The sequence below is a fragment of the Leuresthes tenuis genome, unplaced genomic scaffold (genome assembly GCF_036924035.1).
Source record: "Leuresthes tenuis unplaced genomic scaffold, fLeuTen1.0.hap1 SCAF_14, whole genome shotgun sequence".
Classification (NCBI taxonomy): Eukaryota; Metazoa; Chordata; class Actinopteri; order Atheriniformes; family Atherinopsidae; genus Leuresthes; species Leuresthes tenuis.
The window spans coordinates 24941592-25085770 of NW_027325368.1; the positions used below are offsets into that span (position 1 = coordinate 24941592).

Sequence of the window (144179 nt, forward strand, 5' to 3'; positions counted from 1 at the left end):
TGATGAAACGTCCTGTGACAACAGTTTATCATCCCAGCCCTCTTCCCTCTAAACTGTATTAATACAGAAAAAGCTTTAATCACAATTTCCGACAACATGTTGCCAGGTTGTTTTTGTCCAAGCTGTCTTGTGCTGTACAATCATCACATTTGCTGGATCCCTCAGATAAAACAGAATTTTGCTGCTACAGGTCCAAACTGAGATATCATCACTATCCAAATAGGAAGAGCCAAACATCTGGTGGGCAGGATTTATGAAAAGTTCTCCAGAAATTCGAACATCTTATCTTGGGAGCTGTTTAGACTTAAATATTAAAAATTACAGCAAATTAAACATAAGCTCTCATATATCCTGATATAATGTTGAGCAGTGACCTCATATTCAAGCTTATGCGTGATTTGTATCATGTTTTAGTACATCAGTTTGTGGCTGGGTGTGATCTGTTGGAGCATGTCTTCAGGTCTGAAATGGGACTTAATGTGTGCAAATGATGACCTGTGCAGGGTGGAAAATTCTTTATTTTAAATACTGCTGCAGTTACATTAAAGGAACTCAAAAGGGAGACACCTTTTCCTCTTTGTTATTTTTCTCCATCACATGATTCTTTTAAAGGAAAGACAGACATGCTGCTGCTACATTTCAAGTTCACCTACCAAGTTCAGTGAACTTTGTCCCTCACCACTTGAACACTAAGCACACACAATAATATTCACTTTACAGCAAGCAGACAGAAGTTTGCACAACACACACACAAAAAAAGTTAAAATGCTCTGAAACACAGTTTAAAAGCATGTTTGAGAGCTCTCTACAGTGACTGACAGAATCATCTGTTTGCTGCTCCTGTTGACCAATCCGCTTCAAGCCACTCCTCTTCAGATTCATGTACAAGTCAGAACACTTTTCCTTCCTCCCCCTCTACTACACATTAAAGACGCACATACACGCCTCACTCCCACTCGACAACCTCCATCTGTGAGCTGCTCCCCCTCCTCGTCTGTGCGATTCGTCTTGCAATCTGTAAGTGCACTTTTTCTAGTCAACATTACTTGCCCCAGTTTTGCCATTCAGGACTTTGCTATTAAATCGTGCATGTTTTTTCAAATCATGGCTGCACCTCGGGTTTGTAATTAGCGGCAGAATTGTCAGGCTTAAAAATGAGGGAATTTCCAGATGTGGAAAGTCTGCGTTCAATAAACTGCTCTGAGTCACAGCAGCCGCGTGATGAAAGAGTAGAAAAAGAGAGTTCAGTTCATGATGGAAACACACCCTATTGGATTGGTCGTCATAGTGTTATGGGCACATTTCTTCTTGTCATTGTTTGTTATCTAATGAGTGAAACGGAGCGCAAAAAGCTACGACTGAAGTGCGGAATGTAGTACTTTGGATGTTATGTAATGCTCTAATAAAAAAAAGAAAAAGCAAATGGAAGCAACTGGGATGAATCACACATTGTGCTTTGTTTAATTCTATAGTCTGCAGTTTTCTGCAGCACATCAATCCCAGAATTTTAATTCAATTGACGAAAAGCTCAAAAGATGGAAGCAGTGTATTAGATTAAATCAGCGATACTCTTGCCACCATTTAAACCTACAGACCTGCAGAATTGTGGTCATTACTGTGTCACATCGGTGTTCCTAACAGTTAATAGCCATTCATTTTCTGGTATCTGGAGATCTGTCCATGATGCAGCAGTTATTGATCAGCTTCTTACAGGAAGTCCACTTACTTCTCTAAAACCTGAGCTGCATTTAACACACAGCTGTACAAACTCTAATATGATGATATTCCTCAAGGTGGTGATGTGTGTTTGTTTTGTGTGGCTTACAGGTTTTCATAACAGCATGATGTAACCTCATAATCAGAGTAAATAACACACCCTGGTGTAGGACGCAGTTAACAGTGTATGGATCGCAGTGGAAAGTAAATGGAGTGAAAGTGAAAAGTGAGTGGACATGCTCAGGGGTTGTTTCGTCACAGAGCACGTCAGGCTCACTGCAGCATTAATCCTGCTCCAACACAGATGTGTAATCTGGCTCTTGTGTAATCATTGAAAATGGAAATCTGTGTAACCTTTGATGATGCTAAAACTCATTCTTGTCACTAAAGTTTCATCTTTAAAAACTCCCAACTTCCTATAAAAGGTTCAGCGATGCAAAAAAACCACCAAAAAAGGATGAGCTGAAAAAGCAGGTCATGCATGTCCTTCTGTGCTTATTGCTGACTGCCTGGCGATTTACTTGTTTGTCTTGGCAGAGATGCTGATAAGATATCCAGTGATAAAGGTACAAAGGTCCTGAATCAATATGGGATCAATTATTAAAGTCAGGCTTTATTGCAGGTGGATTTATAGCTTTGCTTTCATAAATTTGGAAGTGTTGTTTGGATTTTTGCAAGAATGCATCTCAAAGCAATTGTTAAGAGTTCAAACATTTAATGAATTCAATATTTGTTACACTGACTTCTCCTAACTTTTATACAGTATGTTAATTTTATTAGTCCTCATTTATGGAATCCCATTTTAGATGATATATATAAAAAAGGAATAGATAAATTCAAATAAAGAGGTGTGGTTATCTGAATTAATGATACACAGGAGCAGCACTTCAATTACTCAGGTTGGAACCAGAATAGATCAGCTCTGGTGTCTGACCCAGACCACTCTCATGCTGTTGCTTGGTCTAAGATAATCACACCCGTTCACATGAATATTAGAAATGAAACAAAAAAAGGTAGGTAAAAATGTGGCATTAGAAAAAAAAGTTCCCTGAAATGAAGAAGTGCAGAATTAAGAAAGAAGTTCCCTGAAATGAAGAAGTGCAGAATTAAATGTTGGTAAATGTATACATAGTATTCATAGTTTTCAAAGCAGAAGCTATGGGTGACTAATTGAAATTAGTTTGTCAAGTTTAGCCTGTACAATAAACCCCCATATATGGGAAGAGGCTGCCAGTAAAGATTTCACATGTATTTATAACCACTGTGTGCTCTTCACTATGCGCTGTTACCCACACATTATCTGCACGCACTGCTCAGGAAACACATCATGATGTGGGTACCACAAAAAGAAAAAAAAGCAGAAGAAAAAAAACTTTTTCAGACTATGTTTGTGTGCTCTACAGTTTTTGCTGTGTCTTCATCATTAGTACAGAATAGAACAAATAGAAAAAATACTTTTTTCATCCCCCAGTGGGGGAAATTCAAAATTAGTCAAGTACCTCAAAATATTTTCTTTTAAAATCTTTTTTTTTTAACAATGATTGTATCGTAAACAGCAACAATAATAATAAGTGAATAGATACATGTCAGCAGTCACTGTTAAAAAGCCTTATGGCTGTAGGGACAAAGGACCTCCTGAACCTCTCAGTCCTGCAGCGCAGTGAGATGAGCCTCTCACTGCAGCTGCTCCTCTGTCCTGCCAGGATGCTGTGGAGAGGATGTTAATTGTTCTCCAAAACAGAATATCATTTTCTCCTCATCCGTTGCTCCACCACAGCACTGAGAGGGTCTAGCCTTCTGCCTACTACATAACTGGGCTTTTTCACCAGTTTGTTCAGGCGCCTACAGTTTTCGTCTGTAGTGCAACTCCCCCAGCAGACAACAGCATAGAACAGTGCACTCTCAATGACAGTGTGATAAAACATGCACACCACGTCACTGCTGACATTGAAGGACCTGGTCCCTCCTGTACACTGCTTCTATGTTGGCAGACCACTCAAGTTTATTGTCCAGTACCACCCTGAGGTGTTTGCAGGTCTAAACAGTATCTCCCCTCCATCAATGCAGACTGGCTGGTATGGAGTTTTAGATCTCCTGAAGTCCACCACCAGCTACTATTTGGTCTTATTAGTGTTCAGGAGCAGACAGTTCTTTTTGGTCCAACCATTGAAGGACTCCACAAAGTCCCTGTACTCCTTCTCTTGTCCACTGCGCACACATGCCACAACAGCCGTATGTGGCAGGACTCTGAGTTGTACCTAAAGTCCGATGTGTACAGGGTGAAATAAAAAGGAGCCAAAACAGTACCCTGCAGAGCCCCAGTACTGCATTCCAGTGTTGTCTTTCAGTATGGGAGGTCATATGGTGTTGAAGGAACTGGAGAAGTAAAAGACCATGATTCTCATGAACCAGGCACATACAGATAAACATATGCCCATTGCAGCATGTACAGAATTGCACCTATGTCTTTCTGGTAGGCAAAATGGAGGGGGTCAAAATCTTCAGCAACCTGCAATCTCATGCTGCCGTAGAGGTGGAGGTACAGCTGGGCAGGAGAAGCCTGTTGGCGAGAGTTGCTGCAGAGTTGGAGGTGCAGTTAGGTGGAGGAGGAGGCTTGGTGATGCAAGTTGCCATTGCTATTCTCCCTGTCCTTAACTTCAGTTCGGATTCACAAGTCTGTTTGCTGCAGAGTTTTGCAAGGCAAAAAAGAAAAAAAAATGAATAAATGAATTACTTTCTGGGTTTCTTTCTGGCCTCTTCCATATTGATTCTTCTTCCTCAGAGCCACCATGGTTTCCCATAAAGAGTTTCAAGGTGCAGGAAAAGAGGTGGGGCTGCAGGTGTGGCGTATCGAGAACATGGACCTGAAGCCTGTTCCCAAAGCCCTGTATGGCTGCTTTTACAGCGGAGATGCTTACTTGCTGCTCTTCACTACCTCGGCGCCATCATATTACATACACATGTGGCTGGGTAAGAGATAAACACATTTTTGGAAGTTGTAATCTTTCTGAAGGACTTTTTCTTTTCCTCACCTCAACGTGTGGAACATGCTACTAGTTCTGTGCAAAATAGACATCAGTACTAACTTTCAAAACAGGAAGAGGAAGCCATGCATGTCACTTTTGAGGCGCGACCAAGAACAAATCTGTCCTGTAGTGATCAAGGATAGCAGCCATTTAACTACAGAATTTTCCTTGATTGTTAAACTATTATTTGTTATTTAGATTTTTCTGTTTAATTTTATGTTCATCAAGTTTAGTCTAGATTTTTTTTTTTAAACCATCACGTAAGCTACGCATATCTAAAGCCATCATGGGTAAGAATGTAGTATCAGTATAAGCTCTTTTAGGTTAGCTGCAAGCATAGATAACAAATTGCATGTTCAACCTTGAAAGTCACTTCCTTCAAAGCTGATGCACTTTTATGCATGTTCATACATGCATATCTCCATGTAATGATACTTTCTCACATAGAAACACATATTAGTATTTAGGAGTAAGATGAGAGAGCAAGTAATTCTTTCTTTTCTGGTTGTGACATTATATCTGTCGGTTTTTAAATGAAAGGCTATTGAAAAATCCTGTTGTATTACAAGCTAAAATGATCCTCACTGACAGTCATACCAGTTTTTAAATTTTTCTCCACTACACAGCTCCTCCTATGTTCTGTCCTCTGTCACCATATCCTCAATTCAGGCCTGTAAAGAGTAGACTGTAACGGTCAACTTTGTCACAGTCTGCCCTGTCTCAGTTTATGTTAATCATGTTATCAGTTTATGTTATGTCACAGTCTGTTCTATTAGTTTGTCATGTCACACTTTATGTTTAACCATGTTTTGTTCTAGTCATGTTTTCCCCCTGTCACGTTCAGTTCACTCAAGTCACCTGGTTAATTGTTCACAGCTGCACCTCATGTCACTGATCACTCCCCTTACAGTATTTAGCTTCCTGGTTTACTTTCATTCACCGCAGAATCCTCACCTTCCCTTCATGCCACCGAAAGCTAAGTTTGGTTTCCTGCCTCATAGCCTGTTAAGATCGCCATAGTCATTGTGTTTTTCATAGCCTTGTTTGTTTAGTGTTTTTTCATAGCCTTGTTTTGTTTTAGTGTTTTTTCTCATGTTAAGTAATTTTGAGGATCCGGCTCTGTCGCACCTTTTGTTCCTGCTCCCCGTTTTGTGAATAAACCTTGTTATTTTGGAAAAGAACTGCATCTGGGTCCTACCTCACCACAGTTCGTGACAAACTTGAACTACTCTGCACCCTAAATTGTGTTTTTTTTTTTTTTTTTTTTTTTCCATCCTCAATAAAAAAAAAATCCTGTTGCACAACAAGAACAGAGACCTAAATGAAAACTGCTGCATGACTCACATATGAATGAGCCACAAGGTCCAAGTCCCTTAAGGTTTCAACTGCTCCCTGCCAACTCTGCTCCAGTGCTAGCCCATAAACACACAGGCTTTTAGTTTTCTGCTACCCCTGCAACCATCTGCAAGATGTTAGAAATTGAATAACATCTGTCTGTGTGGGATCAATGTTAGCTATGTAAAATTCAGGAATAGTTCTATCCATGTGTGCCTACTAAAAGTAATAACGGGATACAAATCAGCTCTGCCACAGATGTGGCCGATTTGACTTACTGACTCAGAGATTTCAGAAGGTTCAGTACAGTACTGAAGCACTGCAGTTTTCTCTTTGAGAAACTTGGTCCTTGATCATGTTTGTGCAAAAATAAAATAATAAAGAACCATCTAAGTGTAAAGGTTTGTCTGCTGCAGGTGATGAGTGTTCGCAGGATGAGAGTGGAGCGGCAGCCATATTTGCCACACAGCTGGATGACTTCCTGGGTGGTGGGCCGGTGCAGTCCAGGGAGGTGCAGAACCACGAATCCAACATCTTTCTGGGATACTTCAAGTCAGGCATCAAGTATCAGGTAAGTTTTAAAAGGTCGCAAAGGCAGGCTTGGTTGAGCAATGCCACTATAATTAAAATATTTTAGATCAGTGGTTCCTGGTCCCCATAGAAATCATAAAACGATGACAGGGCTAAGCAGCAAAAAACAAATATTCTTTCCAAGTTTTGATTCTTCTTTTTTTCTTCTTCATGTTAGTAATATTTGTGTTATGGTGCCATGTATGGCAAGTTTTCTATAGGTCATTCAGCCTGGTTGCCAGTTTTGTAGTTTACCATGAAGTCCTTATTTCATGCACACTTTGCTCATCTATAAACATTTACAACCCTCAAAGCAGTTGTGATGCGGTGACACCGGCAATAGAGAGGTCAGTGAGATGATTGGGTAAATGGGAAAATGACCCAGTTGCCAGAAGAATATATTGTCATGTTAACATTTTAAGGAAATTCCAATTATACACTATGCTTATACACATCGTGTAGCTATTTTATTGTAGTGGGGGAGGGTAGGGTGATATCTGCCTTCAAAAAAATCAACTTCCATCTGAGAAACCTTACATATAGCATGTGCTCAAAGCTACTTGGTTAATTTTAGTAACTTAAACTCCTGGTTAGGGTAGAGGAACAAACTAAATGTTTTGGCATTAAAAAGAGCACTTAACTGACCTCCATATTTCTTGTCACTTGCTGAAAGACACCAGGATGAGACACCAGGCATCATGTAATCATATGATGCATATGATAAGCTGAGTCTTTCAGAGGTAAAGATGGGGAGTGGTTCATCACTCTCATAAAGAACATAAGGAACATATCCCACTACCTCTAATCTGTATTTTGTCCGGTACTTTGTTAGATGACCTAAAACCCATTGACATTCTCATCAGCCTCAGCTTTGTTTAGTGTGAATTAGGAAGTGTTTACATGCTAACACACAATGCTGAACATGGTAAACATATCTATCTAACATCATCAAGTTGCCATTGTTAAGATGTCACTGTGCTGATGATAGCATTCAATTGAAAACACTGCTGCCTTTAAGCACAGCACCACACAGCTGCAGGCGCGGCTGCAGAATATTAGTGTTGATGACAGGCTAATGGTAAACACTGCTTGTTTAGAGCCATTCATTCATTCATTAATTTTCTATACCCACTTAATCCGTTGGTCGGGTCGCGGTGGAGCTAAAGCCTATCCCAGCAGATAGTGAACGTTTGCCACATAGACACAAACAAGACAAACGCTCACACTCACTCCTAAGGACAATTTTAGAGACACCAATTAACCTAACATGCATGTTTTTGGACAGTGGGAGGAAGCCGGAGTACCCGGAGAGAACCCACGCATACACAGGGAGAACATGTAAACTCCCCACAGAAAGGCCCCAGCCAGAAGTTGACCTATTTAGAGCCTAAAGACAAAAAATAAAATAAACAACAACGCTGGGAACTGCTGATCTGTGTTAGTGGCTGCATGAATAAGTAACACTTGTGGAAAGTTTTCTCCTCTAAGTCTATAGTTTTTTTTATATTGTATGTGTAGTTAAAAGCACACCCTTTGAAATATGAAGTGAGCATAACTCTTAAACAGTAAGAGTAGTGATAGCTAACAAGAGAAGCTAAACTCTGTCTCAGAACTCTTGCTGACTTCAATGCAGCCATGCAATTTATTGATTGTCACATCCCAGGAACTTTGCCATGGAATGAAGCGTGAGAGTCTTAAGTTCAGAAGACACACAACAGTCCACCGGTGCCATTTTGTGTCTGATGGACTGATCAGCCATAGCCCAGGCAACCAGCCTCTATAAAAGAGGACATTTTGAACCACAAGCTAAGCCACTTTTACCAGCCATCTGTTTGCCATTGCCCTCAAAAACATCCATCATGGTTTTAGTTGAATGTAATTTGCCCAAATACTTGTTTACTACTTTTGTCGGAGGCTGGAAACCCTGTTCTGCGCATTAGCTCATGCACTCTCACAGTGGGTTTTCAGAAAAGGAGAAAGAAACAGAACCAAATCTCATCAACTCTTCATAGTTTTTGTAACTTAGTCATTAGGAAATAACTCTAACAAAAGTTAATCTGCATTGTTACCATGAAAATGTTACTGCCAATAAGCATGAATGGGGTTTCCATTTTGAGGTAGCCACTTCTCCAAATGCTTTTTAGTTCGTTAACTCGTTTCAGTGAACGTCAATGCCTCAGCTCAAAAACAAGACAGTCTCTTTAGAATGTTGTTCCAAAGAAATTACAGCTTTACAGACTATTGCTGTATGTAAAAGCAGCCACATTGCTCTTGTCCAGTTGAGACTCTTCCTGTTGCTCATTTGCAGCATTTCATTTGTATGTCTTGTAAATACTTGTTTTGTTTAAGGACGGCGCTCTGTGGGGCAGTCCTGACCCAAAGGTAAAGCACTGCACAGACCAGACATGATCCTCCTCGTAACTACAAGCAGGCATCATGCTAGTGTCATTCGTTTCCATTAGAACAGCAGTTTACAGCCCTTTCTTCTTTGAGGTTCTGTGCTTTTCACCCTCTCTGGGCAGCAGCTCTGTGGTCCATTAAATCACTCATCTTGCCTCAAACTTATTGGGCCTCTCTTGATTTGATTTGCTCTTAAATCGTGCATACCAGTGATTAAGAGAACTTTCCGCATTCACCAATTTTTTTCGTATTTTGAGGTTTCTTTCAACAGAATTTACGAGTGTCAGGTACCGTGGACTCAGGACACAGACGCAGGGTCGTTTTGGATTCCAAGATGGTTTTATTATTAAACACAGCACGCAGAGCTCAGCAAGGCAGGGCGATCTCCAAGCAGAGCATAAAAAAGGGCTATGAAAACCTAAGCGCTCTCCTCGGTAACTATGGCGGAGGAGGAGCGCAGCTATGAAAGTTACAAAACAAATCTCTCCAACTAGGAGGAAAACAGAGAAGCTATGAAATATTAAACAAACAAAGACACGCTCTCCTAATGAGGCGGATTTCACAAAAGACGCACTCTTAAAACAGAGGCACTATAAACTTTAACTATAACTTAAAGCTCTCCTTTAATGGAGGCGACTATGAATGGTTACAACAAAAATATTGTCACAGTTTATTCATCCAATCCAGTTGAGTTGAATCCCACTCAGCCTGTCAGTCACACACACCTCATCAGTTTACTCCACTCACCTGTGCACACAGCTGCCTCTCATCACATGCAATCAGCCCAGCATATAGTCACCAGCTCCACACTCTATCCTTTCCCAGATTGTTCTTTGCCATGCAAGTCTTTCCAGTGTTCTCCTGCCAGCTTTACCTCGCCTGTCCCTGATTCCCTGCTTCGTCTGCCTCCTGGTAATTCGACCCAGCCTTCTGTCCCTGACCAAGAACTTTGCCTCTCCTCTCCTGATTCCTGTTTGCCGGTTTCTAAACCGTTTGTCTGTCTGCCAGAGTTTCAGTAAAGCCTTGAACTTTTTACCACTGTCTTCTGACTCCTTTGTACTGCAATTGGGTCCATATACCACCCGTTACAGTACAATCTGGCCAGACATGGACCCAGCAGGACCAACCTCACCACAGGATCGGTTTGAGAGGATTGAGCACGCGCTCATGCAACAGCAGCAGAGAATGGAGGAGGCTGATGCATACGCCAGACGAGCTACAGAGGCCAACACCAATGCCTTTGCAGCCCTCTCTGCCCAGTTGCAACAGCTGATGTCCACTCGCCCTCCTGCAGTTCCAGTCCCCACACTGGAGACTCCTGCTCCAGCTCTGCCACAGCCCAGAATGATCTCCGAGCCCAGAGTGGGAACTCTGCGGTTCATTCCTGACCTCCTGCTCCTTACTCTTCGGCCTGCAGCCATACACGTTCGCCACCGAGGATGCCAGGGTGGCATACGTAATTAGCAACCTGACCGGCAGAGCCCTCCTCTGGGGAACAGCAGAGTGGGAGAGGCGGACTTCTGCTTGTGCATCATTCCAGGCCTTCTCTGAGGAACTACGCAAGGTGTTCGGGTTGGGCACTTCCGGATCTGATGCCGCCCGTGATCTGCTCTCCCTGCGCCAAGGGAACCAGTCAGTGGCTGACTTCTCCATCGACTTCCGGACCAGGGCCCGTCAAAGCGACTGGAACACTGCGGCTCTGCGCGATGCTTTTCTGCATGGTTTGGCAGACTACATCAAAGATGAACTGGTTTCCTATCCTCTACCTTCCACACTGGACAGTCTCATTGAACTTACTGTTCGGCTGGACCTCCGCATACAGGCCCGGAGAAGGGAGAGGAGACAGAACATTCCTGGTCATCTCGACCCAGCCCGCTGGCCAGGTTACTCATCTGCTTCCGGTTCCTCTTTACCCGCTATGGATATTGGCGTAGAGTCTGAGCCCATTCAGGAGGGCCGCACCAAGCTTACACCCGAAGAGCGAGAGCGCCGCCGTAAGGGGAATCTGTGTATGTACTGTGGACAAGCTGGACATTTTATCTCCCGCTGCCCGTTAAAAGACAGGGCTCACCAGTGAGTGAGGAAGTCTTGGTGAGTCACACGGCAGCAAAGTCTTCCTCCTCAAGCTTGCGCCCGCTCTTCCAAGTCAAGCTCCTCCTTCCTGGTGGTGCACACACCCTGCCCACTTTTATAGACTCTGGTGCAGATGCCAACATTATGGCTGAGAGCTTAGCTATACAACTCGGACTTAAGAAGATTCCATTTGACACCCCAATTCCTGCCAAAGCCCTTGATGGCCATCTTCTGGAGACTGTCACTCACCAGACTTCTCCTGTCCACATGCTACTTTCCGGTAACCACCATGAGACCATCCAGTTTCACCTCCTGTCATCTTCCAACATTTCACTGATCTTAGGCTACCCTTGGCTATGTCAACACAGCCCCCACATCGACTGGGCCACAGGGGGCATCCTCGGTTGGAAGAACTCCTGCCACCAGGTCTGCCTTAAAGAGGCCTCTGTACCCCAGCAGACAACGCACTCCAGTTCCTGCCCTGACTTGTCCAGAGTTCCTGCCGAGTACCATGACTTCCGGGAGGTGTTCAGTAAAACTAAGGCGACTTCATTGCCCCCTCATCGGCCTTATGACTGTTCCATTGACCTGATGCCTGGCACTTCACCTCCCAAGGGGCGTCTGTACTCCCTGTCTGGTCCTGAACGGGAGTTCATGGAGTCTTACATCAATGACTCCCTGGCTGCCGGTATTATCCGACCCTCGTCGTCTCCTGCTGGGGCAGGATTTTTCTTTGTCGAGAAGAAGGACAAGACCCTGCGCCCCTGCATTGATTACAGGGGACTTAATGACATCACTATAAAGAACCGGTACCCTCTTCCCCTCATCTCCTCAGCCTTTGAGTTACTTCAAGGAGCCATGATCTTCACCAAGCTCGACCTCCGTAATGCCTACCACCTTGTCCGCATCCGAGAGGGGGATGAATGGAAGACTGCTTTTAACACGCCCACTGGACATTATAAATATTTGGTGATGCCATTTGGCCTCACCAATGCCCCGGCAGTTTTCCAGGCCTTGGTCAACGACCTCCTCAGAGACATGATCGACAAATATGTTTTCGTCTATTTGGACGACATCCTCATTTTTTCTAAGTCCCGCGAAGAACATATCCACCATGTCCAGACGGTCCTCCAACGCTTGCTGGAGAACTCCCTTTTCGTGAAGGCCGAAAAGTGAGTTTCACTCACAGACTGTGTCATTCCTGGGTTACATTGTGACTCAAGGTCACCTGGAGATGGATCCTGCCAAAGTGGACGCAGTTAGGTGCTGGCCAGTCCCTGAAACCCGTAAGAAGCTGCAGCAGTTCCTGGGCTTTGCCAATTTTTACAGGCGTTTCATCCGGAACTATAGCTCCATTGCTGCCCCTCTCACAGCCCTGACATCCTCCAAGACTTCCTTCCGATGGTCCCATTCTGCAGATACAGCCTTTCACACCCTGAGGGACCGCTTCAGTTCTGCACCCATGCTCCAAGTTCCTGATGCCGAACAGCAGTTCATCGTAGAGGTGGATGCATCTGACATGGGTGTAGGGGCTGTGCTGTCCCAGCGAGCAGCCAGTGACCAGAAGATCCACCCATGTGCCTTTTTCTCTCGGCGTCTTTCCCCAGCCGAGAGAAATTATGACATTGGTAACCGGGAACTCCTTGCTGTTAAACTGGCCCTGGAGGAGTGGGGGCACTGGCTGGAGGGAACCAAGCAGCCCTTCCTGGTGTGGATGGACCACAAGAACCTGGAGTACATTCGAACCACAAAGAGACTCAATTCTCGACAGGCCCTCTTCTTCACTAGGTTCAATTTCACCCTCTCCTACAGACCCGGCTCCCGCAACGTCAAACCTGACGCTCTGTCACGTCAGTTCCAGAGGGAGGATGATGGCACCAGTGCTCCTGACACTATCCTTCCGTCCCCATGTGTTGTGGCATCCCTGACTTGGGAAATTGAGAAGAAAGTAAGAGCTGCCACAGAGGGTCAGCCTGGTCCTAGTGCCTGCCCTACTGGATGTTTATTCATGCCTGCAGCTCTGAGGTCGGATGTACTCCAGTGGGCCCATGGTTCTAAGTTGACCTGCCATCCTGGGATCCAGAGAACCCGGGAGGTCCTTCTACAACGTTTCTGGTGGGCCACGTTACAGGAGGACACCCGGGAGTATGTCAAAGCCTGCCAGATCTGCAATCGGAATAAAACATCGCGTCAAGCACCATCCGGCCTCCTGCAGCCTCTCCCAGTGCCACATCGCCCCTGGTCCCACATTTCAGTGGACTTCGTGACAGGCCTGCCACCATCGAATGAGAAGACGGCTATTCTTACCATTGTGGACCGCTTCTCTAAGATGGCACACTTTGTGTCCTTGCCTAAGCTCCCGTCAGCTAAAGAGACAGCCCAGCTGCTCCCCAACCACGTCTTCCGCCTTCATGGGATTCCTGTTGATGTGGTCTCGGACAGAGGGCCCCAATTTTCATCAGTGTTCTGGCGGGAGTTCTGCAGCCTCTTGGGAGCCACGGCCAGTTTGTCATCCGGGTACCACCCGCAATCTAATGGCCAGACTGAGAGGAAGAACCAAGAAATGGAGACGGCCCTCCGGTGTATGGTGTCACAGAACCCATCCTCTTGGTCCCAGCATCTGTTGTGGGTGGAATATGCCACAACACCCTTACCAGCTCCGCCACCGGTTTGTCTCCTTTCCAGTGTGCCTACGGTTACCAGCCTCCTCTCTTCCCAGCCCTGGAAGGGGAGGCCTCTTGCCCATCATTTCAAGCCTTCATCCGTCGCTGTCGTCGGACCTGGAGCCATGCTAGGGCCTCCCTCCTGAAGGCGGCAGACCGGTACTCCTCAGCAGCCAACCGTCATCGCTCTCAAAATCCACAATACCAGGTGGGCCAGAAGGTTTGGCTCTCCACCCGTGACCTTCCTCTGCGTGTGGAATCCAACAAGCTGGCTCCCAAGTTTGTTGGGCCCTTCACTATCGAGAAGGTCATCAATCCTGTGGCAGTCCGGCTCAAACTCCCTCGGTCTATGCGGGTGCACCCGACATTCCATGTGTCCAAGGTCAAGCCAGTCAACGAAAGCCCGCTGGTGCCTGCTGCTACACCCCCCCCCCCCCCCCCACCCCCCCTCGTCTCATTGAAGGGGGACTCACATATGAAGTGTGCCGCATCATTCGCTCTCGCCGACGTGGAAGGGGCTGCCAGTACCTCGTCGACTGGGAGGGCTACGGTCCGGAGGAAAGATCCTGGGTTCCTGCTTAACACATTTTGGACCGGGGTCTCATCCAAGTCTTTCACCAGCAACATCCGGACCAGCCCTCCCCCAGCAACATCGGCAGGGGCCCTCGCCATAGGACGCCTGCTGCTGGCCCTTCCACTGCCCCTGAGGATGGGGAGTTCTCGGGTTCTCCCGAGTTTTAGCCCTCCTTCCTGTTCCCCCTCCTCCCACCCTGGATCCTTGGACTTGTTTTGGGGACGTCAGGGGCCGTCCCTTGAAGGGGGGGGTTCTGTCACAGTTTAGTCATTCAACCATCAGTAATTTTCCATTGATCCTGCTTCTGCCCCACTCAGCCTGTCAGTCACACACACCTCATCAGTTAACTCCACTCACCTGTGCACACAGCTGCCTCTCATCACATGCAATCAGCCCAGCATATAGTCACCAGCTCCACACTCTATCCTTTGCCAGATTGTTCTTTGCCATGCAAGTCTTTCCAGCGTTCTCCTGCCAGCTTTACCGGTACCGACCTCGCCTGTCCCTGATTCCCTGCTTCGTCTGCATCCTGGTAATTTGACCCAGCCTTCTGTCCCTCACCAAGAACTTTGCCTCTCCTCTCCTGATTCCCGTTTGCCGGTTTCTAAACCGTTTGTCTGTCTGCCAGAGTTTCAGTAAAGCCTTGAACTTTTTACCACTGTCTTCTGACTCCTTTGTACTGCAATTGGGTCCATACACCACCCGTTACAAATCTCTCCTTAAAAACGGAAGAACAAACAATGCCATGAAACTTATAGTGATGATATGGCTACGGACAAGAATAAATTACTTGTCGTGGTACTGTGACTATGAGGCTGGTAGTGTAGCTCATGGGAAGAGACAACATACTGACACAAGACAAGGAAAACACAGACTATTTGAACACATGAGGGACCAAGGGGAACAGGTGGAAACACTTGGGAATCAGGGAAGACAATGAGACGCTTGACACAGGAGGAAGGGCAAGATATCTGAAACGAGAGGAGAAGGTCAATGATTTTTCAAAATAAAACAGGAAATGACGAGACAAGACATGGAACAGAACATAAACCGTGACAACGAGTGATGCAGACCTGTCGTAGGAGTCACGTAAAATAGTCTGCTGTTATTCGAATCAAGTTTACTTGACTAATGGATTGTATATTTGACTACTTTGAAAATATCATAAATAAATATATACATTATACCCCATAATTATTGCTGACATTATTCTGTTTGACTTAAATTATGCACTAATTTAAGGTTAATTTGACTCTGTATATAACAAGGTCAATGGGAAGTGTAACCAGCTACGTCATGGCTGATTTGCTACTTTTGGATGCCTTAGCGCATCAGGCTCTTGGAAGAGAGTGTGTATTCCGAGACTCTGTAAATACCCTTGCGGAGACAGACGAATGGCTGACATCGCGATTTAGATTGCCAAGCATAGTGTGAATTTGACCGCCCCAATTACATCTTCATCCCTCGTAAAAGAGGTATAAATAACAGATTAGGGGGGTGCCAATAAGATACTTGTAGTAAAATGTCAGACACCCTTGAAGCGGACTATACCATTTCATTGTCCGTCTGTCACTAGCTCATGTCCAACTCGGCGCGTTGCGTGAAAAAAAATTGCAGCCAGAGTGCTGTGTTGCAAGTAACAGTAGATGAATGTAAGTAGCCTTTTAACTAGTTTATTACACTTAAGTTTCTCACTTTCAGGTGTCAGGTGACTTCCGACAAATGTTAATGCTCTAAATGTAAAAGGTCATGTCAATGTTAGCTTACATGTTATTCAATTTTACCTTTGTGCCCCATGCACATTTCTTCTGTTCCCATTTCTTCGCTTTAGCAGGTCCTGTATTCCACTGCTGACACTGCTAAAAAATGACAGATTTTCCTTTTTGGATCTCTGTAAGCAGAACTTCAATGTCAGAGCCCGTAAAGTTGTTATTTTTGCGCCTTGGTGCCATTCTCATGAAATTAACACTTCCTGGCATGGGAGATAGGAAGCGTAGCCTTATATGGTATTATTTAGGGCGTATGCAAATTTACTATCATCCATTCATCATGTTTATGTAGGTCATTTACACACATTTCCAAAGTTAAAAGCGTTTGGTGAATCTGACGTGGCGCATTCGTACCAGACCTTCATGCGAAAAAATTGAGAAATTTGGAATAAGAATACGAAAATGTTCTTGCATGAGGCCCATTGTTTCTGTCATGACTGTTCAGTTTATTGGAGCTAATTAATGTGACTATAACTGTAGATATTATATCAAATTAGCGCACAGTCTCCTATTTGTGTTAATATCCTATACTACTGATATTATAGGGAGGTTTTCCTTCTGTAAAACTTAATTCAAACATTTTTTTGTTGCAGAAAGGGGGCGTGTCCTCAGGTTTTAAGCATGTTATGACGAATGACATGAATGTGAAGCGCCTGCTTCATGTCAAGGGTCGAAGAGCCATCAGAGCAACAGAGGTGGACATGTCCTGGTCCAGCTTCAACAAGGGGGACTGCTTCATCATTGACTTGGGAAAGGTGAGCTGTTTTTTTTGTGTGCAGGTGTGTAAAACTCCTTTTTTGTTAAGAGTTGAGTAGTCAAGTCACCCGATTTGACTGTTATCAGTCTATTCAATGGACGTTATCAGCACACATCAGTCTCACTTATTTGGGCTAGTAGGGGCCTACTAAACCTACTGGTAGGTTCAGAAGGCTGTTATCAACCATTTCTATCAGTGGGCCATTATTTCAGTGAGACAGTGGGGGAGCTCTACTGAAGTCCCTTCATGGCAAGGGCGCGCACCAAAAAAAGGAAAAAGTACAGAAGAAGATAAAACATCAATATAAAAAAGGAAAAAGTGTTTTAGCATGTTCAATCTACAATCTTTGTGAAACAAACACAAGATTTGTCATTATTATGTCCTATTAAAGTGATTGCCACTACAATAATAATAGCTTGCATTTTATAGCACCAATCAAGGTATCAAATGACGCTTTACAGTCGGTGTATGTCATAGCGTAAAGACGTGGTTGTCTCCTTGCTTTGTGACAGTCGGCTAACTTCACACAGTTTGCTACTGCAAGTTTTGTGAACATGGCAGGAAATTTATCAAATTTTGACAACGTGAACGACGACTTTGAGTAAGATGGACACTCTTACCGGAGTGAATGAGCTGTGCTGCTGCCATGCGTGTCGATGAAGTCGTCCCAGTAGAGGTATGTGTAGAATTCCCTCCGTTGGCTTTCCTATAGCTGCAAGTTGTCACACCCTAATGAAGTGCGGTCACGGAGTCAGGAGAAACAAGGACTCTTAGTTCAAACAAAAGTTTATTGGCTAACAGAAAATCTCACACAGAGGAAAACCTGGCCTGGTGAGGGAAGTCGGCCAGCAGGATCGGAACAAAAAACCAAGGTACTCCACAAACTGAAAATAATCCACAAAACACTAAAGGGCAGGATCCAGGTTGTGAACCAAACAGGCATAACAAATACATTAACACACGAGCAAAGGAAGGCAGAGAAGACCAGATATTTATACTAATGGGGCAATCAAGGGAAGATGGAACACAGGTGAGTTACGAACCAGGTGTCACAGCTGTGGCTGTGACACAAGTAGCCACATAACAGTAGCTATGTGCTAACAGAGCAATAGTACGCGTTAGTTCATTCATTCGTCTTAAAGTGTTGGTGAAATAAAGACAGATAATACCTTATTTAGAGGCTGCATCGTCATTGCCCCGTTCACTCCGTTATATGGATATATGCCGATAGCAAGTTATCTAAATAGCTTCTGAAGGACGCGGACTTTCGCTAAACTGTTCAAACTGTTCGTCACCAAATACAAAAAGAACAAATACTGAAAAATACAGCGAGGTGTTAGAGGAGTCAGACAGCTTAATCAGCGTTGTATCATCTCCTCTTGTATTGGCTTGAGTGAAACAGATATTTATAGACAAAAAAGTTACACACTGCAGCTTTAAATGAGCTACAAGCCCTGAAAGAGGACTGAGCTTCTTTCTTGTGCTCCCTTTCTGTAGTTCAAGAGAGGTGAGTTTGGCAATGTGGTGTAGCCTTCTGACTCACTTACAGTGAATCCTTCCATCCTCAAAGCAACTTCTTCCTCATATCTTTGTGTTTGGGAAACCTTCAAAATATAAACGGGAGATTTGAGAAAGTCAACACAAAAACATTTTCAAAAGAAGGTAAAGCTAATTTTCTTCCATCAAATTTCTTAAGAGGGTTAGAGTCAACAAAACTCCCATTTTGATGCATTTCTGTTGATAATAAACCAAAGCGGCTGCAATTGTAAGTAAGCTTGTTTGCAAATAATTCTACATGAAAGGTATCTTTCTTTTGTTAGGATTAAAGAATTACATGTTAATAATACAGCCTGTGTCACCTGTGTAAAATTTCCTGGTCAATGTTATATCAGCAATATTTGCATTATTTCGACAATAGCATTCTTGTGTCAGTTGCAATCTAAGCCTGTGTTATGGAATACTTGATTAATAAAGTCTCAGTTGGCCTAATAGCTGGGTGAACACCGGCTATAAACATAGCCTAGCTAAACGTTTGCTGGCTACGATTTCGGTGGCATACATAAATACAGTACAATAATATTCTATTCACAAAGTACAACCAATACTAATGTTGAATCTTACTTGTAAAAAGTAATTCCCCGACTCCTGTTCACAATTATCCGCCGATTTGCACAGAAATACAGTGCTCTGGCATCTTGAGTACTGTCTATGGATAAGATGACTGGTCCAACATCCATTTTTTTTATCAGGTTGCCAGATCTTGCTCCCGTTTTTTACGTTTAGCTTGCCTAGTAGCATATTATAGCAATTAATAGAAGTGGACTGGTCACGTAATGCGTAAAAAAATAAAAAAATTTGATGCAAGAAGTTCGGATGATTAATATAGGGATGAACGAGTAGTAGCATTATACTGTGAATATAGCAGACAAATAACATACACATACATATGTCTGACTTTACAAAAGATGTATTTCAGGGGCAGGGCAGGGTATTCTAGGTGCTGAGAGTGCTACCTGTTGAAGAATGATCTTTACTGTTATCATTTATTATTTCTGTGGTGCATAACTTGACTGTGTGCTGCATATGTTTTAGTGTTAGGCAAAATAGCCCAGGGTCCCATTGTCATCCACCGATTGGTAAAATAAAACCGACACTTGCCGAAATCCAAAATTATCAACACGATTAGGAAAATCATCAATACCTTGAATGTTCTTTCCGACCAAAAAAGAAAAAAATCCAAAGACTTGATTTCATCCAGGCTGGACAATCAAATGGTCTTAGAAACTACACCTCAAAGAGGCTGATATCAAATAGAGGTGAAAATGTTGTAGGACAAAATAAGACATTTTTTAAAAAGACCTTGACCTGGTGAGTCACATATGTTAGAGTGAAGATTATAACTTAGTCCTGCCTTGAACTATTGACCTCTGAACCTCAGTTCAATTTGGAAGGCTTGCTAATTATTAACAGAAGAGGTTACAGATATGGGACCAACTGTTATTGAGAGCTCTTCAGCACTTCAGCTATGTGACTATACCCATATGGGTATGACCACCAAGTGGGGGTGCTATCAAATATGGTAAAAAAAAATAAAATAAATTTCACAAATGCATATTTAAAATCTGATCACATAAATGTGTTATCTACCCCTTTAAATCTGTCTTTGTACTCTTAATTTAGTATTTGCCACTCCAAATTATGACAAATACGACCATTTTAAAAAGAAACTACATTTCCCTTGTGCCATGTATTCTTTCTGATACAAATTAACACCATATTTGTAGTTATTTCAAGGTTGCAAAGTAGTGTTTTAAAAACATATTGTCGAGAATGTTGGTGCAGGATGGGAGAACCCAGATGCAGACTTCAGAGAACAAAAGGTTTATTCCAAATACAAGGGGCAAGGCAAAAACAGAAAGTGCGGCTGAGGTGGATATCCAAAAATACTAAACTGTGAGCAAACGAAGCATGACTATGAAAAATTGAACAAAACAAAACTATGATTTATAAATAAAAAGACTATGGAAAATGAGACTATGACTTACTGTGACTATGGAGGTAAAAACCTGGATAAACAAACGTGACTGTGACATGAAGGGTAAGTAAGGAATTCGCAATGACTGTGAGTGAACCTGGAAACTAAATACTGTTGGGAGGTGATTGGTGACGAGGTGCAGCTGTGGAACAGAAAACAGGTGACTTGAGTGAGACTAAGTGACAGGGGAAAAAACATGACAAGAACCTGAAATCATGATGGGAACCTGAAAACAAGAATATTAAAACATAAACTGTGAGACATGTCTACTGAATATATCAATTACTATTTACTATAATTACTAATTTAGTGCAGCCAAATTAGTAATTATACTTCATCTATATGATTGACATTTAAAAAAATTTAAAGATGTTAGTTTATATTAGATATTGTAACTGTTATTGTAGAAATGTGTTTTCGTTAGCAGCTTCTTCCGTTTTGCAAAGTAGGGTTGTGAAAACACTCCCCCGTGAGCTGTCACCTTACCATGGTGGGGGAGTTTGCGTGTCCCAATGTGCCTGGGAGCTATGTTGCCCAGGGCTTTAAGCCCCTGGTACTGTACTTCGCACCAGGACACCCTAGGCCGCAGTTTGATGATCAATTTTGTGGTTGTATTGTTGGACTTGCGGTTGTATGTTCTGGACACTCAGGTGAAGAGAGGGGCTGAGCTGTCAACTGATCACCACCTGGTGGTGAGTTGGTGGGGGAGGATGCTGATCAGAGCTGGCAGGCCCAAATGTATTGTGAGGGTCTGCTGGGAACGTTTGCTGGAATCCCTTGTCAGAAGGAGCTTTAAGGAGCTTTAACTCCCAGAGCTTCAACCATGTTCTGGGGGAGGTGGGGGACACTGAGTCTGAATGGGCCATGTACCTGTAACTCCATTGTTGAGGCGGCTGACTGGAGCTGTGGCCGTAAGGTTGTCGGTGCCTGTTGTGACGGCAACCCCGAACCCCCCTGAGGGAAGCCGTCAAGCTGAAGGAGGAGTCCTATCGGGTCTTTTTGGCCAGTGGTACTCTAGAAGCAGCTGATGGGTACAGACAGGCCAAGCGGAGCGCAGCCTCGGCGGTTGCTGAGGCGAAAACTCGGGCCTGGGAGGAGTTCTGTGAGTCCATGGAAAACGACTTCCGGACAGCCTTGAAGAGATTCTGGTCCATCATCCAGCGTCTCAGGTGGGGGGAGCGGCGCACCGTCAACATATAAAAGACGGGGCTCTACTGACCTCATCTAGAAACATTGTGAGTCGGTGGGGGGAATACTTCAAGGACCTCCTCAATCCTACCGACACGCCTTCAGAGGAGGCAGAGTCAGAGAGCTTGGACATGGGGGCTCCCATTTCTGGGGCTGAGGTTTTCCAAGGTGGTCAAAAAGCTCCTCTGTGGCAAGGCCCCAGGGGTGGATGAGGTCTGTCCTGAGTTTCTCAGGGCTCTGGATGTTGTAGGGCTGTTTTGGTTGACACGCCTCTGCAGCATCGCGTGGACATCGGGGACAGTGCCTCCCTTTTAACAGGACGAAACCTCTGGCAGAACCAGACTCAAGAAGGGTGGCTATCCGCCTCAACCAGCTGGGCTTTGAGAAGACAGAAAAGATGGGGGGGAAACACCATAACACCATTCAAAGGATACCTGTTGGAACAGGGAAATACAATAATAATTACCACAATAATGTCACATGTACATGTAATTTTGAGAAATTAAACAGGGGGAAAAGAGCAAAGTGAGGAAAGGTGTGACAGATGCGGCCCCCCAGCAGTCTAAGCCTATAGCAGCTTTACTATGGGATGTTTCAAGATCACCTGAGCCATCCCTAACTAAAAGCTTTATCAAAAAGGAAAGTTTTAAGCCTAATCTTAAAAGAGGAAAGTGTATCTGCTTCCCGGACATTTACTGGCAGCTTATTCCACAAGAGAGGGACTGATAACTGAAGGCTCTGACTCCCATTCCACATTTAGATACTCTGGGAACAACAAGTTAAACCTGCAGTTTGGGAGCCAAGTGCTGTTAGGAAAATATCTTACAATGAGATCTTTAAGATATGATGGAGCTCGGTCATTAAGAGCTTTATATGTGAGGAAAAGAATCTTAAATTCTATTCTGAATTTAAGAGGGAGCCAATGAAGAGAAGCTAAAACTGGAGAGATATGATCTCTCCTGTTAGATCTCATCATATAAAACTAGACAATTTCTCCCTGAAGTGCTCAGTTCCAAAGAGAACAACTTCAATTTTGTCTGAATGTAGAAGAAGACAGTTTTGAGTCATCCAGGTCTTTATGTCTTTAAGACATGCTTGTAGTCTGACCAACCTATTGGTTTCATCTGGTTTCATAGATAAGTACAGCTGAGTATCATCAGCATAGCAATGACAATGTATGCCATGCTGTCTAACAATATTACCTAAGGGAAGCATGTATAAAGTAAAAAGAATCGGTCCAGGCATAGAACCCTGAGGAACTCCATGACTTACTCTGGTATGTGAGATTCTTCATTTACAAGAACAAACTGGAATCTATCAGATAAATATGACTTAAACCAGCCAAATGCAGCTCCTTTAATCTTAATAACATGTTCAAGTCTCTGTAACAGAATGCTGTGATCGACTGTATCAAATGCAGCTCTGAGATCCAACAGGACAAGCACAGACACAAGTCCGCTATCAGAGGCTAAGAGGAGCTCATTGGTAATTTTCACCAATGCTGTTTCTGTGCTATGATGCACTCTGAATCCTGACTCAAACTCTGAAAACAGATTATTTCTATGTAAATGATCACAAAGTTGAGCTGCAACTATTTTTTCAAGAACTTTAGACAAAAAAGGGAGATTGGATATAGGTCAATAATTAGCCAACACTTCTGAATCAAGAGTAGTCTTTAAGTAAAGGTTTAATTACAGCAACCTTAAAAGTGAGGTACATATCCTGTCAACAAAGACAGATTGATCAAATCCAATATGGAAGTGTCAATTAAGGGGAAAACCTCCTTGAACAGTCTGGTTGGGATTGGGTCTAAAATACAAGTTGATAGCTTTGAAGAGACTATTGCTGTTGTTGTTAGCTCAGAGAGATCAACTGGGCAGAAGCCGTCTAAATACAAATCAAGTTCTAAAGCTACTTCTAAAGCTGCTGCACTTGATGATACATCAGTGATAACAGTGGGAATAATTCCATCAATCTTCTCTCTGATAGAAACAATTTTATTGATAAAGAATCTCATGAAATCATCACTTCTGAGAGTTAAAGGAATACATGGCTCAACAGAGCTTGGACTCTTTGTCAGCCTGGCAACAGTGCTGAAAAGAAGTCTGGGATTATTCTAATTATTGATTAATTATGGAATTAATAATAAGCAGTTCTAGCTTTACGAAGGGCTTTTTTTATAAATTATTAAACTATCTTTCCAGTCTAATTGAGACTCTTCTAAATTAAAGGAACGCCACTGTCTCTCCAGCTTTCTTGCAGTCTGCTTTAAAGCATGCAGCTGTGAATTATACCAAGGAGCCAACCTCTTCTGACTGATTACCTTCCTTTTCAGAGGGGCAACATTGTCCAGTGTTGTATGCATTGAAACTATAGTGCTGTCAACAAGAGAGTCTAGTATTGCTGGAGTAAAATTTAGGTAGCCGTCCTCTGTCATATCTACACATGGCAGTGAAGAAAAGGATGATGAAATTAATAAAACTAATTATAGCATTCTCTGATAGACACCTTCTATATGTAAAATTATTCTCAGAAGCCGTATAGTCATGTTATGTACATTAAAAAGTTATCAAAAAATGGTCAGACAAGACAGGATTTTGAGGGAACACTGTTAACTGTTCACTCTCAATGCCATAAGTCAGTACAAGATCAAGGGTATGATTAAGGCAGTGAGTAGGTCTGTGAACACTTTGAGAAAATCCAGTAGAATCTAATATAGAATTAAAGGTAATATCAAGGCTGTCATTTTCAACATCTATATGAATATTAAAGTCACCTACTACAATGACTTTATCTGTACTCAGCACTAACTGGGATAAAAACTAAGAATAACGGTCAGGTGGATGATACACAACAACAAGCACAAGAGGTCTTTGTGATTTTCACTTTGGGTGGGAAAAACTGAGAATCAGAGATTCAAAGGAGCTAAAACTAATCTTGGGTCTAGGACTGATTAGTAACCCTGATCTGAAGATAGCTGCCAATCCTCCTCCTTTGCCTGTGGTTCGAGAAACATGAACATTTAAATAGTCAGAGGGAGTTGATTCATTAATAACATAACATGATCTAACATGATCCTCCTGCTGCAGCCAGGTTTCTGTAAGACAAAATATATCAATATGATGATCACAAATCAAATCATTCACTAACTTTGACATTTCAGAGACTTCGAAAGGAGAGATCAAATATTCAGCAAACCACATTTAATAGTTTGATGTTTTTGTGCAGTTAAAGTTATTGTTTTACATTTTTTTTGCACAAGAGGATTTGCTCCTTTTGTTTGTGTTTTTTGATGGGGGGGTAGCATCAGGTGGGAAGCCGCAGAGAAGTGTGTAAGACTACAACTCTGCATCCTGGTCTCAACCTGGGTTGTCATGTTTTTGGATGACTAATAAATTCGTCCATATTTCTAGAAATGAGAGCCGTTCCTTCCAAAGTGGGATGGATGCAGTCTCTCCTCATCAGACCAGGTTTTCTCCAGAAAGATTGCCAATTATCTATGTAGCCCACGTTGTTTGCTGGACACCATCTAGAAACCAGCGATTGAAGGAGGACATGTGACTAAATATGTCATCACTGGTCAGATTTGGCAGGGGTCCAGAGAAAACTACGAAGTCTGACATTGTCTTGGCAAAATTACACACAGATGCAACATTAATTTTAGTGATCTCCAATTGGCGTGACCGGGTGTCATTACCGCCGACGTGAATAACTATTTTACTGTATTTACACTTATCCTTAGCCAGCCGTTTTAAAAAGGATTCTATGCCGCCCGCTCTGGCCCCTGGAATACATTTGACTATGGTCGCTGGTGTCGCTAATGCCACGTTTCTGACTATAGAGCTGCCAATTACAAGGGTTTTGTCCTCAGCGGGTGTGTCGCTGAGTGGGGAAAATCTATTTGAAATGTGGACATGTTGATGGTGAACCAAGGGCTTGACTTTAGGACTCCTCTTCCTGACAGTCACTCAGCCACTCTGAGGTCCCGGCTGCTCGGGATCTGCTAGGGGACGACTAATAGAGCTAGCTAGGCTAGTTGGCTCCACACTGGCTAAAGGGGCAGGGCTCACTATCGGGTGGTTTTCAACAGTGTAGAGCCTAGCTTCCAATTCAGATGACCTCGCCTCCAAAACTACAAAAAGACTACATTTGTCACATGTACCATTATCACTAAAGGAGGCAGAGGAGTAACTAAACATCTGACACTCGGAGCAGGTGAAAGCAGGAAATGGAATAAGAGAACTGGTAGCCATCCTAAGCTAGAGAACCTGACAGACTGCTAAAAAGTGAAAAAGAAAGACTAAAGATCTGCAAGAGTGAGTGTTAGAATATAACAAGTTTGCGTTAGAGTTAACTATGCAAAATGTGTAAATTATAGGGAGAAATAAGGTGATTATTAGTAGTTAAAGAGGAGCAAGAAATGTCACAGTACACACACAAGGCAACAGGAAGTGATGCAATGCGTCTTACCGCAAAGCAAATCCGCAATCGCCTTTCAGGGCTGGACCACACTCCTCAGCCTCCCTGGTAAGGTCTATTCGGGGGTACTGGAGAGGAGGATTCATCGGCTAGTCAAATCTCAGATTCATAAGGTGCAGTGTTGTTTTCATCCTGGCCATAGAACAGTGGACCAGCTCTACACCCTCAGCAGGGTCCTGAAGCGTGCATGGGAGTTGGCCCAACCGGTCTATGTGTTTTGTAGACTTGGAAAAGGCGTTCGACCATTTCCCTCCGAGAATCTTGTGGGGGGTGCTCCGGGAGTATAGAGTGCCGGACCTCTTGATAGGGGCTGTTTGGTCTCTGTATAAGCAGTGTCAGAGTTTAGTCCACATTGCCGGCAAGTCGGACATTTTCCTGGTGAGGGTTGGACTCCGTTAGGGCTGACCTTTGTCACCGATTCTGTTCATAATTTTTATGGAAAGAATTTCTAGGCGCAGCCAGGGTGTTGAGGGTATCCGATTTGGCGACCTCAGAATCGGGTTTCATCTGCTTTTTGCAGATGATGTGGTTCTGCTAGCGTCGTCAGGCCGTTACCCTCAGCTCTCACTGGAGCTGTTTGCAGCCGAATGTGTGAAGCTGCTGGGATAAGAATCAGCACCTCCAAATCCAAGACCATGGTCCTCAGTCGGAAAAGGGTGGAATGCATTCTCCAGGTCGGAAATGAGATCCTTCCCCAAGTGGAGGAGTTCAAGTATCTCGGGGTCTTGTCCACGAGTGAGGGACAAATGGAACGGGAGATTGACAGGCGGATCGGTGCGGCGTCTGCACTGTTGCGGGCTCTATACCGACCCGTTCTTGTGAAGAAGGAGCTGAAGGCGAAGCTCTCGATTTACCGGTCAATCTACTTTCCTACCCTCACCTATGGTCATGAGCTGTGGGTAGTGACTGAAAGAGTGAGATTGCGAATACAAGCGGGCCGAAATGGGCTTCCTCCACAGGGTGTCGGGGCTCTCCCTTAGAGATGGGGGGAGAAGCTTGGTCATCTGGGAAGGGCTCAGAGTAGAGCCGCTGCTCCTCTGCATCGAGAGGAGCCAGATGAGGTGGCTCAGGCATCTGGTTAGGATGCCTCCTGGACACCTCTCTAGTGAGGCGTTCCGGGCACATCATCACACATTTTTTTTTCTTTCCGCCCCTGCCCTTCAAAAAGTCTGTGCATGCCACTGGTGCTGGGTAGCTCAACTAGTTCAGTGTGTTCTATGGTTGTTGTATTCTTATTCTGTGAAACACTTTGGTCAACCTTGGTTTTTTGAAAATGTTCTATAAATATAGAGGTGACTTGACTTGGTGCTGTCACTTCCTGATTCTTAATCGTTTACCTAATAAGACTCCTGCATGCATCATTGCAAACTAAGCCTCCCCCGTCATCCAACTTGTATAGAAAACCTAGATGCTTCTTACACCGCTGACGTACGTTGCTGCCATGTATCTATTCTTCCATATTGACTGTAACTTCCAAAACTGATTTTATAAAATTTTGTTTGTTATATGTGAGAAAGTGGATATCAAAATAATTACTGTTTGGAATTAAAATATTTCTACTGGGAGTAGATCTAATAAACCTACTGAGTAGCCACAGCTTTCTGTGGGATCAACTCTTTTAATGTATTAAGTTACGTATTTTAGCCTTAGAGTTCCTTTTAAATATGTAGAATTTTGCACTGTGATTGCTTAATATTGTGTTATTAGGCCAATTAAACTATGAAAATGAGGAGTGAAGTCATCCAAACACCATGGGACATATAGATATCATTACACAAAGATTGTTCTCAAATTTTTGATGTTCATGTGAACTAGTTGTTGCTGTTATGTAGGTTGGGTTTTGATATCGAGGTGATGAAGCAGAGGTGATTACCACACAGTTGCGCACATTTTTTCCCCTGTATTTTAGGTGCCCATTAATTAAATCACCAACAAACCAAGAATGAGCCAATAAAACCAGAGGATCTAATGAGAACAAGAGACATTTGCCCAAGAAACCAAAAAAACCCCCAAAACTAACCAAAACAGAACACATTTTTTAATATTTTTTTTTACTTAATAAAAGGAATAAAAAAATTATTATTATTAAATAGTTGTTTTTTATGCTTTATCTGAAACAATAGAACCAGCATCTGTAATTTTTATTTGTAGTCCACATGTTCGTCTTTAGATTCAAAGAGCACAGATATAAAATTAATAGTAGTGATTATATAAAATAGCTAAGAATAACAGTTCTTAACAGCAGAGTTATGTTAAGGAGATGCCCTACTTGTTTGTTTACTTAAGTTCATCCTTCCAACTGGTGACTGGTATGTCATAGCTCATATCCTTTAACCTCAGATGTCTATGTAGCATATTTTCTACCAGTTTTTTTTAAGGCTTAACTTTTTTTTTTCTACCCTGGTTCTAATGTCCTGCAGGATGTGTATCAGTGGTGTGGCAGTGAGTGCAACCGCTTTGAGCGCCTGAAGGCCTCTCAGGTCACAATTGATATCAGAGATAATGAGAGAAATGGCAGAGCGAAAGTACACATGGTGGAGGAGGGTGACGAGCCAGCTGCTGTCATTGAGGTAAAACACACACATTCCTCACTCTTCTCTGTCCCTGATAATTTTCACCAAAATAAAACTTTAAAATGGATCACTACAGAGCTGAAGCTCCATGTGTAGTTGATATATTTGACTGCCACTGAGTTAGTCAGTGTGGGAACGATTGGAGACAAGGCTCTTTTTTATAATGTGCTGCCCCTGTGCCAATGCTGTGCCATGGTGACATTGTAAACACTTCCTTTACATCGAGAGTGTTCCAAAGAGGTCTAATGAGACTGAGTGGAGGGGGGAGGTTTTCAAATTATTAAGACCATTTTTAATTTGAGAGAATCTGTAGGACACAGTCTTCTGTGTCTGCTGTTGGGTCTATTTGTGTATCCAATCAAATGTTTAAACAAGTTGTAATTGTGAATAATTCTTCTGCCTGCTAGGTTCTGGGGCCCAAAACCCCCATTGCTCCCAGTACTCCTGATGATGACAAGGTGGATACTTCCAACAGGAAGAAGGGTGCCCTCTACATGGTGAGAATTGCAAGCACAAAAAACTATATGTGCATATGACCTCTGGATGGAAAACAATATTCCATTACTCAGCCAGAGGAGTACTTTGCCAAGAATTTTAAATCTAGCTTGAGAAACTTGAGACTGACTGTGATGTATAGTTGTGGAACTGATTAATACAACTTGTACACCTGAAAAGGACTTTCTGTAGCTAAGCTATAGATCTCAAGTTTCGGGTCCACATGAAATAATGGAACTGTCTGCGCTATTACTTTAAACAAAATTACAAAATGGGCCCTTAGAAATATACATTTACAATGAATTTGAATCGTGTGACAGATTAAGGATGTTGCTCATTAGAAAAACACTTTGATTTGGTAACTGATGCTGTCCTTTTGCTGTTTAGATTTCTGATGCTTCTGGTTCCATGATGGTGACAGTTGTGGCTCCGTCCAGCCCTTTCAAGCAGGCTATGCTGTCTCCTGAAGAGTGCTACATCCTGGACAATGGGGTGGACAGGAACATCTTTGTATGGAAAGGTGTCAGCATCATTCTAGTCTCAATAATGCAGCAGAAAATAATAGTTTCAAATTATTCATGTTTCTTTGCAACATCTTTAAGTTGTTCTAGCTCCAATTAATTTTTTACAGATATCCAATTACCCAGTTTGGAACTGCTTGAGATATGTTTTTAAAAATAACGACCCTTTCATTATGATTTATCTGTCTCCAAACAGGTCCTAAGGCCAATGCATCAGAGCGTAAAGCAGCCATGTCTGCAGGGCTGCAGTTCATCAAAGACAAGGGATATAGCAACAAGACACAGGTAAAGCTGACATATTCTTAATCGCACAAAAAAATAAATAAATCACAAAGCGTGTCACACAGCACAACTAACTGAAGAATTTGACTTGCAGATACAGGTACTCCCTGCAGGTGGTGAGACAACTCTGTTTAAGCAGTTCTTTAGTGACTGGAAGGACAAGGATGAGACTACAGGCCCCAGTAAGGCTTACGTCATCGGTCGCATAGCCAAAGTGGAGCAAATTCCCTTTGATGCCTCCACCCTCCACTCTAACAAAGCCATGGCAGCCCAGCATGGCATGGTGGACGATGGCAAGGGTAAAGTCCAGGTAGGAGTGTTTTTTTTTTTTAAAGTGCAAACATGGCAGACAAACTCAGAGTAGCAAGTTGTATAAAAAAAATAAATGGATGTCTGGCTTTCAGATCTGGCGTGTTGAGAATGGTGAAAAGGTGCCTGTGGATCCTGACACCTACGGTCACTTCTACGGCGGAGACTGCTACCTCATCCTCTACAGCTACAGACAGGGAAGCCGAGAGCAACACATCATATATACCTGGTTGGTGACAAGAGAGATCAACTCACATATATGAAGAGCATATTTTGTGTAGTGCAAGACAAATGAGCAGATTTAAGGACAGTCACTCAGACTGTGTGTGTTACTTTGTCAGGCAAGGGCTGAAGTGCACACAAGACGAACTGGCAGCCTCAGCATTCCTCACAGTGAAGCTGGATGACTCAATGGGAGGATCCCCAGTTCAGGTTTGAACTTGACACTTTTATCTCACACACAGACACAGCTCTTTAGAGTTCGCATTGATGTCCAACACATAAAGAAATGTTAAGACTTGTGACTCAGGAACATAATACATTATAATTATAATTCAAAGAAACAAAATTGTTGGATTTTCTTTGTTTTGTTTTTTTGGTGATATGAGAAAGGTATAAGTGCTGCTGCAGGATTTATTAGAAAGAGATGTTGAGAAAGTGGATAATAAGATTGAAAATGCCACAATGATTTTGCCACAAGTTTATTTTGATACGGATTTGTTCATCAAAATTTGGCAAAAACTTGGCACAAGCACTTTGTTCACATCCACAGAAAACTGTAGTGTCTGAAACAGCTCATTTTCCTATAGCTGTTGTTTAATTCTGATGAGGGAGGGAAGTATCTTAAACATATTACAGAGGATTTTATTGTACTGAAAAAAAGTCCTTATTTCAACTCTCCTCCCACTAAAGAAGCAAACTATCCAGGATAACCAGCAGAGGACAGTCTTTCTTTCATTTTTATTTTGACCAAACAGCACTTTCATATTCATGCAATAATTGATTAAGACATGCCCCTCAGTTTGTGATAATTACAAAGACACAGAGCAGTTTCAGAGTTTCCTTTTGAAATATCCATAATACTGATTTTAAAAGGTTTTGCGCATATAAACAACACTAAACTAACACTTTGCATAATTATTTAGAAACTACACTGCCATGGCAACTAGCAGAGTATTGATTATGTATTCTTTTGGGAAGGTTTTCCACTGAGCATCAACTGTGCATCCATTTTTTTTTGTTTTGTTTGTGTTTCATTATCATTGTCAGATAATGCACATTAAGGTTTTTTTTTTAGATGAATCTTCGTATGAACTCTTATAGTTTAATGATAAATCTTATATTCATCATTTTGTTGACTTGCCATTAATTTGTTGAGAAATTTCTGAAAACTGGTCCTTTAAATCTTCACTGAATCCTATTAATAAATAAATCAATAAAATTGTGGAGACAAACATTAAATGCTAAGGTAATATTTTCTTCAGTTAACCAAAAGTCCAACTTTTTTTTAATACCTTACTACTTTTTTTCAGATTGGGCTTGTAGAAAAGCTTTATTTTTACCCATTCTGTATTCTGTTGCTTGGTTTTGTGTCACTCGGTTTAAACTGGAGTAGGTGAAGCCAGTGCCCCCTCTGGTGATTAATGATTTAGCTCCACCCATCCACAGGTGAGAGTGACTCAAGGTCAGGAACCTGCCCACCTGATGAGCCTCTTCCAGGGCAAACCCATGATCATCCATAGTGGAGGAACATCGCGCAAAGGTGGACAGTCACAGGCTGGCAGCACTCGCCTGTTCCACATCCGCCAGAGTTCTTCCCGCACCACCCGAGCTGTGGAGGTGAGGTGGTCTACAGAACGTGTGTGTGTGGACAGGAGGTGTAGAGAATCCTGATTTCCTCATGTTTCTCACTTGCTTCCATGTCCAGGTTGAAGCCTCTGCCTCCAATCTAAACACCAATGATGTGTTTGTGCTGAAATCCTCGAATGCCTTGTCTGTATGGCGGGGTATGGGGGCCAGTGATGGGGAGATGGAGGCGGCCAAGCATGTGGTGGGTTTTTTTGGGGGCAGTGCCATCCAAGTTTCAGAGCGCAAGGAACCAGGTGGGTCTCCAACATAGTACATGAACGAGTGAGAGAAAGGACAAATGAGAACAAAATTTAAAGAGATTGGGCCTCAGAACTGCTCGTACGAACAGATTTGTTCTTAAATCGTGCATACGAGTGATTTAAGAGAACTTGCGCATTCACCAATTTTTTCGTATTTCTTTCAGGTACGAATTTAGAGTGATCCAGACCTGTCGTAGGAGTCACCTAAAATAGTCCGCTGTTATTCTAATCAAGTTTGCTTGACTAATGGATTGTATATTTAATTACTTTGAAGATATCATGAATTAAATTATGCACTAATTGAAGGTTAATTTGACTCTGTATATAACAAATGTCAATAGGAAGTGTATCCAGCGGCTGTCTTGCTACTTTTGGATGCCTTAGCGCATCAGGCTCTTGGAGGAAAGTGTGTGTACCAAGCAGTGGCGTGCACAGGGGGTGGGGGGGGGCCTTATGGCCCAATTGTTGAAAAAACAAAGCATGCTAAAGTGCCCTCTTGGGAGCCAAAACGTGTGCTAAACTGCCTTCAAGAGCCCTCCCGAGAGCCAAAACGCGTGCTAAAGTGCTCTCTTGGGAGCCAAAATGAGTACTAAAGTGCCGTCTTGAGAGCCAAAACGTGTACTAAAGTGCCCCCTTGGAGCCAAAACACATGCGAAAATGCCCCCTTGGAGCCACAACACATGCGAAAGTGCCGCCTTAGGAGCCAAAAGCCATGCTAAAGTGCCCTCCCAGGTGCCAAAACACTGCTAAAGTGCCCTCTTAGGAGCCAAAACGCGTGCTAAAGTGGCCCCTTGGCAGCCAAAACGCGTGCTATTATGCACTATATGTGCCCTTTTTTTTTTCTTTCCACCCCTGCCCTTCAAAAAGTCTGCAAATCACCACTGGTTCTGAGACATGTAGATATCCTTGCGGAGACAGACGAATTGCTAACATCGTGATTTAGATTGCCAAGGACTGTGCTGCTGCAAATATGCAGCTTGCTAAAGCCTCAACTCCAGAGATAAGCACGCTGATCAAACCCAATTCCACCACACATCCAGGTCCTCAACACTCTTGGATTTCTGGCTACGGGAACCTTTCAGAGGGAGATTGGAGACAGATCGGGTGTGTCCTAGTCCTCTGTGAGTGTTGCGCTCCACTTGGTCATCAAAGCTATCAGTTTATCACCCATGGTACATCAAATTCCCATACACCACTGTCGAACAAGTACAAATTAAGAGGGACTTCCATGCCATCGCTGGACTGCCAAATATAATCTGAGCAATTGACTGCACATGTATATGCATCAAAGCAACCATGCCGTTGTGGAGCTCACTACTGGTGTGCTGGCATGCTGCGTTTTGCACAATATTGTCATGTACGAGTGTCTCCCACTACCTGAACCAGCCTAGGCAGACAACATGTCAGAAGACCCCTCTTATTAGGCGCATTCCCACTGTAGGAACCTTTCCTATAACCTTTTCAGGAATAGGGCCGTTTTTTCACGCATTCGGACATACAGGCACTAGGGACCACGGCCCTCAGTTCCTATAACCATTTTAGCTCCTTCTCTGAGGCAGGGTCTTTACTGGGTTCCATAGAAACACATATGACACAGGTGTTTGGTGGTTGGAAGCTACGCCCCTAATCTGAAATGTTTACTCATACGACACAACAGGCACATGTTTGATAAGTTAAATTTACAAGTCGTGTCCTTTGTCTGTGGAGCTCTGCTCTCCTTCATGAAATGAAGAAGTATCATCTGGTGCTCGATTCTTCCTCTCGCTGCTCTTCCAGCCTCGATCTTAGACGCCTGATATGATCGTCCATGATTAATATTACCGCCATGCAGACCAGGAACACGGTGGCCTCCTCTCTCTCCATATTAGTTTCTTGCTGGTGTTGTTTTATTCTCTCCTTAATTTTCGTGTTTTTTTTTTTTTTTTTGGTGTGTGGCGCTAAAGTAACACTCTGTCGCAGACAGTTGCGTCACATCAGTCACATCAGTCTTACGCCATTTTCATATCAAACCATTTCTTCTTTATTTTGGTGACATTACGAACTACAGGTGACACGGAATTAACAGCACTCGTAATTGCTTCCCATTTCTTCGCTTTAGCAGGTCTCGTAATTCCACTGCTGACACTGCTAAAGATGACAGATTTTCCTTTTTGGATCTTTGAAAGCAGAACTTCAATCTCAGATAAGGTGACCAGGCGTCCCAGATTTCCTGGAACAGTCCCCGTTTTCGGTGACCTGTCCCTGGACATATGCTGTCCCCGAAAATGTCCCAGATTCTGACACTGAATGGGGGCAAATGCGCGCAGACTCAAAGTAACACCAGTTATTACCGTAGCCATTTAACACATCGCCAGAGAAGTCGCAGTATAAACGCAGCAGCGTCAACAACAACAATCTAGAGTCGGCAAAAAGGTTTTTTGGCAGTTTTTTCACCTCCGCATTGAAACCTTAATCTCAGAGCCGATAAAGTTTTATTTTTTATTTTTTGCATCTCGATGCCATTCTCATGACTCAACACTTCCAGGCACATGAGATAGGAAGCGTGCAAATTTACTATCCGCATGCACTTAATTACGCACGGGTGGCATTCATCATTTACGCAGGACGTTTACACACTTTTGCGAAGTTAACAGCGTTTGTTGAATCTGACTTGACGTGTTCGCACGAGAGCTTCATATGAAAAAAGTGAGAGGAATTTAGAATAAGAATATGAAAATGTTCTTGCATGAACCCCATTGTTCATGAAATCTTACCTGCCATCAAAATAAACTGAGGGATGCTTGATTAGGCTGTGATATTTTATCTATATGACAGAGCTGATTATTTGTATGATACTTTTAGCAGTACACAGCATGACACAACTTAAGAAGCTCAGCTCAGTTTAACTCTGCTGAATATTCTAGTACTCGTGTCTGATAGGACACTACTTCTACATTTCTGGTCAGGTTTTCATTGGATTTGAAAAGATGATGCATCTTGTTACTGAGACAAAGTGGTTGTGATTCATTTCCTGCTCTAACAAATGCACCAATCATATGGATGGAGCTAATGACTTGATGTCTGTTGTGTTTTCCTCCCTCACAGCTGATTTCTGGTCTGCTCTTGGTGGTAAAAAGGAGTACCAGACCTCAAACAGTCTGCAGAAAATGGTGAAACCTCCTAGTCTGTTTGGCTGCTCCAACAAAACCGGACGACTGATTGTAAGTCAGGGAGTAAAACAACGAAAGCAGGATGATTATTTTTTTTTTTTTAAACATCAGGGCTTTTACAGATGTGTAAATAATTTTTTATTTGTGCTGTCTGTCAGGTAGAAGAGGTACCAGGAGACTTCACACAGTCAGATCTGGCCACTGATGATGTAATGATCCTGGATACCTGGGACCAGGTAATGACCTTTCTGTCACAAACAAACTGTCATTTTGGTATTTGAAACTTTGCGATATTGGCACAGACAGAGGTTTGATTTGTGCTTATGTAAACTGTCAGAGTGACTGTGCTTGTGTCTCTTCTCCCTGTAGCTCTTCATTTGGGTTGGCAATGAAGCTAATCCAGAGGAAAAGAAGGGAGCTCCCAAAATAGGTTGGTTGCACTACAACTCTTAAGGGAGAAATAAATATAGAGTATTATGCCTTTCGACAGATATATGCTGGCAGAAAACGTACTGGTGTCATAGCTGCTGGGTTTGGGTAAATGTTTCAAAGCTAACTGATGATGATCAACTTAGAATAGAATAGAGAAATAATTTATTCATTCCCTGTGGGGGAAATTCAAATTGTCAATGCAGCTCAATTAAAATATTTACAATGATTGTATATTAGAACAAAAATAATAAATAAATACATAAATGTGAGATGGGTAGTTTAAGTTTCTCGACAAATTATATAAAAGTAAAGATATATTTCTCTTATGTCAAAGACCTGTGAAATACTTAACTCCCACCTTTGTTTCCTGCCACCTATCGCATCTCTTTTTTTTTTTTTGTCCTGCAGCCAAAGAATATGTGGACTCTGACCCCTCTGGTCGCAGAGGACTGCCCATCACCACCATAAAACAGGGGGCAGAGCCTCCAACTTTCACTGGCTGGTTCCAGGCCTGGGATGCCAAGATGTGGGAGACAGATCCATTGGAAAGAATCCGTGCCCGTTTCTGAAAACCCATTTCCTTGCTCCTTCCTTTCAATCTCATTTTTTTACCCATCCAACACTCCATATTGTGGTTTTACCCTGCTTAATTCCAGTCCCTAAGTGCCAATACCAACGTTATCAAAATTATCAGGATGAATGGCTACTTCTATGTCTTGCTTTACAGTGGAAAGTACTGGATTTCATAAACAAGAATGCATCACATGTGTAGTCAAGTGATGTCTTAAAGTGGTTCATTGATCTTTTACATCCAATGCTTGTTCCCTTAACATCTTCAGAAAATATTAACTGGAGAACTTGTTTTACACAGCTGGAGTTTTTCTCCATTTCCTTCTCTTACTGTTGTAGTCTTGTGTTCAAAAGAAATCAATGTACTTTCTTTATGTTGCAAAGTTCTTCTTTATGAACCAGTAGATGGTGAACAAGTTTATTCCTTTATCCCCCTTTATCCTCATTGGTACAGGAAGGTGGTACAGAACCCTTTCAAGAAGTTGCATGCTGCATATTTTGTATCTGATGTGCTTCTGAATAAAAAAGTTGTTTGTAAATTTCTCTTGTGATAATTCCTTTTTAAACGACCCTGAAATGTTCACAAGAAATGCTTTTAAATAAAACTCCTAGTACTTCAAAGATTAAGATTAGAAACTGAAATGTACACTATCAAGAGCATATTTTTAATTTGAATCAGAGCTACAGAAACTTTCAGCATTTCAGCATTTCTACCTAAAATGTATTCACCTTAAAATATCACTTCAACTTGATATTAAGCACTGACTAGTATGCAACCTAAATCTTTTCATAGGATGAATGTCTGGTATGTTTTGTGATTACCGGTATATGCAACCGTTTTTTACAAAAGAAAGCTCAAAGGGGTATTTTGATAATTGCCTTTATATGTACTTCAAGGATGAGAGCATGTTTCATAAAGCAAACCTGTGCGATGAATAACCTTAAGCCATCTGAAACATCTACTCTTCAGTTCAGGCCACCAAAATTCTTGTGTTATGAAAACGGCTTTGAAGGATTGAACATATGTGTGTATAGTAGGAATCCATCTAGACTTCTATATTTCAATATAGCTTTGGGTTTGAATATCAGGGCAGTGAGTGGAGTGAAAGGAAGGTTTATGTTCTCAATTTCAGTTTTTGGAAAAGACGTAGAAGTAATCTGGGCAAATTCTGAAATCAGATTTTGCACAGCTTTATAATCTGACAGCTAGACAAAAAAAAAGATTAAACAGCAAAAGTGGATAAGAGGACTTGTTCAGAATACGTAATGCTTACATAAGAACCTGAAAATAAATTATAAAACTAAAACTCATCTTAATATTAAAACTACATAATACTGAAAATGCACAGAAGCTATACTCATTCTTGATGTCGAGCAAGGCTTTTTGAAGGAAATTCAGTTTATGTCAACTGAACACCTTGTTAGGTCTGAATTGGTAAGATACTAGCCCGAAAAGCTCCCTTTAAATATCCCTTAAGACAGTCTTCACACAACAGGGGCGCTATTACAGGCATTCAATGACACAGTAACCTGCATTACCAGCCCCTTTTGCAATGCGGTGGCGCTCCACAGATCTTTCCCTGGTCTAGTGTTGGCTCGTCGGACATAAAGCTCAGCGTTATTCGGTCATGTGATTCCTGTTTTTTTTTTCTTTTTTCCTTCTTCCAAGTTGAAAGGCAGGAGCAGAGCGGTGGAGGGGGCCCAGCTTGCCTTCCTACTTGCGGTTGATGCAACGTTTTCGCCCCTTTTTCAGCCACATTTTTATTTGTTTCTCGCTCGGTGTGGTATCTTTATCCCAACATCGCCTTCGCAATGGCGGGGGCTATTATTGAAAATATGAGCACCAAAAAGTTGGTGATAGTGGGAGTTATTCTTCTTTTGTTCCAAGCGTTTGCCTTCATGGTCGGCGGTTTAATTGGTAAGTTTTTCTTCTTCATCCCTCACTTTTATCCTCCGTTTAGCTAACGCTGTTTTTTGTATGCGCGTGCCCCGTTGAAATGTTTGCAAACTAAAAAGAGAAAAAAATGGGCTTAAAACGGACCTAAGTTTTAAGTTGTGTTCTCCGTCATACAGCTCATTGAGTTGATAACAAATGTTTACTCAAAGGCATGAGACGACGGCGCTAACTTTTAGCTGTCTTTTCTCCTGGGCTCAAACAACGTCGCCGAAGTGTACCTCAGCTAAAATCACTGCTTCGTATCAAAGTGTCTGCTGCCTGCATGCCTCACGCGCTGGCTTCATTAAACTCGAAAATCTATCATCGGAAGTCGTGCTTTTTGAGTAAATTATTTTGAAATGCACCCAACCTTTTGTGTTTTCTCACTTCTTTGATCCAAAGTCGAATGTTATTTTCCCCCTTTTTCTGCGCACACCTCATCATTCCCCCCTCTCCTCCAATATATAATGTCTGTCTGCTGTTTGGGGCCCCAGGCAGCATCTCTACCTTCCTTTCACTCCCCCCCGTGTGTCTGCCCTTCTCCACGAAATCCCTATCTCCTTGCAGGCTTAGCATTCCTGTTTCTTTCCACAGTCTCAGTTGTACAGAGACGGGCAGACAGTAGTGCTCAAAAGCACACACAGCTGTCAAAGTTGCATTTTGCCTTGAGGTCTGAGAATGAGTTTCTGTCAATTTTCTTAAAATCTGCCCTCTCTTTCTCTCACACACACTACACTACATTAAGAAGGTTGAGCTCTTGTGCAAGCTGCCTATCTTTCTCTTGGGTTGAATCTGAAAACATCCACCAGGCACACACTCCGTGTTCTGCTACATTGCTGATAAATTAGCTTGTTTGGCTCTTTCCTGGCTGAGATTGTTTTAATGAAGCCAGATTCCTTTGTGAGTGCTCAGTGGCCGGGGGCTGCGGGGGTAATTGAGAAGAAAGGGGTTTTTCTCCCCTTGTTTCCCGACAAACCCGGGAACATGGCATGGGGTCAGCGGGCTGAGGGGATGGTCATTATTCTTGACGCCACCGTGGAGGCAGGAGTAGCCGGTGTGCCCCATGACTCACAGGGTTGCATGATAATTGATCTCCTGAGGGGTTTCAGATAACTGGGTTTTACTCAGTTTGTGCTTTGTTTTTATTTGTACGCATGATTTTTTTTTTTCCCCCAACACATCCAATTAAAACACACTTAAAGAGTGTGTGTGTGTGTGAATTTGGCATCTGTCCCTTTTCTTTCTGCTATGAGTGAATAGACATGATTAGATGTTCAGATATAACTGATCGCCCAGTACTGGTAGAAACAAATCTGGTCCTGATTGCTTGCGGTTAGACCTTTGGAAATCCAAAAAGAAATTCTTGACTATCCTTTCTAAAAGCAATACTCCTCTCAAACTGCTAATGTAGAAATGGTGACGATGACTGCTGCTTTGTCTACTTTGATATGTTGCAAATCTTTGTCTGAGCTGGATCTGAAAGATCAAGGTCGTCATGTTTACCCTCATGACCCAGATATTTTTCACAAGTACCCTCGACAATTATCGAAGCTCATGGCGTCTTGCTGGACACCTCCCTTGACACACTTGGGGTGGGGATAACACAGAATTTCTTGTGTTATTGCTTTTAGATTTGATTAAAGATATCGAAAGTATCTCTATGATTATGTTTAGATCTTTGAGATTAAGTTGGGTGCTGGTTAAGGTTTGTTTAGCTTCGCAAGGACTTCCATACTATATACTTGTTCTGAGAGTATTTCAGACTTGTTTTGCCTGTATGAATATGATCACTGTCATATTGACATTAATCATAATTGGGGCTTTGGAACAAACCTTTTAGCAGAACAAACTGGGTATTTGTTATTTAATCAGTGTTCAGTAATCAAGGAGTATAAGGGAGGTTTGAGCTCAGTTGTTACATATATGTTTTCATTATCTCAGACCTTAACAATCTTTTGACCTTGTTCTGAGGGTTTATGTAACTCCTAGGTGCCCTTGTGTTCTGTTACACAGCTGATTGTCTGCCTGTCGCTCTGGAAAGCGACCACGTGGTCCCAAATCATTTTTACATTTATTTATTTTTTCTATGTCGTTAAAAAAAGTGCTGTCTGTTCCGCTCTTATGAACATGCAGCATTGCTTACAGCTATCACTACTGATCACCAATGTTTTGTTTTAGGGCTTCTCCTAATGATTATTGTCTCCATTGAGTGTTTTCACTTTTAAGAAGCCGAGCTATTTAAATTGATTTTTGCTTGAAAAATGTAAGAAATTATAAAAAGTATTTACAGAATTTTTCATTTTTGTTTAAACATCAGTTTGATCCCTTGACTAATTGAGATGTTGTAATGTGATGATTGCTTCCAAATGAATGGCTATTGATTTCTGAATAATGAATATCTGGTATTTTTAGTTACTGTTGTGAAAAGTACTCTCCCGAAAAAAAGAAAACATTGCAAGTACTGGCATGTTTACAAAAACTTTGGGACTCTGTATTGCACTGTACTCCTGTGTCTCAGACTTCTTTTCAGCTAATTAACTTGAGCTAACTTGAGCATCTCCAGCAGCTTTGTATCCATTTTAACAGACAAATGCTCGCATGCCTACCTGCCAATAGATAACTGCAAAGTCATAACTCCCACTGGACTTGAGTCACTGTTGTCTATGGCACCTAAACATCACTCAACTCTCTACATGAGAGGTTTTATCTTGAGGCTACACCTGGACTTTCCGGCCTCTGGTGTCGTTCACATCAATTCTCTAGCTTTCACAACAGGAGACCTGAGTTTTTCTGTTGTCATGATAACGGTGGAACTTTTCCAGAGTGTTGTAAAACCCTTTGAGCAACAAGCTACAAGTGTCAGACTTGTTGGGCTCATGAATCTCAATGCATAAACAGTGTAACTGGTGCCTGAGAGTTTTTTGGAATCCCCCTCTCCCCTTATCACTTCAGAGAAATGGAGAGCATTGTTGCCTAACATTGTCTAAACACTGCTAAAAGTAATTGTTTGGACTGATTTGACACAAACCCATCCTGGTGACTGCATTGTTATTGCCCTTACACAGTTAAATCGTCGTGGTGGTATGATTGATTCGTTCATTGGATTCTATTAAAACTTTTTGTGTGATTTATTACTGAGGGTTTGAGGGTTATTTTGGCTTACTAGTCCCTTAAATCAGTTTGTTGCAGTATTTCAATATGACATCCATTCTAATATTATACCCTAACATCTGCTTGTCTTTCCAGCTCCCAGTCCCACCACAGCAGTCCACTACTTGGCCACAAAGTGTGTGGACACAATCAAGCACAGACAGGAAACAAAATGGTTCATGCCTTCCGGTCCTAACCAGTGTGAAAAGATCCGGTCCTTTGATGAAGCCATTTCCAAGAGGATTGAGGCCAACAGCATTGTGTTTGCTGTCCACATCCCTCTGTCCAACAAGGAAATGAGCCCATGGTTCCAGTTTATGCTGGTCATCCTGCAGATTGACATCGCATTTAAGATGCACAACCAGATCGGTGAGAACCAAAGTAACATTATGAGTTTTACCTATGGCGTAACCACGCATTCTTTGGGGGGGTCGTGTCCCCCCCAATATTGAGAAAATACCAACCTGCCCCCCCAATATACAGAAGAAAATATGTAAAATGCATGTTCTCCTTTTATGAACCCTGTCAAGGGATCGGTCTCTTGTTATGTCTTATTTATTTTCAATTTATTTCCGTGTGTTACCGGGGACGTAACGGCTGCGCCACGGTCGCCGTTGTTGATCGCTAACACTCTAGTCAATGAGAGTGACCCACCGGGCGCGCCGCCGTCTCAGCAGCGGCTCTCGTTATCTTTACGTTGGACTTCTACTTTTGACTGCTCAACCGCGCCAAGCTCAACAGAGCAGATTGTACCAGAACAGGAAATCCAACACAGAATCAACAAAATAAACTTCCGCCCCCTTTCAAAATAAAAAACTTAAAACAAAAATAACATTAGACTATTAGACTTTTCATTGTTAATGCACATTTTGAGACATTGACACAATAGAAATTAAACTGGACTTAAAAGTCCTCAGCACATTTTTTGTTAAAGGAAAACAGTAAGCAACTAACCAAAACAAAGTGGGGGGGCAGTCACTGTCTCGGAGAAATTACACTATTCCTTTAGATGTGAACTTACATGGTCAATGTAGTCCTCTAAACTATGTTCTAAATGTCCAATTTTTCATATATAAATAAAGAATTGCACTTAAAAATTTTGTTTTTCTTGGACCCCCCCAATGTCTAAACCATGGTTACGCCCTTGAGTTTTACAAAAGGAAAGGACAACTGGACTCATGTTTCTCCTCCAGGATATGACTTTACAGGATTGTGTGGGAGATGGGTTAGCTGATGAAGATCATTTGAAAGTACCAGTTCTCCTCTGCCTGTGAATTTCTTCTTCTGCATATTTTTTCCCCATTGTCTGAATTGTGACAAAATTTCCTCTTTTTGGTATTTCTTAGGATTACATTCTGATGGAAAATATTTCCTAGGCTAGGCTTTTTTCTTTTTTTCTTTTTTTTTTTTACCTTACTAAGCTAGGCTTTTTTTCCCTATACTGCTACATGTCCTGGTGAGATGCTGTTTAGGGGTCACAATTCAGTCTTTCTTGGTGAATGCTTAAGGAATTCACAGGAATGTTTATTCTTTGGTAGATTGGACTTGTTGCATTGAAAAGCAACAAATAATGATAGATGTCCTGTTGTTTGTTCTCCTCATAGACCCTGGGGGAGGATGGTTGTGGACAACCTTGTCAAACACATTTGAGACGGGTATAAAAGGGATAGATGATATCAACTTTTTTTTAATATTCTAACAACATAGGAACATAGGGCCTTCACTATTACCCATTTTGCACCTTTACCACTTATTTTTGTCTTTTAGTTGTTGTTTAATAAATTTTTATGTAATTGTTTCAATGGATGGACTCTCAGCATCTCAGTTTAATGAAGTTCCTGAATACAAGCAAAGGATGGCAGACATCAAACTGGTTTTCCCAAGAATACAAGATTTGGTACGTTGGCAGGGTGGCCTGGAAAAAAGGATTACAGATGATGACAAGAAAGTTTTAACAAGTCCTCAGAAGAGCCAGGGGAAGAAGTATTTACTCAATTATTTCTTTTGTGTCATGCTTTGGAATGTTCATTTGCAGCAATTTGAACATCATAGCAATTTTGGATGGTAAAAAACAATTGTTCACATTGACAAATGCTTTTTAACATTGATACAGTCCATCGTAGGCTTATTGCCATAGGCTTAAAAATTATGAAGGATTTAATGGTAATATAAAGTACACAAAATGTTGTGAGTGTGGCTTTGTTTCTGTGTTCCAGCCTATCTAGTTATCAGCTCACATTCTTTGCCTCAGTGGAAATGTGTTGGGAGTCTCTGAGTTGTTTACTAGTTGGTTGGCTGACAAGCAAATCAGTGATGAAACCACAGCCACAGATGCTACAAGACTCTGATTTCTGAGGCGCTTTGAGTAGGTGAATGGAGAGGGTAACACTCCTTGAAAAGATGTCTGGATGGCAGCAATATGTTGCTCCAAATCCTGTATACGTCGTTCAACATTTCTAATGACTTAAGTGTGCATTCTACCCTTGCCATGTACTGTAATGCTCCCCTATACAATAACGGATGCTGGCTTTTGAAATGTGAATGAGCAACGTGGATTGGTGGGTGGTTGGTTCCCCTCTTTTGCATTGAGGATGTAGCAGCCATGATATTCACGACACTCTGAAATTCTTTATCAGACCTAAAAATGTTTTTCTATTTTCCTTTTTGTTCTTTCATGATCAAGTTTTTGTGGATACAGTTAGGCTCAACCAATCAGAAATGCTGGATGCTCTGGCCCGAAAAACTACCAGGAGTCTCAAAAGTTCTTCCTTCTGTCCAGGACTGTTATTGGTGGTTCAGTATTTCCTACATACTTTTCTACAGGAAAAAATAAATAAATAAAAAAAATTCCTGCAATTAATTTAATTTAATTTTTTTTTTTTTACTTAAAATAGAAGTCAAAGGACACAAAGCTTATTATAATTACTTTACTATGACCCTCCAAAGGTTCCTATTCAGTTGAGGAAAGTCCCTGTTGTCAAAATACAGCTTAGTAGACATGAAAGCTATTCTAAATATCCATATTGAATAGGTGTTGATGGTGAGTTTATGCTTTGGTTATTTATGTTTTTGTTAGGGATGGGCACATTAATGTGTTATTTTTGCGTTAAATAATGAATTCATTATCACCAACAATTATTTGTCTCTTAACACAGTTTTTATTGTCTTTATCTTCATTGTAAACGTCTGTTGCTCATCTGCTTTTATTTTGAAAAGGTCCATCGTGGGCGAGCCTAGTATGTTGCTTACTGCTGCGGCGCTCACAGGAAACAGTCAGAAAAGAAAAGAAAAGAATGTTGGATGAAGCGGGCTAAACAAACATGGAGAAGGTTACGGAACTTTTAACATGACCATTTTCACTTCAAAGTTCTTCCAGACGGCACAGTCGATAGAGCCAAAGTTATTTGTAAGCACCAATGTTGAATTGTCTTATCACCAGAGTACTTCGATCATATGACTGTACAGTTCCAATAAAAGTGCGTTATATGCTACTTTTGAATTTATTATTGGATTTTGCGTATAACAATGCGATTAATTGTGATCAATCACAGGAAATCATGTGATTAACGTGATTAAAGAATAATTTTTTTGAGTTTGTATTAATTTTTTTTCTAAAGTTTTTCTCAGATTTCAAGACATCAGTACAGGTTTACTGATTTAAAATTTTTTAATTGATTCAACTTAAATAGATTTCACAAAGATTTGAGCATTGTCAGATGGCAGAAAGGTATTATTTGTTTTAAAAAAAAAAAAAAAAAGTAAATGCCAATACACCCCACCTAATAAAGTCAGTTGTACTATCGTGAATGAAACCACATCAGGTTGTCTGTTTTAGTCCTGATCAGAGCACTTGGTACCAAGTGTAGGTGGATTCTGTCTTGCAGCTTTATGACTAATGAACACAAAGGCATCTTCTTCCTGACTACCGGATCTATCTAACAATGTCGATCTCAGAGAATAGCTTCAGCCTTTTTAACCACTCCACCCAGGCACCAAGCACTCCTTGGCCAGTGTCCAGCAATAACACAGCTGTTGAGGCAGCTTAGTTTCTGTGGCAATGGCCACTTTACAAGAGTGGAATTCTGGCATGAAGTGAGCTGACATTTGAGGGCATCAGGCTTGACCAATGGCAGAGTGGAGGACATTACAAAGACAGCCAGCTGCCTGCTCTCATCTGGTTTCTCTCTCTCTTTCTCTCTTTTTCCCCCTCTTCATTCCTGCTTGTTTCATAACAGCACAAGCAGTACTGTGGAGGGCTGGAGGAGAGAACTCTTGGCTTTGTAATAAGAGCTAAGTTTGCAGTTTTGATAGCTTGGCTTGGAAATGTTTTGTTGAACTCACTCAGTTGGGGTGTTGAAAGCCAGATCAAAGTCTCGTTGAGGTTTATATCAAGCAGGTAGTAAAATAGATCTGGGCCATCTTTGAGGACAGACTCTGTATGGAATATGTTCATACATGGAAATAATCCTATAAATGTGACTGAGCCTGGCCAATTGTAGAGGACAGGACCACATACTCAGATCTTACCTTGAATAAATTTTTTTTTTTAAATAAAGTTTTTTTTCAACTGAATGATTCTCAGATCAAACCTCAATGAGTAAGATGTACGTCATCTTCATATAGGTCTCTAACAATCGTGGAAATATGGAATTCACATGCATCTGAGACATAAGCTTGTCAAGTGAAAATTAATGGTGCACCTTCTGATTTTAATGTGGAGTGTCTTGCGCTAGAGTTTGCTTGTCTTTCTAATGAATAGGCTGTGGTTGCCTGTAACCAGGACTTAATTCTATGTCTTTACTGGGATCAGAAGAGACAAGTTGGGGCCTGGCATGAGGTATGATATATATCAGAATACAGGCATGTGAATCTATTATTTGGTCCATTTAAAAAAAAAAAAAAAAAAAAAAAAAAAAATGTTTTCAAACATGTCCTTGTGTAAGATGACTCTTTGCTTTAAATACTGTTTTGTTTTTAAGATTAAAATTATTTTTTTTAAGTTTGAATTCCACTTCAATGAATGTTGGGATTTGTAAGACATCCTTTCATTTTAGAACCTTTGAACACCTGAATGCTTTCCAAGTGTTACGTTAACATGAGAGTGGTAAATCTGTTTTCCAGTGGACGGAGCAATGGTCACTATTGATGTTGGCCTGGCCTACAGAGACGACACAGTCAGTGAGTGGACAGAGATGGCTCATTCCTTCGAACAGAGAAAACTCAGTTGCAACTTTACCACTGTTAAGGTAAAGGGGAAAAAACACACCGTCCCACTTTTAAATGAGGGTAAAACTGTGTGCATAAGTCATGTCAAGTTTGGATTTGCCTGTTTCATACTTTAAATGACACAATGCAGCATTTCATTACTGTAATTTCATACTCTGCGAACAATCTCTTGTCATTAGGGCAGTTGAGAGATTTGATTGTGAGAACAGAAATTGTTACTCCTAAATGACAAAAGTTCTGTTTCTACCCAGTTTCACCCATATCCTCACCAATTCTCTCTTCTAAAATAATTGTCCTATTTTTAGTAGTCTCTTTGGCATTTAAAGGAAAAAAATCTCCACAGTTCAGCCTGATTTCTCATGCTGATATTATTACAGATGCCTGAGATCTATGTAACTTTAAATGACCAGTCCAACCTTAGCTCAACTCAACTGTGCTTTTAACCCTGATAAGTGTGGATATGTCAGGTTGATTTTTGGATTGTGACTGATTTAGCTATGCTAGGGCTAGCAGCCTCCCTTTCTTGAAGATGAATGTCCACATCTCTGCTGAATGTGGTGCTTCAGTCGAGTGTTTAGTTTCTAATATTTCTTCCACAGCCCACACACAGTTATTGTCATTTTGTAGATGAAAATGCTGCCAAATTACTTGTCCCACTTGCACTTGTGTGCAGAGATTAGAGTTGCAGCCCTCTAGTACTTATAAAGGGCAATTTAGGGATATGCCTTCCTCAGTTTAATATGTTTTTAACCTGTCACTGTGTGTTGTCTAGAGCCTTGAGAATGAGGGCCGTTACTATGAGTGTGACCTCCTGCCATTCATGGAGGTGGGGAGTGTGGCCCATAAGTACTATCTTCTCAACATCCGGCTACCTATCAATGAGCGCAAGAAGATCAATGTGGGGATCGGAGAAATCAGAGACATTCACCTTGTTGTAAGTTTATAGGTGGCACTGCTTAATGTTGTGCACACAGTTAAGCGTCTGTTTCTGTTGTAAGAATGAAACTGTTGACCACTGAGCAATTATGGTGTTAGCATTAGCCCTTGCTTGCAGCTAAAATGACATGCACACAAAAAATGGGTGGACAGTGATTTTAATTAAATTTTCTCTAAAGAGCATCCATCAGAACGGAGGCTTCACCAAGGTTTGGTTTGCCATGAAGACCTTCCTCACACCTAGCATCCTCATCATCATGATCTGGTACTGGAGACGCATCACCCTCATGAGCAGACCTCCTGTCCTCCTTGAGAAGTAAGGCTCATCCTTCCTCTCCATTATTGCAATGGTTTCCTAGGTTACTAAGTCTGTAATTCTCACTTAAAATACATTTAAGTTGTGCCAACATAATCTTAGTCCTTCTTAAATGACCCGTACCAACAATGAGAGCTTCGTATACAGTATTTTAACAGAGAGGAATCTGTAATAGTTTGATAGGCTAGTGTGGCTCTGCTTCAGTATGTGTACTGAGAGTTTGTACATATTAAGTATAGATGAAATGTACAAGTAGGTCATGCTTACTGTGTGCAGTGCAGGTCAGAGGGTGTTGTTTATCAAGCATCTCAAGAGAGATTGTGTAGGATTTTCAGCTGCTGAGACTGCAGTGTTTAACATTAAGCAAACGGTGAAACAAAATGGAACATGTGTTTTGGTAACGCATCAGCTATCTGTATAATTCCTCAAGCAAACATGGAAAAATCTGGCACTAATTTGGGTACATTTACCTGAAATCGGCAATTTAAATGCCATGTTGTGAAAAGCTGAGGCTATGCTCAGAGCCCAGTGTTTGTGTAACCTCCTGTCATGCTGGGAAGATGGATCGTTAAGAGGCAGCAATCTGCGCCACAGGAAGCGCCCGCCGGAGCGTGAAACACACTTCAAAATCTGCAAGCTAGCACTCAACACACACATGCATTTGGGACTGAAACATACCAGCTAGCCGGACACCAAATGCACCATACACACACACTGAGAAAATGTCTCTCTCCTTCTATCTATCTTTTCCGGCTCAAGGCTCTTATTCCCAGATGACTAGCGGGCTCTCAGAAAGTGCGTGTCATACCCTATTTGTGTACAGTGGATTATTTTTTCATGCTGTAAAAGCTTTACCAGAGTCTCCAGTTTTGCTCCCCCACAGAGGTGTTGCAATGGTAAACCTCAGACTTCGTCTAACTTTGAAGATAGATGTTAGGGAGAAACTCGGTGTGGCAAAAAGTCTTACATAAGATAACCCATGAACTTTGAAAAAAAAAAAAAAAAAAAAAAAGACTAACATCAGACTAACATCGCAAACCAGGTAAAACACTCAGGAATGTTAATGGCAGCATTGTGATGTGTCACAACAGGATAAACTTTGAGGTTAGTAACATTAGTGATGGCTCAGTTCAGTTAACATGCCCAGGCACCTGCTCACCTGAATGAAATACAAACATAAATCTTATTAGTAACACTGCGGCTTTCCTGTTGCCTCATGTTGCGGGGGACAGAAGAAACCTAAATATTTACTCTGTTTTTCCCCACTCTCGCATTTACTCAGACATGTCACAGTCTGGGCTTTCGTGACTGTGTTGATGGTGGTCATGACGCATTCCTAGCATACCAGTGAAATGCTTTGCTTTTTTTCCCTCCATGTTAGCTCTGCAGAACTTCGCTGAGGAGCGGTCAAGAGTGAAATTGCCTCAAAGTATGACTTCTTTTACCCACAGTAATGGCAAACAATGTTTGTACCTGTGTTTTAGGTCACCTTCCCCTCTCTCTGTCTCTCTCTCTTTCTCTTTCTCTTTCTTTCTATTTATATATATATATATATATATATATACACACACACACACAGCTCTGTTTTGACCTAAGAATTTCCTTTCATCTATGAGTGGCTTGCAAAGACCTGTTTTTGCAGTTCCAAAGAAGAGTGCCCCTATTTTTTCTGATCACAGACTTTTCTCAGTAAATTTTTTTGTGAATGCTTGATTATGTTTAAAGGAACTTGATCATGTTTGAGGGAACTTGATCAAGAAGTTTTTTTTGTCCACGAGGGCGATGCCTCTGACTTGCTCCCGGTAGATCAAAATCACAGCACAATCAAAATGAACACGGACCCTTTGTATTTTGGTTGTTAATAATTATGATGTGATGGTGAAAATACTTTGGGTGGGGGGAATAAATTTTGTCCCCACCAAGGATAAAAATAATTCAGCTGAGGGTAGGAAACCAGTAAATCCGAGAGGATGCCAACCGCCATGCCGGTTGTGAAATATGTTTACCTGAGTCTATAGAAACAAAAAAAACTTGTTGAGTTGTTAGTCTGACCAAAACTGGACTTTTAAAATGCATGTAAACAAATTTGTCTGGTTTTGAATTTCTATATTAACAGTCAATTGATGCATTTGGGGATTTAATCCCTTCTGAATGTATACATTTTTTTTTTAACTGTTTATTAAATATTTAGTTTCATTTTCTAAAATGAAGCCTGTCGGTTGAAATTACCATAATATTCATCTGCTAAAGCTGCACTTTAACTCTAACCTACTAGGAAATCTGCTGAATTCTTAAGATTATTTTTTTTTTCTATTTCCCTCAGGGTAATCTTTGCTCTGGGAATCTCTATGACATTCATCAACATCCCAGTGGAGTGGTTCTCTATTGGCTTTAACTGGACCTGGATGCTGCTTTTCGGAGACATCAGACAGGGCATCTTCTACTCCATGTTGCTCTCCTTCTGGGTCATCTTCTGCGGGGAACATGTCATGGTACCGTATAAACCATAATTTAAAGACTATCTTTACCATAATTTATTTTAAAAATGCGATAAAAGGTGAACGCTGCTGAACGCTGAGCGTTTCAACTTTGGAACTTCATTCCGCCTGTAACGGTCTCAAAATCGTAAAATAAAGCTGAAAGGATTTGCGTGTCTCAGACCTGAGAAATCAATACCATCAACTTGCAAGATGGGGCTAACTTTTCAGGGCTGACAGTTGGAGATGGAATTTATGTAATGTTAGCATTTAGCAACCTAATACTAGCTTTGTTTTGTCTCCTCTCAGCTCAGTGTGAGAGGTTCACTGGCTGTTTTGCTGCTCTCTTTCTGGATTGATTCTCTTCTTTTTCTGTATATGCATGTGTGTCTCTGTGCTCAAACTGTAGGCACAGCTTATGTTGTATTTCCTCTGGTCAAGCTTGCTTTACTAAGTGCCCCTTGCTGACAGACACGCACACAGTGTGTTGTTTTCTCTTCTGCACATGTAGTGCTGTGATTTCGAAGTTCAGGGTGTTTCCCATGCTACACAGGCACTTGTGTGTCAACCAAAACAAACACTGAGCAGAGCAGATACGTGAGGCAAATGCATGATTGTGAATGAAAGCTTCCTAAAAAGTGATTTCTCGAACAAAAGTGTTAGTCAGCCCAAACAGAGCCATCTATGTTCTAGAACCTCTTGGAACATTTATTGCGAAGCAGGTTCAACATATCCAGGATATATTTGGCACTGGTTTGACAAAATATGATAATCAAGATCATGCTGAGCAACGTCACAGGTCGACATATTGATTTGATACACAGGGCTTTCCAGCTCGAGCTATGAGTGTGTTTATGTAACCGGATTGCACCACATCAACAGGAACCAGCATAGAACCGAAGCTGCATATTTCTCACACGAAGATCATAAAATACTAAAAGTAATGTGATACCAATGAGCAAAAATAAGTTTTTAAGGGGGTACCTCAATACCTGAAGATAGACTTTAACTTTATTTCTGGGTTGTTTTTGTTTAGCTAACCTGCAGGTTGTGAGCTGACTTCTAGCCCTTTTGATTAATTTCAGTTTATTTATATAGCATAAAATCAACAAGAAATGTCATCTCAAGGCACTTCAGTAATACAGTCTAATTCAAGCCAATTAGAGTCCAATTCATTGTAATTATAATCCAATTCAAAATTAATTCATACATACAGAGCCAATTTTAAAAAAAAACAAAAAAAAAAAAACCCAATTTCCTAGCTAAGGAAACCAACAGATTGCACCGAAATTTCTCTTCGGTCCAATCCCTTGTCCTGAGCATGCATAATGCTTAGTTTATACTACTCCATTATGTCGTCATTGAGCATTCGAAGTTCAGCGTCAAGTGAACATGTTGCTCTGCAATTCACTATGCCGGTAGGGAGGTGTGGCTGTATGTTTGTGTGGTTTCAGGGGTTATAGCCGAATCCTTGCTTTTTCTTCCGGTCAGAGTTAACAACAGTAAACTATGGAAACCGAGGTGGAGCAGCTGTATTTGCAGTTGGAGCTCATCAGTATTGAAGAACAAATTCTTATATTGCAAATGTTGAAGTGCAGGCGACAGAGAAGACGTTTGCAGTCCACTAAGCCGGTCGAGGATGGGAACAGGTGAATTTACTGGTGTAAATTTACAACCCAGATGAACAAATGCACTTTGGATAATTTCGAATGTCAACGAGTTTCTTCACCGTATACAGCCATCAAGACTGGAAAAAGCAACTGTAGTTAAAAAGATTTTGGAGGTGCACGTCAGGCTACGGTGGAGGGATCCACGTCGATGTCGTAGCTACGTCGTCGATATGACGTAGAAGCATAAATGGCCCTTAAGTCATGGAGTTCCTGAGGGTTCTGTGCTTGGACCAGTTCTTTTTACTTTATACATGCTTCCATTGGGTAACATTATTAGACAGCATGGCATCAATTTCCATTGCTATGCTGATAATACTCAGCGGTACTTATCTATGAAACCAATAGGTTGGTCACACCACTAGCATGTCTTAAAGACATGAAGACCTGGATGACTCAGAACTGTCTGCTTCTAAATTCAGAAAAAACTGAAATCGTTATCTTTGGACCTGAGCGCGTCAGTGAGAAATTGTCTAGTTATATAGTTACTCTAGATGGTATTTCCTTGGCTTCTAGTTCTACAGTGAGGAACCTTTGAGTCATTTTTGACCAGAATTTATCATTTGACGCACATATAAAACAGGTTCTAGGACTGCGTTCTTTCATCTTCATAATATTGCCAAAAATCAGAAACATCATGTTATTTGCTGCTAGGAGGAGGGGGTAAGAAGGAGAGAAGGGCGGGTTATGTTTTTGAGGTGTGGTGTGCTGCAGGTGCGATAGGAAATTAAATTTCCTTTGAGGTGAGTGGTGCAGGGGATTGGTTATGGGTTAGGGTTAGTAGTCTGACCAACCTATTGGTTTCATCTGATTTAATAGATATGTACAGCTGAGTATCATCAGAATAGCAATAGAAATTTATGTCATGGTGATGATGTTACCTAATGGAAGCATATATAAAGTAGGGCTGCCACAAATGATTATTTTAATAGTCGACTAATCACTGATTATTTTTTTTCGATTAGTCGACTAATTGGATCATACCAATATTGAATGTAAAACATACAGCTTATCGCACTAGGCTGCTCTTATATAACCATCATTAGCTTTCAGCTTAGTGTTTAAGGTATATGCCAACTAAAAAAAAAAGACAATTAATATCATAGTTCATTAACCCTTTGAATATGCAGCTTGTTGCAACAAACAATTATTTAACTTTGTAGCAAACACACAAAAATAAATAAGGTTTTTCTTTCCTTCATTTGTCTCTGGCATCAAACATAGCTGCATTTAAATCAAATGAGGTAGGCACCTGAAACTACGGAATTATTCACAAAAAGTTTTGGTCTCACTGACTCAAATATAACACCAACATGTTCAGTATGGACTCAGTCAGGACATTTGCTTGCTAAGGTGTGCATGTAGCTAGCTTTGTAACAAAGCTGTCCATTTAAGATGAACGTACTTTTTTAGCACTGAAACATAACGTTAGAAAACATTAGCATTCCTATTCAAACACATCACTGTTATAACGTTACAGAAAACACATGAAATATGTGTGCTAAGGCTAATTAATCAAATCGTCATCGCTAATGTCAACGTTTACAGCTATCAATAATAGTAAGTAGCAAGTTAACTCTCTCTTTACGCAAATTTTAGCAACTAACTAGCCAGTTAGCTTACCAAGATGACGGTCCCTCTTCACAATCAGCCACAACATCATGCTTCCTTTTCAGGTGCTCGTGCATTGTCGTTGTGCTGCAGTGGAAGGCAAATTCTGCCTTACAGATACTGCATTGCACATATTTGTCTTTAGTTTTAAAATGCTCCCACACTTTTGAGCTCCGTTGCTGGGTAGCCATGATACCAGAGCCCGGCTGGTTTAACTTCCTGTGACATTACGACTGACCCCCCCGGTTACCACTACTGCGCATGTGTGTCAAGGGCAGAAAGATAGATGCAGCAGTGGAAGGTGCTGCAGCAGTTTTGAGAGAAAAACGAAGTTTGAAAAAAAACATGCGTCGACTATTAAATTAGTTGTTAACGAATTTAATAGTCAACATAATCATGATTAGTCGACTAATCGTGGCAGCCCTAATATAAAGTGAAAAGAACAGCACAGAACACCGTGGAACTCCTTAACTTACTCTTGTATGTGAGGAAGATTCTTCATTTACAAGAACAAACTGGAATCTGTCAGATAAATATGACTTAAACTGGCCTAATGTAGTTTTTGTTGAAGTCTCTGTAATAGAATGCTGTGATCGATCGTATCAAATGCAGCGCTGAGATCCAACAGGACATAATGGACACAGACATAAGTCCACTATCAGAAGCTAAGAGGAGATCATTGGTAACTTTCACCAGTGGCGCCTGCAACTGTACAGCTTTTGCTCTGATTTAGATTGTTTTTTTTTCCCTTTTTATATTACTTCCAAAATTATAAATAAGATCAAATAAAAAATAGTCTTTTGTGTCAAAATGTCCTATACGTACATCTTTGTGCGTCTGTTCGGGTGGGCGTATGTACCTAAACTAAAATAAATTGATTAGTTTACTTTTGGCGGCTGGTGTTTTTCCATATGCTAAATCTGACTGTGCGGTGAACTTCACTGGGTGACGCTAACTAAAGCAAACTACAAATGAGTAAGCAGACTTTTAAACAGTTAAATCTGCTCGAAACGTTTGCCAAAAAGAGTAGAAATGAGGCGAATGTTGTCGCTTCACCTACTCCTCCTCTGGATGTCAAGGACACGGCAACTGAACCTGGGAATCTCAGTCCTCCTCCCACGGATCACACGGCTAAAACTAGCTTCTCTTCCTCCACCTCGACAGCTACAACACTCCCACAGGAGTCCAGCCCAGCCAGCAGCACACAACCACAGGTAACCACTAGCCTTCTGGTTACTGACATGTCAGATGTTGGTACAATCAAAGCAGGTGAACTTAAAACGGCCACGAATTCAGTGAAACGTATTGCCTTGCAAAACCGATTAATACTCCCAAGAAACTGGGTAGCCGTGTCACGGATGACATTTAGTAAACAAAGAAAAGTCCCAGACGAGTTTTTCAGTGACAATTTATATCCTACACTGAGGTACAGCATATCACACGATGGATTGTTTTGTATGTCCTGTATGTTTTTTTATTTTTTTATTCTCATCTGGTGACATTCTCCAAACGAAGCCAGTGACTGACTGGAGTAATGCCAAGAAAATTGTCACTAAGCACTTGTCCACACAAGCGCACCGGAGTGCCCAGTTACCTGCTTCACATTTTCTATACGTGTCTGCTCAGGGGAGAGACGGTCTATTTGTGGAGCATTATATCATGCCTATCAAGAAACGTTGGAACGGAACAAGTACGGCCTCAAAGCAATTATTGACCTTATTGCCATTTTTGGAAAGCAAAACGTACCTATTAGAGGTCACACTGATGCACGTAGCAATTTCAATGCATTTCTTAAGTATCGTGCAGATGGTGATGCAAACCTAAAACGGTATCTGCAGCTTGCAACTTCAAATGCAACTTACCCTGGGCATCAAGTGCAAAACAAAATAATAGACTTTTGTATAGAAACCGATTCGGAACACTATTTTTGAAAAATGCAAAAGAGCCAAATGGTTTTCTGTCCCGTCAGGAACAGCTGCCATCTACTGTATGTATACTGCAGAAACCACACTCTTAACTTTGCAATCATGCATTCAACGCACATCCCTTTGGTTTGAAATTGTCCAAGTATTGTCCAAGATGTTGTGTCTTTCATCACAGCCTCATCAAAACGAATGCACATCTTTTTTGAATAACAGCTTTACACATCAGCGTTTGCAACAGTTTTCACACGCTGGTCTTGGCATGAAAAAACTACTCTCATAAAACTCTGTCACTATGCATGAACTAAAGACTGAAGGGGACCCCAAAAGCTGCAGTACTGAGATGTCACTAAGCAGAGCAATGGAGTCATTTGATTTCTTGATCAGTATTGTTGTTATACAGGGTTTATTGTAATATTTAACATCTCTTAGCAACGGTCTACAAAATCAATCCTGCAATTTACCAGCTGCTGCTAGTAATGCCAGCGCGTTACGATTGCTTCAAAATGACTGTGGAATCAAAGTTGTGATGTAGCTGCCAAAGTCGACTCGTGTCCATCGATGCCTCGGTTAGTGACTGTGCAGTTAAGGAGATCAAATATGCCTGCAACAACCCCGCAGGAATATTGGCGACTAAATCTATTCCTTCCATTTATTGATCATCTTGTCTCAGAAGTGAGAGACCGAGTGTGTCTGGCACTCTATGGGACACTGATGCACAACCTGGATAATGCAGATGCTGAATTTGAGATGTGGAGGCAGGCTAATGATAAAGACATCAGTGAGATTTTCCAAGTTTTACAGGACACAGTGGACTTCTTCCCAAATGTACATACAATGCTAAAAGTTTTCCTGACTATGCCAGTGTCCACTGCCTCAGCAGAGCAGACTTTCAGCACAATGAGGCGCCTTAAAATATATCTACGGAACACCATGTCGGACACCAGGCTCTTTGGTCTTCAACATCAACAGTGAGGAGGAGGTGCTAAGGCTAAGGCTTTTTTGTAATTTGTAACAAACAGGCTGTGTGTGTGTGCACGTCGCAATGTGCACGTTGGGCATTGTGTGGGTCAGATGCGCTGTTTTTGTGTGTTGCGGTCGTGTGGCATATTTATGTGGGTAAGGACCTAACCATCATGCGTGAGGTATGATGTGGCTGTTTATGTGAGCCACCGCATTGCGTGCATGTGGCCTGTATTTCAGTTGGTCAGGTGCAATGTTGCTGGTTTTGTGCACCACGCACATGATTCGTGTTGGGGTTGTGTTTGTGTGGGTTAGGTGCGATAATGGTTTCATGCATACCCTCTGCAGGCGCCCCTGACTTTCACCTGTGCTGTTTCTGTGCTATGACACACTCTGACTTGTCATTGAAACTGTTGATCCATAAGGTATTTCTAGACTTGACAGAGACATGGTCAGAGCCTTTTATGGTGTTGAACTAAAAAACAGTTGGACTGTGTGTCAGATAACATGGGAATGATTGTTTGCTCAAAATAATGCTTCTGCAGCTGTACTTTTCTTCACCAGCCCAGCTTGATATAAAGAGATTGTAGCATGCTAATAAATTGACCAAGTGGTCAACTGAGGCTGCTTGGATTTTTCAGTTTCAGGTGGAAGCCTTGAAATATTTCACTAAATTACTCTAAGACAGTGTGTCTGTTATGCTTACTTAATGTTCCACACTCAGTTATCACCATTTTACAACCTTATAAAATAAGTTCATTAAACATAAAAATACGGTGATTTATTAGGATCAGAATACACTTTGCATCTCAATCCATCATCCTGCAAGCTGTGAGCCTTCGAGCAAATGAAATCCAGTCTTTAAAGCATATTTACCTAAATAATCTTTATTCATTGCACAGAGAAGAGGACCAATAACAGAGGAAAATGTACTTTGGTGTGAAAAGCTTAGTTGAAGTCACTTTGTTCGATTTTTGTTTGTCGTTTTCACAAACGGAAATGCAGATTTGTTCTGAAGAAACTTCAATTTTCTAATTCTGTTTGTATTTGTCCAGCAACATTGTCCATTATCTAGTTTAGGCAAGAACGTTTGAATGCCAATTTCATCACTGAGATTGTTCAAATCTACTGATCGAACACTTAAGCTTGATGCTTTATGGAAAAATGGTTTTGCCCACCTAATGTTGTTGCCATTTTTGTCCAGGAAATCCAGTTATTTCAAGCGCCGTTACTGGGCGGAGGACAACTGTCGCTGTGTGAATTCTGTGTACGAGCCATCAAAATCTTCTCTGAACTTGACCCTCCTCCCACAAAAATATTACAGGTCACTCTTACCTGACATCTGTTATTGTTATCGTCTCTTTATCCCTCCTCTGCACATCTGGATTCTCTCTTGTTGGCTGCCAGGCTCTGCTCTACTAGCCTTTGTGAGAAGGATTTCATTTGCTTCCAGGCTTCTTTCAAAGCACCACACTAAGGTTTATGCCGTGATGTTGCAGCACTACCTTTTTAAATTGAATGCTCTGTCCAGAAATGTGCTCTGACCTTATCTCTTCCTAAAGCTGGTTGCTTGTGTTCGAGGATCCACTCGGTTCACTGTTTGAGATGAACCCCTGTGAAGGCTTCATCGCACACTCATGTTTGCAGCACCTGACTTTCTTCACCCAGTTTTTGCATGCTATCAATGTAGAACTTGAGATATTCGGCTCCACATTCGTTGCAATTGTGTCTGTGCTAGTTTTGCATTAGATCCATCCATCAGCTCTTGGTCTCAGCTGATATGAACATAAAAACTAAAAACAAATCACTCAAAATCACTGCAAATGATCTAACACATCTTTTTTACCGGAATACAGGAATTTTACAGGAATTCAGAATTTTCCCAGCAGAAACAGATGGTCAGGTGTAATATTAGTTGATAAATGTGAAAACATGTGATCTCTGTTATGGCTAAAATTGTGATGTATTTTCAGGCACAACTCAAGTGCATTTATTACCATTAAAATGAGCATTTAATTTTGTTTGCTGTACTCTCTGGAATCTCTGGGCCTATCCCCTAACCCTAACCCTCTGCTAGCCCTTCATAAGTTCATGCACGGCTGCCTCTGCTAGCCCTGTACCAAGATGGTGGCGCTTTAGACACGCCCTTCCAAAGTTGATTCGGCATCTATGGTGAAGCCTCCCAGGCTGAGCAGCCTTACCAAACTTCCGGGTCACATAAACCCAACTGTTTTTCAATGAATTTTTTTTTTATCTTATCCTAAAATTTAAATATAAAAAACAGGCATTTTTTGTTTGTTTTTGGTGTTTATAATTAAAAAATAAATAAAAAAAACAGCCAATTTTTCATTATTTGATTTTCACTTGAAAATGGAAATAACAAATGATTCACGGATTGTTCTTGGCCCAATGATTTAGTTACACGTTGCTTTTCTCTCCAATATCAAAAACATGATGTTTTGCAAATGACCAATCCCAGCCTCATTCAAGCTGTATTCCTTAATAGTTAGTCATTTGCTTCATTGTAAAGGAGTTTAATATGTTCCTGGGTACTTCCCTTTTTGTCAGGGTTACTAGTTCTAGAACTGTTGAAGGGGTAAAGATGCTGAAATGCTCACTTTCAGGCTCTTTCTGTTCAACGTGGCTCATTTCCAACTTTTCATCAGATTTTTTATTTTTTATCTCTCATTCTTTTCAAACCTATATTCTGACATGACCACAGAAGTAGTATGTGGAATTAGCATATGTTTGATACACAGCAGCTCTTCTGGGTATGTGGATACACCTCAGTCCTCAACATAGAGCTTCATACACTTGTGTAAATATGGTGAACTAGTGAGCATTATGTTGGTAAAGAACTTTAATTTTTACTAAAACGTGTACAACAAAGGAGCAGTTTATCTCACTTTAATATGTTTTTCATTGTGTGTGTGTGTCTCTCTCAGGACCAAACGGAGAGGAACCGTTTTTCAGTCTATTGGAAGCAGGTTGGACCCATTGTGTTTGGCTCTTTCTGCCTCTTCATCTTTGACATGTGTGAGAGGTGAGACAAAGTTTTCCTTACCTTCTATTTTGTTTAAACGTGCTACTTGTTATTATATTGTTGGTAAACAACATACAAAAATAAATGGCCAAAATAAATCAATTGAATGAAAGTCATAAATAATTTTTTTTTTTAACCCCTTTACTTTTAATCACGGCACACATTGACCGTGGCATAATTTCAGTAAGCTTTATTAAATTCAGTTTCATTCATTTAATTTTTGTCTTCAGTCGTATTGATTTTTCACCTAGATCTTATCTTGATGGTGGGAGAGTCAGACTATGGCATGAAGTCTGATGCTCCCTAAACTGCTCTTTCACAATTGAAGCCCAGGGACTCCTTCCCCTTATGATCGTTAAAAATGTCTGCCATCAGGGATTAAAGAAAATCTTTTCATGGAAAAACCTGGTCTTCCAATATATTCAGGTAGTCAACTAACCTGACGTTTTGGGCACAAGACATTGCTGTACAGTCCAATATTTTTGCTCTGTAGCAAATTGAAGCCTTGCATTTCTAATACACTCTTGTAAAAAGTAGATTTTCCTAAGACTTTGCTGCTGTTTAGTCCCAGTATTTCTTTTCTCATTGTATGTGTGGAAATGCTCTTTAGCTAATAAACAATGGCAAGAGATCTACTGTTGAAATTCTGGTAAAACATATCTCAAAGGTTCCTCACTGTAGAACTAGAAGCCAAGGAAATACCATCTAGAGTAACTATATAACTAGACAATTTCTGCCTGAAGCACTCCGGTCCAAAGATAATGTCTGTCAGTTTTGTCTGAATTTAGAAGCAGACAGTTCTGAGTCATCCAGGTCTTCATGACATCCTTGTAGTGTGACCAACCTATTAGTTTCATCTAGTTTCATAGATAAGTACAGCTGAGTATCATCAGCATAGCAATGGAAACTGATGCCATGCTGTCTAACAATGTTACCTAATGGAAGCATGTATTAAGTAAAAAGAACTGGTCCAAGCACAGAACCCTGAGGAACTCCATGACTTAAGAGCCATTTATGCTTCTCCGTCATTTCGACGATGTAGCTCCGACATCGAGTAGCTACATCGTAGCCTGACGTGCACCTACAAAAAAATTCTAACTGCACGTCGCGTAGACGCTGGCCGTAAGGGTCGTGATTGGTCCACTCAGAACGTAATTTCCGGCAGTTGCCTTTTCTGGTCTTAATGGCTGTTTACGGCGAAAAAGCTCATTGACATTCAAAATTATCGAAAGTGCATTTGTTCATCCAGGTTGTAAATTCACACCAGTGAATTCACAACCAGTGTTGTAAATTCACCTGTTCCCCGCCTCGACCGGCTTAGTGGACTGCAAACGTCTTCTGTCGCCTGTGCTTCAACATTTGTAATTTAAGCATTGTTCTTCAGTATTGATAAGCTCCAACTGCAAATACAGCTGCTCCACCTCGGTTGCCATTGTTTACTGTTGTTAACTCTGACCGGAAGAAAAAACAAGGATTCGGCTATCACCCCTGAAACCACACAAACATACAGCCACACCTCCCTACCGGCATCGAGAATTGCAGAGCAACGTGTTAACTCGACGCAGAACTTCGAATGCTTAATGAGGATGTCACGTCGACGCCGTCAACGTTATGGAGGAGTATAAACTAGGACTTACTCTGGTGTGTGAGGAAGATTCTTCATTTACAAGAACAAACTGGAATCTATCAGATAAATATGACTTAAACCAGCCTAATGCAGTTCCTTTAATCCCAATAACATGTTCAAGTCTCTGTAACAGAATGCTGTGATCGACTGTATCAAATGCAGCACTGAGATCCAACAGAACAAGCACAGACACAAGTCCGCTATCAGAGGCTAAGAGGAGATCATTGGTAACTTTCACCAGTGCTGTTTCTGTGCTATGATTCACTCTGAATCCTGACTCAAACTCTTAAAACAGATCATTTCTATGTAAATGATCACAAAGTTGAGCTGCAACTATTTTTTTTTCAAGAACTTTATACAAAAAAGGGAGATTGGATATAGGTCAATAATTAGCCAACACTTCTGAATCACGAGTAGGTTTTTTAAGTAAAGGTTTAATTACAGCAACCTTAAAAGTGAGGTACATATCCTGTCAACAAAGACGGATTGATCAAGTCCAATATGGAGGTGTCAATTAAGGGGAAAACCTCCTTGAACGGTCTAGTTGGGATAGGGTCTAAAATACAAATTGATGGTTTCAAAGAAACTATTGCTGTTGTTGTCAAAGAGATCAGCTGAGCAGAAGCCGTCTAAATACAAATCAGGTTCTAAGGATACCTCTAAAGCTGCTGCACTTGATGATACATCGGTGATGATAGTGGGAAGGATTACATTAATCTTATCTCTGATAGAAACAATTTTATTGATAAAGAATCTCATGAAATCATCACTGTTGAGAGCTAAAGGAATACATGGCTCAACAGTGATAAAAAGAAACCTGGGATTATTCTTCTCTTCTATCAATGATGAATAATAAGCAGTTCTAGCTTTACGAGGGGCTTTCTTATACGTAATGAAACTATCTTTCCAGACTAATTGAGACTCTTCTAAATTAGAGGAACGCCACTAGGTCCGGTTCCATCAGCCCGTTTAGATGCGCATTGAGAGGTATCACATCGGAAAATATGATCGAAACGCCATTATTCAAATTAAAATCCCCTGATTCGCACAAATGAAAATACGCTCGCTAGCGCTGGGTTTTGGTTGATTCGAAAAGGGATGGAAACAGCTGTGTTCGCATGAAGTCTGACGTAGTCATTATTGTCACCCCAATCTCTGCTTGGGCAATTAAGGTCATTAAATAACATCGCTTGCTGCCTTCTCCTCATTACAGCTGACAGCTCGAATACCACTTGCCCGATTCTTAATAAAGGTTCAAGTCCTCTGTCCACGGTGATACACTCTGGGTCATGAAGCCAGTAAAATGTTTACAGGTTGGTTGTTATGCCAAGCTGCGGAAAACTTGTGCGAGTTAGTAGTTTTCACCAAAGTCCGTACTTTTGATAGAAACACACATAATTCGCATTTCTTTTAATGAGCATTTCCCAATGATTCAAATCACTTTTGGATGGAAACATATGACTACTGTCTCTCCAGCTGCTTTAAAGCACGCAGCTCTGAATTATACCAAGGAGCCAACCTCTTCTGACTGATTACCTTCCTTTTCAGGGGGGCAACATTGTCCAGTGTTGTACGCATTGAAATTAGAGTACTGTCAACAAGAGAGTCTAGTATTGCTGGAGTAAAATTTAGGTAGCGGTCCTCTGTCATATCTGCACATGGTAGTGAAGAATAGGATGATGAAATTAACTCTGGTTACAGCATTCTCTGATAGATGCCATAAGTCAGCACAAGGTCAAAGATATGATTAAGGCAGTGAGTAGGTCTGTGAACACTTTCAGAAAATCCAATAGAGTCTAATATAGAATTAAAGTTAATATTTAGGCTGTCATTTTCAACATCTACATGAATATTAAAGTCACCCACTGCAATGACTTTATCTGAACTCAGCACTAACTCAGCACTTAAAAACTCTGAGAATTCAGACAGAAACTCAGAATAAGATTAGGGAAGCCGCAGAGAACTGTGTAAGACTACAACTCTGCATCCTCGTCTCAACCCTGGGTTGTCATGTTTTTGAATGACTGATAAATGATAATGAATTTGTCCATATATCTAGAAATGAGAGCCGCTCCTTCCAAAGTGGGGTAGATGCCGTCTCTCCTCATCAGACCAGGTTTTCTCCAGAAAGATTTCCAATTATCTATGTAGCCCACGTTGTCTGCTGGACACCATCTAGGTAACCAGCGATTGAAGGAGGACATGCAACTAAACATGTTATCACTGGTCAGATTTGGCAGGGGTCCAGAGAAAACTACCCAGCCACTCTGGGGTCCTGGTTGCTCGGGTTCTGCTTGGGGATAGGGGACGACTAATGGAGCTAGCTACGCTAGGTGGCTCCGCACTGGCTAAAGGGGTGTGGCTCGCTATCGGGTGGGTTTTCAATGGTGCAGAGCCGAGCTTCCAATTCAGATAACCTCGCCTCCGAAACTACAAACAGACTACATTTGTTACATGTACCATTAACACTAAAGGAGGAAGAGGAGTAACTAAACATTTGATACACGGAGCAGGTGAAAGCAGGAGATGGAGGAAGAGAACTGGTAGCTAAGCCAAATAACCTGACACACTGCTAAAAAGTGAAAAATAAAGACTAAAGATCTATAAGAGTGAGTGTTAGAATACAACAAGTATGTGATAGAGTTAACTGTGCAAAATGTGTGAATTATAGGGAGAAATAAGGTGATTATTAGTAGTCCAAGTGAAGCAAGAAATTCCACAGTACACACACAAGGTAACAGGAAGTGAAGCAGTCGGGTTTGTATTTATGAAAAGAATATGTTTATGATTATTTCCCTTGTGTACTGCGAAAGTTGTAAATCAGAAAGGGTTTGAAGCTGTGTTTGATTCTTATGAAACTTGTGAAATATGTTTATATACTTCAGACCTCTACTTTAGAGCCTCTATTTTATGGACTCGATAGTGTAGTGGTATGATTGCCACCTTTCATGTGGGAGATCTGGGTTCTAATCCCCTGCATGAAAGGTACTGTCTCCAGTAGGGCCCCTTAGATAAGACCCCCTTACCCTATCTGCCTATCTGTAAGTCGCTTTGGATAAAAGCGTCTGCTAAATGCATAAACGTAGAGCAAATGGGAAATGAAATTCATTCCCTTTATTTATCAGAGAAGTCTCAGTTATCCATCTCGGTCATGTTTTAAACTCACTAAACAATAAGTCATTGTCATGTAAAAATGTTTTTGCAAATTTCAAGCCAAAATCTTGGTGGTTTGCAGCTATTCAAAATGTTCCGTGCCAGCATGGAATAAATAGAAGGTACAAAGCAAATTACGTAGTATATATATTGATTTCACACAGATGCCACATTCAAATAAAAATTTAATTCATAAAATATGAGTGTGTGTGTGTGTGTATGTATGTATATATATATATATATATATATATAATATATCTTATTCTTTTTAGGCCATATTACATTACACTATCTTGTTGCTTTATGCTGGGTTTCTGTCGTCCGGTAATTACCGGACTTTGACCCGTAAAATATGCCGAAGTCTGGTATTTTGTAATCCTGTCTTTTCAACAATTATTTTCACCTGGAGCTAAACTTGTATTACTTGTTTCATTTAGTCTTACAAAGTGCTCAGTACAACGACAATAGCTAGAGCGTGAGAGATGTCGAAACAAGCTTAACTCAAAAACTATTTTCTGAAACAGAATAGTTCAATGGAGACGGATGATGAGGCTGAAATCACGGAGGGGGCAGCAGGTGACATGCTTCCTGCCACACACATCAAAGTCACACTACTGATGCGCATTTCAAGCTGTCCGGAGACACTGCGCACATTTGATTTTGATTAAAAAAAAAAGTTTGTTTGTAGAGATTTTTATTGCAAAGCAGCAGACTCTTTATTATTATATCAAGTTGCCAGCATGCCGCATTATAATGAAATGAGCCAGTCCAGATGTTTTTTTTAATTATTATTAATTGTACTAATTGATATCATTATTTTATAACCTGCATATCAATTATCATTTTAAGCTCAATAAATTCAGATAATATTTGACCGGAATTTCAAACACTGACTGGTGCCAAATCTTTTGGCTTTATGTTTTTGGTAGCTTCACACAGTGTCTATGTCAGCCAGTGGAGGATGACAAAAGACTGACATGTATAGCTATGTATGTGCAAGGCTCGCATACAGGGAGATTTTTTTTATTTATTTTTTTTAACACCCCTGGTGTTACATTTTACAGCTGTAGGTGGAACCAAAGAACAAAATCAGATTCTCTGATAATAATTGTGCAAGATTTTCTTTTTTTCTTTTTAGCCAGACAGTGTATGTTATAAGGGATGGTGTGAAATGTTGTCTTTTTTTGCTTGTTTACAGTTTTCTTTTTTTCTTCACAATATTACCACCTGTATCTTTGCTACCATGGGTTAGGAATTGTCATACTCACTGTGCACTTTTTTTTTTCCCTCCTGTTAATAGAGGTGTCCAGCTAACAAATCCCTTCTACAGCATCTGGGCCTCTGAAGTTGGAACTGAGCTGGCTGTATCCTTTGCAAACAATATTCAACTGCTGCATCAATCAACAAAACAGTTTCTCATCAAATGTTGAACATTCAGAAAAGAAATTACCTTGTACAAGTGTAAATGGCAAAACTGTCTTTCAATTTATCAGCCAATAGACATGTTGCAATTTTACTCCTGTTGGCATAGCTTCAATATTTTTTTATATTTCTAACTGCAAGACAGTTTTTTTTTATTTGTTTGTTTTTTTTGTTGTTTTTTTTTTGGTGCCAACATGACTTGGAAACTGATATGAGAAATAATTCAGTAGTACCATACATGAGAGCATTGCTCAGGGTCTCAAGATGGCACATTAATACCTATTTGATTTTTCCCTTGTTTGCTGATTCGAATGGTGCTTCAGTACATACATTTTTTATTTTTTGGTCCCACTTCTGCCCACGTCTCTTTTTCTCCCCCCTTTTATGAATAGACGTTTGGAACACTGATTTTTTTTAAGGTCCACTACAGATGGGACTTAGTTGCTCTTTCTACTCTTCTACATTTCAGTAATTTAAAATATATATTTCATAATTGAGAAATGCCTTAAAAGCCAATACTGACATTAGTTTAGATGGAAATTTAGATATTTGAATTTGTAAATCCTTCATATCCTCTTTCTCACCTTATTGGTTCATTACTTCCCTGACAAGCGCCTCCTCAGATGGCATTCATAATTGTGGCAGGGATCTGTGCCTGTCTCTACTTCCTCTTCCTCTGTTTCATGGTTTATCAAGTCTTCCGCAACATCAGTGGCAAGAGGACATCTCTGCCTGCCATGTCCAAGGCCAGACGCCTGCACTATGAGGTGTGGATGGTTTGATTTAATTAGTCACCATTGTCTTTATTTCAAGTTGTTCAGTATTACTTGAATAGAGAAAATGGCGCACAGCATATTTTTATGAGCTTTTTTGGCACCAAGTCATTCCTCTTTTGTCACTTTTTAAGGGTCTGATTTTCAGGTTCAAGTTCCTCATGCTGGTTACTCTAGCCTGTGCGGCCCTAACTGTCATCTTCTTCATCATCAGCCAGGTGAGTCTCAACCATGATGCAAATCCAAATCCAGTCTTTAGTAATTGGTGAATTGTTTTTTTTCTTTATTTTAATTTTTATTTCTCCTTCACAAAGAAGACCTTTTAAAAAGATATTTCCTTTGTGTCCAGGTGAATGAGGGCCACTGGCAATGGGGAGAGCACACCGTGCAGGTGAACAGCGCTTTCTTCACAGGTATCTACGGCATGTGGAATCTGTACGTCTTCGCCATCATGTTCCTCTATGCACCTTCTCACAAACGTTATGGAGATGATCAGTCAAGTGGTCAGTGCATCACTGGTAACTACAAATTTTACTTACTTTTTTAAAAAGAACTTAAATTACTTGTATTTCTCTGTTAAGATTAATCTGCTGCTTCTTGTTCACTTCAAAGATTTTAAAATGCAGCTGAAACTATGATGGCAGCCTGGCCTTATTGTGATGATTACCGTTAAAATGTACTGCTTAACTTTCCAAACGTATCTCCTCACTGTAATAAAGTAATATATTGTTAGATTTCATAACAATTTAGTAACTCTCACTTCATTCTGATCGAGAGCAAGTGCTCTAAAGCTGCATATTCATTCAAAGATTTTATTTTTATTTTTTTTGAGGGGGTTGTTGGTGATTGAGAAGAATTGAAATTCCCAGGGGAAAGAAGGGTCTCTTTGGCCCGGCAGTGTGATTTTAATGGACACCAGGCTTCCTTCCAAGGAAAGAGAAAAGGAGCTATGAAGACAGGGGGTGGGGAGAAGAGTGGGGAGGTAATGAGAACCATCCATCTATTGCCTGTCAGTGACAAGGGGAGTGGAAAAGAGGAGGGGAAAAAAAGGAGTCTGAAGTTCTGGAAGCTTTCCCTGAAGTGCATCAAACCATCTCATGGGAGGGACAGCTCTCTCTAAGTTTCACTTCTGTTTGAGTGAGCTCAAAGCATTTATGTTAATGAAATTCAGTTAAACTAACTTGATATGCAACAGATTTTTACAAGCAGCAGGGCAAATAGGAACAGCAACACAAGCGACTTAATATACTCTGAAAATGTTTGTATTGTGTTTGTTTTGGTGTTGATGCTTTCGTATATGTACAGGTGATGTTGGCGCAAACAGTGGAGAGGACATCCAGTTGACCACCACAATCACCCATGTTGATGGTCCTGGTGAGATCTACAAAATGGCTGGCAAAGAGGCTCAGGAATAGATTTCATACTGTGTCTGAGACTCCCATCTACAACCTACTACTCTAATGATATCTACATAATTAAACAGCCTTTTGCCTTAGTATCCCCTGACCCTAAAACTCATATCAGTCCTTTTCATTTCATGGTTGAATTTCAAACTCTATGTAAACTGTGCTGTGTTTGTAAATGTTGCACAATGTCTTTTACTCCAAGTTAGGTACTGAAAAGCTGCTTTATAAAGAGATTCAAGTGTAAGGAAAATCCACCTCTTGGTGGTTTGAATTTGCATGTAGCAGCTGGCACACTCCTGTTTTTAAGTCAGATGGCTGAATTATCTTGGAGAGCCTGAGCTGAAAAAGATGGACAGCAGATGATACTGCTTTAGTATGTTTTGTAGTTTTACTGAAGGTCTTAGATTTTGTCACAGATATATCTGTCATAGAAAGTAGATGTGGTGAATTACTGCTGTCACTCTGTCTTTTGAGTCTTGCTTTTATTGCTTCACTGGCGGGGGGGTACAGACCGCATAGCCACCTTTGGAACTCCATAGTGTACGTTCATCATGTTACAATGTAGATATCGATTTAGTTTTTTAAATTTTTTTTTTATTTTACAAGTGCTTATTTTCGGCTTCACAAAATGTGTGCATCAAGCTATTCATACTTTTGAAGTTGACTGTAACCTATTACACATGGTTTTTAGTTTTTTTTTTCTTTGTATCCAACTTTAATAAAAAAAATTTACTTAATATACTTGTGTATTGGCATTCATTTTTCTCAGAAAGATTATATCTGCTGTTTGATACCAACTCTTACTTTTTAATTCACCAGTAAAGGAAAAGACTCACATGAAATTAAATGACACTTTCATATCTAAACATTAAAGTGTGTCTGTATTTGTTTACTGCATTTAATTTAATTAAGACCAATTCCATATAAATTGTTGAAACTTTTCAGCACCAACAAAGTTTTCTGAAGGGGATGGAAGCCTTAATGTGAGCATGTGTTCCAGCAGGGAGAGTGGCCACTGCAAGGCTCAAAGCAGAACAAACCTGCTTTTACTTTTTTCACATCTATGAAGTTGGTCAGAGATATGTAGAAGATGCAGGTGTAGAACCAGACTCTATTAATCCACATGGAGACAGACCTATACTTGGCCAAATCAGCATTCCAGTCCCTTCATATCCCCACAGAAACAACTTTAACAAAACTATCAACAAAAGCGGGCACCAACCCCTGCAGCTCTGACGAACACTGGGTCTGTGCATAGTCAACGGTCCTTTGGTCTCTACACACACAGCTCTCCTCTTGGCAATAGTACAGTAGACTACAACATAACAGACCTAGACCCCTTCTACCTGAGAGCATGTACAGTCATCCCCTCACACCCTTATCTGACCACAGTAAAATTACACTATACATTAGAAAGACAGTAACGGACCCTGACGCAGCGGAGCCCAGTGAACTGAACTATACAAAACAACCTTATAGATGGACAAACAACAGCAGAGACCACTACCAGAAAGTAATCACACATCAAACAATTAAATTTCAGTTAGACCATTTTATCTCCACTTCATATTCCCACAGTAAAGGTGGCCTGGATCAAGCTGTATGGGATATCAACAACATATTTGACAGTGCAGCAGAGTTATCCAATCTGAAACAGTATCAACATCATAAATAAAAAAAATCAGCCAATAAAAAGTGGTTTGATGCAGATTGCAGACATCTGAGAAAAACAATGAGAAATTTATCAAAACAAAAACACAGACAACCTGACAACCCCGAGCTCCGCATCCAATATTGGGAAACATTGAAAATATACAGAAGAACACTCAGAACTAAAAGGATGCAGCATGTGCAACACCAACTGAATGAAATTGAAGAGTCCATTGAGTCAAATGATTTCTGGAAAAAATGGCAAACAATCAGCAAACGGCCCAAAATTAACTCTTCAACAAATTACAAACTCTAGATTCAGTCGTTAAAGAGAACCAGAACCCTTTAGATTATCAAATTACTGAAAAGGAGCTACTAACTAAAACCCAGGCACCTACAAGCAAGGAAGGCCAGTGGTCCTGATGGCATTTTAAATGAAATGCTGAAGTATAACAGCAAATTCAGCACTGCCATATTGAAATTATTCAACCTTGTCCTCAACATTGGACATTTCCCTGACGTGTGGAGCAAAGGAATCATAACAACAATCTTTAGAAATGGAAATAAATTTGACCCAAACAATTACATAGGCATATGTGTCAGCAGCAACCTGGAGAAGGTATTCTGCAGCATCCTAAACAGCTGACTGCAAGACTTCCTCAGTGAACATAATGTTCTGAGCAAGAGTCAAATCAGATTTACACCACAACACCGAACTACTGACCACATCTACACCCTTCACACTCTCATTAACAAACATGTTCACCAAAACAAGAGGAAAATTTTCTCTTGTTTTGTAGATTTCAAAAAAGCATTTGACTCAATCTGGCATAGTGATCTGTTCCTAAAATTAATTGAAGGAGGTATTGGGTGGAAAATCTAAGACATAATTAAAACAATGTACACAAATAATAAATGTACTGTGAAGATCAACAACATGGAAACTGATTTCCTCCTCCAAAGTAGAGGGGTGAAACAGGGCTGCAGTCTCAGCCACACCCTGTTTAACATTTATATTGATGAATTGGCAAAATCACTTGAACAATCAAATATCCCTGGCCTCAGTCTCTCTGACACAAATATTAAATGTCTACTTTTTGCAGATGATCTAATACTGTTAGCTCCATCTAAAGAGGCATTACAACAACAACTAGATAATCTGCAAAACTTCTATGAGACCTGGGCCTTGACAGTTAATCTAAAAAAGACAAGAATTATGGTCTTCCAGAAACAACCAAGATGTCAGGGAAACCTAAACAAGTTCTTACTGGGCTCCGCTGACATTGAACACACACATAACTACACATTTTTAGGACTCAAAATTAGCGCTACTGGAAATTTTAATCCGGCCGTTAATCATCTCAAAGTCAAGGGAAGAAGGGCTTGTTATGCCTTAAAAAAGTCTTCGATCATTGACATGAATCTGGTTCAAAATATTCCACTCTATAATTTAACCTATTTTACTGTATGGCAGTGAAGTATGGGGCCCTCTTACAAATCAAGACTTTAAAAAATGGGACAAACACCCAATCGAAAGCATGCATACTGAGATCTGTAGGAGCATTCTCAGAGTCCAAAGGAACACCCCCAACAATGGATGTTGAGCTGAATTAGGACAATTTCCCCTTTTAATTTGAATACAAAAAAGAGCCATCAAATTCTGCCAGCACCTCAAAACCAGCGAGCCCAGCTCCTACCAAAGCCCTGCAATGCCAAGAGGAGAGCAAAGAAACCGGTCCAGCTCCAACAGCACAGGGCACCAAGACCGCCCTAACACAATCCGGCCCCACCAAATTATAACTAAAGAAAAAGACAATTACATCAACTATTGGACATCTGCAACCAAAACCCAAAGCAGGCTCCAATGCTATTTGGGCCTAAACAGACAATACTCCATGGCAGATTATCTGAGCTCTGTAAGCGACCCCAGACTGAGGAAAACGTTGACTATGTACAGACTCCACAACCACAGCGGATTGATACCCTTTCTGATCAGGAGAAAATTAAGCATCTGCTTGGAGAACACAGCATCAGTGTCATAGAGGCAGCAAAATATGTCAGTACATGTCACAGCCTGAGAGAGACACAACAACAAAACACAGTGTCCTAATAACAATGCCTGTTTGGTGTAGAACGTACAAAATATAAAATAGTTCATGTATTTCTATCTACCTATTTAAAATTAAATGTATCTAATGTAAATAATATGTAACTGTGAAAATTTGATGTAATTTACGTGCATTTACGTACTTTTATTCAATTTAATTCCGCATACAGAGCCTTTACATGTGAATAGCTTTTCAACTCAACGTAAGTTTTTTCACTATTTGTTTTTTCAATCAGAGACCATTATTCTGAAAGTTCCCGGAAGTAACATATAACATCTCCCTCGACTGTGACTGGTGGACGTCCGCATGTTTTTCGGTTTGGTCCACCTCTTTCCTCCCGACAAAATTCGGCCGTTGTCGTTCAAGTGGTGGAGGAAAAAAGGAAAGGAAAGTGAGTAGACTGGTCACACCGGCGAAGGAGAGAAAGTAGTCGGTTAAATATCAAGACCAATTGTCCGCGGAAAGTGAATTAGTCAACTCCTGTGTGTGTGCAGGTGGTTTTCCATAGTTTATGGTGTTAACATAGTGTTTTTCTGACATTGCGCCGCGAGCGACAGATCATAGGGAAAGGTCTCCTCCCAGACTGTTGACGGATACAGTTTGGCTTCAGTGAAAGGAAACCTATCTAGACTTGACTGTACATTGCACTGACCAGGTAAGTTTGCCATATCTTGATACAATGACCATTTTACAGCGAACACAAGGCGCTTTTAGCCCAAGCAACAGTTGGTATCAATCTGCTCTTCTGTGACACATATTGACTGTCAGCTGACAGCTCTCTCATTTCTCATCCGTTCGTGTAGCACCACTGCCAATTTTCACTCAGCAATGTTTGGTGCTCCAAGTGGCCACATGAAATATTAGCTCCATTGCTTTAGGAGTACAATATTCAAATGAATGATGATAGCTTGAATTTAAGGTTTACGCAGCTCACTGCTTTGTGGGCCTTCTACGCATATTGTTACCTACAGGCTCCACCTACTGTGTTTCCCACTGAGAGACCTATTTTGAACAGCAGATGGATTATTCCAGAACAGAGTGGCACAGTTGTAAATATGCAAAGTAACAGCTTTCTTCACATATTGGGCAATTGGTAGTGGTTTTCAACATTGCTGGTGGAATTAGATTTTGGTGTAATGGTTGAAGAGTAGCCCCTTCAGAGGGATGAGGCTGAGATGTTTGGCTCTGTTGATGTCTTCGGGCCATTAGGAGGACAGAATACAGACTGGCCATTGAAAAGGTCAACTCATTAGTATACCATTCACCACCACCAAGCCTCTTCTCGATTTCTATTAACATGAGTGGGTCACACTGTGCACACTAGAGGCTGAGGATCACACATTTCCTACCTTCCATCTGATGGCCTTCGTTTGTTTTGGTGTGACAAGTTTTATTTGAAAGAATGAGCAGCCTACGACAGAGCCCAGTCAAATTGAAGGACCTCAGGCTTCAGAGGAGGTGAAGGGACAAACTCACAGACATGAACAAGTGCAACAATTTATTGTGTGCATGTATGCCATAAGTTATTGTTTGATTAGTTGCTAATGGTGTGCATTAGCAGCTGCCTTGTCCTATGCTAGTTGGTAATAGATTTATTATCGCTATCAGCTTTTGTGGCACAGGATGCATTTGGAGTTGTGCAAGTAGGTTAGCCCACATGCTGGAAGGGTTTATGTGACATGTGATGCATTTAAATTGAGTAGTGACTAAAGGAAGGGTAAGTTCAGTGGGAACTATGCCCTGCTCTATGCAAAGGTATGGTGGAGAAGGGATCTCCCTCTACAGTTTCTGTCTTTCTTTGTTTTTTTTTAAGCCAAATCTCACTTAAACTTTTGGAAACAGTTAGAACCATGTCGCACATACAGCTGTAACCAGCGCTGTTAACAGCTTATCAGCTAACAGGCTGTTCTGGAATTGGACATGCATCTCCTCTGACACAGAATGCTGCTGGACTTGAGTGGCAGCTCTGAAGACGAGTTTTTGACAGCAGTTTGGTGCGGGAGTCTGAGCTTCTCATCAGTCAGATCTGTTTCCTCATACTGCTGTCTGTGGAATTTCTCGCTGTGGCGAGTTTGTTGATGTAGGACTCGATGTGTGTACATGCTTGTGTGTGCTTGCTCCAGAGTTGTTTTTTCTTTTTTGTTTGAGTGATCTTGGTACTTCCTTACTGAGGGATTCACATGTTTTCTTCAACATGTTTCACACACACATACAGCCTACAAGGTGTGAGGTTAACTTATATGTTGCTAAAAGTACGCTGTTAAGTATACTCATCAAACAGTTCACACACACTCTTGCTCCACTGTTTTTGACACATAATGACACTGTATTGACATGCTAATGGACAAATTTATAACTCTGTCATGGACAAGGCATTGTACTTTTGGAATATTTAAAGAGCTGAAACAATCAGTTATTAATGGAATAATTAGTCAGCAGTTACCTTAAACATTGTCAAAAGCACAGACACTGCATATCTGCTGGCTTTGCTTCTGATATGGGAATGTTTTGGTGTGTTTATTAGTGAAGGTTTTGGATGAATTGTTTGTTAAAACAAGCTATACAAAGATATAAAAATATACTAATTAATTCTTATGAAAATATTAGTTTTAGTTACAGTCCTACATTTGTCTGATATTGATTAACTTTTGGTTGTTTTCAAAGTCTCTGTCAATATTAGATCCCGTTTACACAGATTATTAAAACAATTATTCAGTTAATGAGATCGTTTGAAAATACAATTAATCAGCGACTACTACAGTACTTTCAAGAATATTTTCTTTTTTTTTCTTTGTTTTTTCATTGCCTGCTATGAATTTGGTATGTATTATGGTATTTCTGTGTTTGGTCAAAATGAGGTATTTGAAATATTTTTTGTTTTTGATATTTTTTAAATACCTGAATAAACTGGCAGCATTTAAATTGGACCAATTACTCCTAACTTAAAATAGTTAAGAGTACTACTCTGATGAAACATTTGATGTCAACATTAAAGGAAACTTGTGCTTTTGTCACAAGTTGAGACAATGACCTGATGTCTTAATGAAATGTCTTTGACATGATTTGGTCAGAATACAACAGGGATACAGTACAACCCTGTCCTTAGACTTTCATGTTCATAGCAGCTGGTTTCAAAAGGGCGGCTGAGCCACTCAACTCCACCCCACCCCTCTTTTTTGCAGGGTGTGTTTTTTTTGAGGTTGGTCGAACAGCTTTGTCATACCATGTTAACATTGTTTGAGCACAAATTGAACTCAGTGACTCGAAGCGTGTTATTATCACATGCATGTTTAATTCTCAAATACTTACATTTATCTAGTCTGCAGTTTAGTCACAAACAGTTGCTACGATAACTATTTTGGTAACAATGTTGTTGCGAGTTGTGCATTGAACTGGCCCAGGTGTTGAAATACCGCATAGCAGATTTAACCATTTAAGTAACGCAACATTTACCTGTCAGCTCAGTAAAGCCTGGACATCACTATTGGTTCACTCCTCTGGGTTTTGTTTAAGTCTTCAGAGGCTAATGTTAGTAAACAAAGTTTTGCAAGTGTTCAAAAATGAGTACTTTGTAAACCAAATATATGATTTCAAGCAAAGAAAAAGTTTTTATTTAAAAAAAAAAAAAATTATTTTTATTTTATTTATTTATTTCTTTTAAAGGTGTGTCCCATTCAACTGAAAGTTTGAGGCAAATTCTGCAAGAGGAATGATTGGCCGAGCAATTTTCACAATTGGAATTACACCACTCTGCTGAGTCAGATTGCAGAAAATACTTATTGCAATCTTAGATTTTTATGTCCTTTTTTTTAATCAAAATGATCATTCAGTCATATGATGAGTGTGTAAACATGTGGCAGAATTGGGCTTCCGCTGAAGGATGTTTGATCGCTTCCTTACAGTTAGCAGGCAGAGCTCAGAGTAGAACCAGTGCTCCTTTGAATGTCAGATGTGGTCTTTCCAGCATGACATACGTGTGAGAGAGATTTTTTCTGTCCACAGTAAGAAGGTTCCCGGTTTGAATCTCGTCTGGAGCCTTTCTGTATGGTGTGCGAAGCTCTCCCCGTGTAGTTCTCTTGAGGTACTTGGGCTTCCTCCCACAGTCCAAAAACATAGATGTTACATTTTTTTATGATTCTAAAGTGACCGGAGGGGTGAGTGTGACCATGCTTGTTTTGTCTCTGGGATATTTTGACCTTGTGATGGGCAGGTGACCTGTCGACAGTGTACCCTTCCCCCTACCTCATAGCATATGGGATAGGCTCCTGTCCCACGTCGACCATGAATAGGATGCAGCAAGTAAGGAAAACCAGTGAATAATTGGCACTTGGAGAGGCAAACATTTCTGTCAGGTTATAATTTTCATAAATGTTATTTTAACTTCTAACAATCAGACATTGTACAAAGTACATACACTAATAAGAACTATTTTTTCCTCAAACTTTTCATGATTTTGTGGCATTTCATTGGCTCAAAGTAGGCCAAGAAAGTTGCATAGTGAACTTCATAACCAAAATATTTTCACTTCTATTGTTATTGTTTTTTTAAGGAATTGAAATCTTGCAGTAAAAGTATTGTATGTTCAAGTATGAGCAACTGGTGGCCTCATTACATAAAGTGCTCCTGCAATAATCACATTGACATCTCTGTTAGATGTACCCGTTTGCCAATCAGGAAGCGTTGCTATGGTAACCATCTCAGACCTTATTTCCCCTTGTCTCTGAAAATGTGTCAAGATGATCAGATTCTGTTTCATGGTTGCAGCTCCATGTCTCAGAGCTGCTTTCGCACTTTCTGTCTGCTTTTTATTTCTGGGAGAGGCTGGTCCCAAAATCTGTATTCAGGCTGCAGAGCTTCTATAATTTTGTTTGTCAGTCTTTGTGGAAGAAACAGCTGACAGGCAGAGAAGGTAGACCTGGCATCTCCATTCATATGTGGAGGGCATGACATTCCATTCACATTTAGGAATACTTTATTCCCACAACTTCCTCCTTATGGCTACGCTTTTAATACCAAAGGTCCATTTTTGGTTTTATTCCCAAATGCATTTAATATCACCCTGTAACATAGATATGATGTTCTTCATGATGTTCTGCCAAAACAATTGTTCACTCATTCCAAGTAATTAATTAGGAACAAACAGTTAGCACTTATTACTATTACGCCTTCTTTTCATTTGCAAGTAACACACAATTTCTGTTCTGACCAGCTGACCCTAAAAAAACCCACAAAATATAAAGTCAGCAGTGACATGAGTTACAAGACAATCAAGAAATATTCACCTTTATATAGCTCAAATGTTTTTCATCTTAATGGTGACTATTGATGATTGATTTAAGTTTATTAATGGCACTAGAAAACCAGTTGCCATTATAATGTTTTTGTTGGCTTTTGCTCAAAAAAGGATTTGCAAGCAGTACCTGTTCGTTGTCAGCCTATGGTGTGTGCCTGTACCTACAAAGCTTTTGTGGCCTGTGATCAAAACTGTTCCTGAGTCAGGCAGTGCGGCAACAGAGGCTCCTATATCTTCTTCCAGAGGGTAGGAGATTGAACAGTCTGTGTGCGGGGTGGCTGGTGTCGCTCACAATCGAGGTAGCTTTCCGGGTGAGGCAGGTGGTGTATGTGTCTTGCAGGGAGGGGAGTGGGGCACCAATGACCTTTCCAGCTGTATTCACTATGCGTTGCAGTGCTTTCCTGCTGTATTCAGTGCAGCTATCCCCCCCACACAGTGATGCAGCTGGACAGGATGTTTTCAATGGTTCCCCGGTAGAATGTATTCAGTATGAGTATGGGAGCTTTCGTTCTCTTGAGCTTGTAGAGGAAGTAAAGGCGCCTCTGGGCTTTCTGCGCCGGTGATGCAGAGTTGGTAGCCCAGGAGAGGTCCTCACTGATGTGCACCCTCAGCAATTTCGTGCTGCTCAATCGCTCCACAGCAGCACCATTGATGGTCAGTGGCAGTGGCGGGTGTTCAGTGTGGCTTTTCCTGAAGTCAGTCACAATCTCCTTTGTTTTGTTGACGTTCAGCAGGAGATTGTTGTCTCTGCACCACGTCATGGAAAGTTTTTGCTTTCTGTTGTGGGACTCATCATTCTTCATGATGAGACCCACCAGAGGGGAGTCATCTGCAAACTTCACCAAGTGATTGGTGCTGTAGGTGGTGTGCAGTTGTGAGTCAGCAGGGGGAAGAGCAGGGGACTGAGCACACAGCCCCTGTGCTGAGCTTGATGCTGCTCGAGGTGTTGTTGCTGACTCTTACTGCTTGCAGTCTGTCACTGAGTAAGTCTAGTATCCAATTGCAAAGGGAAGTGTCAGGGTTTTTAGAATGAAATCTTCATGAGTTGTTCTCAGCTTGTTGGAGGAAAATGTAATATGTGTATCCATCCATCCATCATCTGCCACTTCTCCATGGATCGGGTCGCGGGGGCAGCAGCTTGAGTAGAGAAGCCCAGACGTCCCTGTCCCCAGCCACTTCTTCCAGCTCTTCCGGGGGGGCCCCGCGGAGTTCCCAGGTCAGCCAAGAGATGTAGTCTCTCCAACGTGTCCTGAGTCTTCCCCGGGGTCTCCTCCCAGTGGGATGTGGCTGGAACACCTCACCAGGGAGGAGCAGTGGCTCTACTCCGAGCCCCTCCCGGATGGCCGAGCTTCTCACCCTATCTCTAAGGGAGAGCCCAGACACTCTGCGGAGGAAGCACATTTCGGCCGCTTGTATCTGCAATCTCGTTCTTTCGGTCACTACCCAAAGCTCGTGACCATAGGTGAGGGTAGCAAAGTAGATTGATCGGTAAATCGAGAGCTTCGCCTTCTGACTTAGCTCCTTCTTCACCATGACAGGCTGATGCAGAGCCCTAATTACTGCTGACGCCACACTGATCCGCCTTGTGAACAAGACCCCGAGATATTTGGACTCCTCCACTTGGGGGAGAATCTCAGTCCCAACCCGGAGAGGGCATTCCACCCTTTTCCGGCTGAGGACCATGGTCTCGGATTTGGAGGTGCTGATTCTCATCTCATCCGCTTCACACTCAGCTCCGAACTGCTCCAGTGAGAGCTGAAGATCGCAGACCGACGACGCTAACAGAACCACATCATCTGCAAAAAGCAGAGACCTGATTCTGAGGTCACCAAATCGGACTCCCCAATATCCTGGCTGCACCTAGAAATTATGTTCCTCCAAGTCACGCCCTTCCAGGTCTCACTGTCATTGCCCACGTGAGCATTGAAACCCCCCAGCAGAACGAGGAAATACACTGATCAGCACAAGAAGGCAGTTAAACACAAAAGGCAATTCAGGGAAAATGATCTTTTTTAAACATCCCAGATCAAGACATGGGCAAACGTAATAAAGCTGTGCATTACTGCATTACATTTGGATGATAGAGGAGGCTTAACATCCAGCGTGGTCTGGGTGTATATGAGGGATGTTGCTATTGTTGCGGGTGGGTGCGCCTGCAGCTATAAAAAGAATAACGATTATTAGACTAAACATTGAAATATGTGTAATATGATATTAATAGCCGTTTTTAGATGATACACCATGTTTGTAGTCGAGCTCTGATATACAAACTGTTGTTTGCAAATTTTGCATTCAACTTTTTTCCCCGCCATCTATTTTGGTAAAATTCTGCCACACTGTCAATGTCTTTGACATGGATGATAGAAGAGGACTCACTGTAAATGAATCGCTCAAAATAAAAATCAACATTCAGCAAACCACTGGACGTTGAATAACATGGATGTTCTTCAATCTATCTGTCTCTGGTGTGTTGAGCTAATCCAAAATAGTGAAAACAAGGGTGTTCTCTGATGACAGGCTGTTACATGTGAAACAGGGGTGTTCTGAAAACACCCCCATTAGGACTTGGTACTTTGGTACTGATGAAACTAATCATAGACTGTATTTTGGTCGGCCCAGAACGTACAGACCAATTAGTCGACCAGTTGGCTTGGGCTTTAATTCAATTCAATTCAATTCAATTTTATTTATATAGCACCAGATTACAACAATTGTCATCTCAAGGCACTTAAGTAATATAGTCCAATTCAAGCCAATTGGAATTCAAGTCATTGTAATCATAATCCAATTAATTCATATAGAGCCAATTCAAAAAAATAATATCTTAGCTAAGGAAACCAACAGATTGCACCGAAATCTGTCTTCAGTCCAATCTCCCATCCTGAGCGTGCCTGTGGCGACTGTGGAAAGGAAAGAAACCTCTAGCAGAACCAGACTCAGGAAGGGTGGCCATCCGCCTTGACCAGCTGAGGTTTGAGAAGACAGAAAAGAGGGGGGAAAACACCATAATGCCATTCAAAGGATACCTGTTGGAACAGGGAAACACAAGTTAATAACCACAATAATGTCACATGTACATAAAATCAATTGAGAAATTAAACAGGGGGGAAAAGAGAGCAAAGTGAGGAAAGGTGTGACAGATGAGGTCCCCCAGCAGTCTAAGCCTATAGCAGCTTAACTATGGGATGTTTCAGGATTACCTGAGCCATCCCTAACTATAAGCTTTATCAAAAAGGAAAGTTTTAAGCCTAATCTTAAAAGTGGAAAAGGGTGTCTGCTTCCCGGACATTTACTGGCAGCTTATTCCACAAGAGAGGGGCCTGATAATTGAAGGCTCTACCTCCCATTCTACTTTTAGAAACTCTGGGAACAACAACTAAACCTGCAGTTTGGGAGCGAAGTGCTCTGTTAGGAAAATATCTTACAATGAGATCTTTAAGATATGATGGAGCTCGGTCATTAAGAGCTTTATATGTGAGGAGAAGAATCTTAAATTCTATTCTGAATTTAACAGGGAGCCAATGAAGAGAAGCTAAAACTGGAGAAACATGATCTCTCCTGTTAGTTTTCATCAGAACTCTGGCTGCAGCATTTTGGATCAGCTGGAGACCTTTCAGAGAATATGTGGGACAGCCCAATAATAAGGAATTACAGTAGTCCAATCTTGAAGTAACAAATGCATGAACTAGTTTCTCTGCATCACCCTGAGACAGGATGTTCCTGATTTTGGCAATATTACGAAGGTGAAAGAAGGCAGTCCTAGAAACCAGTTTTATATGTGAGTCAAATGATAAATTCTGGTAAAAAATAACTCAAAGGTTCCTCACTGTAGAACTAGAAGCCAAGGAAATACCATCTAGAGTAACTATATAACTAGATCATTTCTCCCTGAAGCGCTCATGTCCAAAGAGAACAACTTCAGTTTTGTCTGAATTTAAAAGCAGTCAGTTCTGAGTCATCCAGGTCTTTATGTCTTTAAGACAGGCTTGTTGTCACACCTGGTTCGTAACTCACCTGTGTTCCATCTTCCCTTGATTGCCCCGTTAGTTTAAATACCTGGTCTTCTCCGCCTTTCTTTGCTCGTGTGTTAATGTTTTTGTTATGCCTGTTTGGTTCACGACCTGGATCCTGACCCTTGGTGTTTTGTGGATTATTTTCTGTTCTTGGATTACCTTGGTTTTTTGCTCCGGTCCTACTGGCCGACTTCCCTGCTCACCAGGCCAGGTTTTTCCTCTGTGTGAGATTTTCTGTTAACCAATAAACTTTTGTTTGAACTAAGTTCTTGTTCTCCTGACTCTGTGACCGCACCGGGGCCCGCACTTCATTACGGTGTGACAGAACACACGAGCAAAATGGACCCCGCGGATCCAGAGTCGATTCACCAGGCGCTGACAGCCCAGGGCTCTTTATTGGGACAGCATGCCCAGGACCTCAAGGACATTATGGAGGCGTTGGGGTCCTTAACTTCTAGCGTCGCCTTCCTCTCTCAGAGACTGGAACTGTGTGCTGCTTCTCCGCCACCTGTCGCTGTTCTGCCATCAACACCCCCTCTTCCTGAGCCTCATCTCCCGACGCCGGAGCGTTATGGCGGGGACGTGGGAGCCTGTGGACGTTTCCTCCTCCAGTGCACTCTGGTGTTTGAGTTGCAGCCTCGGATGTACCAGGAGGACCGCGCCAAGGTGGCGTATATCACCAGCCTCCTCTCCGGACGGGAGAGGAGGCAGTGGGCGCTGGCTACGTGGGAGGGCAACCCCCAACTCTGCTCCTCCTACCGGCGGTTCGTGGCGGAGATGAGAAGGGTCTTCGACCATCCTGTTCGTGGTAAAGAGGCGGGCAACCGACTGCTCTCACTGCGCCAAGGCTCCAGGTCAGTAGCCGACCACGCTATTGAGTTCTCCACACTGGCGACGGAGAGCGGCTGGGATAATGCTGCATTGATGGGAATATTTCTTCGCTCCCTGAATGACAATTTGAGGGATGAGCTGGCGGCTCGGGATGAGTCAGAATCCCTGGCCGATTTAATAGACCTTGCGAGGCGGTTGGACAACCGTGTGCGAGAGAGACGCCGGGAGCGTGACCGGAGCTGCATCGCTTCCGCCTGTACCCCGTTGTTTGGTTCTGCCTCTGGCCAACAGGTGGAGGTGTCCACTCCAGCAGGTGCTCACACTCCTGTTGTCCTGCCCCCTCCTGAACCCATGCAGCTTGGACGGGCCAGATTGACTCCGACTGAGCGTCAACGAAGACTTCAGGCGAGGCTTTGTTTTTATTGCGGCCAACCCGGCCACGTTCGAGAGAACTGCCCCCAATCTGCCAAAAGCTAAGATTCAAGTTGTTTTCCTTCCACACGTACTCAGTTGTCTGCCGTTTTGTTTTGTGACTCTAAGGAGGTGGCTATATATCCGTTTGTGGATTCTGGGGTAGATGAGAATTTTATTTCCGCAGATTTTGTTAAACTACATAATATTCCTGTTGTGTCACTTACAGCACCTCGTAAGGTAAATGCTCTAGACGGTAGGTTGTTGTCTGTAATTTCTCACCAGACTGTTCCTTTGTCTCTACTTATCTCTGGTAACCATCATGAGCTTATCAGTTTTTTTTGTTATGCCTGCTCCTCATACTCCTGTGGTTTTAGGTCTCCCCTGGCTTAGACTGCACAACCCCAACATTGACTGGACACAGAGCACAATCATTAGCTGGAGTGTAGCATGCCACAATAATTGTCTTTGATCTGCTGTTCCAGCCTTGAGTCCTCCTGCCATAGTTCCTTCCGTCTCTCCTGATCTTTCTGGGGTTCATCCTTGTTATCATAACTTGGCTGAGGTATTTAGCAAACATCAAGCTCTCTCTCTCTCCCACCACACCGTCCCTATGACTGCCACATAGACTTACTGCCTGGGTCCCCTCTCCCCTCCAGCCGCCTTTACAACCTCTCCCGTCCCGAGAGAGAGACTATGGAGAGGTACATACAGGAGTCGTTGGCAGCAGGTATCATTCGCCCCTCTTCCTCCCCTGTAGGTGCTGGGGGTTTTTTTGTGTCTAAGAAAGACAAGACCTTGCGCCCCTGCATTGACTATCGTGGTCTGAACGCTATCACTGTCAAGAATAAATATCCCCTGCCACTATTGGATTCAGCTTTTCACTCCCTTCATCAAGCCACTGTCTTTTCTAAACTAGATCTTCGGAATGCATACCATCTTGTCCGTATTCGTGAGGGGGATGAGTGGAAAACGGCGTTCAACACACCTCTTGGCCATTTTGAGTACTTGGTCATGCCTTTTGGGTTAACTAATGCATCGGCAGTTTTTCAATCCTTAGTTAATGATGTACTCCGTGACATGCTCAACCGTTTTGTTTTTGTTTATCTGGACGACATTTTAGTTTTTTCTAGCACACTGGAGGAACATAGCAAGCACGTCAGATTAGTTCTCCAAAGATTGCTTGAGAACAGATTATTTGTCAAGGCTGAGAAATGCGAGTTTCATGTCCAGTCAGTCTCTTTTTTGGGCTTTGTCATTGAAAGAGGTCAGATTCGCTCTGATCCAGCCAAGGTAAGGGCGGTGGTTGAGTGGCCAGCACCTGAGAACCGCAAGCAACTTCAGCGTTTCCTTGGTTTTGCTAATTTTTACCGGCGCTTTATTAGGAATTTTAGTAAGGTGGCTGCACCACTCACCCAACTTACCTCCACCTCCAGCCCTTTTACCTGGACCTCTGAAGCTGCCCAGGCATTCTCAAGACTTAAAGAGCTGTTTTCCTCTGCGCCTGTTCTCATCCACCCTGATACCTCTAAGCAGTTCGTAGTGGAGGTGGATGCCTCTGACAGTGGCGTGGGAGCAGTGCTTTCGCAGGTCTCACAACAGAAGTTGCATCCGTGTGCTTATTTTTCTCGCCGGCTGTCTCCAGCTGAGCGCAACTATGATGTGGGTAACCGGGAGCTTTTAGCAGTCGTTCTGGCATTAGAGGAGTGGAGACACTGGCTGGAGGGAGCAGAAATTCCATTTGTGGTTTGGACGGACCATAAGAACTTGGCCTACCTTCAGCAAGCCAAACGTCTCAATTCTCGACAGGCCAGATGGGCACTTTTTTTTAGGCAGATTTAATTTTACACTCTCTTATAGACCTGGTTCCCGTAATTTAAAGCCTGATGCCCTTTCCCGTCAGACAGAGAGACAACCATTGACTGATCCCTCTGAGCCTGTGCTCCCTTCAAGCTGTTTTGTGGGAGCGGTCCATTGGGAGGTTGAGCAGCAGTTTAAGAGGGCCCTTTCCCGTTGTCCCCGTCCAGAGATCGGACCACCTAACTCTTTGTTCGTTCCCGAGAACGTTAGGTCTCAGGTGCTGCAGTGGGGGCACTCCTCCAGATTGGCCTGCCATCCTGGGGCGGCACGCACACTTGAGCTTATTCGACAGCGGTTCTGGTGGCCCACGCTGGTCCGTGACACCAATCAGTTTGTGGCAGCGTGCTCCGTCTGTGCCCGAGGGAAGGCCTCGCACCAACGGCCCGCTGGCTTGCTGAACCCTCTCCCCATTCCCTCAAGGCCGTGGTCTCACATCGCGGTGGATTTTGTCTCTGTTCTGCCTCCTTCTGCAGGTAACTCTGTCATCCTTACTATTGTCGATCGTTTTTCTAAGGCTGTGCATTTTGTACCACTGTCGAAGCTCCCTTCTGCTCTGGAGACTGCTGAGCTCTTGGTTCATCATGTTTTTCGTCTCCATGGTATCCCCATGGACATCGTTTCTGATCGGGGACCCCAGTTTTCTTTCCCAGGTTTGGCGAGCGTTCTGTGGCGCATTGGGGGCGAGGGGTAGTCTATCGTCTGGGTACCATCCTCAGTCGAACGGCCAGACAGAACGGGCCAACCAGGACCTGGAGGCCGCTTTAAGATGTGTGTGTGCACGTAACCCATCCTCCTGGAGTGTTCAGCTACCGTGGGTGGAGTATGCTCATAACAGTCTCTCCACATCTGCTACTGGTATGTCGCCATTCATGGTAATGTATGGTTTTCAACCCCCTTTGTTCCCTTCCCAGGAGGATGATGTGTCCGTCCCTTCTGTTCAGGAACACTTGCGACGAGTTCGCAGAGTGTGGCTGGGGGCTCGGGCTGCTTTAGTTAGGTCCGCTGCCCGGAACCGACTGTTGGCGGACCGTCGGCGTTCGCCCGCTCCTAATTATCAGCCTGGGCAGATGGTGTGGTTATCCACCAGGGACCTCCCTTTGCAGGTAGATTCCTGTAAGCTGGCCCCTCGTTTCATTGGTCCTTTTCCAGTGGTCAGAATCATTAATCCCTCGGCTGTGTGCCTTAAGCTCCCAGACTCCCTTAAGGTACACCCCACGTTTCATGTGTCCCTCTTAAAGCCGGTCACCTCTTGTGCACTTGGTGCTCCAGCTGAACCTCCTCCTCCCCCCCTGGTCGTGGATGGCCATCCTGCTTTCTCAGTTAATCGGATTCTGAATGTCAGACGTCGTGGCAGGGGTTTCCAGTATTTGGTTGACTGGGAGGGTTATGGGCCGGAGGAGCGTTCTTGGGTTCCACGTCGGTTTATTTTGGACCATGCCCTCATCACCGACTTCTACAGAACCCACCCTAACAAGCCTGGTGGGCCGCCTAAGGCGGTCGTCGGAGGGGGGGTACTGTCACACCTGGTTCGTAACTCACCTGTGTTCCATCTTCCCTTGATTGCCCCGTTAGTTTAAATACCTGGTCTTCTCCGCCTTTCTTTGCTCGTGTGTTAATGTATTTGTTATGCCTGTTTGGTTCACGACCTGGATCCTGACCCTTGGTGTTTTGTGGATTATTTTCTGTTCTTGGATTACCTTGGTTTTTTGCTCCGGTCCTACTGGCCGACTTCCCTGCTCACCAGGCCAGGTTTTTCCTCTGTGTGAGATTTTCTGTTAACCAATAAACTTTTGTTTGAACTAAGAGTTCTTGTTCTCCTGACTCTGTGACCGCACCGGGGCCGCACTTCATTACGGTGTGACACTTGTAGTCTGACCAACCTATTGGTTTCATCTGGTTTCATAGATTACAGCCCTACTTTCCAGTGCCTCCCCCAGGGACTCCAAAAAGGGTGGGTACTCTAAACTGTTGTTTCGTGCGTCCCCCCCACCCGACGGCGGAGGGAGGCTACCCTCTTGTCCACTGGGGTAAACCCCAATGTGCAGGTATACAGCCGAGGGGCAATGTGTGTGCCCACACCTGCTCCAACCCCTCTCAAGGAGACTGGTTCCGGAGCCCAAGCCATGTGTATGAGAGGATTGTCCTTTTTGGATATTGCTGGCTCTGCAAAGTGCATCTGAACTTCATTTCTCACCCGCCTTTTGGTCTGCCTAGGTTTCCTCTTCCACCTCACTGAGACTCTCAGGGTCAGACTGAAGGAGGATATTCAATGGGGATTGCAAAGACCCAAACAGTCTATGCAATAAAGATTCAACATAACAGTTTGATATTTTTATTTGCATAATTTCTGCCATATTGTAATTTAAACTTTTTTTAGAATCAGTTTATTTAATGGTTTATATCAAATATAAAGTTAATTATATTGTAATTTGTATTACATATATATATATATGTTAGATATTATTATACATGTATTATATTATTAATACTCATGTGTGCTTGTGTGTCCCAGTTACCTTCAGAAAGGCTGTCTCATATTTCTTCTCCATCAAGTGGGTGGAATGGGTTCTGGATGGCAGGGTGTATTCAGGGTTGAACTGGTGAATCATTTGTTGAAACCCTTTACCATCAACCATGGAGAGTGGCTTCATGTCACTGATCAGCATGTTTAATACCGAGTTGGTGAGGGCAGTTGCTTGCTGCGGAGTACATGTCCGCTTCTTTTGCAGAAAACCATCCATGGTACTTGTCTTTTTTTGGAGGACTGCATTAATTTGATTTTGGAAAAAAAAGAAGAAATTTGCTCAACAAAAAAGTAAAATTGCTCCTTTAAACTTAAATATGCCAGCAATTAAAACAATCTAAAACTGAAAAAGGATACATTTGAGCCATATTTTATCTTGACGTTTAACATCCATGTTGATATGTCAGAGAGACAGTCTGAGATTCGTGCTGAGACCTTGTGATCGTCAGGTGGGAATGACAGATAGAGCTGGGTATCATCAGCATAACATTGGTATGAGAAGCCATGTGATCGGATGATCTGGCCCAGTGAGGTGGTGTATATGGCAAAGAGAAGAGGTCCCAGTACTGAACATTGGGGGACCCCTGTGGCGAGGTGGTGCGCTGCAGAAGTGTGACCAAGCCAGGATACTTTCAATGACCGACCAGTGAGGTATGATTCAAACCAGGGGTGTGCTCTCCCTGTGATGCCCATGCAAGAGAGTATGGAGAAAAGGATACTGTGGTTGACAGTGTCAAATGCAGCCTATAAGTCTAGCAGGATAAGTACTGAGGACTTAGCTGTCGCTCTGGCTTCATTTAAGGCTTTTGTCACAACCAACCGAGCCGTTTTAGTGTCCACTTTTAAACCCAGATTGGTTTGGATCAAGGAGGTTGTTATGTGAGAGGTAATCGGTGACCTGCTTAAAGACCGCCGTTTCAGTGGGTTTTAGACAGAAACTGGAGGAGAGAGACCGGCTGATAGTTCTCCACGTGAGTTGGAGGGAGGGAAGGTTTCTTGAGCAGCGGTGTAACCTGAGCTAGCTTGAATGTGGTAGGAAATGTGCCCGATGTCAGTGAAGCATTAATCACATGCGTGACTGCTGCAGTTACAGTAGGAGCAATGGATTGGAAAAGATTAGTGGGAACGGGCTCCTGCGGGCATGTAGTAGGATGACTACATGTGAGAAGTTTAGACACACTCCTCTGAGCGAGATGGGTAAATGAGGAAAATGATGCAATAGGACTTCTGCATGCAGATTTTGTGGTATAAGGTTCGGTAAACTGTTTGCTTATAGCTGCCACTTTGTCAGTAAAAAATTAGGCAAAGGTGTCTGCTGTCAGATTGGTAGCAGGAGGCGGAGGATTAAGTAGAGTTTTGAAGGTGGAAAAAAGGTTTCCTGGTGTCAGTAGTACTATGAATCTTGTCAATGTAAAAATACTTTTTTGCATCAGTAAAACTGGACACAGACTATCCAGAGATGAGCTCAGTTTAGAGCAAAGGGACTCCGTGGCATCATTAACCTCAAGGGAGGAGAATGTGTTGGAGGTTGGAAGAGCGGAGGCAACAACGGAGGAGAAGCGGGTGGGCGACAGGTTTCCGAGGTTGCGGCGGTGAAGGCAGATGCTTTTTTCAGGAGACTCACTCTGAACTGAATGAAATAGTGGTCAAAAAAGTGCAGAGGTGTGACAGACAGGGCCTCTGTGACACAGTTTCTTGTGAAAATGAGATCTAGCACTTTGACAGCTTTATGAGTCGGAGGACTGCAGAGCTCAAACAAGTGCATTAGTGTCAGGAAAATATGAAGAGTTAGGACTGTCAAGGTGGATATTCGTGTCACCAAGGACCATTATGGGACAGTCATGCTCCGGGATAGAAGAGAGCAAGGTGTCTAGTTCATCTAGAAAGTCGCTGAGTTGTCCTGGTGGGCGATACACGACAACCATATAGATTTTGACGGGGGCAGTTACCGAGGTGGCATGGTATTCAAAGGTATTGTATTTAGCATTAGGTAGCAGTTGGTTGGATTTCCATTTGTTGGAAATGAGCAGGCCTGTTCCACCACCTTTCCCACGAGAGGTGTGGGAGAATGTGTGGTTGGTCTCAGTGAGAGCCAGGATGTCAAGTGACAGGTGGTTGGCATAAGCCATAATGTTATCTGCTTTGTTTACCGCCGATTGTCAATTCCACATCCCCACAGACAAGGGAGTGTTACAGAGTAAGATTGTTTTAGAGAGCGGAGGTTACTAAGGTTGCGGTGGCGTTTGGTTATGTGAAACCTTCTACTCGAGCTGGAGACAACAGGAATGGGATTGAGACACATTTTAAAGCAGGTGGTGAGGTCAGAGTGACATGGATGAGGCAAGTAGGACAGGTTTGCCTTGTTCAGTGGTCTTGCTTGGTGGACACACGCAGGCAGACACGCTAGTCTTTACCCAAGAATGTCTTCACATGAGAATGGCTGACGCTTCAGGCGTCACCCCTTATTTTATGTTGTGCGCACAATTGGACACGGCCGTTCATGTGTTAACTAATTGCACTTGGCTGAGACCGCCCACCGAGAGTTAACCAAGAAGTGGTGTCAGAGAGGGGAGTGACCACCTGTTCACAGCCCTTGATTACTCTGATTGATTTGCGATGGCCCAACCGAGGCTACTAGGCAACAGGTTTTACTCACGGATGGGTTTTGATCACTTTCTCAACAGCAGATATTGATTTTGGCAAAGAAGCTCATAAAAACTTGCACAAGCAGACACACAATGTTCTTTCCACGCAGTTCCGATACAGTGGGAAAAACACGAGTGATAACATTAGTGATCGCTCTGTGCTTTGCTATTACAGTCTCCCAGTTAATGACAGTGTGAGACCGTACCAGGACTTTGAACTAAGATGTTGAACTTATTTCAAACATGATTTTCTTTGCCTACAGTTCTGCAGAGATTCTGTCAGAATTGCTTCGTCTTGTGCGGTTGTGACTGGAATCCTGTTTATTTTTAGTTTGTTAGACAAATAAAATTTTACATCTACAGAAAAACCTGAAATGTGCAAGTAAACACCAAGTTATCTTGAGTCTGCCACATACTGGAACTTCTCTCTGTTGACCACCTGTGGTTCTACTTGATTCTGACTGGGTGGGGGCAGGGGGGAACATTCTTATGTGTAACAGCACAGGGTTTAAAGGAAAGATGTGCTACCAGCTCGTTACAGGGAAGTATCGCCGACTTCTCAAAAACAAAAACGTCTAAATGAAAAACTTTGATGGATCAGCAGGAAGACGCATGTCTTTGTTGCCTGAGCCTCTCCTTCGTCCTTGACGGTGAACCATGTTTTGCAGGGTCCTGTCAGCCAACAGGCCTCTGACTCAGCAGTAGATCACTAGAACACTTTTTGTAGCTTTTGCTCTTTGTATATTATTGACGATATATTATTATTAATCCTGAGCTGAATAGGGCAGTGGAATGCTATTACTAGATTGAAATAGATCATGGAAAAAGAGTAAGTACTGTTCAATACTGTGAGGTTTGGGAAAATCATACAAAACAACCCTGAATCAAAGCACTCCAGTCTTCTTTGGATCTTGAAGTCCACTTGATTTTTTATTTTTTACAATCATTCTAACATTTATCCCAACAAAACGTTTAACACATTCATCATATCTGTAGACAATGTGAGCTACCACTCATGCCACTGTCAGTCAGTGTACACCATCAGCCAAATTTTGTACAACTAATGTTACAGTCAATAACAGTTAAAAACAGTTCACGCTTATGTCAAAATCTAAAGAAAATACAGAAATGCAGAGCAGATTGAAATATGCAGCTTTTTATTAGTTAAAGGAAACCATATAAATGCTCGAACAAATGATCAGGATTTATTCAGAACATCATGACCAAACATGGCATCAGTATTATGAATTTTATTTCATTTATTTATTTAAAAAAAAATTTAAATTAGTTATTAGTATGTATGAATTAATAGGCTCTCTCTGGGTACTCCATACACCATACAAAAACAGGTATTTTAGGTTGACTCTAAATTGAAAACTCAGTTAAAGGGAATAATGGACTGGTGACCTGCCCAGGGTGTACCCCACCTTTGGCCCAATAGCAGCTGGGATAGGCTCCAGCCCCCATGGGGTGATCCTGAATTAGATTAGGCAGAAATTGACAATGGGGATGGATTGTAGTATAACATACTAGTTGCTGTATGACATAGTGTCATATAGTATAATATTGTGTCATATTGGCACCACTTAGTGATTTGGGATGGTGTGGTCTTTTTATTTTTAAGATCTACACACTTCATATATGCAGTTAGTGGTTTTAACCCACTGAAATTTCAGTGTAGAGGAGGACTTGTTGGGTGGCAGCTTATGGTGTTGTTATGGCAGGATGGGTGTGGATGAATTACAAAGGTGATTTAAGTCTTTTGCAAAAGTGAACTTGGTATGTTGACAAGTGTTAGAATAATTATATATAACTGTAATAAAGCAGTAATTATTGTCCTCCTGTAGTACCTTATTTTGACCACATGGTGATGCTCTGCGATTGCTTTTTGACTCTATATACTTTGGTACCTACAAGAAAGTTTCAGCTGCAAAAAACAAAAAAACCCTACTTTAGTGTTGTTTTTAGGCAGAAATTAACCATCAGCCAATAATTCAAAGTTTTTGCATTTTTCCCAGTGTCTGGATGATGCTAACTTCTCTTTGTGGCCCATTTCTCCTCCCATTTGCAAGTAACCCTCTTGTTATGTTCCTTCTGTTGTCATGTCACCTCACACTCTCTCACACATACATGCACCATCTGTCAATCTGGCATTGCCAGATGGCCCAAACACACTTTAAACTTAAACGTAGCTGTTTATGTTAATTCTCATGAGAGAGTTTGAACATGTGAGTGTGTGTGAAAGAAGTATGTTCCTGCAGGGTAGGAGACTGGTGCGTTTTGCGTATGCTGCACCAGTGACGTGAATTTGTTTTGTTATTTGTCTTGTCAGATGGCTCAGGTAGTGTGTGCAAGAACTCTATAGTAACCAACACAACCGGGTGTTATTAACACTGTAGGACAACAAATGAATATGAACAGTGGACAGACAGAACCCTCGTATTTTTAATCAAATAAAGTCCTCATAGGTGCATTTCAGCACAAAGCAACCAAATCTATAAAATAACTTGTTGTATTTTTTAGCCAAGTATTTGGGGGAAAAAAGGTAACAGTTTCCTGTATGTTTGAGTTTGTAGAACAAGTAAAAGCAGTACTTCTTTCCAGTTTGTCTGGATGAAATACTTTTAAATGCTACCACTTACAGGAAGGCATACCTTTTGTAAGGCCTTAAGTTCGTGTCTTTATGCTGTTTCCTCTTACAAGCATTTCATAAGACAGCAGCCCTAATATGGGCATATCCTGTCAGAGGGGATATAATTCCAGCTAGCATAAAGCAGCATCCTGTCAGGCAGTTATGGAAGAATAGGGAAGAATATGACGACCTTTGAGCTACACTATGTTAACAAATGCTGAATATGTACATGTCGTGACTGAGATTATGACTCTTTGGCTTTTAACCAACTAGGGGAAAGGTTTTAGATGCAGCACAGGCTTGTAGTCCAGCTCACAAGACAAATAAATCATTCATAATGCTTGTAGTGGAATCACCATGTAAATTCAGCCGCCTGGGTGTGTGCTTGTGGTCTGGAGAAACAGTGTCACTTTGATGGATTCTTTCATTTATTTTCATTCTTCATGAGAGTATGGGGACGTTTGCTGATATCACAAACAAAGACCAATGTGTTCATCATCACTGAGGCCACGTTTGGACTGAAAAAAGAGTGCAGCACCTGTAGCAGAAGGGCTAAACATCTACAAGTGTGCAAACTGTGTTCGAAAGAAGAAACTGCTCTCCTTTTTTGTTGTCCGGTGAACAGTTTTTGTTTTAGTATTGGGAACAGAAACGGGTGTCAGAGAGAAGCACAATCATAGCCTGTATTCTTGTACACAGTCTCATTGTCTCTTTATTTGCTCAAACTAGGTGCCTCATTCATACTTTATTCAAATCCAAATGTGTTCACTTACGCTCCGTGGCTTTGTTTGCTATGATTTATTTTGTTGCTCCTTCATTATTTGTGGAACAAGGCCTCACATTTTGTCCAGGGATGCTTTGCATGCAGTGGTTTCCTTTGTTACCTTTCTGAACTGTGTCAGAGGCAGTGTTCCTGCTCCATGCACTTTTTATAAGAGATGGTTATCTGAATCTATTGAATATTTTCTGGAAAAATCAGTTGTAGGAATTTGCAATTCACTCTTTCCAGATGGAACAAAACCCAGTCACTTCTCTGTGTACACCTATGTATTGAAACAGAATTTTACACAATCATCTGGTTACTGTCTTAAAGGGACACTAAATTGATTTTAACCAAAGTGAAGTGTCTACAATCAGCGTAAAATAAACATTATGTACTTGCATGAATGAGCCGTGTGGACCTTGTGACCTACTTGTGCTGAGAAATGTATAGAGCATGAAGAGAGGAAGTAAGAGGACGAAGAGACAAAGATCATATTGGGGGAATTTGGGGTGGGTTGCAGAGTAAGTGGCCCCAGTGTGACCTGCAGTGTGAGCTCCTTCCAGCACCAGACAAGTCTTTGAAATTGTTGGTTGGAGGGGAGGAGCAGTCATGTTGCCCTTGATTGACTGTCACTCAATCCCCTTGCAAAATGGACACATGCAAATGTGTGTTGTGCTCTGTGCTGATTAATTTCTTCTTTCTGCTCTCGGCTCTTTGCTCTTTGACCTCGACTCTCTTCCTGCTCAGCTATAAACGAGGCCTCAGCTTTGTGATAAAGCGCTCATAATAACAGTTACCTAGACTTTGATACAACAGCAAATCACTACAGAATTTATTGTGAAAATGTAGTCATAATCTGGTAGTGTTAATCACTTAGGATTAGGCAATACATCAGTAACACTGAACTTTATATCATAACTTTGCATTTGTCAGAGTGACTGTTGTCTTTTTCTCACAGAGTTGAGCATCAGCACTTCTCACATGCATCTGCAAACACTCCTACTGACTTATTGTTTCGAATTTTTTAATTGTGTATGTCTGTGCACACGTTTGGTTGGCTTTCTTTTTCTCATGAAACGATTGATCACGTGTAGTAATCTGTGGGTTATCCACATGCATGGCATTCCTGCTCCTGTTTGTTCAGAAATGTCCCTTCATACTTGCAGATAATGTGGATAACTGGATTCTGAACTAAATGCTGTCAGTGCTTTAGGTAAATACCACATGATTTCTTGTTCATAATTTGTAATATAGATATAAGGAGGTGATGGCAAAACAGTGACTAATTCCTTTTGTGGATGCAGTTGCTCTGTTTCCCTTTTTTTCTGTTTCAGTTGGTCTGCATTTGCACTTATGGCTGATAGAGGTTGTAATCACAAATGTGTGACAATTTGTAATACCATAGCAAAGGATGAAATTCAGACTTCTTTAGAACTGTGAGCACAGTCTGTAAGTAAACAGGGTTGACTCTTAGTTGGAGGGTAGCACCTTGCTTTTTCTTGGTTGATTAGTTGAGCTGGCTCCGTTTTTTTTTTGGGTTGCAGATAGGTCTGGGTAAAAATATATTAGTTGTAATGCTCAGTACTTGTATTTTTGTGACACACATTCTACATACTGTGTGCGTTTTATGAAGTTTGTGTGCTCTGGTAAATCTATATCCTTAATGAGCCCAGATGCTCACACACAGCTGCTTCTTCTACTATATCACAGTAACCTACATAATTTTGGAGCTACATGACAGAGCTGCTTCTTCTTCTTGTGGTTCTTCTGCTTCTTCTACTTCTTATTTGGTATTTTACAGCAGTTAAACAAAACGCAATGGTGTAATTGTCCAACATTATCGAATTTTCTGAAGGCTGTTATACATTATGTTATGTCACTGCAATGAAGCTGAATCATTCACATCTACCTTGAGATGCATCTGAGAATGGAGACTTTTTAACTCGTCAGTTCAATTCATTGTTCTTAGTACTATCATTTGATCTACATTATTTTTCTAGTCCTGTGATGGTCTCACAACCTGTTCAGGACTTCACATACTTTGTGTCCACTGCTGGAATAGGTACCTCCTCTCACAAGCCTGATTAGGATAATACCCTTATAAATAAAGACCCTGAATCGAATATTACCCTTAGAAATAAAGAGAATGGTAGGTACTAAATCTATGACAATCCCGACACCAATTATGATGACAATAATTCATCAATAGCACATTTCTGATACTGATTGTTTTAAGCTAGACCAGTTGTTGGCAACAAACTAAGTATTGACTCATACTGATGTTAGGCAAATATATCTTTGCATCCCTACTGAATAATATAAGAGAAATCCACTCACTAAAAAGGACTTTGGACATCTTGTGACTCTCAAACTCTTTCTTTGTAATGTCCTATATACATAAACACACACACTCCATCCCCATTTATGTCAGCCTCTGACTAATGCCGTTTCCTCTTTACATGAAGAGCAAACTTCTTTACGACCTGTAAGTTCTCTAATGAGCTTTGTGACGTCCAAGCCATTATCGATGATTCCCTCCAAGCATGCGGCTTTTCATACCCCTTCCATATCTGCTGAAACCAACTAGCAACACTCTAGACCTTTGGTAAGACTGAATGTGTTTGTTTATTGTTCCATATAGGCAGGGCACTGTTGGCCCAGAAATGGAGATCCATTGTATTGTATCTCTTTGCCTTCGTCATGAATAGTAGCTTTCAGATGAGAGAGGGGCTGGGGCAAAAGGCAAGCCTCTCACAATAGCTTTAAGTTTTACAGCGTTCCTATCGCCAGCAGTAGATTTTTGGCAACATACACACAGCTGCACAGCTTACTTTCTCCAGCTGAACTCCCCCTTCATAACACACTCAACTCTTATCTCTCTGTCAGTCTGTCGCAAGCACACAGCTCTCTGCCCTGCCATTTATTCCTTTTCTGCGTCCATTTCCAGCAAACTCTACTTGGCTTGTGCAGGTTTTGGACAACAATGTTGTTTGTTTTCCGATGGCACGACAGAGAGACTCTGCCTAGTAGCCTCTCTCGCCTGGGTCGCCCATGTCTCCTACATGTCACCCTCTGTGCGTCTGCAATGACGTCTGAACAACACTATCTGACATAGGCCTTTGTTTGTTTTGGCCCATTACTGGAGAACCAAAGGCTCATAGGCTCCACCGTGGAAACTGCAGAGACCTTGCTAATCTGGATGATAGCCAGCTGGCATTCCGAGTGGTCATACTTAGCTTCAGTTGGAGTAGTTTTTAGCAGAAGCCAAGTCCACCGCAGCCAGTAACAACACAGACCTGTGGGCTATTTTTAGAGTATGCTCTTGTTACTAATAATATCACTGAGGCGCTGGAAGCTCTCTGCATCAGTTTATGCGTTGCCCCTAGATGCATGACACCCTGTGTCTAAAGCCAGGAGTTGTGTCTGAATACTTGTTGAGCATCAACAAAGTCTTTAACATAAATAGCGCAATACCTCCGGCCTCTCCTGTGGAAGGAATGCAAAGAGTTTAGTTGACAGTTGCATCAGTTTTCTTGTACATGATGTTGTAATCTGTCTTTTTTCTGTCTGTGTTTTTTTTTAGATTTTGTTTGTAACAAAAAAGTTGCCACTTATGTCATTGGATGCTTATTATTCAATCTATGCCATGCCTTTTTGCATAGTGCTATTAGCTGCACTGTTAGAATAAAAGATATGACAGAATGTACGGTATAGGGTTTTATTTTCTAGCAGAAATGTACGTCAGGTATTTCTTTACTATAGCTAAGTAGAACCATCATAAGATTGTTTAATTTTTTCTTTCTGTTCATGCACGCACACTCACATACACGCTTGCATAGTGATTGTAGGCATCCATTAAACCTTCACTTGCTTACACTTACTCTGTATTCCTCCGAATATTTAAACCGCACTGCACCCACAGTTAGGATTACACAAACTAATAATTTGCAATCTCAACAATGGGCAAACAGCGTGGCTGACACTGCTGTGTTAAAAGGGCATACTCCGCAGTTTGTGAGTCAAAACCACCTAATTTATTATTTTAAAAAAAGAAAAAGAAAAAAACAAAAGCTAAATATTTCTCTGCAAATACATGTTTAGTCATCGAGGGGGGGGGGGGGGGGGAATGAAAAATCTATTTCTTCCCTGAATTGCATTTTACTGGGTTTTGTTTGTTTGTTTGTTTGTTTATTTGTTTGTTTGTTTGTTTTTAGTGGAACCTAACAAGAGGTTTCTTGTTTTAATAATGTGTCCTACATACCACAGTGTTACTTTTCCTGCAGAGTTATCACTGTTATTATGTTGGGCAGTTACAGCACCTGACAGGTTGCATTGTATCAGTTGCTGCACATGCAGTCAGTCATGTTCACACAGTGCAAAATAACTGTCCATATTTATGGACAGACTTTCAATATCTCAAGTCAGTACTCGGCTGATCTAAAACATTTTTCTGACAGTTTTGTGCCCTCTAGTGTTTTTGAAACAAGGTCATTATATAGACTGACTTGTGATTCCTGCAGGGAAGCTTGTCTATCATTTCATCTGCACTTTACACAAGGAATCATTCAGAGTTTATTTGGACAGGAATGAGCATAATAATTGCGCATGAATTTAGGATTTAGAAATCCTGGAGAAATTAGTTCAATCTAGCCTTCTGTCTGGACACTATGTAACTGTTGTGCAGGTTTGTACAGTATGCTGAATTGCTTTGTTATGTTTTTTTCCTTAATGCCATAGAACTTACACAATTGTGCAGTTTGCCAGATTCTGAGAACCAATGCATGTGTCCTTCATGGTTGTACAGTTATTTGTAACAACACACATGCTTTTCAACCATCTTTCCATCAACCTTTTAACTGTACTTTTTTTTTCATGAAAATATGTGCTTACAAAGGAATAATGGATAACCGTCAGCTCACTGCAATCATGTATTCTTTACACAGTCATAAAGAGCACCAAGTTTCTTAGTATTCCATTTTACTGAGTGTGCAGCCAGTTGGCTGGGTGGGTCCCTGTCAAGGTCGCTTATCTCAGTGGCCATAACTTCAACTCTGGGGTGGCACTGCAGCCCCGCGCCTTGTCAGACATGTCTTTAAAGCTTTCCATTTCTGTGGACTGTATGTGTGCAGCTGATATATATTATCTTTACTATTCCTACTGCAAACTAGGTGCTGTAACATCTTCTATATCAATAATTATTCCACTAATCTGATCAGTAATGACATGTTTAGTCGCATGTCCTCCTTCAATCGTTGGTTGTCTAGATGGTGTCCAGCAAACAAAGTGGGCTATATAGATAATTGGCTATCTTTCTGGAGAAAACTTGGTCTGATGAGGAGAGACGGCATCCATCCCACTTTGGAAGGAGCGGCCCTCATTTCTAGAAATATGGACAAATTTATTAGTCATCCAAAAACATGACAACCCAGGGTTGAGACCAGGATGCACAAATGTAGTCTTACACACTCCTCTGCGGCTTCCCACCTGATGCTACCCCCCCCCCCCACCCCCCACCCCCCACACACACACACACACACACACACACACAATCAAAAAACACAAACAAAAGGAGAAAATCCTCTTGTGCAAAAAATAAATTAAAACAAAAACTTTAACTGAACAAAATGTGGTTTGCTGAATTGCTTTCGAAGTCTCTGTTAGTGAATGACTTGATTTGTGATAATCATATTGATATATTTTGTCTTACAGAAACCTGGCTGCAACAGGAGGATCATGTTAGCATTAATGAATCAACTCCTTCTGACTATTTAAATGTTCACATTCCTCGAACCACAGGCAGAGGAGGAGGATTGGCAGCTATCTTCAGATCAGGGTTACTAATCAGTCCTAGACCCAAGATTAGTTTTAGCTCCTTTGAATCTCTGATTATCAGTTTTTCCCACCCAAAGTGGAAATCACAAAGACCTCTTCTACTTGTTGTTGTGTATGTACCACCTGGCCCTTATTCTGAGTTTCTGTCAGAATTCTCAGAGTTTTTATCACAGTTAGTGCTGAGTACATATAAATTAATAATAGTGGGTGACTTTAATACTCATGTAAATGTTGAAAATGACAGCCTAAATATTAACTTAAATTCTATATTAGATTCTATTGGATTTTCTCAAAGTGTTCACAGACCTACTCACTGCCTTAATCATACCCTTATCCTTATGGCATTGAGAGTGAACAGTTAATAGTGTTCCCTCATAACCCTGTCTTGTCTGACCATTTTTTGATAACTTTTGAATTTACGTTACTTGACTATACGGCTTCTGAGAAGAATTTTACATATAGAAGGTGTCTATCAGAGAATGCTGTAACTAGTTTTAAATAGTTAATTTCATCATCCTTTTCTTCACTGCCATGTGTAGATATGACAGAGGACAGCTACCTAAACTTCACTCCAGCAATACTTAACTCTCTTGTTGACAGCACAATTGTTTCAATACGTACAACACTGGACAATGTTGCCCCTCTGAAAAGGAAGGTAATCAGTCAGAAGAGGTTGGCTCCTTGGTATAATTCACAGCTGCGTGCTTTAAAGCAGACTACAAGAAAGCTGGAGAGACAGTGGCGTTCCTCTAATTTAGAAGAGTCTCAATTAGTCTGGAAAGATTTAATAATGTATAAGAAAGCCCTTCGTAAAGCTAGAACTGCTTATTATCAATCATTGATAGAAGAGAATAAGAATAATCCCAGGTTTATTTTCAGCACTGTAGCCAGGCTGACAAAGAGTCCGACCTCTGTTGAGCCATGTATTACTTTAACTCTCAACAGTGATGATTTCATGAGATTCTTTATCAATAAAATTGTTTCTATCAGAGAGAAGATTAATGGAATCCTCCCCACTATCATCACTAATGTAACATCAAGTGCAGCAGCTTTAGAAGTAGCTTTAGAACTTGATTTGTATTTAGACGGCTTCTGCCCAGTTGATCTCTATGAGCTAACAACAGCAATAGTCTCTTCAAAGCTACCAACTTGTATTTTAGACCTAATCCCAACCAGTGTTCAAGGAGGTTTTCCCCTTAATTGACACTTCCATACTGGATTTGATCAATCTGTCTTTGTTGACAGGATATATACCACAGAGTTTTATGGTTGTTGTAATTAAACATCGACTTTAAAAAAACTACTCTTGATTCAGAGGTTTTAGCTAATTATCGACCTATATCCAATCTCCCTTTTTTGTCTAAAGTTCTTGAAAAAATAGTTGCAGCTCAACTTTGTGATCATTTACATAGAAATAATCTGTTTGAAGAGTTTCAGTCAGGATTCAGAGTGCATCATAGCACAGAAACAGCACTGGTGAAACATTACCAATGATCTCCTCTTAGCCTCTGATAGTGGACTTGTATCTGTGCTTGTCCTGTTGGATCTCAGTGCTGCATTTGATACAGTCGATCACAGCATTCTGTTACAGGGACTTGAACATGTTATTGGTATTAAAGGAACTGCATTAGGCTGGTTTAAGTCATATTTATCTGATAGATTCCAGTTTGTTCTTGTAAATGAAGAATCTTTCTCACACACCAGAGTAAGTCATGGAGTTCCTCAGGGTTCTGTGCTTGGACCGATTCTTTTTACTTTATACATGCTTCCATTAGGTAACATTATTAGACAGCATGGCCTAAATTTCCATTGCTATGCTGATGATCCTCAGCTGTACTCATCTATGAAACCAGATTAAACCAATAGGTTGTTCACACTACAAGCATGTCTTAAAGACATAAAGACCTGGATGACTCAGAACTGTAGGCTTCTAAATTCAGACAAAACTGAAGTCATTATCTTTGGACCTGAGCGCTTCAGGGAGAAATTGTCTAGTTATATAGTTACTCTAGATGGTATTTCCTTGGCTTCTAGTTCTACAGTGAGGAACCTTTGAGTTCTTTTTTACCAGAATTTATCATTTGACACACAGATATAACAGGTTTCTAGGACTGCCTTCTTTCACCTTCATAATATTGCCAAAATCAGGAACATCCTGTCTCAGGGTGATGCAGAGAAACTAGTCCATGCATTTGTTACTTCAAGATTGGACTACTGTAATTTTTTATTATTGGGCTGTCCCACATATTCTCTGAAAAGCCTCCAGCTGATCCAAAATGCTCCAGCCAGAGTTCTGATGAAAACTAACAGGAGAGATGATGTTTCTCCACTTTTAGCTTATCTTCATTGGCTCCCTGTTAAACTCAGAATAGAATTTAAGATTCTTCTCCTCACATATAAAGCTCTTAATGACTGAGCTCCATCATGTCTTAAAGATCTCATTGTAAGATATTTTCCTAACAGAGCACTTCGCTCCCAAACTGCAGGTTTACAGGTGGTTCCTAGAGTTTTTAAAAGTAGAATTGGAGGCAGAGCCTTCAGTTATCAGGCCCCTCTCTTGTGGAATAAGCTGCCAGTAAATGTCCGGGAAGCAGACACCTTTTCCACTTTTAAGATTAGGCTTAAAACTTTCCTTTTTGATAAAGCTTATAGTTTGGGTTGGCTCAGGTGATCCTGAAATATCCCATAGTTAAGCTGCTATAGGCTTAGACTGCTGGGGGACCTCATCTGTCAACCTTTCCTCACTTTGGTCTCTTTTTCCCCTTGTTTAAATTCTCAAATGATTTTATGTACATGTGACATTATTGTGGTTATTAACTTGTGTTTCCCTGTTCCAACAGGTATCCTTTGAATGGTGTTATGGTGTTTTTTTCCCCCTCTTTTCTGTCTTCTCAAACCTCAGCTGGTCGAGGCGGATGGCCACCCTTCCTGAGTCTGGTTCTGCCAGAGGTTTCTTCCTGTTAAAAGGGAGTCGTTCCTTTCCACTCCCAAACATGGAGTGACATGCTCAGAACGGGAGATTGGACTGAAGACAGGTTTCGGTGCAATCTGTTGGTTTCCTTAGCTAGGATATTGTTTTAGAATTGGCTCTATATGAATGAATTGGATTCTTTTAAAATTAATTAATTTGATTTCATTGGATTGTGATTACAATGAATTGAATTCCAATTGTCTTGAATTTAACTATATTATATAAGTGCCGAGAGATGACATTTGTTGTCACTTGGCGCTATATAAATAAAACTGAATTGAATTAAGATGTTCTTGGTAAATCCTCCAAAATGTAAAACAAATCATGTTTCTATTTGAATGATCGATAATTCCTACAGTTTGTAGTGTAAGTGACTCGTGGTACCTTATCTTAAGGGTCTGTCAACCTCCATTATCTCTGTTAGTACCACCACACAAAACCATCATAATATTTGCAGTATCAGCTGTTGCTGCCAAACAAAGCAGAAAACTAATAGTTTCTCTCTTCTTTCCGGTGGGAGAGTAGTGATGTTACCCACTAGTCGGTTCTCACAGAATGAAGTTCAGGCCTATAGCATCCCTGCGCTGCTTCACTGCTTCTCTTTATAGTCACCCCTCTGGTTCACAAACACAAACCCACTTTACTCAGCAGCAGGACTGATGACTGAGTATTGCTGAGTTTGATAAGCATGGTAACGATTTGAGAACAACACAGTGTTTATAGTAAGTCAGGAGGGACAGCACAGTAGCTATGGATCATGTTGTTGGTGCAGCAGACAGTTTTTCAATCAGCTGGAAAAGTGCTGATTGGAAGCAGAGACTGTGAGAGGGCTACTTTTAGCTTCGCATGCAGAAGAAAACTCCTGCTTGCAGGAGGAGGAGGATGCGTGAGAGGATTGAAAGAACTGTGTGTAGTTACACAAGGGAGATGTGGTATTCTGGCTTGTGGCTGGAGCCAAGGTCTTTGAACTCTTTTGTTCAAAGGTGCAGACATCTTTCTGCCTTTCCACAATTCAGTTATTTAACAGTTGGTTAATTAAGTCAGATGCCAGGCAGCAGATATGTCATTGTTTTACAACAGCTGTGTTTTTCAGCAGAGAAGACAGTAAAGTTTATATGCATAATAATTCATATGCAGTTTATTGAATTTGTAGCAAGTGTGCTTCAATACTACTGAAAGCACTTTTTCAAACACGCATCAGAAAAAGATTTGTGCATGTTTAGAAAGTAACTACACACTTGCAGACTTGATCTGCCTGCATAAAGAGGTAGTGACTGAGGTTACATACGTAAATATTGCTTTCATAAATGGGTCACTGAGGTTGTAAATTTCTCACAAAAATGAGAACAATCCAATAAAAAAAAAGACTTGAGGCAGAGGTAAATGTTCTTTATGATTTAGAAGAAACTTAAAAAAAGCATTGATATGCAATAAAGACCAAAAACAGTGAGTTTGAAAAATTTGAAAAAATTACAGGGACATGGATTGCATGCACTGTGAAGGCAGTCCGAGTCCAGTGAAGGAATGACAGACCCTCAGTAAAACGACTATAAAGAAATGTAATAAGGGGTTGAAAAAAAAGTAGGTTTGATTTGATTAAAATGTGAAGGATTAAAAAGGATTATGGATTAAATTATAATGGGAGGTTAGTTTATTGTATTCGTCCACAGTCGTATAAAATATTAGACCCAATGTTATATCCTTGTTATTAAGTCCAGCAAAGTTTGTCAAAGTACCGGTTAGGTGTTGACTTTCAAGCTGGAACATGTTTGTCTGGTCTGCATATACCATAAGGTCTCACATGCATATATTTGCTTTGCTTGTATCTTTTATTCTGGAAAGGAGGTCATTCTTTTTTTGTAGTAGTAGTCTTGCAATAGTTAGATCAGACTTGCTGAACACTTTTCATCCCTTTCAGTTCTTCTTATTTCCTCCTTAACTCCTTAATCTGACGGGATCCAACGTACACATTCACAGAGGCATAATTGCAACATTACTCTCCAAAAGTTCTACCAGAACCTTTATTAATTCCTTGATAAGAAAGAAACTATATACTCTTCCATGTCTATTATATATTTTTTCCTGTAAGCTTAAGAGACCATGTGTTCTAAATACCATTAAAGACATTTTAGAAAATACCTGTCATTGTGAAGGAAACTAAAAGGAAGGCTTTGTGTGTGTAAAAACGTGATCCTCCCTACCTCTCATCCCCTGATGTTGGTCAGGACCAAATTGCAGCCGGCAACAGTTAAGCCCTAAAGCAGTTTATTTCCAGCAGTGTTACTTTATTACAAAAGCTGTTCCAGTCTAAAAAGCGTCAGATAGTCACTGAAAAGACCACACATATTGTACAGTCGACAGGACTGACTCTTCTGTCAGCTTTTAATGGATGTCCTTGTATTTGTCAGTTGCCAGTTTTCTTTGAATCTGAGCCGCTGTGTAGAAATAGTTTGAGACTAACACTCGGGTTTTCATCTCTGAGTGTCTGGGTGTTAATGGCACTGACTGATAATGGCTCCCTGTTCTTGGCACTTTGAACACGGTGCTAATGAATCGCATGTGTGTGTGTAAGGTACAGCAGAGCGGAGGGGCCGCTGTGCAGTAGGTGGTCCTGGCTGCCCATATGTGTATGTATTGTACAGTAAAGAGAGGGTGGTATTTCTTCTGATCCTTGGAGGGGGGTTTTTTCTTCCAGTTTCCTGTGTGTACATGGTGGTGCTTCATGCACCAAACTCAAGATTACTTGCCAGTGCCCTCCCATAGAGCTTCAGTCGGACTGGCGTATCACATCACAGGGGCTGTGCAGTTTAACTAAGGAGTACTTTGGCTACTAAAATCACTAAGTGCTGGTGGGATTGAAGTCTTGCCTTTACACTGCCCTACACAACTGATTTCTTTCTTTGTATTTTGAATATGTTCATATTCACAGCAGCTTCAATAAAAGTAATAAAATCTTTAAATAGCCGTCCACAAATTTAGTAAGAACACTGACAAAACAGTGATCTGAAACGAGACTTCTAAAATACAGTACACATGATAGTCTCACTTTTTCAAATAAAATTCATTAACTTGCATTTTGATATAATTTTGGTTGGAGTACCCCATTTTCAATCTGTAGACTTTATTTTAAACTGAACAGCTAAGTAAGGTTCTCCTTCAGATACCCTAACATCATTAATTGAGCTACCTGGCCCAAAGACAAAACCTTTATGCTTTATGCAGTGATCATGTTCACTGCCACTGTGCAAGCAAATTGTGACATCAAGACGGCAACTGGCTAAAGAAGGCTTTAGAAGAACGCACACAAATCAACTATACAGTTTCAACTTCTCTATTCCACTTTTAAGATTTTTTTTTTTTAAATTTATGTTTTAACATCAACATTTACAATAGTTCATCCCTACAGCTCTTCCTGTTTTTCAACAGGACCATGTGCAGTTTGTTAATTTTGGTGTGCAGCATTGTACACCAGGGGGAGAATGGCGTGCATAAACCAAGCATTGCACAGTGAGGAAGTGGTAAGATAGTGAGGTTTGGGTGTTCAGATTAAACTAGATTCTAAATGATCCATTTGTCCAAATAAGCAAACTGTAATTACTACATTTCTGTTGTCTTTATAGCAACAAAACTCTTTAATGGAAAAACACTTTGATGCAGAGCAAACAAAGACACAGCAAGTCCAACACAACCAGGAGAGTGAAGGGTTGTTTCGTCCATGTTATGCAACGTCTGGTGGTTTGCTGAATATTTATTTTTATTTTTAGCGTTTAATTTACAGTGAGTCCTCCTCTACCATCCATGTCAAAGACATCGGCAGTGTGGCAGAATTTTACCAAAATAGATGGCGGGGAAAAAGTCTAATGTAAAATTTGCAAACAACAGTTTGCATATCACAGCTCGACTACAAACATGGTGTACCATCTAAAAATGGTAATATTTCAATATTGTAGGCTATTAATATCATATTATACATATTTCAATATTTTAGCCTAATAACCGTTTATTCGTTTTATAAATGCAGGCGCACCCGCCCGCAGCAATAGCAGCATCCCTCAGATACACCCAAACCATGCTGGATGTTAAGCCTCCTCTATCATCCAAATGTAATGCAGTAATGCACATACTTTATTACATGTCTTGATCTGGGATGTTTAAAAAAGATAATTTTCCCTGAATTGTCTTTTGTGTTTAACTGTCTTCTTGTGCTGATATCAGTGTATTTTCAACAATCATGGGCTATTATATTGCGCTGATGCACGTGATGCAAAACGCTGTCAGAGCCGTCAGCTTTTTAGTTGAAATTTCAGGGTTTCAGTTGACCAAGAATGTATTTGGTTGATTACAGCCCTAGTGAACAGCAACTTGAAATTGTCTACACATTCTCTTGAAGATCCCCGAAATTCATGATTGAAAACGACTCTTGTGAGGCATCTCCTCTCTATGTCTCTGTTGTTTCTGTTCTTGGTTAAATTATCCCGTGCAAAATATTAGCGTAAGCAGTATTTTGAAATCCTTCGAATTTATACCAAGGAATTTGTGTTGGGATTCATAATGCTGTCCTGAGAATCTTGACTGTTGGTGATCTCTCATGAGCGCATTAGGCTGCTTTGTGTTTCTTGCATTTACAGAGTAAGGACTGTGCTCAACCTCTTTACACTGGATTCATGGAACAGAAGATTGGATGATATTTGGTAAATACAGACTAGATTAGAATCAGTGTCTATCTTTAACTTTATATATTGGTTCTAGTCTGCTAACATATGCAGTATTTAGTTGTCTCTCACATTATCACATGTCTGTGACTTCTCAGAACTCTGCTGCTCACCATACATGCAGACTTTGTGAAAAATGTTGCAGCAAAAATATTTAGGAGCAACAGCCACAGCCAATGGAAAAAAAAACAACATCTGACTGTCTGGCCAGTGGTTCATGATTCAGTTTAAGGACAAAAGGGTTTGTAGAGCAGCACAGCAGACAACATCCCAGCTAAAAACATGTATTCTTTAAACATCCCTCCAAAATGTAATTCTGTTCTTTATTTATATTAGCAATATCAGTAAAATCACAACCAGAGTGGTCTATGATATTATCTTAACAGTTTGTAGCAGGTTAGCGTACTAACTGTTATGCTAGCTTGACTACCCCTCCTAGCTGTCTTACAAGGTCATATCTGTTTGTCAAGAGTTCCTTGGTTGGATACAGAAGAGTGCCTATTGTATATTTCGTCAAGAGTATTTCAGCAGGATCTAAAGTGCTTTCTCTTTCTAGAGACCATCTGCTCAGTTATTCTCAATTGATGAGATTTCCACATTCGTTGTTGTACTTGATTTACTCTTTCTTTACTGTGTTTGCATATTGCACAATTTCTGAATCATGCAATCTGACTGGCTCGGTAGTACCAGGATGCCTACATTTTCCCTGAGAGCAGAAAAATGTTTTCTATTCTGCACAGAAAGTCTTAGAGCTCCTTGATAAAAACAACTGACCTTGTCAGAGAAATAATAGCTTTAGTAATAAAACATAAAAGTCTATGGCTTTGTTCAAATTGACTTCACAATGTCTGGGGAAAAAGCCTCAACCTCTTCTTTAAATGTAGTAAAAAATTTAAAGAATTCTGTATTACTGAACCAGTAACCAATGTACTGAGTGGCAATCAGCTGGAATAAGACTTCTCCACACTATAGAAATAAACACTGTCACTCACAATGAATCACAAATTCTCGAAAGGATCCCCCCCCCCCCCCCCCCCCCCCATCCTCAAGTGTGGGGCCTCGCCTTTAAGACTAAGCTTAGAATGTTTCCCTCGGATGTTCATATTATATTGTGTTGTAAAACCTTTTCATATCTAACGGACATGTTATTAATAACACTTCAGCGTTCTTATGATTCATTATTTATCTTCATATGGAAATGATACTCTCTACTCAGGCACTCCTTGAGAGAAGTCTCTCTTGGAACATTTGCCATATTTACCTTGTGCCCCAAAATGTGAAAGTTATAAATATATTTATAAAACTACAACAGCACAAAATTACTCAATGAACAACAAAATTAAATTGGTTTGAAAATTAAATAAAATCAGGTAAAATAAGAAACTTAGTATCAACAAATAAATAGAGGCCAATGGATAGTAACTACACTGAAAACCAATGTATGCTAAAAAAATATGTTGCAAGCACTTAAAAGAAGATGGTCAGTGAATGGGATGTTTTCAGGTGGGCTGTTCCAGAGTCTCAGAGCCCCCCAACTGCAAGTTCATCTCTTGTATTAAGTCTGGAAAAAAAACTAAGCCCACAGAAGAATCTCATCCGTATTTCACAATAAACTTTTCAGAAACAACTCTAAGTTTCCTGTTCCCTGCAACGTGGGCAATGTGCGTCCCAAGAAGGAATTTGCAGAAATCTTCCCGGAAACATTGCGTGTTTTTTTTTTTTATTGCAATAAAAACAAAAAAAGAACAGGGGTACTGGAGCCAGAGCTCCCATGTGGACTGTGTGATGTGTCCAGACTTGTTCTTCCCATCCAGTCTGTTAATGATTTGCAGGAGCTGAAACTGAAACCTAGATCATCCGTAGTGCCTAACATACCTCAACCCATTATAGTTTTACAGTTAACACATTTCATTGCTGTGGTTTACAACATGGTTTACAACACATTCAATGTCAGTACATGTGGCCAGACCATGTACGGGTATAATAGCTGTTATGTTTAATTGACTTTTTTTACTTTTTTCATGCAGCATAGCTAAGGAGTGGCCAACCAGTCGATCGCGGTCTACTGGTCGACCGCGGACTGATCCCAAATCGACCGCGAGGGGTGTCGGAAAAAATTAAAATAAATGACGTGTGTATGTTTGTTTTGTTGTAGTTATGGTTTGTTGGATACGTCCACAAAAAAAAGTACTGAAAAGAAAGGAAAAAAGTAGGTCACGTTTAACCTACAGTAGTGTGTGACGTGCATGACAGGAAGGTGACAGCTGTCAACAGTAGCTATCAGCTAGCGATCAGAGCGGTTACGCACGCCTAAATGTTAACATGGCTAACTGGAAAAGAGCCAAGATCTACAATTTTCACCCATAATGTGAGGATGATTATTTTTTTGTTTATTCTCATTCAAAGCCTGTTTGTTTGATCTGATCGGCATTTTAAAACGGTACACGGGAGCTACGACAGGGATTTCCCTGCAGAAACGCCTTTACGCGCCACAAAAATGCGGGATTTTAAAGCACAGCTTGCAGCAAGGCAGTCAATCTTCACCAAACCGAAGAGCCAGGGTAAGGTCGCAACTATTACTTCCTATCGCGACAGTCACGTCCTTGCTAAACACGAGAAGCCATTCAAAGACGGCGAAATTGTTGAAGGAAGCCTTTCTCGAGGCAGCGGATAGCCTTTTTGACGACTTGCGCAACTTCCCTCACATGCAAGCAGAACTACAATGTCAAGGTAAAGGTGTGACACAGCTTGACAGTGCACGTTATGAGGAGCATGTTCAGAGCATCTCGTCAGAGTTTGAGAGGCGTTTTACTGACTTTGCATCCATCGAGCCTGTAGCCAGCTATATGTGTTATCCATTTGGTGCAAGTATTGATGACATTGCCACCAAAGTCAAATCACTTTTCAACCTGGAAAGCTCTGCTCTTGAGTATGAGATTCTGACATTGCAAAATGACAACAAGATCAAAGCCAGATCAACATATTGCTCAACGTGGAGAGCATGTAGTGTTCTGAAAACTATTGGTGGAGGAGAAGTACACCAATCTCAGAAGATGTGCTTGAACCTGACAGCTGTTTTTGGATCAACTTATTTGTGCAGTCAGCTTTTTCGCACATGAAAATCATCAAGTCCAAGTACAGATCAACAATGACCGATGACCACCTTGCAGCCCGTCCATGCCTTGCAACCAGCTCCTACACTCCTGACTACAAGACGCAAGCATCCTACTACCAGTACTAGGTCTCCCACTGGGGTAGGAAGGGATTTCCTTTTTTTTTTCAAACTCAGAGATCTACCTGTTTTGTATCTGGCTTATTTTTGTTTGGTTCATATAAAGGTCAGTTATGGCGATTGCTCATCAGGAAGATTGGTGTGTGTGTGTGTGCATGTGTGTGAGGAGCAGAGAGCGCGGATATGTGTGTGTTTTTGAGAGAGGGAGGGTTTGTGATGTGATGTCTAGTGGTTGTGTGAGAACAAGAAAAACTGTTGTGAGGTTAGTTACTGCAGGCTGGAAACGATGTGTGTGGATTTGCGATGTTTACACTGGAGTGGTAGATCTTGGGAGGTTGGCTACTTGAAAAGTAGATCTTGGGTCAAAAAAGTTTGGGCACCCCATAGATGCTCAATGATCTGCTGAGCAGTTATCGTCACAGCTGAGTTTGTCTCTTAAAACAATTGTAGCTGAAGTGTTTTCTGACTTGACCTGGAAGTATATATATATATATATATATATATATATATATATATATACAAAAATATGTATCGTTCTTACTTTGCGTTTGCCTCTTTACAACTTTACTTGACACCATCACCACATTCACAATAGTCATACTCAAGCTGCCCTCTATTGCTCTTCATTACAGTGTTGTGTAGCAAAGGATGTCTTCAAAGCTTCACAGCTCCAATAACATTGCCCACGCCCGCCGGATAGTGCACCAGCTGAGAATAGAGACAAGCATTGAGAGGATAAAGGTACGATGCAACAATAAACTGTGCAGTGCAACTACATGTCTTCATTGTATGTGCTTGCAGTTGAACTCAGTCCATCTTATTATATGTGTATGTATTACATATTGTGCTCCCACTCCTGTATTGGCATGTTTTTGTATCCATTTCAGCAAAATTCTTTTTTTTTTTTTCTCCAGTTATATTGCATCATAGATTATAAATGTGCCAAACTTTTAATATTGTTGCTGATGTTCATCACCAATAAACTGCCATAAAATATTAATTCGTAGGTGTTAGCACATCTGAATTTTAAGTTTACATTTTTTTAAATATGTTTAGAGCAGGGGCTACACGGTAGTGTGGTGGTTAGCACCGTCACCTCACAGCGAGAAGGTTTCAGGTTCAATCCCTGCCTGGGGCCTTTCTGTGTGGAGTTTGCATGTTCTCCCCGTGTATGCGTGGGTTCTCTCGAGGTACTCTGGCTTCCTCCCACCATCCAAAAACATGCATGTCAGGTTAATTGGTGACTCCAAATTGTCCGTAGGAGTGAGTGTGAGTGTGCATGGTTGTTTGTCTCGTTTGTCTCTATGTGGCCCTGTGATGGACTTGCGACCTGTCCAGGGTGTACCCTGCCTGTCGCCCGATGACTGCTGGGACCCACCCGCTACCCGATTGACGGTATAGAAAATGGATGGATCTTTAGAGCAAATGCAAAATAAACCTTTCCTTAAAGTCTGAATATTTTTTTAATACAATGTCAACAAAAAAAACGACGTGAAATGACTTAATCAACAAACCATGGTTTGTACTACATAAAAATACGATCCTATTCTCAGAGAAAAGCAAGTCTTTTTTTTTTTTTGGAGTGATGTTCTATGGTCATTATAAACCTGCAGAAAATGGCTTTTTTTAAACGTTGTGTATTGTTTCAAAATGAAGGCCATCAACTAAAGAACACAATACCTGCAATAAAAGCATAGTAAAGATTTTTTCATGCGGTGGAGCTGTTGGAAGCTTTGAAAATATCAAAGGAATGATGAAATCAAAGGATCACCAAGGCATGTAAGAGATAAGCGTGTCAGTCGATGTCACAGATGTAATTTTGAAGCAGTGGAAATGTGACAGAAACTAGATGTTTCTAGATGGATTCGAGAATCATTTACAGCCTGTCATACAGTGCGGTTACATGCGTGCCATCGGATTGGAGTAATGGCTAAATTGCAATAAGATCGAGTTTTTCAGTTCATGTAGACACCTTAATCTGACAAGAAATCGAACCGGATCGAGTTAGTTGCGATCGAATTAAGACCCCGAGATAACTCCATCCAAATGCCCACCGAATGTAGACAACCGTGGATCGGATTGAGCTGTGCATGCTCGAGATTTTTTCTCGCGATTGTCACCCGGAAGTCGAAGGAGATGATATTGCTGTTGTTGTCGCCGCCGTCAGAAAGAAATAAACAACGCAATGGAGAATGCGCCGTTGTGCATGGCGTTTGTGCCATAACCAGCTCATCACAAATGTAGAGGGACATTCATGTTGCTCTTCGTTCGCCATCTTTCTTGAATGCCTTAGTTCTGTTGTTGTTGTTGGTGGTGGTGGAGACGTCAACCGGACGTGTGTCTGTTAACGATAGTTGAAATGGGTACAGCGCTACCTATCGCACTGGGCTATGGCATGCTTTGTGCCAGTGATTCGATTCATTCACCGCCATATATCCAAGGACAATTACCCTTGCCCAGATAAGGAGCATAACTCAACTATAGCTATAATCAAGTTAATCTCATCATGTAGACCCACTGATAGTTTCCATAGGTCCTCAGTCATTGTATTGTTCCATTACTTCTTATGTATTTCTGAAGACATTGAATATGTTATGTTCAAAGTTCAATAGCCTAATAATTCTGAACAGCACCATCCTTCAAAAAAAGATTGACATTAAAAAATCTAAAAGTTGACCAAAAGATAAAATGTAAGAAAAAAAAAAAAACGTTTTATGTCGCCTTATGCTAAACATGTCCATTAGAATTTTTTGATATTTTAAAACGCATCATGGGCAAAGTAGCCGTCAATATCATGGATGCTCTAAATCTGCACAGCACTATCTTCAGTCTTAGAAAAACAAGGGTGGAATCCATCTAGAAACTATATTTTCATATTAGTAGTCATACCCCTAGGGTTGATGCTCCTGATGTTTGTAATGGAAAAAGATTTCATTATGTTAAGTTTTTTTTTAGGATGAGACAATTGACCAATCAGGAATTCTTGTCAGCCATGTGTTAGCAATGTTAGTTGTTCGCTAAAGCACTTGAAAACCACAGCTTGAATACTGTTCTGGTGGGGGAGGGGTTCTAACTTGAAAAAGTCTTGCCTTAGAACATTTAATAAAAAAAACTGCTCAAAAAAAATAGGCCTTGTTTGCCATTAGATTTCCTGATTGTGTAAATATGAGAAAGAAAGCATAGGCACGAAATCCTCCCTCTCAACCCATGTTCTCCATTTTTTTCCACAGGTATCCAAAGCCTCTGCAGACCTTATGAACTACTGCAATGAACACGCCAGAAATGACCCTCTCCTTGTAGGCATTTCTGCGTCAGACAATCCATTTAAGGACAAAAAGCCTTGCACAATATTGTAGTGGATACCATTTTTGCTTATTAATTTTGCTGTATTCTTTGTGTTTTGGGAAGAGGGAAGGATCGACTGTGATCATATCATTACCACGTGTTCACAATTCAACCATGATTTTCTGAAAAGCAACCATTTGCATAAAAAAAAATGGTGTGTCTGTCCTATTAGTATTTACAGAATCTACTGACCTGCCACTGTTCAGTCTGAGCTTTGGCCTCTAACAAAAGCATGGCCACATGAGTTCTGATGACATCAGGTACATAATGCTGTTTTTAAAGGTCAAAAGCAAGTATCGTTTGCTAAATATTCTTACAGCAGCTGCAATTATCAGAGATGAATCTGTTTACAGTCTCTCCAGTAGGCAGTGACTGTTATGTGTCTCTGTGGTTTGCCTTAAATGTATACAAACAACCAAAGTTTCCCTACTGTCCTTTAAAAGTATGTCAGCTTTAGGCGAATAACAATAACTTCAAAAACCAATCCCACCTATATTTTACCAACATACAGTTTAGATCCCTGCAAATTTGAGGTTCAGTGTTTCCACTGAGCTTCAACTTAATTGTTACCACGATGTATTGTTGATTTGGGCCGAAGTGCCTGGTATTACTTGAAACTACTTATAACTCAAAGTATTTCCCAACCTATCTCAGCTGCAACAGTTCTGACTGGTCAATGGCAATCTGCATTCCATTTAACTCACTGTTTTCCAATCAGGTATTTTACAGTATGACATGTTTTTACAGCGTTGTCTTTAGCTGATTTAAAGAACCATAACTTTGAGTTAATTTTCATGGGAGCACCTGTCATTAAAACCTGCCCTCATGTTTAGTTTCCCAAGCTTTAGGAAGGTCACTGGCACTTGTAAGACGGGCAGTGAATTAAGCTCAAATTAAACTGCTCCAGTTCAGTTTCTTGACATTGGATGCAGTTCAATGCTGTGTAATGAAAACTTTGGTACCAAGCCCAAAGTTTGGGCTATGATATTGCATTTAAAAGCAACTGAATATCACCTGAATATGAGTATTTTACTTCCAGTGGTACACTGTTCAGTTTTTTCTCTGATGCTGCATACATAAAACTTAAGTGTAAGCAGTAAGTGTTGCACAACACTTTGAGCTGTGCCTATTCACTCATCACAAGAAACTTCTTAGTCAAGAAAATGTGCACATATTCTCTTTAAGGTGTTGCAGGTACTGATGCAAATGTGCACATAGATGATAAAACCACTCTCCCAAGGCTGCTCTTAAATTTTTGCTCTTTTCTTCAGTTAACGTTTGTGTTGGTGGGGGTTTTAATCCAAGATGTCCTGATGTTGTGATTTTTCTGGGAGAAAATGTCTATTATGGTCAGATTAACAATAACCAGAATAGATGGTATGAATAAAGATAGTCTTCACTTTAAAGCCTTACTTATGTTTGCTTCGTATCATGAAGAACACTTTTAAAATACTTATTTTTAAAAAAGATGTTTCTATCAAATGTTTTTATCTATGGGATGAAAGTGATTCGTAACGATATTGTGCCATCCGCTTTGTCTATATGTCACTTGCAGAACTGGTGCTCTGCTTTTCAGCAGTTTTGGTGTTGTGGCCTTCTCCAAAGGGTACCTTTAGGTCTGTATTTTTCTGTCTATGATTTTCTTGCTTGCAATAATTCAGTCCTTAATGCCTCCCCAGGAAAAATTCTGAACGCCACTGCCATGTGATAATCTTTGTGCATTTACAGCAACTCTGTAACAGCCTTATTGTACAAGTGATAGATTAATTTAACTGTCAAAATATGCATTTTGATAAATGTCTTTAATAATATACCAACCTTTGTATGAAGACTTAACTATGATTAATAAAAATGCATTCCTACAGTACAATAGTGTCCCACTATCTGAATGAAAATGTGTTGTGCTGCAAATGTGAATGAATTGAAAGATCACTACTATCCATTCTGATATTTACACTATATAAAAAGTTGACTTTGGTCTCCTATGATAACATCTGAGCTGATTTCTTGATTAGTCATGTGTGTTTGTCTCATTTGGGAGAGGATAGACCTCAGGGCTCCCACCAAGGCTTTAACAAAGCAGAGTCAATAGAGCTAAATATAGAAAGAACCAAACCGTGGTTTCCACTCTTAGACAGTAGAGTAATTATTTCTGGAAACTCTGCTTTAGCCTTAGTCTCTTTTCATGCCCTGTTGAAGGCCACGTGGGTCTCTCTGACCTTGTTTCTGGCCATCTGGTGGACACTCAGTGTGTTAAATGCTCTGCTGCACACAATGATAAGCTCACATAGGATTATTATTGTCACATATTGTAGAAGCTGCTGAAATACTGAAGTGTAAATGACAGTTCCCACACAAAACAGCAGCAAGGTGGTGAAATAACAGTCTCAACCATTATTTATTGTCTGACATTTAAAAAGGCTAAAATCCCCTTCTTTCTGGATTCTCATTGACAATAGAGTCAAATGTCACTGCAGGACCAAATCAGCTGTATGGGTGTTGTGTTAACACAAGAATGCTAAAAATAGCAGAGACGGAGAAACTGATCATAAGACTTAAAAAAGCAAAACATTGAAGCACTTGATGTTCCTGTACAGAATACAAAGGGCCTGGATATTCTCGATAAGCATGACTGCCCCTGAGGGCTACTGCAGCACATCCTTCACAGTGGTTCCTATGTGTCATTGTACAGCAATGTGGGAATAGGAGGGAGCAAATGGTCCATGTGTCCCACTGTGAAAATCTCTCCTCGATTTTAGCTATAGTTGGGTTATGCTCCTTATTTGAGCAAGGGTAATTTTTCCTTGGCTATATGGCGGTGAATGAATCGAATCACTGGCACAAAGCTTGTAATACCCCGGTACAATAGGTGGCGCTGTACCCATTTCAACTATCGCTAACAGAGCCACATTTCCGGTTGACCTCTTCACCACCAAGAACAAAAACAAACTCAGGTATTTGAGAAAGATGGCGAACGAAGAGCAAGATGAAGCTACATCCCTCTACATTTTGTCTAAATTTTCTCCTTTGACTTCCAGATGATGATCCCGGGAAAAAATCTCGAGCATGCGCAGAACTCTCAATCCAATCCACCACATGCTTCTGCTGTCTACATGTACGTTTGGATCGAGTTATCTCAGGGTCTTAATCCGATCGCGAGTAACCCGCTCCGATTTTTTGTCAGATTATAGTGTCCAATGGAATTTAATAATTCAGTTTTATTGTAATTTAGCCATTAATCCGATCCGATGGCACTTGTGTAAACACACGTGGGCATGTTGGAATGTGCTGATGTGGAGGAGGGGAAGGAGAGGGTATGTCAGCAGGTTGATTGTGAGATAGGACTCTCCAGGGGGGCTCTAAATTGTTTCAGGTGAAGCTGGGTGAATTGAGGTGAAGAAGTACAAGGCCTACATTTGTAATGACAAACACAACTTAAATGAAGAACTCAGATACATTTGTTCTGGGGGAATTGGACAATTTTCCCAAGGACAGAAACTTAATACACACCTTTGCACCAACTATTTATGCATCTGGTGTGGTTTCGACATAATCATGATCATATAGGCATCCAGTAGTGTAGCCAAAGTGAAAACATAGAGTGAGTGTGTGTATTTTATTCCAAACTTTATCTGACAGAAGGCTTACTGTTTAGCATGAGAAATCCACTGGTATGAATTACACTCCATTTATCGGCTACAGCTATAACTGTAGTGTAGTCAAAGTCATTTTGGAGGCTGTACTTTGTGGTGCTGTTGAACTGTATTGTCTTAGTGACAGACGTTTTTAACAATTACTTTACCATTACTCATATAAATAGGTTGGACATAATGTTAGGAAATCCTTACATACAAAGAAACCCGATTCAGTAGTTTAAAAACTGAAAAATTGCCACAACGTAGACTAATCATCCTAAAAGACATTATTCTGCATTAGAATGCAGACTAATTTTCTCTTTCTCTTCTGCAAAAATGTTATCATCAGATGTTTACCTTCTCCTTCCCAATCTTACCAGCTGCTGATTTCTGTATAATCTTAATATTTGGCACAGTGAAAGTATGATACAACGTCTAAAGTTATACAATAAATTCTATGAGTTGCACCATGTTAAACAACTCCAAGTGGAGCATGTCTTATCAGATTATTAAATTATGATTATGAAATTATTTTATAAACCTGTACATAATGCAGCCAATTAACCTTGACCTACTCAATTTTAGAACCTACAGGTATTGATGTGAGCTTACAATCACAAACTTTTTTGGGGTGTAACGTTGCCTCAGTCTTTTACTGCCCCATTCTTCAAATAACCTTATTCCTTCCATCACAACAATGCCACATTACATCAGTCAGCATCACACCCAGCAGTCACATGACTGACAACCTTTCTCACAGTGTCAGTTGAAACAACGGGGCTCTGAATAGCTAAGGTAGAAGAACACTGAGTAAAGTATTACTGGAAAGCTCTTTCAAGTGTAGTCTCATCATTTCCAGAACATACCACATTTCATCTGACCAATCAGATATCGCCAAGTACCAGCTCCTCATTGAAGAGAAAAATCTGAAACTTAAAAGATATAAGATTGAAAATATTTGACGAGAGTCAAATACTCCACCCAGCGTCTGTGATCCTTTAGCATGAAAGACTTCATAAGTACTCCTTCTGTGTTATGTGAAAGCATCCATTCCTATTAAAACTGGCTTTGTTCAAAATATAGCAGACTACAGTAAAGATATACACAGTTTAAGTATTTAGTCAGTATCTAGTTGCCTTTAGCTGCCTGTTTCATTTAGTGAAGACTTTTTGGTAATGTAGTGAAAAGGAAAACCAACTTATGGGCTACAAAATGAGACACTGAATCAGGTCCTGGCATGCTTCTCTGTTGCCAGTTTTCTGTGATGACCATCCATCCAGTTTTTAGTTTTTTGGTTCACACAAACAGCATGAGAGGAAACCTGAGTTCCTGATGCAACTAACAACATCAAATAGTGATTGGTAGACTGGAAAAATAAAAACAAGTAAATACTGCCACTGCTGAATCATCTTTCCTCCCAACATATTTCATAGAGCATCCAGTTTAGCAGATTCAAGCTAAACTGGATCAAGCATCAGATCAAGCATGATTCATCACATGATTTCTCTCACATGTAAAGCTGAGCTGAGTGGTGAAACTCGAGGACATCCAGCTGCTCTCTGCTCTCATGATCATGACTCTGCACTTTCAGAGGGGTTGCCTGCCTTACATCAACCAAGTGACATCACCCACATTTAGCTCCTGGACAATCACCTGCTTCTGTGAGCGCGTATCAAAGTTGGGAAAAGAAAAGGAGCAGAGGAGTGGCATGAGTAGCTCAAAGACTGTTGCACAACAGATTGCATGCCAAGACTCCATAACAAGTCTTCCAAGTAAGCTCGGTTATCCAGTTTCTGGTATACTTCACCACATTATATGCTTCCAAGGGCAGAATTAGTCTGCAACACGAATAGCATGAAAATACCTTATGTTAAATTAAATACACAACTCTTCTATAATTAAAATTCAAGACTAATACAATATAAGTAATCTGGCCATATTCACTCATAACTTTGCAGTCTGTGCAGTTTTCTCCGTTCCTTTTGTAGGAAGTCCATGAAAATGCAAACTAAAGGGTCCAACAAATAACATGGTATTGGTGAAATGCGAACACGTTTGGATGAATGCACATGGTCCTGCTGACCACGGCAGAAACCTGCGCAGGGAGATTATTGTTCTCTTTTGCACAGAGATGGCACTGAGGCCACAGCGGCCAACATGACCCCTGTGATCTACACGTGACACCTCTTTTACTACGACAGCTGCTGCAGGTCAGCATTCAGTTCAGCTTTTCTTAATTTCCAAAACTAGAAAAAAAAAGGTTTTGTTCCAAAAAAATATTTTTATTAACAGCAATACATGTCTTGTATTCATATCTTGCAAATAGTCAGGTAAAAAATTTACATAAATACACTTAAATATAATTAGAAACAACTTAAAAATTGTAACAAAGGAACTACTTCACTTGAGGCAAAAAACCAAACAGTCGGTTTATGAAACACTAAACACACAAAGTGTCTTCACTGGATGTGTAGCCCTTCCCTTTTTAAATCATGACAACAGCAACGTCAACATGAACATTTTTAATCAAATAAATTGCAATAGGTCCAGTGTTTCAACAAGTGCTTTGTTTCTGCAGAGAGGCCTTGGTCCACTCAGCAGCTCCATGTTCTGGCTTCTCCCCACTTTTCAGACTCGCAACAGAGGCTTTAACCAAACAAATACATGATATAATCCTCCTGTACAGTGTCGAGCACACAGACTTTTTATAATTTCCAACTCATGACGGTACAAGCCCCTCACCATCTCTTCCTGGTTGCAAAAGTTGACAGACCCAACTCCAAACAGCCCTGTCCAAAGTGGAAATTCCAACCCTCTGCTTTAAAAAAAAAACAAAACTCTTAAATACATCCCATGCTGACAGCAAGGTTTCTTCTTGTTTTTTTGTCTTTCCCCATCAGCAGTGCTTCAGGTAAGTCATATGTGTCCATCAGGGTTCACACCTGTGCAGATTAAATTCCCTTCTGAACAGGTTTAAGTAGCTGGAAGTTCATCGCTCAGGCAGATTGATGATGGGCACCCACTGGTCCATACAGCGACTCTCTCTGCAGAATCGGTTGAGTTTGCTTAAAGCAGGGTCCTTCCATGACGTAGAGTGTGTGCTCTGAAAACATTAAGATAAAAAGAATGAATTATTAAAAATTATCAAGGCACACTATATATATATAAATAATTGTATTTACATCTTTACAATACAACAGTCAGTCCCTGTGTGTGAAAAAAAAATTTCTCCTGAAATTCTTCAGAAGTCATATGAGGGAGGAGTCATGAACGGGCAAGTATGGGCAAGTTCTCCTTTGAATTAGTTTCACTCATGTGCACATGCCTAAGCATCATGCACATTATAAACACACCAAAAACATTAAAGCTGTTATAAAACGTGTAAACTGAGGAACAACTGTACTTACAGTAACAAGGACACAGTGTAGGTCCATAGGTTCACCCCCACTCTGTTTTCCACATCCTCCTCCACCCAGTATTTCTGCCAGGCGCCTGGTGTTGTTGACTCTCAGGATGCTAATGTCATTCTCACAGCAGAAAGCCTGAATGAGTGTAAAGTGGATCTGCAGGGCCACATCTTTAACGTCATCCTCATCAGTAGCCAGGATGCACAAAACCACATTATCAGGGTCTCTGTGGAAGATGATGGAAAACACAGATGCTATTAGTGGACTCATGTCCAGCCGTAATACCCTGCTTAAAATACGAATATGTTTAGCAAACGGTTATAAAAATGTGCCAGGGTTGCGCGAGACACCTGTGACAGTGTACTTACACATTGAGAGATTTGGCAGCCTCGTAGACGCCGACTGTAATGCAGCCCTGTGGCAAAGCAGAGGTCAGGACTTCTTCCAAAGCTTTCGCCACTGTATCCATTCTGCAAAAAATACACATAGTTTCATGTTAACATCGTTGCAAAAACTTTTCACTGCCCTCTCTGTGGTTGACGTTTGTTCGCTAGACTTCTCGCTAACAACCGGCGCCGTTTCGGTGACGTTTGGCAGATGTGAGCAAAATAGTTGGGGTCAGTTAGGACCGTATTGGAAAGTAAACAGTCACTAAAATGCGGTTATACTAAGTTAAAAGATTGAATTTGTTAATCTAAAGCAAAGTTGCAGTGCAATATTAGCTAGTTACCGAAGTGGTCTCGCGACCGTCTCAGCAGCAGTTTTACGGTTGAACTATGCGTAGAAATAAAAATAGCTAAACAATTCTCTCTATCATGCACACAGTTTGTGCATGCATTGTTGCTGCACAAAACAGTATCAAGGTGCTGCTCTTAAAATAAAAAAACTACATCAAATTATGTATAAATAATCCGTAATATTTACCTTTCCTGGGAATAATCTCCATTTAGTTCCTCAAATGTCATGTTGTACATTAAATCGAAATCCCCTTAGTGCAAAAAAAAAGATATCGTACTGAGATGTTATCCTGGTATGTTCTCGACTCAGCACACTTTTTTTCTATCTCTACTCCACAGTGCTGCAACTGAAAGATAAATCTGGCAACTTCACATTAAAACAGTCTGGGACAATGCGAGTCAGGAGAATATTTGCATAGGTGCGATCATTGGTCGCATGCAAATCGGCCTTGGGTGAGATTGGACAAACGGCTGAAGGCGTGTCTGTCTCCAGCCGAGTTACTACCTTAGCCGCAGCTCTCTGACAGTTGGACAAAGACCTTTTCAGTTTTGTCACTACCATAGGCTGCGTCCGGCTATGTCGAGATAACGTGCGCACAGCTGTATTGTTCATTTTAATAATGAACATCCAAAACCAAAAAATATTACACTTGCTACATCTAATTCGATTGGTTCTGGAACAACGTACCTAATAAAACAGAGGAGGCTACATTTTTACACTCCAAATGAATTAATCTCTTTATACAAAATAATTGGATGATTAAATAAAATGAATGTTTTGCTGCGGAACTCACCCTTCGCTGTCGGACAAACAGGACAGTCTTTAAAGCAGCTGCATGGCAACGGGACGCTTGCTCGGAAATCTACTCTCTGATTGGATAGGTTGAGAAGCTTGCGAAAACCTCGCGCGCGAGATCCAGGAGACTGACTCGAGAGAGACAAGAGTGTGAGAGCAGAGCTCCTTAGCTTTGCTGTAAAGTTGGTTAGTTTCCCTGAGTTATAAAACTAAATGTTAAAGTACACTCGATATATATATATTGTTTGTTGTAACTATTACCAAGACATAAACTCAGGATGTCCAGGTCTCAGATACAACACAAACCAGGCGTAACCTATCCGTATGTACCTGCAAATGCTGTCCCTGGTAGCTGCAGACTCTACTTTTGCAGTAGTTTACAAGATGTAAACTGAAAATGTAAAGAAGTTAGTCCTGGACAGAAACTTTAAATTACTCTAAGTTGAGAATGGGAGTCTTGCTGTGATGTTTTGGCAATGTTATGCCGCCCCTCAGTGGCTTAATGAGATAACTCCAAGCTGTACACTGAAACATAGCATGGTAGTAATGCATTGTACAACAACATACTGCCCATGGGGAAAAAAATATGGAGTGAGTCACCACTCTTGGAGAACGTTCATTTAGTTGCTGTCTTGTAAAAAAATAAAACAAAACAAACAAAAAAAAAACGCAGGCATGATTTATGAATTCAGTAATTTAATTTTACATCTTAACAATATTTTTCTGTAAAACATGCTTTGGAAAATAAACTGAATGAATAAATAGATATAATTACTGTCATTTTTGGCAAAAATAAATTAGAGGGAAAAAAATTGAATCATGAGGAGAGAATTATGGAAACACTATGGAAATAGATGCAACAAATATGCAAACAAAGTCTAAACATGCGACTGCTCTTAAAAGAGGGTGCCTGCGGAGCTTAAAGAGCTGTTGCACTTGTCTGATTGGTAGGAAACAAGGCTCCAACAATAGAGCTGTCAGTGGAAACAACAGGAAGGACTGCAAAACTCCTGAGTGTGGCAAAAGATAGTTTTTTTTTAGTCAGTCATGTCTAAAATTTGGAGCAAGTACAAATAAAATGGGACAGTTGTAAACGGGAAGCATACAGGTCAACAAAGGATGAACTAGGAAAGTAATATGTCTGAAAACAAATTGACAGAAACAGGAGTGAATGTTTGGGACTGAACTGTAAGAAACTGGTTGAAGGAAACAAGATTTACATACAGATATGCCATATACAAACCATCACAACAGAGGAAAACAAAGATATATGGATGCATATCAGAGGTCCGTTTCACAAAGCAGGTTTAGTGAAAACTCTTGAGTTTATTAACCCTGAAATAAGGAAAACTTAAGTTTTCCGTTTCACAAAGAGAGCTAACTCAAACCAGAGAAAGAGAGGTAACTCGAGCCTGTTTCAGAGAGAGAGGTAACTTAAACTCTCAATCAGTTACCGTAGTAACAGATTCTATGAACCTAACCTGGTCGGGACCAGGTCTTTCTCAATAAACTTGGAGTTTCTCTCTGTCTCCTTCCTCTTTCAGCCACACACCATTTGATTTCCTCATTCATTCAGTCAGCAGGCGAGTTTTGGCGTAGCCTAGTTCTAGAAGTCCATTAGGCACAGTTGGAGGCAACTTTTTTTTCACAAACATGGCATGTCCTTTTGACAACAATTCCGTGGATGAAGGTGCAGCATTATTGCGCAGAGAATTAAATATTCGAAGGGAGATGGTTATCAGACCGCGCATAGATGTTTTAGCATTTCCAGACAATTATCTGGAAATTTTGAACGGTATCATTTCACGTTGCAGTCTATTATTTACAACACAACCTAATCCGTCCTTATATTTGCAACATTACAAACCGTAGCCATGCTCTCACATCCCAGCAAATATTGTGTGTTGCACTGCGTCAGAATGTCAGAGATGCAGAGCACTTGAGCAAGGAAACTGTATGCAGGGCGACCAGAGACAGCATATGCAATAATCACTTTAGAGTTAAGTCACCATCATCACCACCACCACAGCAGTCAAATAAAGAGAGGCAATACAAATTTCATTTGGTCTTCTTTATTTCCTACAAATACAAGAGCTAGTTCAGTTAATGTTCCAATAGTTAATATAATTAAAATAATTCATCTGTGACCATGCACTCACCTTTAACTTGTGTTCCAGTATTTCAATTTCCAGGTCTGTCTTCCTAATCTAGCAGTCCAAGTAGAACATTTACTTATAGTTTTAGAAAAAAAAAATTCAGCAGATGAATTTTATAAACCTCTTTTACTGTCACCTGGGAATACAGAAGGAGGACATTAAATTATACAGTTGCACATGAATTCCACAGAATGAACCTCTGGTGCTTACTGAACATCTTCCTGTGTCAATCTGTGCAGTGGGAGTTGAGAGACCCTCCTGCTGCTGCCCAGCCATGCTCTGTTAAAAAGGATGAGAATGTGTTAATACTTCAGTGTAGGCTAAATGTCACTATATTCAACCAGAATGTTAAGAAATGTGAATGGGAAGAGAACAATAAGTAACATATGAAGATGTTACCTCTATAGGCCTTTCTGGATCCCCCTCTGTAAAGGCAGCAGACACCGTTTCCTCATCCTCTTCATCCCAGATAGTATGTTTCAGTATACTTAAACTACCATTTGGTAAAATCTTTGGAGTATTCTCCAAAGATTTTATTTAGTCTGTTGTGGTGTGAGGGGGCTCCACCAGGTAGATAGCACCATCAGAATCTTTTGGGACAAAAAAAAAGACATGAAAGACAAATAAATATTTGTATGAATAGGCTAAAAAAAAAGGCCTGTTAGATTTTATAAAGGCACTTGTGTCTTGGGGGTGGACTCAGAGGATGCGCTCCCTCCAGGGATCCCCTCAGCCACAGGCCTTCCAATATTCTGGTTTTGTGCCAGCTGCTCTGCCTCCGTTAGAGGTGGCGGTGCTGGGCCACCACCCATTTTATGGGCATCTGCCTTCTTTCTGCTGGCTGAGTAGAAGTCTGTGTTAGTTTGAATAGTCTATTATTTAATTATTTAAAATTATTAATTATTTAACAGAACATGATATAGATGAGAAGACGTTTATGTGTGAAAACAGCATTATGTTGCGTATAAACAACTGCAAAGTCAAATAGCCACTTAATATTTACTTTACAGTGTAAAACAGGGTTGCACAAACTTTTTTGACCCAAGACCCATTGCAAACCCACACACATCGTTTCCAGCCTGCAGTAACTAACCTCACAACAGTTGTTCTTGTTGTCACACAACCACTAGACATCACATCACAAACCCCCTCTCTCTCAAATACACACATTTGGTGTGTGCTCCTCACATACGTGCATGCACACACACACACGCATGTGCCCGCACGCACACACACACGCACACACACACGCACACACACACCAATCTGCCTGATGAGCAATCGCCATAACTGACCTTAATATGAACCAAACAGAAAAATAAACCAGATACAATAGATACAGTAGATCTCTTAGTTTGAAAAAAGGAAATCATTTCCTACCCCAGTGGGAGACCTGGTACTGGGAGTAGGAGGCTAGCTTCTTGTAGTCAGGAGTGTAGGAGGTGGTTGCAAGGCGTAGAAAGGCTGCAAGGTGGTCATCGGTCATTGTTGATCTGTACTTGGACTTGACGATTTTCATGTGCGAAAAAGCAGACTGCACAAATAAGTTGATCCAAAAACAGCTGTCAGGTTCAAGGCACATCTTCTGAGATTGGGATACTTCTCCTCCACCAGTAGTTTCCAGAACATCTTGCTTTGATCTCAATGTCATTTTGCAATGTCAGAATCTCATACTCAAGAGCAGAGCTTTCCAGGTTGAAAAGTGATTTGACTTTGGCGGCAATGTGATCAACATCAATACTTGCACCAAATGGATAACACAGCTGGCTACAGGCTCGATGGATGCAAAGTCAGTAAAACGCCTCTCAAACTCTGACGAGATGCTCTGATCATGCACCTCATAATGTGCACTGTCAAGCTGTGTCACACTTCTACCTTGACATTGTAGTTCTGCTTGCATGTGAGGGAAGTTGCACTTACCTGTTTTGTGAAATGTCATCTTTTCCAAAGTACTTTTTATCTTTATTACCAAGTTCAGTTATTTTGAAAGGATATGTATCAGAACCATGGAGATTTTAAGATTGAGCAGGACTGAGCCATGTACCAGATCTATGAAACAACCACTAATTAGGCTTGAATATTAAATATTTAATGTTACAACCGATGGACTGGAATAAGTATGACTGGTACAAACATTGTTAAATAAACAAGATTTTATTAAAAAATTAAATTTTTTTATTAAAATATATATATATATTGAAACAAGAAAAATTAAAATAATAATATATATTTATTGTTATTACTATAAATAATACATATAATTGATAAATAATGAAAAGAATAATATATATATATATATAACAAGACATTTTACGGCAGTTCCATTCACATTTCATGCTTTTCATCTGCATCCTGTAAAAAAGTAAACAGGGACAGGGAGAATGGTTAGATAACACAGCAGGTAGCGCTTAGTCTATACTTGATACAATACATTTCCAGCATCATATCAATGGGTGGAGACTGCTAGATAAGCAGATAGACAAATGACCCCCCCACCAGCCCCCTGATTGATATTAATGCTTAGAGAGAAGCCTGTGATCTTTGATAATGTTGAAGTTCAAGACATCTATGGTTAAATAATTTTGTAGATCAGTGGTTTTACCATGGTTGGCTGTGCAGCCTTCGATCAGAGAAAGGACTCCGGATGTATGGCTTCCCCAAGGACATTAACCGCCGGAAAAGATGGTTGGCGATGGTCAGCAGGCAACACTTTCAAGTTAAAGATGACAACAACAACAGAAAACTTTGTGAAGTAAGTAATGGCCACAGAGGTTTTATGATAAAGTTACTCAAATTTCAAAGGGCCTTAAACACCTGAATGTAAAGAAGAACATTACAATTAAAGTTCAACAGAAAATGTGAAGTATGCAGGGGAAACTGATCTTAGCCTACGACTTATGACATCATTACCTCCTGGCAGTTACACTTTGAGGACAACCACTTCACGAACACAAAAAGAGGCACACGGAAGTTGAGAGCAGATGCTGTCCCAACCATCTTCATCCATCGCCCCAAGCCCAAGAGGAGGAAAACACCTTAGAGGATAATGGCTTCTGCAGAAGTTAAAACATCTGATGACCACACTTACTGCATAAAATCAAACCTTGGTATGATACCAGTGAACACAGTCTTTCCACAGTTTTTCTCATTTCGTGTATTTCAAAAACAAGATATTGTTCATCGACATTTCATGCAAACCAAATGTAAAAATAACGATATCTAAGAGTATATTTCTTATAGCTAATGCTTAAAAATGTAAAAAAATAAATTAAAAAAAACCTTTAAAATGCTGTTATTTCATTAACTTACCAGTAATTGTTCTTGACGAGCAATTGAGTTCAACGGAGCTCCGTGCCTCGTGTGGAACTATTGGCGTCTTCTTAACCCGGAAGTATCGTCCGCGATTTTTTACAACGGTAGTCAATGGGAGTGTATATACTCTATAGCTCTGGGTGAATCGAAAGTAAAAAGCAGAAAGCTGGCAAGTCAGGACGGCACCCCATAAGGGGGATTCAAAATGTGTCGCTGGAGTGTCTATGGGGGTTTCAGGTTGTGTCATTGATATGTATCACCATCGGCCGTTTCTCGTGGGGTCCCTTAACAGCCACTAGCCAGTAACAGCTAGTAGGGGCCCTATGCAGGGGTTTCCCGATCCATCGACGTTGCAGTGTCTAAAGCAGTTCTATCATTTAGTTATTGATAAGGACCAATGTCAGCCTTGTCTTGGGGCCCCTTCCAGCTCGGAGCCCAAGGCAATTGCCTAGGTTGCCTGTCCCTGGTCATCTAGTCCCTGGTCTCGCATCACCCATTAAGGCTAGTGCCTTGAATGGAAACTAACTATTCACAGTCACACACACCACAGAACTTGTAGTACTAACCTTTGGTGAACACTTTGAACTAATTAACTTTTTCTTGTATCGCTCAACACGCGCACATTGGAACTGGGACATCCATGGCTGGTAAAACATAATCCACATATAGACTGGCCTACGGGCAAGATTATTGAATGGGGAGCAAATTGTAATGGAAGGTGCCTTAAGGAGAAAGCACTTAAACCTTCTACCTCGATGTTTAACACTGTTTCTGCTCACTCCGTCACAGAGTCCCAGTACCTGGACCTGACTACTGTCCCCTTCTGTTATCACCACCTCAAAGAGGTCTTTAATAAAGCTAAGGCCACGTGCCTTCCTCCGCACCGACCATACGACTTTACCATCGACCTCATTACAGGCTCCATGATCCCCAAGGGGCGGTTGTACTCCACGTCAGGACCCGAACGCCATGCCATGAAGGACTACATCGAGGCTTCACTGAAGGCAGGCCTCATCCGTCCATTGTTGTCACCTGCAGTAGCTGGCGTTTTCTTTGTCAATAAAAAAGATGGTTCCCTGAGACCATGCATTGACTATAGCCCACTTAATGATATCACAATTAAGAACCGTTATCCGCTTCCTCTCGTGTCCTCTGTTTTTGACCAGCTCCAACAGGCTAATGTGTTTACCAAGTTGGACTTGCGTAATGCGTATCATCTGGTTCTAATCAGGTAAGGGGACGAATGGAAGACTGGGTTCTACACTCCAAGCGGACCTGGTCATGCCATTCGGACTAACAAGCGCTTCGGCAGTTTTCCAAGCCATGATTAATGATGTGCTCAGAGATTATGACATCGGCAACCGGGAACGTCTGGCTGTAAAGGTTACCTTGGAGGAATGGAGACATTGACTGAAGGGAGCTCTGCATCTATTTATTGTTTGGACTGACCACAAAAACCTTGACTATATCAGGTATGCTAAAAGACTAAATTCTCGCCAGGCCAGGTGAACCTTGTTTTTTAATCGATTTTGCTTCACACTGTCTTACAGGCCAGGGTCCCGGAACGGCAAACCAGACGCCCTGTCTCGACTCTACGACCCTGAGTCTGTGGCCAAGGAACCTGAACTCATCCTTCCACTAAACTGTGTGGTTGGAGCAGTGTCCTGGCAAATAGAACATCAGGTAAAGCACACGAATGATGGGGCGCCACCACCTAGGGGTTGCCCAGAAAATCGTTTGTTTGTCCCGGTTGATCTGCGCCCACAGGTGATCCAGAGTTCATCTCCCAGTTCTGGAGGGAGTTTTGTCAGTTCACTGGCGCCACAGCAAGCCTGACGTCAGGTTACCACCCAGAAGCCAACGGCCAGGCCGAACGCCTAAATCAGCAATTGGAAACATGCCTCCGATGCCTGGTGTCTCAGAAGCTGTCTTCGTGGAGCACCCACCTGGTCTGGGTAGAATTTGCTCACAACTCACTGCCCACCTCTGCCACAGGTCTGTCTCCCTTTAAATGAGTGTTTGGCTACCAACCTCCAATGTTTCCAGATTCCAAAACCGAAGTAAGACCTCTTCTCACGCCATGGTTCGCCGATGTCATCGCATCTGGGCCGCTGCTCATTATGTTCTCATTTCTCAAAGTGACAGGATCAAGGGTGCTGCCGACCGAAGACGATGTCCTGCTCCAGAATACCAGCCCGAGCAGAAGGTTTGGCTGTCTGCCAAACATCTCCATCTCAAAGTCCCATCACAGAAGTTGGCACCACAGTTTGTCAGTCCATTCCCCATCTCCAAGATCGTCAGTCCTGTCACCATTCGTCTACGTTTACCCAGGTCCCTCCGTGTACATCCCACCTTCGCCAAGTCAAACCTACCAAGGACAGCCCCATGGTTCCACTCACCAAGCCCCCACCGCCTCTGGAGGCTGCAGACAGAGGCCTCCTCTACAGGGTCAAGAGACTGTTGGCTGTGCGCAAAAGGGGTCGGGGGAAACAATTTCAAGTAGACTGGGAGGGATACGGACCCAAGGAGAGACAATGGGTTCCACAGAGCCACATCGCTGACCCCTCTCTGATCCAAGACTTTTACAGAGAACATCCAGAGTAGCCTGGACCGTCGAGAAGGGGGGGTTCTGTCACATCATGGCAGGTTTTTTAGCTGGTCTTGTCTCGTCATTTTCTGTTTTATTTTGAAGGATTAACTCTCCCCTCGTTTCAGGTCACTTGCCCTTCCTCATGTGTCACTAGTCTGATTGTCTTCCCTGATCCCAGAGTGTTTCCACCTGTTCCCCATTCTCCCCCCATGTATTTATAGTCTGCGTGTCCCTCTCTCCTATGCCAATGTGTTTCATTACAAACCTTGTGTGCGTGCGATCATCCTGGCCTTGCAAAGCATTTCACAGTCTTCAACCAAACCTTAGCGAGTAAGCATTTCTCCCTCCTTCAGAGTGGTTTTCATTTGTACGTTTTTGTCTCATAGATCTAGTCTAGCCTTGTCTAAGTTCATAGCCCTTTTGGTTTCCTCCGTAAAGAGTTATTTTGATTTTGCTAACTTTCATAGTGCCTCCATTTTTATAGGAGTGATTTTGATTTTGTTAACTTTCGTAGTGCCTCCATTTTATAGGAGTGATTTACTCCTTTTAGTTATTTGTTAATGTTTATAGCTCTTTTGGTTTTTCCTCCTGGAGTGGAGAGATCATTATTTTTGATGAGTTTAATAGCCACTCTTCTCTCACTATAGTTATTAAGAGAAGTGAGTTAGAATTTCATAGTCCATTTATTTCTTTGACCTGGAGATTTATAAGTGGTGTCAATAAAACTACTTATTGTGAAAATCCCTGCGCCTTTGTCCTGACACAGTCCGACAACTACCATTTATCGTTTCCGCTGGGTACCGTAAATGCTGCCAAACAAAACGATTTGAAAGTGGCAGGGGCATCTTCAATGCTCATACTGGTATTTTCTGACGTCATTCTGGCTGCTTTCTGCTTCCCGTCCTTCTCCTCCTCTTCTTCTTCTAATTCTCCTTCTTTAGGGTCCGGCAGGCTAGACGTAGCAATGGCGCATTACTACCCCCACAGGTCACAAATAGAAGTTTGGATAGCTCACAAATATCCTCGGACTCATTGCACAAGATCTCGTCACAATTAACAATCGGGACAATTAACTCAAAAACGTCTCAAAATCATCTTGTAACATTACAGAGATTGATGAAGTATTCACATTAGTTATGGAACTATGTTGAATACCGAAATATGAATTTTTACCGTACCTGTGGATCAACAAGGAGAGGACGAGAGTTAGCGTTGCTAATTATGGGTGCCCCATGCCAAAGGCAGGGCACACATATTACTATTGCTCATACTTATTATTTTTCCGCTTCCGTCACGTTTTTCGGCGCGCTACTCGTCCAGCAGCGAAGGTCCGACTAAAATAAAAAACACATGGCTGCGTGCGCGCCGATCGGGAGAGGTGTGCTTGTATTTTTCTCTCTCATTACTCGACTGGAATAGCAGATAAATGGGAAAAAGCGGGCAAATTGTCAATGGGAAAATGAATGGAGAAGGCTTAAAGAGGCAGTTTTGGGCTCGAAGAGGCCTCTGAACTCAGCCATACAAGGTCACACACACATCATTCAAAGTTTGTGTGTGACAGGAAAGACTCAGCTTTAACTGTGGTAAAGGGCTTGTTAATAGCTTATACGGCTTTGACACAACAGCAGTTTATGTTTTAGGTGTCCAGAGGAGCTAATTTTCTGGCTCTCCACTCTAATCCTCACTCTAAAAATCTTTTAAAAATGATTTTTCAAAGAAATGCCTCTCACGTCCAAAATATCTGCCTGATCTGGATAAATTATACATCAAAACGTAGGTATTTTAGTTGTCTTTCACCCAATGTGACTGAGCTGGGCCTCACAGATTTCTCACAAATCCCCTCTGAGTGCAGAGAGAGAACATTAAATCCCACTAGAAAAAAAGCTGTTCCTGCGAAACAGCTGTGAGAATGCATTTAAAGTTGAATGGATCAGTTGAACATGCTCAAAAAGCTGAATCTAGTGGAAATTTATCAGAAACAAGTGAATAATAGTAAAAATGGCTTCAGTGTAATATACAGCAGGGAGTGGAAGAGTGATGTCATCAGTGACAGCAATGTTTGTCAACAGCTGCAGCTCTCTCCCTGTATAACCTGCAGAAATTGCATTTTGGATACTATGACCTCCTGTGAGAAAACCGGAAGAGCGAGGAAAATAATTTGAAGACCGTAAGAAGCAGAAGGCTTGGAGGAACGCAGCAATGTAGTTTTTATTTCAATGGAGTGAAAAAAACTTAAACGGCAGCAGGTTGAACACAGTTGAACCTGTCTCTGGCGTTCCACCAAATTTACATTGGAGTTAGTGAGAGAAATTGAAAGGTTTCTCTCGCTTCAAGGCTCATAGCTGAAATTCTGTAAATGTGAGCTATTTAGTAGTTACATCAGCTGAAAGAGGACAAGTGTACCTACATTTTAAGGTATAATTTGTTTGTCTGAGTTAAACAGCATGAAAGTTAGAGGAATTTGTTTGAATATCAGAAAAAGTTAAAATGATCAGTCTGCCACTCTAATCTTCTCATTCATAAAAATCAGGAAGGAGCAAAAATGTTCATGTATTTTAAACTGTCATATTTCAGAATTGGCTTAATATTTGAAAAAGCTGTATAATCAGATAATAGCTGAATGTCTTGTGAACATTTTAAAGTTTGAATGATGTCTCTGTGATACCGTATGGCTGAGTTACTGCCCTCTAAAATAGGACAGTTTGGGGCTCGTTGAGTCTGGCCTCCTCATTAGTTGCTGTGGGCAACAGCTGCACGTGCCCACTGACAAATCTGCACCTCACTTTGTCCCCTTAAAATCTGGGGGTTTAATAATGAACGACAAGTCTGGAACAAACGGTAGCTGTTAGAAAAGTAGAAGTCGTATCCGAATAATTCTTTCACCGTGAGCGCCAGAAGGGATGTGGGAAGCCAGAGGTGTAATTTTTATTCTGATCTTGTGTAAGGTTTGTTTTTTATGGCAGTTTTAAAACGAGTCTTTCTCACTGATTTCATTGCTCGGCCTGTTTATAATGGAAAAGTATGTGAGCTGGAGTGCTGCTCTCTGCGCTTACAGGTGATTTGTGAGAAATCTGTGAGGCCAAGCTCAATGAGAAATACCTACGTTTTGATGTATAATTTGTCTAGATCAGGCAGACATTTTGGACGTGAGAGGCATTTGTTTGAGGAAGTTCTTTTTAAATCATTTTAGAGTGGGAATTAGAGTGTGCGCTCCATCAGACGAAGTCCTCTGGCTCCATAAAACGTAAACTGCCGTTGTGTCAAAGCTGTATAAGCTATTGGCAAGCCCTTTACCACAGTTAAAGTTGAGTCTTTCCTGTCACATACAAACTTTGAATGATGTCTCTGTGATACCGTATGGCTGAGTTACAGCCCTCTAAAATAGGACAGTTTGGGGCTGCCCTATTTTCATGCTTGAAAATCATGAAGGAGCAAAAATGTTCATGATTTTGAAACTATCATATTTCAAAATTGGCTTAACATTTGAAAAAGCTGAAACATTTGGTAATAGCTGAATGTCTTGTGAACATTTTAAAGTTTGAATGGTGTCTCTAGCTGAACATATGCTCAACTAGTTAGGTTGGAAAGAGGAGGAAGCTTTTGAAGAGTTGAAAGAAATTCCCATTCATTTGAATGAGGAAAAAAGTTGAATAGAAGTTGAATAGTTTAAAAAGTGTAAAAGATATCAACACCAAAAGTCATAGCAGAAATCTCCTGAACAAGCTGAACGTTTTGATACCAAAATTGTTGAAATCGGTTAAAGATTGCAGGAGTAGTTAAGCTACAAAAAACGGCGGAATAATAATAACTAGAAAGAGCTGTTCCTGCGAAACAGCAGTGAGAATGCATTTTAAGTTGAATGGATTAGTTGAACATGCTCAAATAGCTGAATCTATTTGAAATTTATCAGAAATCAAGTGAATAATAGTAAAAATGGCTTCAGTGTAATATACAGCAGGGAGTGGAAGAGTGATGTCATCAGTGACAGCAATGTTTGTCAACAGCTGCAGCTCTCTCCCTGTATAACCTGCAGAAATTGCATTTTGGATACTATGACCTCCTGTGAGAAAACCGGAAGAGCGAGGAAAATAATTTGAAGACCGTAAGAAGCAGAAGGCTTGGAGGAACGCAGCAATGTAGTTTTTATTTCAATGGAGTGAAAAAAACTTAAACGGCAGCAGGTTGAACACAGTTGAACCCGTCTCTGGCGTTCCACCAAATTTCCATTGGAGTTAGTGAGAGAAATTGAAAGGTTTCTCTGGCTTCAAGGCTCATAGCTGAAATTCTGTAAATGTGAGCTATTTAGTAGTTACATCAGCTGAAAGAGGACAGGTGTACCTACATTTTAAGGTATAATTTGTTTGTCTGAGTTAAACAGCATGAAAGTTAGAGTAATTTGTTTGAATATCAGAAAAAGTTAAAATGATCAGTCTGCCACTCTAATCTTCTCATTCATAAAAATCAAGAAGGAGCAAAAATGTTCATGTTTTTTAAACTGTCATATTTGAGAATTGGCTTAGTCAAAATTTTTAAAAATTGAACTTTTCTGTAAGAGAAAGCTCTGCTGAAGACACTGATGTGATTTATATCAAGGTCCTGTGTAAAATATAGGTTTTATAGCAGTTTGAATACAGCCTTCACTGTCAGCTTAAAGGAGCGAAGGAGGGCCTGTTCATAATGGAAATGTGTGATTTTGCTCTGAATCTGAGGTGATTTGAGAGAAAAAGCATAAGTTAAAGCACAAATATGGAAAGAAGACATAAATAGCTACATGTTAAGCTAGAATTTATGCAGTTTTAAGAGAAATTGTGGATGTTAAGGAGGTTTTAGGCTGTGATTAGTGTGGAGGATGAGTGGTTTCTGTGGATTTCCCTGTATTTCTAATGGAGAGGGACAGTGCTGATTCTAAGGTCATTTTCTCAAAAACCATTTTAGTAATGAGAGAGAAAAATACAAGCACACTTCTGCAGACCCAGACGCACGTTTTGAGGTATCATATGTGTGCTTTAGACAGCATGAGTGAGGGAAAGTACACAGAATGGCCTGAGCCACAGAGAGACAGAGGAGGACAGGTTGTGCCTGTTCAGAACAATCAGCTGCTTCAATAGATTTTAACCTGTTAATAGCAGAAAGGTATGCTGCAGACAGTTATGTCATTTCTATCAAGGTCCTGTGTAGAATACAGGTTTTATAGCAGTTTGAATACAGCCTTCACTGTCAGCTTAAAGGAGCGAAGGAGGGCCTGTTTATAATGGAAATGTGTGATTTTGCTCTGAATCTGAGGTGATTTGAGAGAAAAAGCACAAGTTAAAGCACAAATATGGAAAGAAGACATAAATAGCTTCATGTTAAGCTAGAATTGATCCAGTTTTAAGAGAAATTGTGGATGTTAAGGAGGTTTTAGGCTGTGATTAGTGTGGAGGATGAGTGGTTTCTGTGGATTTCCCTGTATTTCTAATGGAGAGAGAGGGACAGTGCTGATTCTAAGGTCATTTTCTCAAAAACCATTTTAGTAATGAGAGAGAAAAATACAAGCACACTTCTGCAGACCCAGACGCACGTTTTGAGGTATCATATGTGTGCTTTAGACAGCATGAGTGAGGGAAAGTACACAGAATGGCCTGAGCCACAGAGAGACAGAGGAGGACAGGTTGTGCCTGTTCAGAACAATCAGCTGCTTCAATAGATTTATAAGTCATAGTAAAAGACTATTTTAACCTGTTAATAGCAGAAAGGTACGCTGCAGACAGTTATGTCATTTCTATCAAGGTCCTGTGTAAAATATAGGTTATTATAGCAGTTTGAATACAGCCCTCACTGTCAGTTTAAAGGAGAGAAGTGCAGCTTCTTTATCATGGAAGTTTGTGCTGTGATGGCTAAGAGACAGATAACGCCATGTTACATTGTATTAGGAGCACACATAACACAGGCTGGCATAAAGCTTTTACAATAGGGCCGCTATGTTGGCTGGAGTAACTGTCAGCAAAGAAAAGCTGAAGGGTTAAAAACAACAAAAGGATTTCAAGCAGGTAATAAGTTAAAAGTCTTGACATTTCTAAAGTGTGACATTTCTAAAACTAAAAATAGTGAAAGTTTAGCAGAAAGCAAGTTGCTGAAATCCTGGTTGAAGCAGTGAAGATGAAAATAAAATAGTGGAATCATTTAAACATTTTGGAAAAAACTGCAGAAGTCTTAGTTGAAGAAGTTGAAAGGTTAAAAATTTTTGAGGAAAAATGTGCAGTTGAAATATTAGTAAAAAGTAATTTGTTGCAGTTTCAAAAGGCCTGAAATGTATTTTTGAAAGGAGCTGGAGCTTTAAGAAGGCAGAAAAGTAGCTGAATGGATTAGTTGAACATGCTCAAAAAGCTGAATCTAGTGGAAATTTATCAGAAATCAAGTGAGTAATAGTTAAAATGGCTTCAGTGTAATATACAGCAGGGAGTGGAAGAGTGATGTCATCAGTGATAGCAATGTTTGTCAACAGCTGCAGCTCTCTCCCTGTATAACCGGCAGAAATTGCATTTTGGATACTATGACCTCCTGTGAGAAAACTGGAAGAGCGAGGAAAATAATTTGAAGACCGTAAGAAGCAGAAGGCTTGGAGGAATGCGGCAATGTAGTTTTTATTTCAATGGAGTGAAAAAAATTTAAACGGCAGCAGGTTGAACACAGTTGAACCCGTCTCTGGCGTTCCACCAAATTTCCATTGGAGTTAGTGAGAGAAATTGAAAGGTTTCTCTCGCTTCAAGGCTCATAGCTGAAATTCTGTAAATGTGAGCTATTTAGTAGTTACATCAGCTGAAAGAGGACAAGTGTACCTACATTTTAAGGTATAATGTGTTTGTCTGAGTTAAACAGCATGAAAGTTAGAGTAATTTGTTTGAATATCAGAAAAAGTTAAAATGATCAGTCTGCCACTCTAATCTTCTCATTCATAAAAATCAGGAAGGAGCAAAAATGTTCATGTATTTTAAACTGTCATATTTCAGAATTGGCTTAATATTTGAAAAAGCTGTATAATCAGATAATAGCTGAATGTCTTGTGAACATTTTAAAGTTTGAATGATGTCTCTGTGATACCGTATGGCTGAGTTACTGCTCTCTAAAATAGGACAGTTTGGGGCTCGTTGAGTCTGGCCTCCTCATTAGTTGCTGTGTGCAACAGCTGCACGTGCCCACTGACAAATCTGCACCTCACTTTGTCCCCTTAAAATCTGGGGGTTTAATAATGAACGACAAGTCTGGAACAAACGGTCGCTGTTCGAAAAGTAGAAGTCGTATCCGAATAATTCTTTCACCGTGAGCGCCAGAAGGGATGTGGGAAGCCAGAGGTGTAATTTTTATTCTGATCTTGTGTAAGGTTTGTTTTTTATGGCAGTTTTAAAACGAGGCTTTCACACTGATTTCATTGCTCGGCCTGTTTATAATGGAAAAGTATGTGAGCTGGAGTGCTGCTCTCTGCGCTTACAGGTGATTTGTGAGAAATCTGTGAGGCCAAGCTCAATGAGAGTGACTTTGTGTGAAAGAGGACTAAAATACCTACGTTTTGATGTATAATTTGTCTAGATCAGGCAGACATTTTGGACGTGAGAGGCATTTGTTTGAGGAAGTTCTTTTTAAATCATTTTAGAGTGGGAATTAGAGTGTGCGCTCCATCAGACGAAGTCCTCTGGCTCCATAAAACGTAAACTGCCGTTGTGTCAAAGCTGTATAAGCTATCGACAAGCCCTTTACCACAGTTAAAGTTGAGTCTTTCCTGTCACATACAAACTTTGAATGATGTCTCTGTGATACCGTATGGCTGAGTTACAGCCCTCTAAAATAGGGCAGTTTGGGGCTCGTTGAGCCCCAAACTGTCCTATTTTCATGCATGAAAATCATGAAGGAGCAAAAATGTTCATGATTTTGAAACTGTCATATTTCAAAATTGGCTTAACATTTGAAAAAGCTGAAACATTTGGTAATAGCTGAATGTCTTGTGAACATTTTAAAGTTTGAATGGTGTCTCTAGCTGAACGTATGCTCAACTAGTTAGGTTGGAAAGAGGAGGAAGCTTTTGAAGAGTTGAAAGAAATTCCCATTCATTTGAATGAGGAAAAAAGTTGAATAGAAGTTGAATAGTTTAAAAAGTGTAAAAGATATCAACACCAAAAGTCATAGCAGAAATCTCCTGAACAAGCTGAACGTTTTGATACCAAAATTGTTGAAATCGGTTAAAGATTGCAGGAGTAGTTAAGCTACAAAACACGGCGGAATAATAATAATAACTAGAAAGAGCTGTTCCTGCGAAACAGCAGTGAGAATGCATTTTAAGTTGAATGGATTAGTTGAACATGCTCAAATAGCTGAATCTATTTGAAATTTATCAGAAATCAAGTGAATAATAGTAAAAATGGCTTCAGTGTAATATACAGCAGGGAGTGGAAGAGTGATGTCATCAGTGACAGCAATGTTTGTCAACAGCTGCAGCTCTCTCCCTGTATAACCTGCAGAAATTGCATTTTGGATACTATGACCTCCTGTGAGAAAACCGGAAGAGCGAGGAAAATAATTTGAAGACCGTAAGAAGCAGAAGGCTTGGAGGAACGCAGCAATGTAGTTTTTATTTCAATGGAGTGAAAAAAACTAAAACGGCAGCAGGTTGAACACAGTTGAACCTGTCTCTGGCGTTCCACCAAATTTCCATTGGAGTTAGTGAGAGAAATTGAAAGGTTTCTCTCGCTTCAAGGCTCATAGCTGAAATTCTGTAAATGTGAGCTATTTAGTAGTTACATCAGCTGAAAGAGGACAAGTGTACCTACATTTTAAGGTATAATTTGTTTGTCTGAGTTAAACAGCATGAAAGTTAGAGTAATTTGTTTGAATATGAGAAAAAGTTAAAATGATCAGTCTGCCACTCTAATCTTCTCATTCATAAAAATCAAGAAGGAGCAAAAATGTTCATGTTTTTTAAACTGTCATATTTGAGAATTGGCTTAGTCAAAATTTTTAAAAATTGAACTTTTCTGTAAGAGAAAGCTCTGTTGAAGACACTGATGTGATTTATATCAAGGTCCTGTGTAAAATATAGGTTTTATAGCAGTTTGAATACAGCCTTCACTGTCAGCTTAAAGACGCCAAGGAGGGCTTGTTTCACATGGAAATGTGTGATTTTGCTCTGAATCTCAGGTGATTTGAGCGACAAAGCATAAGTTAAAGCACAAATATGGAAAGAAGACATAAATAGCTTCATGTTAAGCTAGAATTTATCCACTTTTAAGAGAAATTGTGGAGGTTAAGGAGGTTTTAGGCTGTGATTAGTGTGGAGGATGAGTGGTTTCTGTGGATTTCCCTGTATATCTAATGGAGAGGGACAGTGCTGATTCTAAGGTCATTTTCTCAAAAACCATTTTAGTAATGAGAGAGAAAAATACAAGCACACTTCTGCAGACCCAGGCGCACGTTTTGAGGTATCATATGTGTGCTTTAGACAGCATGAGTGAGGGAAAGTACACGGAATGAATGCCTGAGCCACAGAGAGACAGAGGAGGACAGGCTGTACCCCCTGAGAACAAACAGCTGTTTGAATGGATTTAAAAGTCAAAATTTAAAAATATTGAACTTTTCAGTAAGAGAAAGCTCTGCCGAAGACACTGATGTGATTTATATCAAGGTCCTGTGTAAAATATAGGTTTTATAGCAGTTTGAATACAGCCTTCACTGTCAGCTTAAAGGAGCGAAGGAGGGCCTGTTTATAATGGAAATGTGTGATTTTGCTCTGAATCTGAGGTGATTTGAGCGAAAAAGCATAAGTTAAAGCACAAATATGGAAAGAAGACATAAATAGCTTCATCTTAAGCAAGAATTTATCCAGTTTTAACAGAAATTGTGGATGTTAAGGAGGTTATAGGTTAAAATGGCTTCAGTGTAATATACAGCAGGGAGTGGAAGAGTGATGTCATCAGTGATAGCAATGTTTGTCAACAGCTGCAGCTCTCTCCCTGTATAACCTGCAGAAATTGCATTTTGGATACTATGACCTCCTGTGAGAAAACTGGAAGAGCGAGGAAAATAATTTGAAGACCGTAAGAAGCAGAAGGCTCGGAGGAACGCGGCAATGTAGTTTTTATTTCAATGGAGTGAAAAAAATTTAAACGGCAGCGAGTTGAACACAGTTGAACCTGTCTCTGGCGTTCCACCAAATTTACATTGGAGTTAGTGAGAGAAATTGAAAGGTTTCTCTGGCTTCAAGGCTCATAGCTGAAATTCTGTAAATGTGAGCTATTTAGTAGTTACATCAGCTGAAAGAGGACAAGTGTACCTACATTTTAAGGTATAATTTGTTGGTCTGAGTTAAACAGCATGAAAGTTAGAGTAATTTGTTTGAATATCAGAAAAAGTTAAAATGATCAGTCTGCCACTCTAATCTTCTCATTCATTAAAATCAAGAAGGAGCAAAAATGTTCATGTTTTTTAAACTGTCATATTTCAGAATTGGCTTAATATTTGAAAAAGCCGTATAATCAGATAATAGCTGAATGTCTTGTGAACATTTTAAAGTTTGAATGATGTCTCTGTGATACCGTATGGCTGAGTTACTGCCCTCTATAATAGGACAGTTTGGGGCTCGTTGAGTCTGGCCTCCTCATTAGTTGCTGTGGGCAACAGCTGCACGTGCCCACTGACAAATCTGCACCTCACTTTGTCCCCTTAAAATCTGGGGGTTTAATAATGAACGACAAGTCTGGAACAAACGGTCGCTGTTCGAAAAGTAGAAGTCGTATCCGAATAATTCTTTCACCGTGAGCGCCAGAAGGGATGTGGGAAGCCAGAGGTGTAATTTTTATTCTGATCTTGTGTAAGGTTTGTTTTTTATGGCAGTTTTAAAACGAGTCTTTCTCACTGATTTCATTGCTCAGCCTGTTTATAATGGAAAAGTATGTGAGCTGGAGTGCTGCTCTCTGCGCTTAGAGTTGATTTGTGAGAAATCTGTGAGGCCAAGCTCAATGAGAGTGACTTTGTGTGAAAGAGGACTAAAATACCTACGTTTTGATGTATAATTTGTCTAGATCAGGCAGACATTTTGGACGTGAGAGGCATTTGTTTGAGGAAGTTCTTTTTAAATCATTTTAGAGTGGGAATTAGAGTGTGCGCTCCATCAGACGAAGTCCTCTGGCTCCATAAAACGTAAACTGCCGTTGTGTCAAAGCTGTATAAGCTATCGACAAGCCCTTTACCACAGTTAAAGTTGGGTCTTTCCTGTCACATACAAACTTTGAATGATGTCTCTATGATACCGTATGGCTGAGTTACAGCCCTCTAAAATAGGGCAGTTTGGGGCTCGTTGAGCCCCAAACTGTCCTATTTTCATGCTTGAAAATCATGAAGGAGCAAAAATGTTCATGATTTTGAAACTGTCATATTTCAAAATTGGCTTAACATTTGAAAAAGCTGAAACATTTGGTAATAGCTGAATGTCTTGTGAACATTTTAAAGTTTGAATGGTGTCTCTAGCTGAACGTATGCTCAACTAGTTAGGTTGGAAAGAGGAGGAAGCTTTTGAAGAGTTGAAAGAAATTCCCATTCATTTGAATGAGGAAAAAAGTTGAATAGAAGTTGAATAGTTTAAAAAGTGTAAAAGATATCAACACCAAAAGTCATAGCAGAAATCTCCTGAACAAGCTGAACGTTTTGATACCAAAATTGTTGAAATCGGTTAAAGATTGCAGGAGTAGTTAAGCTACAAAAAACGGCGGAATAATAATAATAATAATAATAATAATAATAATAAAGAGAAACAGGAAAACAATAGTGAGAATGCCTTAAAGCATTCTCACAATAACTAGAAAGAGCTGTTCCTGCGAAACAGCAGTGAGAATGCATTTTAAGTTGAATGGATTAGTTGAACATGCTCAAATAGCTGAATCTATTTGAAATTTATCAGAAATCAAGTGAATAATAGTAAAAATGGCTTCAGTGTAATATACAGCAGGGAGTGGAAGAGTGATGTCATCAGTGACAGCAATGTTTGTCAACAGCTGCAGCTCTCTCCCTGTATAACCTGCAGAAATTGCATTTTGGATACTATGACCTCCTGTGAGAAAACCGGAAGAGCGAGGAAAATAATTTGAAGACCGTAAGAAGCAGAAGGCTTGGAGGAACGCAGCAATGTAGTTTTTATTTCAATGGAGTGAAAAAAACTTAAACGGCAGCAGGTTGAACACAGTTGAACCTGTCTCTGGCGTTCCACCAAATTTACATTGGAGTTAGTGAGAGAAATTGAAAGGTTTCTCTCGCTTCAAGGCTCATAGCTGAAATTCTGTAAATGTGAGCTATTTAGTAGTTACATCAGCTGAAAGAGGACAAGTGTACCTACATTTTAAGGTATAATTTGTTTGTCTGAGTTAAACAGCATGAAAGTTAGAGGCATTTGTTTGAATATGAGAAAAAGTTAAAATGATCAGTCTGCCACTCTAATCTTCTCATTCATAAAAATCAAGAAGGAGCAAAAATGTTCATGTTTTTTAAACTGTCATATTTCGGAATTGGCTTAATATTTGAAAAAGCCAGCTGAATGTCTTGTGAACATTTTAAAGTTTGAATGATGTCTCTGTGATACCGTATGGCTGAGTTACTGCCCTCTAAAATAGGACAGTTTGGGGCTCGTTGAGTCTGGCCTCCTCATTAGTTGCTGTGGGCAACAGCTGCACGTGCCCACTGACAAATCTGCACCTCACTTTGTCCCCTTAAAATCTGGGGGTTTAATAATGAACGACAAGTCTGGAACAAACGGTCGCTGTTCGAAAAGTAGAAGTCGTATCCGAATAATTCTTTCACCGTGAGCGCCAGAAGGGATGTGGGAAGCCAGAGGTGTAATTTTTATTCTGATCTTGTGTAAGGTTTGTTTTTTATGGCAGTTTTAAAACGAGGCTTTCACACTGATTTCATTGCTCAGCCTGTTTATAATGGAAAAGTATGTGAGCTGGAGTGCTGCTCTCTGCGCTTAGAGTTGATTTGTGAGAAATCTGTGAGGCCAAGCTCAATGAGAGTGACTTTGTGTGAAAGAGGACTAAAATACCTACGTTTTGATGTATAATTTGTCTAGATCAGGCAGACATTTTGGACGTGAGAGGCATTTGTTTGAGGAAGTTCTTTTTAAATCATTTTAGAGTGGGAATTAGAGTGTGCGCTCCATCAGACGAAGTCCTCTGGCACCATAAAACGTAAACTGCCGTTGTGTCAAAGCTGTATAAGCTATCAACAAGCCCTTTACCACAGTTAAAGTTGAGTCTTTCCTGTCACATACAAACTTTGAATGATGTCTCTGTGATACCGTATGGCTGAGTTACAGCCCTCTAAAATAGGGCAGTTTGGGGCTCGTTAAGCCCCAAACTGTCCTATTTTCATGCATGAAAATCATGAAGGAGCAAAAATGTTCATGATTTTGAAACTGTCATATTTCAAAATTGGCTGAATATTTGAAAAAGCTGAAACATTTGGTAATAGCTGAATGTCTTGTGAACATTTTAAAATTTGAATGGTGTCTCTAGCTGAACGTATGCTCAACTAGTTAGGTTGGAAAGAGGAGGAAGCTTTTGAAGAGTTGAAAGAAATTCCCATTCATTTGAATGAGGAAAAAAGTTGAATAGAAGTTGAATAGTTTAAAAAGTGTAAAAGATATCAACACCAAAAGTCATAGCAGAAATCTCCTGAACAAGCTGAACGTTTTGATACCAAAATTGTTGAAATCGGTTAAAGATTGCAGGAGTAGTTAAGCTACAAAAAACGGCGGAATAATAATAATAACTAGAAAGAGCTGTTCCTGCGAAACAGCAGTGAGAATGCATTTTAAGTTGAATGGATTAGTTGAACATGCTCAAATAGCTGAATCTAGTGGAAATTTATCAGAAATCAAGTGAATAATAGTTAAAATGGCTTCAGTGTAATATACAGCAGGGAGTGGAAGAGTGATGTCATCAGTGACAGCAATGTTTGTCAACAGCTGCAGCTTAACGAGCTCTCTCCCTGTGTAACCTGCAGAAATTGCATATTTGGATACTATGACCTCCTGTGAGAAAACCGGAAGAGCGAGGAAAATAATTTGAAGACCGTAAGAAGCAGAAGGCTTGGAGGAACGCAGCAATGTAGTTTTTATTTGAATGGAGTGAAAAAAATTTAAACGGCAGCAGGTTGAACACAGTTGAACCTGTCTCTGGCGTTCCACCAAATTTACATTGGAGTTAGTGAGAGAAATTGAAAAGTTTCTCTCGCTTCAAGGCTCATAGCTGAAATTCTGTAAATGTGAGCTATTTAGTAGTTACATCAGCTGAAAGAGGACAAGTGTACCTACATTTTAAGGTATAATTTGTTTATCTGAGTTGAACAGTTTTAAAGTTAGAGCAATTTGTTTGAATATCAGAAAAAGTTAAAATGATCAGTCTGCCACTCTAATCTTCTCATTCATAAAAATCAGGAAGGAGCAAAAATGTTCATGTTTTTTAAACTGTCATATTTCAAAATTGGCTGAATATTTGAAAAATCTGTATAATCAGATAATAGCTGAATGTCTTGTGAACATTTTAAAGTTTGAATG

The 144179-nt window shown here is 40.9% G+C and overlaps 4 protein-coding genes across 6 annotated transcripts; 3 read left to right on the forward strand and 1 right to left on the reverse strand.

The window, feature by feature from the left end:
• Positions 1–888: 888 nt before the first annotated feature.
• scinlb (scinderin like b) lies at positions 889–37046 on the forward strand. Its single transcript, XM_072364394.1, has 17 exons — positions 889–1017; positions 4499–4686; positions 6494–6648; positions 16720–16881; positions 28506–28655; positions 29066–29155; positions 29541–29673; positions 29871–29959; positions 30051–30266; positions 30361–30494; positions 30607–30697; positions 31934–32104; positions 32193–32367; positions 35458–35573; positions 35681–35758; positions 35892–35952; positions 36363–37046. The coding sequence occupies exons 2-17, from the start codon at positions 4506–4508 to the stop codon at positions 36521–36523; spliced, it is 2163 nt and encodes a 720-aa protein (XP_072220495.1). The 5' UTR covers positions 889–1017; positions 4499–4505; the 3' UTR covers positions 36524–37046.
• Positions 37047–38098: 1052 nt separating this feature from the next.
• On the forward strand, positions 38099–68868 carry wls (Wnt ligand secretion mediator). The gene is made up of 12 exons (XM_072363592.1): positions 38099–38442; positions 41707–41979; positions 46732–46856; positions 47609–47770; positions 47952–48088; positions 50412–50580; positions 59674–59771; positions 65852–65915; positions 66597–66740; positions 66881–66964; positions 67096–67264; positions 68052–68868. Exons 1-12 carry the CDS (start codon positions 38337–38339, stop codon positions 68159–68161), a joined length of 1641 nt encoding a protein of 546 aa, XP_072219693.1. The 5' UTR covers positions 38099–38336; the 3' UTR covers positions 68162–68868.
• A 3409-nt stretch (positions 68869–72277) lies between these two features.
• gng12a (guanine nucleotide binding protein (G protein), gamma 12a) lies at positions 72278–114965 on the forward strand. Of its 3 annotated transcripts, none has more exons than XM_072363962.1 (3): positions 72278–72301; positions 110262–110370; positions 112860–114965. In XM_072363962.1, the coding sequence occupies exons 2-3, from the start codon at positions 110278–110280 to the stop codon at positions 112983–112985; spliced, it is 219 nt and encodes a 72-aa protein (XP_072220063.1). In that variant the 5' UTR covers positions 72278–72301; positions 110262–110277; the 3' UTR covers positions 112986–114965. The 3 variants fall into 3 exon arrangements, with proteins under 3 accessions (XP_072220063.1, XP_072220061.1, XP_072220062.1); XM_072363960.1 differs by lacking the exon at positions 72278–72301 and adding an exon at positions 72308–72565; XM_072363961.1 differs by lacking the exon at positions 72278–72301 and adding an exon at positions 94302–94331.
• A 4478-nt stretch (positions 114966–119443) lies between these two features.
• gadd45aa (growth arrest and DNA-damage-inducible, alpha, a) lies at positions 119444–121126 on the reverse strand. Its single transcript, XM_072364293.1, has 4 exons — positions 120941–121126; positions 120385–120486; positions 120017–120242; positions 119444–119712 (listed from the first exon to the last, which is right to left on the reverse strand). The coding sequence occupies exons 1-4, from the start codon at positions 120988–120990 to the stop codon at positions 119599–119601; spliced, it is 492 nt and encodes a 163-aa protein (XP_072220394.1). The 5' UTR covers positions 120991–121126; the 3' UTR covers positions 119444–119598.
• Positions 121127–144179: the final 23053 nt, after the last annotated feature.

Excerpts from the sequence above, each read along its gene's own strand:
- scinlb (XM_072364394.1), top strand. The coding sequence starts at position 4,506 with ATGGTTTCCCATAAAGAGTTTCAAGGTGCAGGAAAAGAGGTGGGGCTG. Across the intron at positions 16,882-28,505 it reads TCATCATTGACTTGGGAAAG|GATGTGTATCAGTGGTGTGG; the intron begins GTGAGCTGTTTT and ends AATGTCCTGCAG. Across the intron at positions 35,759-35,891 it reads TCCTGGATACCTGGGACCAG|CTCTTCATTTGGGTTGGCAA; the intron begins GTAATGACCTTT and ends TTCTCCCTGTAG.
- wls (XM_072363592.1), top strand. The coding sequence starts at position 38,337 with ATGGCGGGGGCTATTATTGAAAATATGAGCACCAAAAAGTTGGTGATA. Across the intron at positions 47,771-47,951 it reads TCAGAGACATTCACCTTGTT|AGCATCCATCAGAACGGAGG; the intron begins GTAAGTTTATAG and ends TTTTCTCTAAAG. Across the intron at positions 66,965-67,095 it reads TCTTCTTCATCATCAGCCAG|GTGAATGAGGGCCACTGGCA; the intron begins GTGAGTCTCAAC and ends CTTTGTGTCCAG.
- gng12a (XM_072363962.1), top strand. The coding sequence starts at position 110,278 with ATGTCTTCAAAGCTTCACAGCTCCAATAACATTGCCCACGCCCGCCGG. Across the intron at positions 110,371-112,859 it reads CAAGCATTGAGAGGATAAAG|GTATCCAAAGCCTCTGCAGA; the intron begins GTACGATGCAAC and ends TTTTTTCCACAG.
- gadd45aa (XM_072364293.1), bottom strand. The coding sequence starts at position 120,990 with ATGTACAACATGACATTTGAGGAACTAAATGGAGATTATTCCCAGGAA. Across the intron at positions 120,243-120,384 it reads GCTGCCAAATCTCTCAATGT|AGACCCTGATAATGTGGTTT; the intron begins GTAAGTACACTG and ends CATCTTCCACAG. Across the intron at positions 119,713-120,016 it reads TACACTGTGTCCTTGTTACT|AGCACACACTCTACGTCATG; the intron begins GTAAGTACAGTT and ends TAATGTTTTCAG.